Here is a 121,896-nt window from a genome sequence, read left to right on the forward strand (position 1 = left end):
AAACGTGGTCACCGGGTTATACCAGGCTGGAATGACTGTGTCAAAGAATTACACGACTTCGCACGAAATACTTACCTTATGTGGCGTGAAAACAGTAAACCTCGTCACGGCCATCTCAGTAACCAAATGTGCCAAACAAGAGCACAATTTAAATATGCTCTTAGATTATGTATGAAGGAGTAAGTAAAACATAGAGCAGACTCGCTAGCACAAAAATCGGAAAATGTCGACCAACGTGAATTCTGGAAGCAAGTTAAACAAAACACTACGATAACTTCCATTAAACTACCAATTTACATTGATGGGAACCATGGTTAGAATAAAATATATGCAATATGTGGAAAAATCATTTTGAAGACTTATTCAATAGTGTTGAATACACCTTCTGCTCGTATTGAGGTAATCACATTATCTGAGATCCAAAGTGCAATAACAAGGCAAAAAGGTGGTAAATGTCCAGGATCAGATTTTTTTTATATGTGGAATATTTTAAGTTTTCAGATACTAGATTTCGTGTGCTTTTGATGATTTTATTTAATTGTATGTTAGTGGATAACTTTGTGCCAGATGATTTCAAAAAGTTACCATTATATCTCTGCTAAAAAGCAAAATAGGTAACCTAGCGGACACAAATAACCATATACATATAGCTCTTACGACTATTACTTCAAAAATATTTGAATGCATCATCCTGCAAAGATGTGAAGTCACATTCTCCGATAATCAGTTTGGTTCTAGAAAGCAGCATTCAGCATATTTATGCATATATGCTTTTAAGGACACTGTCAGCTATTATGTAGAACATGACAGCCCAGTGTTTGCATGTTGTTTAGACGCTAGCAAGACATTTGATAGGGTCAATCACTGGACATTCTTTAAAAAGTTGATTGACATTCAAATATCTGTCTATAAAGTTCATACTTTAGTTAAATGGTATGGGAAACAGTTGTACTGTGTGCCATGGGAAAGTGTAATGTCCAGTGATTTCCATGTAACCAATGGGGTGAGGCAGGGGGGTATTCTATCACCTTTGTTATTTAATATATATATATATATATATATATATATATATATATATATATATATATATATATATAAATTATTAAAGATATGTGAACAAATACGCATTTGAGAGTGATATAATCGACAATACAAAAAGATAAGTATGCATGGTCTTTCAGCCAGCTTCTTTCAAATTAACATCTCCTCTCCCTGTACATCTTAAAGGCCATGCTCTTAGCTATGTCAACAGTTATACGTATTTGGGTCATATTTTGAAATCCAATCGGTCTGATAATGAAGATATGATGAGACATTACCGATTTTTGTGTACTCGAATAAACATGCTTCTACGTAAATTCAAGAATTGTTCACTGAATATCAAACTTAGATTATTCAAATCTTATTGCTGCACCATGTATTGTGCTCCTCTGTGGACACACTTTAGTGAATGCATGAAAAGAATACTAGTTATTGGTTATAATAATGATAATAATAATAATAATAATGATAATAATAATAATAATAATAATAATAGTCTTCGTTTTCTATTAGGTCTTCCTAGGTGGAACAGTGCCTCCAACATGTTTGTAAATTATAATGTATTCAGGTTCGATGAAAGAATGAGAAAGTATGTATTCTCAATGATGACAAGAATATCTAATAGTAAGAACTGTATTTTGAAATCTCTTTGGAACTATGACATTCACTTAAATTCTCATATTATTAGTAGATGGAACAAATTACTATTTCATTGTGTCATTTAATTTCATTCTTAATGCATGTCGCGTTAATAGTTGCAGATGTATCTGTATACTTGCAGATATCATATATATGTTCTTTTATGTTTACAATGTTTTAATTCATATCTATATTCTATTTTACAGGTATGGACTTTGTAGTCTGAAATAAAGTGTTCTTATCTTATCTTATTAGCACACAAGTAGATGTGATCCCGGTAATTTAAAATATGCTCTCTGTTTTTAAATGATTCATTCAAGATCTCTTTTTGTTGGCTGGCACAATATAACTAACTATAATTCATCATATTGTACTATTCCGATGTCACTGAATTTATATGAATGATATTTTTGTTACCTCTCATGCAATACAGCTAGCTACAGCTGATGGACATATATTCGTTTTTACTTTCTTAGAACTTTATCTTTATATATATATATATATATATATATATATATATATATATATATATATATATATATATATATATATATATATATATATACAATGTTTTAAAAAAAAATTTTTATTATAGGTCAACTATAATACATTTTTTGACAATATTATTGCAAGATCAGTTGTTAAATTCTGAATTTGTTTTATTAGTCTCATTTGTAGCTTTGAGTTATTTGTTATATTGTGATGAGACTTTGTATATCCTCAGCAATCATAAAATATATACCAATTGTTTTTGCTTGTGCCAATTGGATAATTGCTCAAACTTTGGTCATACGAAATCAAATTCATTTATTATTGGCTAGACAAAGTCAGTAAATAACTGGGCCGATATGTGAATGTATTGGTTGATAGATTGACACCACGCCACATAATATTGTTTAGTTGGCAATGTACAAACTACCACTAATTTGTTTCAAGAGATCAACCCAAACAAGGACATTGTTATTCTTGATTGATCAGAAATGCATATCTTCCCACTGACGCAAATTAATAAAACGTATTTAACTTGCTTCATCTGGCCTTTGATCGACTGTTGATCTTTACCATTGGTCTGGCTGTAACTTTAGGAAAGGATGACATGGTGTCTGGGAATGATGTTTATCACAAAACCAACATATTTGTGCGGACTCCATAGGCATCCTATTTTATTTTCTAAATAATCTTCCAACAGGTACTTTTTGTAACAGTTCCATTAATTGGAGCCAAAAATTGTTAACAATCACAATTCCAATTTAACAGTTATAAATAATCTCAATATAATATCCCTAGTCAAACAGCATATTAGTGACAAATAAAAGTACAATCAAATTCTTGTAATATATTTGTTCATGCAATAGTTCAGTTGAGGACATACCGAATGTCATAATACTTTTGTACATGCAGAATCTCTCATAATTGGAAATAACATTTTCATTAATGCCTAAAACATCTATTTTCTTGTTCTTGAACTTTGTTTTGGGCTTGTATCGTTACAGATGCGCTTAAACAAAAGAGATTTGTGCATGATACATAATGCAGGAGATATTATCTATTTGATAATCTTTGAATCCAAAATTTCAAGACTCCGGTTCATATCATTGATGGCTGTTCTCTGGAACATTGGGGGTGGTCAAATATATTGTACCCCCAGTATCGTTGTGAATGTCCATGATGTCATTCATACTTTATATCAATGAAAAGCAAAACATAATGCAAAATTATTTTCTTTTTTTCCCTTTTTGGTTAATTTGTTTTATAAATTTGTTGAACACAACTAGCAACAGTTTTCACAAGAAAATTACTAACTTGCACGAAATGGTAGTATTGTTCAAATATTTGATGCCACATACTAGACACATATGTAGTGGGCACACCTTTGCAAACATAATGGAACCAGTGAATCTTTTGCCTTAAGCCTGACTTTGATAACAGACGGGAGAAAAATGAAAAATGAAACTGTGGAAGCGTTGTACTTTGCAGTAGTGAACAATTTGCTAAGCCAATGTTTATTATATGTCTTTATGACTATCATCCCTCTGAAATATATCCGTTTTACCTATTGTGTGTGTGCTTATCATAATTTAAATACTCATATAATTATTAAAATGCATATGCTAAATTGAATATAGATATGAGGCTAAAAATTAAAATGTTATGATACGTTATATACGATATAGGTTGTGCACACTGTGTTCATTAGGTTCAGATATCCAAATCTAACATTCCTTGACAGAATCTTGGAGGAGCTTGCTGCCACAGGTGTGACAGATTAATTAGAAACCCATGACTCAGGGATCGGCTGGGCTTATGCAAGAATTGTACAGTAATTTCCAGTATAAGTTTGAAATACATTTTGACAGATTTCAGCTATTTGTTTTTCTTTTTATATGTAAACAATATTTAAACACCTGATATGCATGTACAACAGCTTCAATGTTAAAGTGGATCCAGGAAAGTCTCATAAATTTAGCACTTTAATTGAACAGATTTTTTGAATCCGAAAGGAAATTAAAGTTAGATTAAAGTTTTGTCAAGCTCATATTAGTGGGAAGTGAAAAATAGGAACCATGATTCAGATAACAGAGGATAGTCAACAGCTTTGATTAAAGGTGTTTTCATTGATTCTCATCATACTTGGCGTGAAGCATTATGAAGCTTATCAATTCTTTCTGTGACATATGATTGCTTGTTCATTTGATCATAATGTAATATAATTAGTTGATGTAAATGATGCTTGAATCTCAGATGTCATAGAAAATAATAATAGACATCTTTCCATATACACAATGTGTTGAGACCTAATACGAAGAGTAGAGTGAAATCGATACATTGAGCTATGGTTAAATAACCTACAGATGTTGCTGATGATAAAAAAATTATACATTTTGCCATTTTTGGGCAAGTCTATACTTTCAGTTACTTTAGCAGACTTCACAATAATGTTATGCTGCATTTTAACTATTATAGGTATTGGAAACTGGGCTAAACTGTTTGCCACAGTATATCATGATCAGTCATCATATACTTTCATAGTTATATATTATTCATGGAAAATATTAAATTGTACCTCAATAGACAGAACGACAATGTAGAAAAAGGGGTCCTGAATGTCGTTTGTACGTCAGTCATCGACGACGACTTGGGAGAATCAGAAGACGAGGTTTCCCTTGAGTGTCCCTTGGGTGTTGTAAGGTAAGGAGTAGATCAAGTCGATGTGAGTGCAGAGTTGACCAAAGACCAGCGTCAACAAATTAATGCGCTTTTGGTTAAATACTCGGATGTATTCACCGACAGACCAGGTTGTACAACCCTGGTAGACCTACAAATTAAACTGAATACATCTGACCCCATTAGAATCAAAGGTTATCCGGTACCATACAACGCAGGAGAAGCTGTGGACGAAGAGGTGAGTAAAATGTTCGATCTGGGGTTGGTTGAACCCTCCAACTCACAATATTCTTCTCCCATAGTGCTAGTGAGAAAAAAAGATGGGATGAAATGATTCTGTATCGACTTTCGACAGTTAAATAAAATCACTGTGTTCGATGCGGAACCGATGCCGGATATGGAGGGTGAATGTGTTTTTCCAGGTAAGCGACTGTATTAGCATGTACCTAGCCACATAGATTACTTGTGACGAGGTAACATGACTAACATGATATGCACGAGTATTCTACCCCGACTTGTACTCACTCTCCTATGGATTTACGTAAGACCAATTTCTAAAACCACACAGGTCGTTTTTGGATCACGTCAAGGAGTGTACGCTCTCCATTGTTCTCCAGCCATGGGGGTAAGTGTTAAAATTTATATTTTCATTTGAGATGCGAAGCTTATTCGGTTTGTAATGTCTTATCACGTAATAATGTATTTATTCCAACGCAGATTTAAAGTATTATCATATATCTAGAGATTATACAGAAACTATTATTATGGCCTATTTGGTTTTATTGTAGCTGATTCTGACTGTGTTCGTAGCTGATTGTGTTCGTAGCTGATTGTGTTCGTAGCTGACTGTGTTTGTAGCTGACTGTGTTCGTAGCTGACTGTGTTTGAAGCTGATTCTGAATGTTATTGTAGCTGACTGCTATTGTAGCTGATTGTGACTGTCGCTGTGATTGTGTCTGTGAAGTGTGATTGTCAATGTGACTTTGAATATGACTAGAGCGGTCTGAAGCTGTCCGAAGCCGTCTAAAGTTGCTTAGAGCTATCTGGAGTTTCTAGAATATTTAATGCTGCGTGCTGTCGATACGTATGTATGTATGTACGTATGTCTGTGCCAGGGACGTAGACGTAGCAAATTGAAAAAGGTGCTGTATGCTGTCTGTACGCGTAACGTATGACTGTACTCGTGGTGGATTCATAAAGGGTGCAACCGGTCGATGAGAGTGTTTGCCAACCCAAGGAATCGTGCGACTGTACAAGGGGTCTAGAAGCATACGTTTGGATCAATTGTTGTTCCATTGCATTTGCTATATCCATAAGATTATTTTGAATCTCCGTTATGTTCATAAGATTATTTTGAATCTTAGTTGTGTTCTTAAGACTATTTTGAATCTTAATAGAATTCATATTCGAGATTATATGAATCTCTTATTGTGTAAAATACTGTTTGAAGCGTATGTGCAGTCCATGAGGTTTCATGGATCTGTACGTCATTTTGATTTAATATTTTAGGTTTATTTTCGATGTGTGAATGTTGTGTAGAGTGATTTGAGTAACTCATCATTATCATCATCAATCCTATAACCCAAGTGGTAGTTCGGGTATCAAGTTTAATGTGACCATAAACTTGTTACAAGACAGACTCTTTTACTGACACGCCTTACACATAATGATCTCTTTAATTGTTTAAGGAGCCAATTAATTGATGCATGCATGTCTCAAACATATTTTTTACATAGTTATTTGGGTTAGTGTACATTAAAATGAGTCATTTGATTTTCCATTCAAGTGATAATTCTGTTTACTTAGTTGTTTTACATACTATTTAGTTCATCTGGCTGTAAGCCCAAGCGAGCTTATGGTTGAGCCTACACTTGACACCAATCATCTGTCTGTCCACATTGCTAATTTCGACTTCATTTAAAAAACTGCTGGGCTAGTTTCAGTCAAGCTTGGTGTCTAGCAAAGGAAAGAACCTTAAGAGGTCTAATTTGAGGATATTTTGACACTTGCCATCTAATAACGACTTGTGGAAAGAAACAATTATATCCTGTCGGTGGCCACATGATGATGGAAGATGTGGTTACCTACGCCTTGTTGATTAAATTACTAGATAATTTCTTATATCAGATTTAATAAACATTTACATACACATTTTGACGTGTTTGTTAAATAAGTAAAAATTATTAAGATAACACCCACATGATAAAGTCAACCCAGGGTGATAAAGTTAAAAGATCAAAGAATTTGGAAAATTGGATAAAAGAGAGATATTAAAGTATTTTATTTGCTTGCTTGAAGCTTAATCTTTCTTGAGGTATAACTACCAATATCTCTGTTCTTTTTTGTTTCTAGGCAAGAACTTTTTTTGTTTCCAGGCAAGAACTCTCATGTTTTCCACTAATTACTACTGCCAAACTGTAAGCAGTCTCCAGTTTTGGGACATAATTTGTAAAATCCTTTTTGGGCTTGAATGATCAAAGGTCAAGGTCTTGTCTACTGACATTGTCTCCCCCGAAAATCTTGACTTTTGTACCAAATAATTGGCTTGCATCTGAGACAATAAAGATTATTGATTTTAGGATCAAAAGATGAAGGTCAATGGCTCTACTAGTAACAATTTGTTTCCATGTGATATTTGATGTAGTTTTTGTTGTTATTGTAAGGTTTAACACTATCTTTCAGCACAATATGGGCTATACATGGCAGCCAATATAATTGGTGGGGAAAGAACCCTTGAAAACCCCGGAAAGAACCACCGACCCGAGAAAAGCTACTGGCACCCTTTCTCACGTACCAATGTTAGCCGACCCTGAAACAAAAACCCACACAGGCAGAGGTGAGATGGCATTGATCCGGAATAGTGATCACTCGGCCACTCCTGGCCTCTTCTTCAATTTAGCATAACCTCCTTTGATTACATATTTCAAAAACGATGGAAGGCTTTTAATTGTCTGAGTTAGAATGTTTGGGTCACTTGGAGTGAACAAAAGTCACTATCATGTGCCTTCACAAAACTTTGAGGAGGGCTTTCATCTGAGATATGGGAGGCACCTGTTGAGCTTGGTACTTAAAGGTCAAACACCAGAGGGACTCCAACAATGAAATGGCAGGAACAATGCTATAGCAAGAAAAGTTTAAAGGTAGGAACTGTGCTGTAAGAACAATGTAATGATAATAACAATGAAATTGTAGGACAGAGCTATAGTAAGAAAAGGGCTATGATAGGAACAATGCTGAAGTCAGAACAGAGCTATACTAAGAATAGTGCAATGGTAGGAACAGTGATGTAGTAAGGGTAGTAAAATGGCAGGAATATTGATGTAGAAATAACAGTGCAATGGTACGAGCAATGATATACTTAGCACTGTGCGATGATAATAACAATGAAATTGTTGGATCAGTGCTATGGAAAAAGAACAGTGAAATTGCAGGAACAATGGAGATGTAATAATGGTGCTATGATAGGAACAGTGCTGTAGGAAAAAAATGCAATGGTACGAACAGTGTTATAGTAAAAAAAAGTGCAATGGTAGTAACAGTGAAGTAGGAAGAACAGTTGACTGGCTGGAATAGTGATGCATTAAGTACAGTACTGTGTTAATTATAACGCAATTGTAGGACTAGTGCTATAGTAAGAAGAGTGCAATGACACGAACAGTGCTAGCCCGACTGTACATTTTCTGAGGTTTCCTACGAAACCTCTGACAAATGTTCCTAGGAAAAACCTCACAGTATTGGTTGCTGATTTTCCCAGGTAATTGTCCAAGGACACATTTTTTTTAAACCAATGTCCAAGGTTTTATTGTCAAACGTCCAAGGTTTTTTGTAACCAATACTCCGAGGTTTCCTATGAATTCTCGGACATGTTAAAGGTTTTCAGACATTCTGAGAAATCCTCGGACACATTGTACATGGATTCCTAGGACACATCGTCCTTGGACATAATATCGTGCGAGGTATCCTCGGACACCTCCCTGGCATAAAACAATCGACCAACAATAATGAAGCAAATATTAAAGAATATAAGAATTCATTTTATTTTTAATGTGTACAAATACAATTTTAAAAGGTCCAAATATCACGAATGCCTATAATGATTCCTTAAGTGACAAATTGTTCATTTAATTTTGAAAATCCTTCCATCTATATACTGGTTTAATGATGGTTTTAGCACTTCACTGATTTTCTTGTTAATCATAGCCTCTTTGATATTCTGCCATTTCTTTTGGATCAGTTCTGTAAAAATAATCTTTGGTTGAAAATAAAAAATGGGATGAATTAATAAAACAAACATTACACATATAAAATAACTGTTATTGGCAGCCTTCAATTTAAAAATCATGTTTGAATTCCTTTAATTCTGAAAACATTATATTAAGCCTGAAATTGCTATGTTTCTATAACTGAATGTTGTTTGTATTTGGGACCATCATTCTAAACTTTTTATAACAAATACAGTCAAGATTATATTCTGTTCCTGGCTCAATGCCTGACAAGTTCAAAATAATTTATCATTATTTCACTGTATACTCCAACGCTGTATTATCGCGGGCTCTATATTATCGCGGCAGATGTGATTTTCTGATTACTTTTGGATACACACAGTCTATCAGTTGTTGATAGAGATAAAGTTGTAACTAGTAGGGACATGTATATTTTTTGTGCAATTTCCTCTTAAATGTTAACATTTTTTGTAAGTTTATAATGAAAAAGAATAAACACCACTATTTTGTAAAGTGCATGCAATTAGGTTGATCATACAAAACTCCAATCGAACTTGCTATACCTGCATTGGCTTTGAGTACGAAATATATTCAGTGTATCGTCTGATGTTTGATGATTATAAGTCATACACTGATAGTGACACACATGTCCGTACAGTTACGCTTGAAATTTCATTCCACGCTAGCCAGTATGAACCAATATATATATATATATATATATATATATATATATATATATATATATATATATATATATATATATATATATATATATATTCTCTGCCCATGTTGCACGTAAAATGCAGACAAGGTGATCTATATTTTTCATTTTTAGTTTCTGTTCTTATCGTGCATTTAAACTTAACAGATATAAATGTATTCAATTGAGTCATTGCATCCTTTTTTCGTGGAAATATTCAGTCAGTGCAAGCATGGACATTGCATCTTATCACTAAGTTGAAATTTATGTTTATTATAATATGTGCGGGCCACCATACGCAAGTTAGGCACATACCGCGATAATATAGTGTTGTTCCCCCGCGGTAATCTGGGTCAGTAGCCAAATGTGGCTTAATTTACATTACATGATTGGACTGACCAAGACTTTTTTTAAAAATATGAATCGATTCAGATAAATTCAGAGAAACTTTACAATTTTTTTCAATACAACAATAACATATCGGTTTTAATATGCACCAATAACAACATTAAGTACCGTTAATACAGCGTTGCAGGCTATCGTAATCAACCTTAAAGATACAACACAATGATTGTTGCTTAGAAAGTTTTTACCAAGTTTAAAATTGCTGCATCTTTATCTTAACTTGGACTTTCTTTAGGCATTACTGTCTTAGTCTGTTTTGGTATTGCCATCTTGGTGGACTATTTTGTTACTATTGTCTTAGCTGTTTTTTAGTAATTGTGGATTCGCATCTTTACTTGTTTCAACATTAAATTGAAACAAGTGTGAACTTTTCAAATGATATGCAATACATTCCATGCCATTTACTAGTGATGAGAATTTGGTTTGGCATGTTGTCCTTTAAAAACAAAAATAATAATCATTATAATTATGTAATCTGACAACCTTCATAAAATTAAGAGATCAGTCATGCTTGCATTTTTGCAAATTCGTATGCAACAGGTAAAATAGGGCATGATATTCGTATCATGGATGCCATATTTCCTGTTCAATTAGGCAAACAAAAGAAATCCAGTTTAAGTACTATTTAATATCATCAACAAATGATATGTATGAGAATTAATGTGGTGCACATATTTACACCCAAAATGAAATGCATATACTACCTGGGTTTGCAAGGTCTATAAAGTTGTTAAACTATGGCCATCATGTGATGTCACGAATCACTTCATCGTATCTCAAAGTAGACTGCAGCAGCAATTTCGGACTAACATTTCAATATAGGAGGCCAGTACAATTATTTAAATTATAAAATACTGTACTTAACGAAAAGGGAAATAAGTAATATAGCTTTTCATCAGTATACTGAATCAGTAATGAATCTGATTGATTAGTTTGTAGATTTTGTTGCAGCCTAATAATCGATTCGCATGGATGTCTGATTCTATTCTTACATGTCTTTAACATTATTCATAAACCTTTTCTTCTGATGTAATGCACTATAATAATGTACACAGGTATTCTACGATCCATTTTCGAGTCATGAAATATTGTTCTGACTTTATTGTTCTTTCAACGATTTTAAACATGACTTCATTTTCATGTACAATAATAACAATACATAATTAAAACCATTAATTCGTTTCTTCTAAATTCAACTAATGTTAATGGGTTATTTTGCTTTGCTCTATTCAAAATGGGCATAGTTAAATAATTTGTATCATTAAAATGTACTATATTCTTGTAATTCACTTCCAAAGAATTACAATTGAATTAGAAAAACAACAACAATAATGAGAGGTTATTATTATTATCATGATTATTATTATGATTGTTATCATATATATGTATGGATTAATCAATGCATATAAGCATACACGCTCAGTGCAATTTTCATACCATTGTTTCATGACAATTATATATATTTTATAATCCTTCTTCTGCAACACACACACACACACACACACACACACACACACACACACACCACACACACACACAAGCTATCAATGAGATAAAGATGAAAACAATAGGATTTACTGAATGCTGTAAGCATACATGTTTGTCCGAAAACAATACGGCTGACGGCGCAATGCATAGTGGGTAAATTACATCATACAGTATTTATAGTTCCCACACACAACCCCATACCCATCCACAGGGGCTCGTATCGTTGCTTACAATTGACCTGTCATATGTGTATCATATAATAACTAGTAGTAATTGTATAGTACATATAGGACAGGTCAATTGTAAACAACAATAAGAGAACCTGTGTACCCATCAAAAACAGACGCAACCGACTGAAAAACTGATGCAGTGTACAGCTGGCATATGAAACGAGAGCCAATAAATGTTCTTTTCTTTTCATAATTTAATGTAATATAATAAAAAAGAAACAAACATTCCTGTAATCCCTCCAATAATTCCTTCTGTAATCATAAAACTCGGCAACCTTGCAGACACCAAATCTCCGACGTTGTAAACTTCGAGTGCCTTTCTTGACTGAAAAAATATTTAGGAGGTTACGAACATTTCCGGTAATATGATTATCATCTGCATAACGCAAACTAGTTATTGCGATTGATGAATCCACTCTTTATAACGCAAATTTTCACAACCAGTTTGCTTTCAACGGACCACATTCGAATTTATTTGTTTGGCGCGTACAAGATTGATAGATGAATCGGCTGCTGTACTTGGATAATTCCATGCTCTGCAACCAATGGAAGAATGCGAAAGACATATTTCCCAGAACCTTCTACAACTTAAGTATGTTTTAAATTTTAAAGGAGTAAGTAGATAAGCACCTGCTATGAGCATTAAGTAGGGTCCTTCAATTATATAAATTTTGTTGTATAAGATACAATTATCTCCCAGATTCTTATCATACGCAGACCGGTAGTGCCATATTAGGCCAAACAAATAAAAGTTTCGTCGGGTTAAAAACAAACAAATTGAAAATAGTAAAAATAAACATCCCCGACAGAACTTGAAGTGCTTAGTACATTATATATATATATATATATATATATATATATATATATATATATATATATATATATATATATATATATATATATATATATATATATATATACCCATATTTTAAAACCAATGCAATAGGAAAAACACTTGGGGTGGTATCATAAACAGATATACAAAGGAGGCTTTAACAAAGCACTGAAATGATCAGTATTATTTAGACACGTAAGGTCAAGAAGCAGAATTCATTTATAAATGTTTTTGAAGAAAAGAAATAAATTGTAGAAGAAGCTATTGAAGTTCAGAGATAGCCCCTCCACATATAAATTTGCCATGTATTTGCAGTTGGCAACTTATTTGTGTCCAAAGGAAGTATAGATTGAAGTGTTCGTCTATGGGTGTAAGAATTTAGGTGTACACATTTTTTTATCAACTACAAGTACACTAACACAAGCTTGTATTTATTACTTGATCATTTACCACTCACAATTTAGCTACAATTTAACTATTGAGATATATTTTGACTTGATCACTGAAAGGATAGATGTGGCTTTACAAAGCTTAAATGAGGATTACAAATGTTGCCTTTTTACTTGGAAAATGTATTTGACAGTACCAGGTTTGTTTACATTTCATGAATACTTGAATTGTATATGAACTAATTGCAAATAAAAAGGATTTACACCTGTTTAAACTCAAAGTGAAAACATTGTTCAAATTTATGTCATCAATAACTTTGGAGGTCATTTTTCATGTTATTTAAACATCAAAAGCCAACTTTCTTTGTAAGGTTTAATATTGTTAAAATCCCCAAATGGATTATGTGTATCACAGATGGCATTAGTGTTGTACAAGCAGAGTACAACCCCTTTTTGTTGTCAGAAAACAGAATCAAGTGATTGCTGTATTCTTCCCAAATCATTTTGAAAGGGATTTAACTTCCATGTAACAGTGTTATTATCATCTGTCACATTAAAATTGATAATTAAAAATAGCGCTGTGCCAATCATCCATGCAATTTCGTCAGACTCAGTTGTATATTTATAATTATTATTCTCGTAACTAATGTGACACATAAACATTTTTACACTATTAACGTAATAGTTTGTTATCATTCTAAACTGGTACATTAAAATATTATTCATGTAACTATTTACACTAATAACGCAATAGTTTGTTATCCTTTTAACCTAGTACTTCAAATTATTATTTACGTAACTAATACACAAACACAAATTTTAAAACAGATCTCATGTGACCCTTTAAGCACAGAAGATTTTACTTTAGAATCAGTTGTTAGAAAATATGTTTACATTTGTCCTGTGTGGTTACAGGGCATTATAATTGGGTCCACTGTGTTACACTTGATTGTATGAAGTCATTAAAAGTGTATGAATGCTCAGAATTTTTCTAAATGGGGAATTCCGGCATGTATTCAGCGTTTGGTTCATATTTTAATTCCATGTGATCCTGTTTGGTACCATGATGCCTGAACTGAGATGGTACACTGTAAAACCCATATCAATCAGTCAACATTAATTAAGTCAGTTTTTTAATTCAAATCCTAGACTTGTTAGTTGTTTTGGCAATTAAAAACTTTATTCAATTTAATAAACTAAGTGCACATTTAAAACCGTCCAAGTCCATTTCCTAGCTAAAGATTTTCTAAGTCTACATTTTAGAGCTATGTCCAAGCTAAAAAATAACAAAGTTCTTATTTCCAAGGTTTGTCCAAGGTATTTCCTAGGTTCTTTTTAATGTACCAAGTAATGTCCGAGGTTTGCTTATAATACCTTGGACAAAATATTAGCATTGTCCGAGGTTACCCAGGTCTTCCTAGGAAAACCATGGAAAAACCTCGAACGTCCAAGGTTTTAGGTCAAAATTTCCAGGTATAACCTCCGAAAATGTGCAGCCGGGCGAGTAAAAGGAATGCAATGGTAGAAACAGTGATATAGTAAGAACAGTTCAATAGCAGGAACAGCACTGTCGTAAAAGAACAGTGCTATAGTAGAAACAGTGCTAAACTAAACACAGTACAATGGTAGGAATAGTGCTGTTGTAAGAACAATGCAATGGATGGAACAGTGCTATTGTACAAACAGTGAAGTGGTAGGAACAGTACTGTATTAAGAATAATTCCACAATAAGAACACTGCAATGGATGATGCGGTAAGAAGGGTGTATGGGTAGGAGCAATGTTATAGTAAAAACTGTGCTATGGTAATGTCACTGAAATGGTTGGAACAGTCCTACAGTAGGAATAGTGCAATGGTAAGGACAATGATCCGCTAAATACAGTGCAATAATAGGAACAGTCCTATAGTAAGTATAGCGAAATGCTAGGAATAATGTTGTAGTAACAACAGTGTAATTGCAGAAACAGTGTTGTAGTGAGAAAAGTGATGTAGTAAGAAAAGTGCTATAGTACAAACAGTGAAGTAGTAAGTACGGTGCAATTGCAGGAGTAGTGGTGGAGTAGTAACAGTGCTATGGTAAACAAATGCAATTGTAGGAACAGTGCGATAGTAAGAAGAGTTCAATGGTAAGACCATCGCTATGCTACATATAGTGCATGGTAGAAGCAGTGCTATGATAGGTACAATGGATTGGTTGTAACAGTGATGTTGCAAGAACAGTACATTGATAGGAAGAGTTCTAAAGTATGAACAGTGCAATGGTAGGAATAGTGCTGTCACAAGAAAAATGAAATGGTAGTAACAGTGCTGTAGTATGAACAGCGCAATGGTAGCAACAGTCATGCAGTAAGAACAATAATATGGTAACTACAGTGAAATAGTAGGAGCAGTGCTATAGTAAGAACTATGAAATGGTAGGAACAAGAAGTCTGTAGTAAATGCAGTGCAATGGTAGGAACAGTGCTATAGTAAGAAAAGCGAGAACAAAAATGTTTTATGGAAATATCAATGCCATTTTAGGAACAGTTTTATAGTAATAAAAGTGCAATTTTAGGAACAGTGCTAAGGTAAGTGAGTGCAATTGCAATAAGAACACTGCAGTGGCAGGAACAGTGGTGCTGTAGTGATAACAGTTCAGTGGCAGGAACAGTGCCATAGTAAGAGCAATGTAATGATTGGAACAATGCTATAGTAAGAACAATGCAATGGTAGGAAGAGTGCTATAGTAAAATGTTTGCGATCGTAGGAACATTGATGTAGTAAGATCATTGCTATGGTAATAACAATGTAATTGTAGGAACAGTGCTACAGTAAGAATAGTGCAATTGTTGGAACAGTGCTATAGTAAAACGAGTGTAATGGTGGAAACAGTGATATGGTAAGAACAGTGTAGTGGTAGGATCAGTGCTGTAGTAACAACAGAGACATTGTAAGAACAGTGCTATAGTAAGAATAGTGAAATGGTAGGAACAGTGCTGTAGTGATAACAGTGCAACGGTAGGAACAGTGATATAGTAAGAACAGTGCAACGGTATGAACAGTGCTGTAGTAACAATAGTGCAATGGTAGGAACAGTACGGTATTCAGAACAGTGCTACAGTGAGTAGAGTGCAATGGTATGAACAGTGCTGTGCTAATAAGTGTGCAATCGAATTAACAATGCAGTGAAATGGTAGGTACAGTGTTATAGTATGAAAAGTGTAATGGTAGGAAAAGTGCTACAGTAGGAGCAGTATAATGACAGGAATACTGATGTTTAAGGAACAGTGGAATGGTACGAACAATGATGTAGTAAGAACCATGCAATCATAATAACAATGAAATCGTAGCAACAGTCCTATATAAAGAACAATGAATTAGCAAAAATAATGGAGGTGTAAGAACAGTACAATCATAGGTACAGTGCTATAGTAAAAAAGTGCAATGGTAGTAACAGTGAAGTTCTGAAGATCAGTTGAATGGCAGGTATAATGAGAAAAGTGCTATGTTAATAACAATGCAATTATAGGAATAGTGGTATAGTAAGACTAGTGAAAATGTGCGAAGATAGCAAAAGTAAAGAGAATGCTATGGTAGAAACAGTGCTATAGTAAGCACAGTGCAATGGTAGGAACAGCGCTGTTGTAAGTACAATACATGGGTAGGAACAGTGCTCTCATAAGAACAGTGCACTAGTAGGAACAGTGCATTATTAAAAACAGTGCAATGGTAGGAACAGTGCTGTATTAAGAAAAGTGGTACAGGAATAACAGTGCAATGGAAAGACCAGTAATGTAGTAAGAAGTGTTTAACGGTAAAAGCAATGCTTTAGTAAGAATAATGCAACGGTAGCAAAAGTGCTGTAGTAAGAAGAGTGCTATCGTAATATCAATGAAATGGTAGGAACAGTCCTATAGTAAGAAGAGGGAAATGGTAGGAACAATGAATGTAGTAAGAACAGTGCATTTGCAGAAACAGCGTTGTAGTGAGAAAAGTGATGTAGTAAGAGCGTTGTCATTGTTGAACCGTGCTACAATAAGAACAATTCTGTAACAATATAATTGTTATAGAAAAACATTTCTATAGTATGTACAGTGATGTAGTAAGTACAGTGCATTTTGCAAGAATTGTGGTGGAGTAATAACAGTGCTATGGTAATAACAATGCAATTGTAGGAACAGTGCGATAGTAAGAATATTTCAATGGTAGGAACATCGTTATAGTAAACAGAGTGTCATGGCAGAAACAGTGCTATAATATGTACAATGCTTTCGTAGTAACGGTGATATAGTAAGAAAAGTGCAATGTAGGAAAAGTTGTAAAGTATGAACAGTGCAATGATATCAACAGTGCTGTCGCAACAACTATGAAATGGGTGGATCAGTACTATAATAAAAGCAGTGCAATGGTAGAAAAACTACTGTATAAAGAACAGTGCTAAAGTAAGAACAGTGCAATGATAGAAACAATGCTGTAGTATGAACAGCGCAATGGTAGGAACAGTGTTAATGTAAGAACAATGTTATGGTAATTACTATGAAATAGTAGGAACAGTGCTATAGTAAGAACAGTGGAGTGGTAGGAACACATCTGTAGTAAATACAGTGTAATGGTAGTAAGAAAAGTGATGTAGTAAGAGCAGTGCTATTGTAGATCAGTGCTGTGATAACAACAGTGCTGTGGTATGAACAGTGCTGTGGTAAGAACAGTGTTATAGTAAGAACAGTACTATAGTATGAACATTGACGTAACTAGAACAGTGCAATGGCAGTAACAGTGATGTATTAGGATCAGTGATATGTGTATAACAATGCAGTTGTATGAACATTGCTTTTGTAAGACGAGTGTACTGGTAGGAACAGTGCTTTTATTTGAACATTGAATGGGTAGGAATAGTGCTAGAGTAAGAATGGCGCATTTGCAGGAACAGCGCTGTAGTAAGAACAGTGTTATGATAATAACTATGCAATTGTAGGAAACGTGCTACAGTAAGTAGAGTGCAATGGTAGGAACAGTGATGTAGTAAGAACAGTGCAATGGCAGAAAAAGTGATGTAGTACAAACGTACTACCGTAATAATAATGCAATAGAATGACCAGCGTTGTTTTAAGAAGAGTGCAATGGTAGGAGCTTTGCTATAGTAAGATTAGTGCAATGGTTGGAACAGTGATGTAGTAAGAACAGTACGATGGAAAAGTGATATATTAAGAAAAGTGCAATGTCCTCAATAGTGCATTAGAAAGAACAGTGCAATGGTATGAACAATTCTGTGGTAAGAACAGTGCTGTGGTGATTCGAATGCAATTCTCTGAAGCGTGCTATATTAGGAATTGTGCAAGGGTAGGAACACTATTGTAGGAAGAGCAGTGCTATGGAAATAACAATGCCATTGTTGGAACAGTGCTATAGTAAGAAGAGAGAAATGAAGGAAACAGTGCAATAGCAAAAAGAGTGAATTTGTATAAACAGTGCTGTAGTAAGAATATTATAATGGTAAGAAAAGTTATGTAGTAAAATCAGTGTAATTGTAGGAACAGCGCTGTAGCAAGAACGCTGCTATGGTAATAACTGCAATCGTAGGAACAGTGATATAGTAAGAAGTGTGCACATGTTAGAGAACATTACCATGATAGAAACAGTGCTATAGTAACAACAGTGATATATTAGGAACGGTGCTAGAGTAAGAAGAGTGCAATGGTAGGAACAGTTTTATACTAAGAAGTGTGCAATGACAGGAACAGTGCTATAGTAAGGGAAGTGCAATACTGGGAAAAGTGATATACTATGAGCAGTGCAATGGTAGGAATAGTGATACAGCTACAACAGTGCAATGGTGGGGACAGATCTACAGTAAGAACAATAAAATAGTAGGAACAATGCTATAGTATGAATAGTGCTGATGTATTAACAATGAAATGGTAAGAACGGTGCTATGGTAAGAACAGTGCAATGGTAAGAACAGTGCTATATTAAGAACAGTGAAATGGAAACAACAATGAAATTGTTGGAACAGTGCTATTGTAAGAACAGTGCTATGTCAGAAACAATGTTGTAGTAAGAACATTGCAATCGTTGGAGAAATCCTGTAGTAAGAACAGTGCAATGGTAGCAACAGTGATGTAGTAAGAACAGAGGAATGGAAGGGATTCTGATGTAGTTAGAACTATGAAATGGAAGGATTCTATAGTAATAACTGTAATTTTCGGAACAGTGCTATAGTAAGAACAGTGCAATGGTAGGAACAGTTCTATCAGAAGAACAATGCAACGGTAAGAACAGTCATATAGTATGAAGAGTGCAAGGGTAGGAAACGTGTTATAGTAAGGATCAGTACTGTAGTAAGAATAGTGCAGTGGCAACAATTGTGATGTAGTACGAACTGTGAAACCGTAGGACCAGTGCTGTAGTAAGAACAGTACAATGATAATATCAATGAAATTGTAGAGACAGTGCTATAATAAAAACAGTGCTATGGTAGGAACAATGATTTTAGTAAGAACAGTGCTATGGTTGGAACATTATTATAGTGAGAACAGTGCAATGTTAGGAACAATGCTGTAGGAACAAAAGTACAATGGTAGGAACAGTGATGTAGTGCTGTAGTAAGAAGACTGCTATGGTAGAAATTGCAATGGTAGGAACAGTGATATATTACGAACAGTGAAATGGTAGGAACAATTCTATAGCAAGAAGATGCAATGGTAGGAACAGTGCTATAGCAAGAACAGTGCAATGGTAGGAACAGTGCAATAGTAAGAACAGTGCAATGGTAGGAACAGTGCAATAGTAAGAATAGTGCAATGAAAGAAACAGTGCTATAGCAAGAACAGTGCAATGGTAGGAACAGTGCAATAGCAAGAACAGTGCAATGGTAGGAACAGTGCAATAGCAAGAACAGTGCAATGGTAGGAACAGTGCAATAGTAAGAATAGTGCAATGAAAGAAACAGTGCAATAGTAAGAACAGTGCAATGAAAGAAACAGTGCTATAGCAAGAATAGTGCAATGAAAGAAACAGTGCTATAGCAAGAACAGTGCAATGGTAGGAACAGTTCAATAGCAAGAACAGTGCAATGGTAGGAACAGTGCAATAGTAAGAATAGTGCAATGAAAGAAACAGTGCAATAGTAAGAACAGTGCAATGAAAGAAACAGTGCTATAGCAAGAATAGTGCAATGAAAGAAACAGTGCTATAGCAAGAAGATGCAATGGTAGGAACAGTTCAATAGCAAGAACAGTGCAATGGTAGGAACAGTTCAATAGCAAGAACAGTGCAATGAAAGAAACAGTGCAATAGTAAGAATAGTGCAATGAAAGAAACAGTGCTATAGCAAGAACAGTGCAATGGCAGGAACAGTGCAATAGTAAGAACAGTGCAATGGCAGGAACAGTGCAATAGTAAGAACAGTGCAATGGTAGGAACAGTGCTATAATAAGAAAAGTGCAATTGAACGAACAGTGCTATAGTAGTAAGAGTGCAATGTTAGGAACAGTGCTTTAGTACAAACAATGATATGGTATTAACAATGTTAAGAAGAGTGCTATCGTAAAACCAGTGCAATTGTAGAAACACTAATGTATTAAGAACAGTGCTAAATTAAAAACAATGCAATGGTAGGATTAGTGATGTAGTAAAAGGTGTGCAATGGTAAGAACAGTTCTGTTGAAAGAACAGTGCAATGTCATGAACAGTGATATAGTACGAACAGTTCTATCATAATAACAATGCAATGGTATGAACAGTCATATATTAAGAAGATTGCAATGGTTGGAACAGTAATGTTGCAAGAACTGTGCAATGGTAGGTACATTGATGTAGTAAGAAAAATGCAAGGTTAGGAACAATGCTGTAGTAAGAACAGTGCAATGGTCGAAACAGTAATATAGTAACAACAGTGCAATGTTGTGAAAGACGCTATAGTAGGAACAGTGAAAAATTGGTTACAGTGCTATAGTAAGAAGAGCGCAGTTGAAGGAACAGTTCCATAGTAAAAACATTGTAATGGTAGGAACAACTCTATATTAAGAACGGTTCATTGGTAATAACAATGCAATTGTATGAATAGTACTATAGCTAAAACAGTCAATGGGTAATTACTTTGCTACCGATATCAATAATATCCAAATAAGCAATAAGTAGTTCAATGAAAAGTCCATGAAAATGTTTGTTCTGTTTTATTTGACAGAAATTAGTTTTCTAAATATAGAAAATAAAAATGAATTTCTGAGACAATGGTTCTTGTGGGAATAATTTGGTTTACATTTTTGAAGATCTAGTATGAAAATATCAGATGGATCTCCACATGTGTCATTGCATTTTGAGTTCAGTTTGCGTTTACTGGATTGGTATCTCTGCTATACTAAGAATTTTGTTCACTGGATTGCTATCTCTTTTGTGCTAAGAGGTCTGTTCAGTTGAATTAGTTTCGTAAAATCGAAACTTGAACATCACGAAGTCACTAGTTGAGTTTGTTTCTAATTCTTCTTTGGCATTTTGTGTTAATGACGGCTCATGGTTGTATCAATTTCCATCTGAAGTGATAGTAAACATATTGCATTATTTTTGCTGGAACTATTCCTTAAAACAGATATATCATTCTTTATCAGAATCAAAATTAAAACTAAAAATGTAGTTAAAAGCTATACTTTAACTTCAGCATCAGGAATGTCTTACTTTGTGAATGCTGTGGTAGATACAAAAACAGATTATGTTTAGTATGGATGTACAGTGTAATCTTGAATTTCAGCTGCATAGTACAGATATCCATTGTAAACACAAACTGACATTACAAACTGACATTGTAATGTAACAGGCATCGTCTAATAGACAGTAATTATATGGCATTTTCACGTGATTAATTGACAGTGATCATACGATACCTACAAGTGATTGTGTTAAAATAATAACTATTTTCTGGGTGTGGAGATTATATAAAACATCTCTCCTATATGCTCTGTAATAAATAAAATTCAACATTGGTTTTCCATTTAAGTGGGATCCCACATACTTTGTAAATTAATTCCTCCATCTTTTTTTAAATAGGTCATATGACGCTATATCAACAGATGACTGTGAAATAAAATAAACAGATACATTACAAAATAAATGACAGATGCATATTGTTTAAGTTATTTAATCTTCCCACCCATTTAAGTTAGGATTAAAATTGTTTTGCCAAAGTGAAATTTGAGGAAGTGTCATGATGACAAAATTATGTGTATAATTCAATAGCATCAAATCTGTACAGCCTGTTCAACAAATTGTTATTTGCAATCAGTTGTAATTTTTTTATGTCAAAGATTACTAGATGCAGAACATGATTGTTCTATCCACCCAAATATATATCTGCAAAAACAAATAACTTTAAACTTGATCACCAACCTAATAAAGTTAGTGGAAGGTGTTGGCATTTGTTGTCTCATTTCTGGAGCACAACTCCAAAACTATTCAAAGTATCTTTACAAAATCTGGTATATGTATTACATTTTATGTATGCGTGTACAGTTTCCTAGTCTCTAGTTACTATTATTTAGCTTTAGTTTTGTCCATTTGTGTCTATACATCCATCTTTCATGCATACTCTTGTTTCTGTGGCAAATTTCCAAAGCATGTACCTTAGGTCTTTGAAAGTTGCACCTTTTAGACTATTATTCCAGATTTCACTTTTGCTTTTCAGTTTCATTACTTTTTCATGTTATTGTCAATTTCTCTCTTCATCCAACCATTTCACAAATTGTCATATACAGGTCAAAAGTCTAGAGATATCTCAGTCATATTTGTCTCATGTATTATACATGTGGTTTTGAGGTCCCTTTGTTATTCACAATTCTTCAATTTTCTAATTTTGTCTGTTTATTCAGCGATCAGTTAGTCAAACCTTTATCCACACTTCCTTCCCATGGTAAAACTTAAAAAGCCATTTAAGATATCACTTTTATATTTTGTGCGCAGATTAGGGAGGGTGGTGAAAAAATGTACCTTTTCTATTCAAGCTCTTCAATCTATGTGTTATGTTTTTCTCCATTTGATTCTTCATCCAACCATCATTTACACTTTAGGTCTGTACCGAAAACGCAAAAATTATTTAATATATGTCTTTGACAGTTGGTTGTAATGTTAGGTGTGCCTTTTGCTTTCAAAATATTGTCTGCTTCAATATATTTTCTTATGTTTCCCTTCATCTGACTCCATCCATTCATCCATCATATGTTTTCTTTCCTTGAGTAGAATGCCATCAAAATCTAATATTTCAATATGCCTTGACCCAAATTAAATGTGTACACTCATGATGCCTGTCAATTTCGTGTAAACTTTGTAAATATAAACTTGCTATACCTGAATCTTCATCAAATCCTTCTGCCCACTTAACATATATTCTGATGAAATTTGTGAGATATGGTTCCATATTTTAGTTTTATTATCGACCAGATTAAATGTGCAGCCTAACACCGATGAGACTATGGCAGAGTTGGATCATCAGCATTCTTAATAAGCTATCTGTGAGCAGAATTACTGTACTTGTGCTACTCAACCACTTTTGTTTATGCACAATTACCCGCCTTTTATGACATTGTCGAGTAGCGTTTTAGGCACATACTTTTGTTGACCGACCCACTTTTGTTATGACCCAATTGTCTTAAACTGAGTACATTTCAATAAGTAATTATTCCCTTAGAACACAAGTGAAAATTTAAAAAGAACTTATAGTATTGTGAATTAAGTCCCAGATAGTTCTAAAAGTTATATCACAGGTCCAATTAGAATTCTGAATGAATTCCAGTGGTATTCCACATAAAATCAGTCTTGCGTGTCTTGATGTACCAAAAGATTTGGAACGTGACGATGTGCTAACATCCTTGATGTATCACAGTTATTTAATCCAGAATGTCTTTAAATGAATACACAATAATCAAATCCTAGTCATTTAGTCCAAAGGTATTAACGAGCACGTTGGAATGAAAATGAATAATTTAAATACATAAGCCCTCTTAAATCATAACTAAGCATACAACTAAGCGAATGATTCCGTTACATATGTTAAGATAAGACTGAATAATACTTATGTAAAAAAACCTTAATATAAAAACCTAAGACACAATAAGAGGATCAGGATGAGGGTTAATGTGGAAAATAGAGGGGGAAAATGTTTCAGACTCTTAGGACAGGGACATTAAAGTTTTATTCTTCTCACTGTACTCTTTTCCCTTTTATGTGAATTCTTTCTGCCATACATTTTATCGATTATGTTGTAAGTTTATGATTGCAGCATGAAAAAGGTTAATAACATGCATAAACATTAGAACACTGTCAACGACAAAATATATGAAACAGAGTCATTGTTTGGCAAAACCCACTGATAATTGTGAAGCAACCATTTCCACTGAGCTGGATCATACGATCCTAACTGGGTATATTTTCAGGAGGAAGATCAAAAGGTATTTTAGCAGGAAATAGATCCATCACAGGTAAACATCTCATCATTATTTTCTCCTTATCTAAAGAATATGATCAATGGGTCCCTCATTTTGGGGTGGCTGATCAAGGTGTTGCCAGACGTTGTGGAGACTTACTTACACAAGATTAACTTATCTAGCTGTGCAAGATTAATTTTGGAATTGGGATTATTTGAGTTAGAGTTTATGAGAATTAGGACAAATTGAACATTTATGATTTTCACAGGCAATGTACAACTGATAATATTGCTGTTTAAACATGCTTGGTCACACATCTATTCTAGATAAATGCGAACCTTATATTGCACCACTGTGGACACTAAATATTTTGTGAGAAAACACATATAAGACTGGAAGTCATATGCTAAACTGTGTTGACTATTTATATGTGTTTTGTTTTGTGTTATTATTATCTAAATACGAATTTTGTACTGAACACACCATTTCTTAATACCACAATACACCGGAGAGATCTAGTAACTGAAAAAAGGCGTGATTTGTTCATATTTTTCATTGTATTTAGCCTTGACCCATGACATGTTACAATATAAGCAGACAGGGGAAGTTTTATTAAGTGTCTATAATGATATGTTTTTTAAGAGTTGTATATGCTTGTCATTCATGCATCAATCCTTTATCCACATTTTAATATTTGGTGTAAAGAACGAAATCATTACAATATCTTGTTGACATTAAGTGCATATTAGACTAATTATATGAATGTGCCATTTGCAAGTACATTTCTTGACTATCAATTATTTTACTGTTTTCGTTTATATTTCTGACTGTCTATTTATTATGAACGGTCTAGTGTCTGATTGCAAATTCCAAATCTGTTTAACATGTCTTACATGTCTTGTGAAGTTTGCTACACCTATTGGGTTAGTTGTGTGTATGTGCATTTTGCAGCTACTGCGCTGGAGCTGCATGTTTACAAGTATCCTCCATAAATTCCATTTCTCTGTCAATTTGTTAACACTTTTAGTTGTTTGCCATCTACTTTTACCACATTGTGTTGGTGAACATGGGCTAAGAAATATCTTTGTTAATCTGGATGTGCTATTGTCGCCGGCCAAGTTCAGAGATGAAGAGGAAAAATAGTTTCTACATAATGATGTGATTTTATTATTTTCGTAGTGTCAGTGTTCGTCAGTGTGCAGAAGAACACTTTCTGCAGAGTACTCCAATTTCCTCATTCCACATTACCATATGCGAATCGCTCACTCCAGGCAGAGGTTAGTGGCAATATTTAATGTGATTTGACTAGCATCAGCTACTACGCGTGACAATAAAATGCTACAAAGAAGCATACATATCATTGTATGCAAAAAAGGTAATGCGACCCAAAGGGAAAGGGAAATAACATCAATACCCTGTTTACAATTTAAACCTTTATAATCAAACCTTTTCATGATTGCGGCTTATGCGAATATGTCTCAAACATCGGGCCTTAATGTACATGGCTGTGAGAGAGCTGTATAATTTTTCATGATCTGTTTAGCCTGGAAACATTTCTATAAACCAGAAGACTTAAGTGACGCGATGTGTCTTTAGTAGGTTTCTCCAAACTAAATAATAAATTGTGAGTTTATGTACTCTGCGACATATAATGTATTCCACAATAGATAGTGTTTCATTAGAAATCAGTTGAGATCTGAATTTAAAAGGCGAGATAACCTTCACTTAAAGAAATGAATGGCGTCTGCAACAAATTCACTTAAAATTATAAAGTTTCGAGTCAGTTTCTACCAGTTTGGGTCTTTTCATTACAGTTGAGATGGTAGGATCAAGAAAACTGTTATTGACCATTACGAAAGAAAATTTGTTGATTCACCAATTTTAGCTTTTCAAGCAGTGATGCTAATATTGGAATCAAGGATAATACAGTTTTTAAACGTTATTCCAAGTGATAAATAATATTACACATCAATACAGTGACTCAGGAGCTGAGACGGTACGTTCATAGAACACAAACAAACAAACAGTTATGCTTTTTGTGTTAGTTATAAAGTCTCTATAATGATTGATGTACTTGATTGAAGTATGAGTGTTTGTGATATGTTCCCATCGTCTAAGTACAGGTGTACATTTCTCAATCCAATGACAACATAATGTACCTGGTGATTGCAGTTATATCTTAACCAAATACAATTTACTTGGTTCTTAAAAATTAGTTTTGGAATTGAAGCCATATATAACGGATATAGAAAACATGCAATGATTTTAAAATCACTCAGGTTCTCATTAGACAACCTAGATCCCAATAAAGCGGCATCTGCTTCTTTTATTCTTATTTTAGTGGTTATACAGTCTGTTCTAGTTTAAAAAGTTATGTTTGGTATGGATTTATATATACATGTGTGTGTGTGTGTGTGTGTGTGTGTGTGTTTATTGGTGATCACTACTCGAATACGCTACTACGGAATTACGTATCATAATACAATTACTGTTTAAGTCGCTTTAGACTATGAAAGTTATATTTTAAATCCAACAATTGAATTGTAATATAGTAAAGTACATCTATTCGTCGTCGGTTCATTCAGGGCCTATCGCTAAGGTGAAATCAACAACTAAGTAAGGAATGACACGTGGATATATATGGGAGTTACATGATCCGTGTATAGTTATCACGCTCGCTCCGTGATTTGACTGGTTCATTAAAATTCGAAGGTCAGAAGAGGACCGTTTGTGTATGTTTACAACCTAACCATTGTGGAAGGGAATGGTTTGATGAGATTATTCCAGGAAGTATTGCTAATCAGGTATTGTTATTTGAAACGCGAAAGGACTACATAATGACCAAGCGTACTATTTATTTATTCTTCGTCAGTTTTGTTAGTGATCGATAAAGACTTTGGGAGGAAAAAAAAAGTGATTTATAAGATTATGTTTATTGGGTATAGCCAAGTGAATAATCATTAGTTGAAACAGTACGGACTCTGAGCATTATGTGACTTTATTCAAGGACTTTACTATTTAATTCATTTCATCAGATTATGTGAAACTTTCCACAGCTTCATTGATACATTACGTAAATGAGATTTCATTGAAGTAAAGACAATTGGATTAATAAGTATGTTAATTTCAACAGCGATTTCACGGTGAAATATAAGCTTTCTAGAGGCTTCAATCGTAATAGCTTGGAACATTTTCTGGATATGTAAACTAACTGATAGCGCAAATGGGAGTATTAGGATTCCGTACTGAGAGTTGAAACACTATAAGTTAGTTTTACTTCCTTCACTTTGTTAGATTTTATATTTTATTTACATAAATTTATATTTTTAAACGTTTCAATGCTTGTTTGGATTTCACCAAATCTTGCTACTTACGTTTAAGCACTGCGATGTAACAACGTGTACATTGAAGAGTGGGAAGAGCAACACAACCCTGAAGGAACATAACAGATAAGGAAGTCTTTGAATTCAAGAACGATCTAAAAAACATGGCAGCCAATCATGTCATGACTTTACCATACATCTTAGATACCGGGGTGGGTAATCTGCAGGTTATATCGCAGGCCGTGTGGTCTATTGAGACTAAGATTTGCACAGCTAATATACTCTGGGACAAGGGTTTATGACCCACAGACTTATTGAGAAATCGTTTGTTAAATATGCAACTCTCGTTTTGATTGGTTAATTTTGTGTTGACTATGCTAACATGATTAGAGTAAAGACAATTGGTATCTGGTTGTAAATGATAATGAAAGCTGAGCCTTTTTATTTTGTTGTCTTTATTCATTGGCTATCTGAGAGTCAATCAGTAATGTCTATTAGTCCTCCAAAATGCAACTACACCAAACTATGATCCTGGGCCATGTTGGTGATTTGCTAGATATATATTTCCATTGTGGTTCCCCAAGATAAAAGAAAGGACACTTTAAATATCCTCAAAATGGGGATATATGCAATAAAACATGTAAAGGGTCTTGAAGTGACTGAAAAGAAAGATTACAGGTGACACATTGTTTACATGCAGAAGATAAATGAATCCTTCATTCTAAAATGTACGATTCCGTACTATTGATTGAAAAAAGCATGAAATCGAAGTTCAAAATGTTTTTCATGTTAGTTATTTATTATAATGTAGGCATAACATCGATTGATTTGGTTTAAGCAATATTTGCAAGAGAGTAATATATAATATAAACATAACTAATATAATTATCATTAGAATTTCAGCAACAAAAATTCAAATTCATGTATCTAAGTAGAAGAACCAATAGGAACACCAGGTGGACCAGCAGGACCACGTGGACCAGCAGGACCAAGTGGACCAGCAGGACCAGGTGGACCAGTAGGACCAGCAGGACCAAGAGGACCAGCAGGACCAACAAGACCAATGTTTCCGTTTGGACCTGGAGCTCCAACAGGACCAGGAGAACCACGATTACCAGGAAGACCAGGACGACCATCAAGACCTGGCTCACCTGGCATTCCTTGCAAACCTCTAGGGCCCATAGGACCTGATGGACCTATCGAACCGTCATTCCCTGGTAGTCCAGGAAGACCACGAGGTCCAGGGAAACCAGGAAGACCAGGTTCACCAAGAGGACCAACATTTCCTTCTGGACCTCGATCTCCAATAGCACCAGGAGGGCCGACAGGACCAGAAAGACCAGAAGGACCGGGAAATCCAGTCTGACCAAACTCTCCTTTTTGACCTTTAGTTCCTGGACTTCCACTAACACCAGGAGGGCCACTAAGACCAGGAACACCAACACGACCATCAGGACCTATTTGACCTGGCGAACCTTGTATTCCGTTCAAACCAGGAGGGCCAGAAGGGCCAGGAGGACCAGGAGGACCAGGAGGGCCAGGAGGACCAACAGGACTAGGAATTCGTTCACAGGCACGAATGCATTCGTTTTCTGACCCGAATACGTTGCCTCGATCCATAAAGCATCCATCCTGAAGTCCGCATTTTTTGTTAGTTGATTCGTAAAACCAAATTCGTCGTCGGGTGTTCTGTCCTTGGCAATTGACTAGTTCAGGTTCCCCCATGCAGCCTTTAATAAAAAAGAAACCAACATTATTTACATATCTCTGATCAACATCTTCGTACCTTATAAACTCTTTATTTCTCCCTCTTTGTCTTTCCCTCTCTATGTCTGTTAGTGTGTCTGTCTGTCACTAACAGCGCCTACAACACCAGTCTCGAGCGGAGGTAACATAGCACAAAAGGACATTTGCGCATCCCTACGACAAATATACTTTATTAAGATAAAATAAACTATCTGCTAGATTTCCATTTACAATATGATGTGTCCACATTTATATAGGGAAATTAATTATTATATGAGAGCAAACAATGATATGTGTCGTATGTATCCAGACATATAATGTAAGAGGGGGGGGGGTAATATTTGAGTTGTTATTAATGATAATATGAGGAGAACGGGGACATTGTGCGTCACTGTGTAAATTAAAATTTTGCATTGGGCAATATGGAAACTAGCATTAGGGATGACAGTATAACACGCTGTAAAAATGTTACATTAGAGTCTGAAATGGAACATTATGGAAACTCAGCTCAAAAGGACAAAACGAAATAGGGATATATAAACCACACCTGTTTACATTCTACAACTAAAATCTACAGACCAATACATTTCATTACAGGCCAACATTAGTCTGTATATATAAATAGTCATGCTTTCAATCTAAAATATCTAAACTGAGTTAAGATGCCCGTACTCACAAGATAATCAATGTACATTTGTATGTAGAAAGCAAAACATTAAGAGAGCACCCAAACGCCCTCACGTGCTAACAAACAAATTTGGTAAGAGAATAGGAGAATGTCATGATATGATAACTTAAATGTATCCTACACTTTTAACATAGCGACACTTGCAAAATAATTTTACGCTGGATAAGAGGCAAATTACACTATGATCACAAAGATTTGTACTAACAAGCCAACACTCACACTCGTAAAAACCAAAACGTCTACATCAAGAAAACACTTGAAATGTATGTAGCTAAAACTGATAATGTTAATTTTAATTAAGATTTCATATGTCCATACTGTTCAATTTAGACAAGATAACATATAAGCACTATAGTTAAATAGTTAAATATGGAATGTGAATAACATAGAATATTATTGCAGATTGACTATTATATTGGAAATGTCAATAGATGGAAGAATCAAAGGCCTCAGATAAACCATTGATGAAGTCACCTGTTTGGAAATTGTTCTCGGAATATGAAATTAACGAAAGCTATCCCGTCAGAAACATGGAATTATGGCACGTGGGAAATGGTAAATATAATTATATATGTCAAGCACATGTAACTCATTCATATTGTATATTACATGTATAGCTATATAAGATAATAGTTTGTCCTGAATTTACATTGACTGGCATATTTCAAACTCTCACGCATTCTCCACAAAGTGATATCTTGCTACATAACGTGAATTTCTTCAGAACGTGCAAGCGGGAATACAGCAGCATTATAGCATTCATGGTTTGTATTATTAATGTAGCTATAGTTTGTACCAACGTATGTGGAGTTAGGATATGTCTTTGTTTAAAAGTAATCGTGTTCGGTTTGTAATGTATGTTTCTTCACGTAAGTATGCATATGTGAACGCGAGCAAACGTCGATGCGGATTTTGTGATATCAATAAAGATGAAAAGTACTTTTATAAACGAGTGGTTGGTGCATGTAATATTGAGCATTTCAAATAATATAAACGTGGCACAGTGATTAAAAGCTTTGGCAGTGGATCTAAAATTTGTTATTCAATAAAACTGATGCAAATTCTTAAATCAACAGGATAATCATCTTATAAGTTGATTGATACATTAAGAAAATAATTTTAAAAGATATACCAAAATATTACTTATTGAAAAGGCTGTCTTTGCATTCGGATAATATAAAATGATACCACACTTGGCCGACATAAAACACTCTGTCATTCCGCTTCATGCAGTCGTGCCGTTTGGCACATAACTTCTCAATAATAACCGTTTTGTACACTTTATTCGATTTAAGTAATATTCTAAATTTATTAGCGAAGGAAGTTTCTTAACAAATTTAACACACTGATGAAAATCAATTACGTATAGTGACTTGATATATTCGGTACAATTCGTGGAAAGTTTGGGTCGTAAAGACAACGTCATTCAATATATTGCATGAGGAGGTCCTCAAAATGGAGACCACAAAACAACAACTCATTACGTCATATAAAGCTCCTCCTGCTGCGATGGGCATGAAAAAGAACAGGGCCTCACACACAGGAAACTACGTAAAATTGCATTGTCACTGCTTCTGAGTGTGTCTGTACGTTTGTGTACGTTTGTGTATTTATCTCTCTCTCACAGGTGCAATAATATGAACAGATGTAAATGATCCAGCTATAGCTCAAAACGAAGACAGCAACATAACTTAAATATAATGACACAGTCATCCAGAAACTGAAATATCTAAATGACATACACATTCCATTCTTCTTTCGAAACTGGTAGTTTTATATTAACTTGTCTGGCCATAAGCCAGTTCCTGTGATATAAAACTTCCGAACATTCATACGTGTACACATAGCGTCACCTCCAACTCAAACATGTTGTACAAGACAGATCTGCCCTGAAATCCAACATTTTGATACCCGACAATGTAGATTGCAATTAGGAGAAAGTAGACTCTACCATTTTACAATTGGAGCAAAATAACGATAATGTCATACCTGTTTATAAGTGTCATTGGACGAGTCCTTTTTAAGTAGGTACTCATTTCAAATAAAGCAATGATTTATTACTAATGATTAAAGTGCAATATGAGATAATTATTTCGTTCTTGGTAGTATAGCTTGTAAACGATTATGTAATCCATTTTCAGTATTAACCATTCACTAAGGAAAAAATGAACTGTCTTTTTTGTTTTCATTTCTTCTTTGATGTATTGCTATGTATACCTTAAATTCTTTCGATGATATCATTCAATTTTTATTGTCTGCTGGTGCAGTCAATGCTTTGTCTACTTGCTGAACGTTTAAAGTCATCTATTTATCTTATGTCATGATCTCTTCAACTCCAAAATTCCCACTTTATTATATGTATTTCTCATCTTTGTTAAGGATGCTTGTACATCGTACCCAGGGTGCAATCGAACACTGACACTTAAAAGAGAGGCTAGGCTAGCCTGATAAGATGTGAATTAACAAACCAATGAGTTGACAATGTTTGTAGTTCAAGATGCAGTTGTCATGAGCATTTCCTCTGCAGAATCCAGTTAAATGACTAAGGTCATGAATCTTATGGAAGCGTGCATCGCTGTTGCCGACGTTGGTTTTGCTAGAAGTCTCAGATCGCGTTGCTAGCTTAATTGTATGGAGAACCAGCAAGGTACACAGTTGATGCATAGTCATGAAATACAAAGTCTTGTAATATGTTTTCTTCACATACATGATATGTGTTTCTTCGAGATCGTATATAGCTAAAGCTTTTAGATCTAACAGAAATATTTAATATATCAACATATTTGTACCTTTCCCTTTCATAACAGGCCTAATATATGTATCTACAATTATGCAGAACACACTGAGCGATATCAGGTTTATATTGAAACGATTACATCTTTCATCCCTATTATTTGAAATCAATTCTATGTGTAAGTGTTCTGTGTTATCAGGACAATATCAGTGAAATAGCTTAAAATCGATTTCGAATGAGTTTAGACTTCTTAATTAAACAAACACAATTACAATGCAACCTAAATTGACCATATCAAACAGAAAATTATTAAAATAATAATATTGGGATGTGCAAAGACAGAGTTACAAGAGGACGTTGCATAGTTGTGTTCTGAAGGTATATTTAGGGAAAGAAGTAATGGTAAAATAATGGCTGAAGTCTTAACATCTATGTCATTGTCAGACTATGGTAGCATGCTTCGTACAGTCTAAACATAACATACGATATTATAATTTAAAATAGAAGAACCATACGTAGAACCATTCAAACCAAGTATAACACTACCAGATAATGTTAATACATTCTGAACAACTTTGCAACATATAAATCAACAAAACATCTGTATACATGATCTGTTCTAAAATATCAATGTATAAATGAAAGCCATCATCAGCGATTGATATCTTGCGACACACCATACATCCCTCGTCTTATCATATACTATGTTGCTCAAGAAACTTGTATTGTACTAACTGACAGCGATACAATCAACCTTTCGCAGAGTTGATGACAATAACAATGCCAGAAAATGTTGCCAAATAATGTCAAACCAGAACAGGTTTGTTCACATTCAAGATTCTACAACAGTCAATTGTAGCATAGTTATGGCAAACACTGGATCAAGCAATAGCTATATGTCGGTCATATTCATTTCATCATCTATTTCAAACCCTTGCTTAGCATTATACTCATCGTTTGCTTTGAAAAGCGTTGGTATAGTCCGAATGTGACACAAACCTATCCGATCCAGACACTAATTGGTAAAGTAGGATAATTGCAATTATGAAGTTTAAAATGCATGGAAAATAACATTAGTTAAGATGTGTTTAAAGTATTTTAAAGTAATAGCTGTATCCTTAATTATTGTGTTGTATTTTAATTTTTATTATTATTAATATGCAAGTTTGAACATAATGTTGGAACATGGATACTACTATGATGGTAGCAAATTCAGAATCGATTCCTGAATTGCGAGAATTCGATCCGCAATATGTGCAGGAAAACAGCATAAGGAGGAACACACAAGGAAATATAGGCTTATCAATATTGTTGACTTAAAATCATCTAAAATGCATGTCCTAGGATGAACGTTTCACAACTCTTTTCTCGAAGTTGTCCATCACTGATACAATGAGTGAACATGTATATGCAACTAAACGTTCATGTGGTGAATTACATGCCAGAATGTCAATGTCAGCAAAAAAGATTACGGTGTCGGATTACTCGTCTGTATATCTGGAAAGTGCAAGCTTGAGGCGAAATGGTTCTTTGCGGTGGATGCAATAACCTAAGGGGATACTTGTAGTGACAGTATCAAGGATGTTCGTGCTTTTTCATTGCATATAAAACAACAAAGGTCGTATTCGTCAACGTCAAATTTCATATCAGTATGATCAAGACGGTAAAGGGTGTTTAGCTGACTATTACTGAATGAAAAAGGTCATCATCGTAGAATGGAAGTTGGATATGAAGTTTAGCTGCAGTATTTTTGGTGGTGTTTTGGAATGATGTTCATGCCAATCACGAAGAGAATCTGCATAATGAATAATTTTATCTTTTTAATTTTGTTTTCAAGCATCATAGTTGAACTCGTATATGGCAATTACATTGCAATAGCATTTATTGTTTACTTAATTAAAAACAGCACAATTACAATAAACAGTAATAACTAAATTCACATCACTTAGAAATAGTTCATAATTCTCCCCAGGCATTATCGAATTCGGAGTATCTTACTTTGCGTATTCGTAACTCTAATAATGCACCTTACGTACTTCTCAGTAAGGTGTAGACAATTCAATCATAATGCGATTAATATTTTGAGGTTTGTTCTTGCAACTCGTTAATCTGCTAACTCTACCATTAAGTTATCCGTGTTAGAATATATTATGGTATTATGGGTAATAGCTAAAGTAGTGACTTAAACTTTTATTTCGTTGTTCACGTAAACAATTTCCATTTTCGTTCATACAAAGAACTTGCGTGTTGGTTCTGCATCGTTTTATGTTAAGAAAAGTTCGATCTTCTTTCTCCAGTGAATTTTTCTTTGTCTGTTTATATTAGCTCTTCTAAAGGAGTTTCTCCTGAATTTAACTTTTGTCACAAAATATCATTCATTTTGAAGAAAATGATCAAGCAAGTATAAATATATGGTGGCAAGCAGCAGAAATTTGTTGATGTTTTGAAATATAAGGTAAAAGTAAGTGATTTGGAAATTAAGTGCAAAACAATTGGAATAAAGATACGAAACCCCATTACAATGACACTTGTTCCATAAAATACAAATACTTCTATACTCGCTGACATTTATTATCAAAAAAATGACAGTAAGAAAACGCTCAACTTACGTGGATCTTGTGCCAGTGTTAAGCCCAGCATGAACACATGGATAGGAAAAATGAATTGTATCTGCATCTTTTCGCTGGGTTTCGTTTGCTGAAGAAAACAGTTGAGACTTTTTGAATGATATTTCTAAACTGTTGAGCCTGATTGATCGTATCAGTTACGTAAATGACTTTTGCACTGTCAAGAAGTAAAACAAGATGCCTTTAAAGCTAAAATTCCTCCCAAAGCATCTTTGTATACAAGCCAATTTCATCAATGAGATATCTACATCGATGATTGGTTCAGTTAAGGTCTATATAATTGATCATTAACAATATATATATATATATATATATATATATATATATATATATATATATATATATATATATATATATATATATATATATATATATATATATATATATATATCTTGCTCATTTCGTTATAGCTTGTGTTTTTTATGTTCGAAAAATATAACATTTAGGTAAGGTCTATTTGCACCTTTTTAACATAATTCATATTTGTGAACATGTGTCTAATCTACCAAACAGTTACATACTGTTCTGACAATTATATCCGTATGGCGATAACCGGTTATAATTTTTGATTACGAAGCCGAAAACCCCATTGGGATGGCAGTCTTAACGACCTGTTAGCTGATATCACGTCCTAAGTTTGACTATAATGTTGTTACCTACCTAACATAATGTGTCATTTGTTATAATCCTACTACCTGCCGTCGCTAAGCCGTTTAAGGCTGGATAATGCCAGACAATAAGCAAACCGCTCACTACAACATGTATATTTTTTCTGACATTGATTGGGCTTTTACAAAAAAGCAAACACAAAAAGACACAAGAAATGACTACTGGAAAACAATCACGTTCATTATAATCAACATTCTTAGACCTCTCCAGGTACACTGCCACTGTCAGAGTCAACATTTACATGATGTGCAAAAGCCATTAATCTTTCCCATTTCAGTGCAGATGCATTATGATGATAAAAAGTAATGGTGCTAATTATTGCCGCCTTCTGTTAAATTTTCCTTTTCTAAGGACTACAGGTAGCTACTCTCATCTGCGAAAATATATTCGGTAACCTGAATGACACAATCAAAGACAATATAAAAGAAACGTCCATAAGCTCAAATGTAGACCCATAAATACAAAAATACAAAATAATAACGTTATTCCAATTTGAGACCTAATCTCTCATGTCCTAGACAGGAGACATTTGTTAGATAGTAAAAGTAACAAATATACTGAAGGCTTAAGGTAGTCATAAATATTTGTGACATTGCAGTTTCAATGTACATGAAAACTAATGTTTGAATAAAGTGAAGGAACTTGCTACAGTACATTTTGTACACCTACCTTCGTTTCTTTTCCTATTGTCAACTGATTCGCTTCGTGCTTCCAGTTAGGCAAACTGGCCAGGCAGTGGGTTTATATAGTAGGTGTATGACCCAGATAATGAACGTTATGATACCTTTGATTGAAAAAACCTTTCGGATTGGATTAGAGGATTGTTTCATCATAAGACAGATAGGTAACAGTAGAGTTGTTGACCTATTTTACCATATATGGTATTGCGATGAAGTTATCTTGCTATATATGGTATTGCATTTACGGCTTTTCAGAATTAACATAACAAATGGTAGCTTGTGTCTAAAGGTCATCATTACCATATAATCTAATACCATATATGACAAGTTATCATGGGTGTTGAAATACTAACTTTCCGTCTCCCTTCTGATACTCTGATACAGTAACATGTACGTTACCTTGTTCTCTAAGCAGGAGTAAACACACAGCGAATAGATTGCTAGCGTAAATTCTGACTTTAGGAATTATTTCGTTTCGAAACCAATATAGTTAGCAATGACGTAGCCAAGAAACTAGTGCAAGCAAAAACGTATAATGCATCAATCTCTCATCAGCAATGAATGCTTCTTCCACCATCGTCTTCAATCTCATGCACTATGCACAACGAATAGTAAGGGAGGGTGATTACCTTATCACAGCTCAAAGACAACCCATTCAGTGAGTGTTATCTTGCCATACATTATAAAATCCTACTCTCTCCTTTCATCTTCTGTCATTACTACCTTCCTTAAATAATTTCTAAAATTATGTTGTTTTTTATAGGAGTCCGGCATCATTCAACATTTGGTGACACTAGCATTTCGACAAAAGAAACATCACACCCCTTCGGAGATTTTATTTCATTTTTATCATGTAATGTATTCTCCAGTCAGTCTTCTTTAAAAGCACTCTTTGTGTATATAGTCCAATGTTAGAAACTCTACCGTAACGAGTGTTAAAAGTGATATCGCAATTTTAAAAATGGCCGCTGTATACTGTAGCACGATAATTACGATCTGAATGCATATAAGGTTCAAAATGGCTAGACGTTATATGAAGACTTCTTGAAAACACCATGTCAGCATGACGATCCGTTTAGGCAGAGTAACTGTAACACACTTTACAATACGGACTCACAGACGATGGACACCAGGTCGTAACATACACTCTTCTGGTCCAAGACAATAAGGTCTAAAATTGATTTTGTTTAAATCACGTGTTTGCTTATAAAATCTGACATTTACAGCGTATATTTTCGTCAGCAGTGAAAAGTGAATTTTACATTAAAACCCGCTCAAATATAATATAGTCTGCCGTGTGTCGAGGAACGTACTATTAAGCCAAACATATCCGTTCCCGAAATGATTGTGTCAAACGGGATAGACAGAACGTAATAAATAGATATGTTACCACCCTCTTCTATGTCGGTCACACGTGTTTGCAACTAGTATATCAAAACTGAAATCTCCATTCAACAAGTACATCTGGAAATTTATACTAAACAATGATGTTGTTGTTGTTCTAGGGTTTAACGCCATTTTTCAGCACAAGATAGGCTATACATGACGGCCAGTATAACTGGTTCAGGAAGAACCCTGGAAAACCCAGGGAAGAACCACCGACCCACGAGAAGCTACTGACAGGCTTTCACACGTACCCACGCTAGCCGATCCTTGGACTCGAACCCACGCAGACAGAGGTCTGAACAATTATGTGCTTTTAAAAATATATGAAGGAGTACCCAATACATACAAATGGATAGAGTTCCTACCCAGAATGCCAGAAACGGAAAATGTTTATAATTTGCATTTGTTCTGAGTTACAACACGAGGACAACTTTGCGGTCTGGTTGGAAGCTCACACGAATTGACCTTACGACATCTCATTTATAAACCCTACTTATACATAACGAGTACAACATATACATTCAAAACGAATAAGGCCTTCAACAAGTCCGTCATAATTTCGTATCTTATTAAAACTTGAGTTTAAATGAAGTCAAGCACTTTGTTCAGACATTGCTTGATGAACATCACGTAGCTAATCTCTGTTTGCAACGGAAACAAGTAGTTGCTACCATGATGTTCAACGTAGATCAAAGCGCACAATGATAAGCGCTTTCATCTTCCTGTATTAAATAATTGCAAAGGCCTTCTAAATATTCAGTGACAATTAAGAATACGATTCCCCATGTCCTCTTGCAGACGTTTTGGCTCATACTCTAGAAAGTAAATTTTATGTTTATGTCCAATGCATGGTTATCTGCATCGGTGCATGTTTATTTTATTCAATTTAAAGATCTATGTGTACGTTTACATTAACGCCACTAGTCGAGGAAACCTTCCGTTTTAATCTTTTCATATGTTTAGCTTAGAGCTTCAATACACTAACCAATAATACGGTAATACTATCCTGAAGCTTATATTATAAGACTATAATGGTCGTACACTATGACCGTTCAGAGCAACGCGTCTTAAGCATAAGCTAGCAAATCCTCACATATCTTTCAGCTGATCTGTTTATATAACAGAAAGTATCCCGTCGAGTTAGTGTTGTCATGTTCAACATATATCTCAGGAAATTATTAAAATTTTATTTTAAACCCTCAAGAGAAATATCAGTTCCTAAACCATAGAACAATATCATCAGTGGACAAGATCATTACAAATACAGTGTAAACAGAAAAGAACTGGCATTAAAGAGAACATACCACTGATCCTAATTATCTAGACATAACTGTTAACATATTAAAAATAAAAATAATTTCTGTGTTAGGATGGTCACAAATGTTTCATGAATTAGATTTGATGTTTGTTCACCTTCAAAAAACAGATGTTCCGCAACATTGTTTCGGAGCTTCGTGCTGTTAAACATTTGACCTACTTCTCTGAACAAAATCACTAGCCCTCACATACAGAGTTAATATGCTGTTTTATCAGCAATCGGATTTAATCTCTGCTTTGGTGAAAAGTTATTTTTGTTTTCAGTTACTGAACGCAGATAATATTTTACAATTGTGTATATATTAATTCCACAAGTTTCACGTATTACCATTAAGTAATGTTTATAAACTAAGTATTAAATTAATGACTATTGTATGTACTAAATGTGCAATTATATATTAGATAATATTTGTATAAATTTAGTTTTAGCTGTAGTTGTAATTGAACTCATTGTCAAGGAATGTAATATATACGATGAAAGTAATTTTCTTAACTGGCCAAATATTGTACTTATAGAATTGTATCATCCACTGTTGATCAACATAATCAAGTTTGTATTGATCTGTGCACCTAAATTTCATATTTAAATAAAAATCACAAGGTAATCTAGTCTACACTGTATGTTCACTTCTAATAAGATGTGCCTCCTGTACCTTATACAGTCTATGTAATCTAGTGTACGAAACACGTATGATTATCAGTATTCACATGCGAATAAAAATATAATAGTACAGAATAACATCTTGTTCGTTTTTCAAATCAAATTTTATATTACGGCATCGCTTATTATGCATGGTAAAACAAATCTTGTCCGAAAGGGAAAATGTAAACTGGTAATATTATCCAATATCACGTGCTACTTTGTCAGTAGCAAATTAGCTAAAAGTAAATACTTTGTCCTCAACTATAATATTAATAACGCAAAAAAGTAAATCATTTTACTATGCTCTGGGTGCATCTCAAAATGTTTTGCACTCTGTTTTGATCCGTCATCGCCATTATTAAACTGAATCTCTGTCTGTAAAAAAAAAATAATTATCACATACCTAACGAGCACAAAATCAATATCATTCGTAGGAAACAGATCAAATGTAATGCGAGATTCATTACATTTACGTGTATGACTTGCCTCAACAATAGAACATATTTATGAAAAGACAGACATGGTGTTACACTCGAGAAACCACCTCACATCATTGTAACAATATATTTTGTAACATAAATATGCTCAGCATTAGAAACGCGCGCACTGCTGTCAAGTACATACAAATATGTCAGATGTCAGAAAAGCATTTTCGACCTTAAAAGTCTCCTTACTTACAACATTTTTCTTATCTCCCGAATCTGGAAGAGAATGTAAAAGTTCATGCTTTAGAAGAAATTCAATATCATGAATCTAATAACGTCGATGGTATGTCATTTATTACTTATTTGCAGACGATAACGCATTTGGATATCAGATTCATCGTTTTTGCTCGAACTTCTACACTTTGCAGTAATATTGATGGCTATATTAAAACTCCAATATGAAAGAATTTGTCCTTATATTGGCTACATATTTAGGCTGAGTTGAGTTTGGTAGAGTTTTGTCAATGATGTAATTCCGATGGTGAATTTGTACTACTAGCTTGTCAAAATCTAACAGTATAATTTCGGTCTCAGGACAATCTTAACACATGGCTGGTATTTCTATATTGTAAATCACTGCATAACACAATAATTATAGTCAAACTGCTCTGCTGAATCATTCTTAATCAGGCTTGTTTCTTCTTTTGCTGACCGCATCTTATATTTCGTCCACTGTGTATGTAATGATGTAATGCAATTCTGATTCTAAATTAAAATTTTCCTTGCCTTAGTGTAAGTGTATAGTAATTATCTACGCATCATTTATTGCCATTAAACAACTTGTATGTACCATTTATTAGACAATTGCCCGATACAACTGGTCAAACTATATGGAGACTATTCAATAAGAATATACTTTAAGTCCAACTAACAGGTCTTTCATAACACATTACATTTTGTATTTTACGAAATGTTAAAAATACAACTTATTTTGTGTATTACATGTATTTTATATGATAATACAAAGATCTAATATTATATGTAGCAGTAATGACAAAATTAATATCCTTGTCAAGGGAGTTGAGCGATACAGTGACAGTAACGCTTAAACGTTTGTCACGTGTTTCTTTATAACTATTTTCACCACAATAAGATGGACGTAATTGAACAATGATAGGTAAAACTAAGATTACATGAAGAAAGGAACACGTTAAACAGTTTACAATGTCGGATCACCTTTAATAAACAGTCTTCTAAGTACCTTTTACAAGCTGTCTTCTGTATTAAATACCTTTGATTAACATTAGTGAGGTGCGATGAAAAACACAATTGTTCAACACAAATACAAAGTTTTCATTGTTCAAAGCATATTCTAAATTGTGTAATTCTTTCATATGCATATAAAAGTCTTCATTGTTTTATGTCAAAAGAGTTAACTGGTTGTAGATTTACAAAGGTGAATGAACTATCTCTTGTAACCGGCAGTATTATGTCTCGTTCTCCTTTTTGTACCGTTTGAGGCCACTTCACCATATTAAACTTTAAACGAACGTTGCCTGTTGATCACTTTTAATTTTGCTCACAGGGTGTTCACTTTTAATTTTGTTCACAAGGCGTTAGCACAAACTTGACGATATTGATACAGTCATGTGGGGTTAAATCTAGTCCTGTTGGAAGTGCTCCCAAACGTTTTGAGAAAGACAGTTGCATACTACTTCTTGCAGAGGGACGTGCTTATTTTAAGCAAGTATAAATACTGGGAGCTAGTTTGTTTTATATCAATAATCAGTTCTCTGCATGAGGATTTGGTTTGTTGTTTTAACTCAACTTGTTTCTTTTTGTAAATCCGTTGCCGCAGCAAGAACGCAAATAGTATCTTAAACCAAACTCGCGCGTTTATATTTTACAAAGTGATTCGATTGGCGATCTCGTTTTGCGGCTATTGTTTCGCTTCGGATATTGTTCTCACGTCGTTAAGACTAAGAGTCTGTAATAGTTTTTCAAATAATAGCATAATCGCGTATTAAATTGCACCGCAGGCAGATCTTGCCAAGTCTCAACATCACGTTCAGACGCAATACGCATGCGAACTTCTAGACAAATATCTATTTTTGCTGGCACATATATCATACAGTTGTAAAATAAATTTCTGCATCGGAAATAATTAAAACCCTGATGATTATGAGTTCTGGTGGATTGGGTACCCCTATCGTACAAAAATGCACACAATACACTAGCACGTTTTTCATCTAACGATAGTCTCTGCCCAATCTACGTAACCCGAAGAAGAGCATCCTAGTTGAATTAAAGTTGATATCGTTCTTGTCTCAGCTGAATCAGTGCTGGTGTAAACTATTTATTTCTGGGCGTAACCAGGGTGTATACATCGGAGAATGCCAACACACAATTGTAGACACAAGTTTCACATCGGCCGCTGCAGTAAACGTTTGGACGCTTGCCTCGGCAATGATTCCGCGTTGACTTCGGGTTGGTTGTGATACATCATTGTGGTTCCGGTGGTTGATTTATATTTGGCCCTTACCAAGATTGTATTTTATTGTAACGCCCTTTTGACATAGATATGCATGAACAAGTAGAACAGAATCACCATCGATGTTCACTTTCTTTTGTTAGGTCAGCTAACACCCCAGCGGTAGATTCTGCAACATAATCACTGCAGTCAGATTCCATTACTTATATACAACGGAAAAACTATGATCTGTAACGCAAACGGCAAGATGTTTAAGTACCTCTCAGGAAAGATGACTACTTCGATATTGTGTATGTAAATGTTTTTTGAGCATTATTATCTTTGTTAGCATATGCTACTAGTGACGTAGTGGTTGTTATTTATTAACATTGCTGTTACACTCCAGATACTACTATAATAACCCGATACGATACAAAATACGATCAAGACTTGCGCACCTTTAATATGTAAGTTATATGTGTATCAAAGCCTTCCCCGACAACAGCGAACATAACAAAGCCATTTGTTTTAACTTCAGCATTTTACTCTTCTTCACTGGTGAAGAGGCTTCTTAGTGTGCTCCATGAAGTTACTACGCTAGGTGATGCTATTACGTTAGCAATGTCTATTTTTTTGGTACACGAATTATTATTTTGTAACATTAGCATCATCAATATACCCCTTGATGTAAGCCAGTTGTCTCTGACTAAACCGTTGTCAATGAGCTCAACCAGTGTCCGTACCAGGAAGTAGCTTTTCAAGTTGCTAATAAAATAGTATATGTCTACCTTTGACAACGACAATATGACGATATATGGGGCTATCTAACTAAGTCTGTACTTGTAAATTTAAAGAAAATGGTTTTCCATAAGAGTCAAAATACAAACTATTGTGAGGTGTTACATCATATGCGACCCAGTGTATGTCAGGACCTGATGCGTAATCCAGATTGATGATGCCAGTTTCAGATGTTTGATCGATTTTTCAGTCGTAAGTAAATCAAGACTCGTCAACGGGCGGATCAAAAGCGCGACTTTCTACGATCCGGTAATCGAAGGTATCTGCTCGCATATTTTTGACGACTCGTGTCCAGTAATAGAAGGCTTCTTACTTTTTGACGGCCTCTAACCTCCTTTTGCAAAGTCATTCCGACAGTCACAAACGCTGCAGCGCTTTGGAAACTCACTATCGGCTGCAGCCGACATTGCTGTAATCGTTACAAGGAATGGAAACATTCCATCGGTCATTTGCATTTTCCCCCGTCTGTCTTGGATAATGTTATTGTTGCTGAGGCGTAATTGGTTTTGGCCACCATAAGCCGATACATATATATTGGGGTCAAAACACAGGGACGTTTCCCATCTATTTTGCTGATGAAAGTTTTAATGTCATAACAAAACTGTTTTAGATTGCATCTTTTTTTTGCAAATTGATTTTCAGGGAGAACGAAACTTACTTCGTGTTAGTACATTAATAAAATATGTAACACTTTCGTTTACGAATGTTTGACAGGTGCATCGATCACCCTTACTCGGCCCCATCCAACATTAGAGTATTGTGGAAAATATCACAACATAACATCGAAAGCCATCAACCAGCGTCACCTACATGTGCATGTAAACACATCTCGACAACTGTTTGACTGAAGAGCGCCAGGTATTATATTGATATGTAATAAATCGTGTACAGTGTCATGAAGTCGACTTTGGAAATCTGCAGTTGAGATCAGCTTTCTGAAGCAGTCCTTCAACAGCTCCTTGCATCATCGCGCGACTGAGCGTCTCTGTTCTATAAGAAGATTGTTCAGCATCTTCATTAATGGCTTTGGGTGCGTTGTTGCCCACACGAACTGATCACAATAGTATTTCGAATTGATCCGCAAGTTCATTAGTGTCAAACAGCAGTCCATAAAGGCCGGTTTCTTTCTTTTCCTGTTTATCCATCCATTTCTACTGTTCTTCTTTTTCCTTTGTGAGTCTATATTTGCATTTTTTCAACTTTTGAAGCTAACTCCACGATGAGTGGTGTAATGTGTTCACACATGGATTGATTCATTGGTACAAGTTTGTTTAGATGGTATCTTTTTGTGGAGTCGCAGTTTTGGCGCTTTGTTGTTTTTTTTTTCTGGTAGAAAGATTTCATTTATTAGCCTAGCCACTCTGTATATTAATCCGTTGTGCTAAATTCGGGTTCAAGTTGGTGTTGTGCTAGCCAGCTCCTAAATTGATTTTTTTTCTTTTTTTACATTGACGTTGTTGTCATTTCTTCTTTTGCACTGAACGGTCTAGGTATTTGATTTGTTGACTTTGTTCTGCCGCATGGTCACTTTGTAATTCAAGCTGTGACCGCATCAATGGTGGGCCAAACCTTCTCATAAAAGCTCTCAATAACGCTTCACTTTCTTCGCCCTATTCATGCCAATATGCAATTAGTATTTGATCCAAAATAGCCCACTTAGTTCCGGTATCATGTTACTTTCCATTAGACCATATATTATTCATTTATTTATGAAATGCATTTGATAGCAGTTTATAATGTGGTTTCTCCATTCAGCAGGTCTGCTAGGGGAGCTACTACGTGCTTTGTAAGAATATCGTACACATTACTTGTTTAACGAATTGAGGAGGTATATTTAACTTCGACTTTGATCGGGTGGCATTTCTTCTATCCTGGCAAGTACCTCTTTTACATCCACATCATGTTCACCATGAGTTTCTTCAACGTTTCCTTTGGTAAACGCGTAATGGCATACAAGATTTTATTGTGTCGTTTTTATATCCTTGGTAAGTTTGGCTATTTTACGAAGTGGACCAGGGCCTTCTCTTTTTCATGTGAATGATGCTACTTGTTGTAAAGTTATATCCCCAGTACGTTCAGCATTTCTTTTGTGGGTTTTATCAGCGGTGCAACTGTTTGCTCAAACCCAGTTGTGAGATCTTCTCGTGCCGTCTGTCGCTACTGTAACATATCATTGACTTCCTTGTTGTCTTCTATTATATGTTGAAGCAATTCTAGTCATTACTGAGTTGCATCGCTTTTCATTCTCTTCTATGGTACCACCGCACGGCGTTGTTTATATGAAAGTGCTGTCTATTGTTAAATTGACGTATCAGCCGGAGACATGTATGTGTTAGACCATATAACCTGTCAAGAAAATCATCTCTAGTGTGCTCGCAGGCACACCAAGTCCCATGAATATTTCCAAGATCATGCAGGTCAAATGCCACGATTATCTTCAAGATGTCAAGGAAGTCACGGATCAGTTTTGACACACGGGGCTATCGTTGAGTTAAATAGTTGACGTCAGTGTGTTGTGCTTGTTTCGTGAAAATATTTGATTTCAAAATCACATCATCGTACACTACAAGATTTTTGGAGACACTGCATCATTGCATAAAGAATCACTCAGTGTTTTCGTACCTTCGACAGGCTTCGAAGGATTATTACTACCAAGGATTCGAACTCCGAAAGATATAGTTACTTTCTCAGTGTGAAATCATGAATGAATATGGACGCAATTCAAACTCCTAAGGGTGGTTTACTGATGTGTCATGGTGAGTTTGCCTGTTAACGTTCATAGTAAAATATCACAGCTGAGGTTGACAAATCCAGTGTGTTAGATGGACTATGTCGGACTTGTCGAACTTTTCATGTATCACAGCCATCGATACACGTTTTGTGTATTTCATCACATACATTGTGCATGCAATTTTTTAAAAAAAAAAAAAAAAAAAAAAAAAAAAAAAAAAAAAAAAAAAACAAAAAACAAACACATCAGTAATTCTGTAATGCCAGTTAAAAAGGTTGTTGGGAAAATCACATACAGCTCATCTGGTGAACCGGTCAAAGCATATGTAGGATTACACCGTCAAATGGTAGCATCCATCACTGGAATATGAAGTTTTAGTTCGAGAACATTAAAATGGCAATAGCCGTTCTGGTATATTAAATAAAATGATTTCGTACATGATAAGTATGTTGGATGTCTTCGTGCGCATCTTGAATTTGCACACACAGCAAATCTGATATTGTCTAGGAAAGATCACATGGATGTTTATCGACGAGTCACGGTGAGTTCGTCTCAGCTCGAAACAAAGCGATGGTTACTCGCCGATGAAGTTACCACATATGCGTTTGGTCCTCATGCTTTTGGAAATCAACTTACGATTGATGTATATTGTTAATTGCAAGGCGAGTATACACATGATAAAGCAGACTTTGTTGCCTGTTCTGTTTTGGATAAAGAGTTTGTAGTTCATATCGCACAAATGCGCTGCAATGAGGCTTTAGTCCACCCGATGATGGCCCCACATGGCAACGTGTTACTTGTTTTTTGGGATCAATTTGTTTCGAGATTTGTATTAAAAAAGAACAATGGACCATACAGAGTCAGTAGCAGGACGTTGAGCACATTCTAACACTCCAAGTGTTATGTTACTTTTTATATGCTCGCAACATCGGATGTGGCAAATTTGTAAGTGAATAGTTCTTTTGTTGTTGACGATTAATAACACGTTCGTGTGGAATACATAGAAGAGTTATATTGTTTGGCCAAGGTTGTTCGGAAATCTCTATGAGTGACCTTGCCGCAACTGTATGCTTCTCCACAGCTGATTTGACTTTCCAATATCCTCTGCAACTGTAGTATGTTTTGAAAATATCTGGAAATTTTATCCATGTTAGTTTTTATCATTATGTTTTACTTCTATTGGCCATCCTGAACAATGTTTGTTTCCATACCTCCTTCGATTATCCAACTTCTAATGTTGGTAACTTTGCAGAGCTTCAGCAATGGCGTTTAAGTCTTGACTGAGATCCAAGTCGGCGCTTGGCGTGCACATTTATCTTTTGATGATTAGGAAAATGCAGCATCGAAACGATTTACTAGTACTTTGTAGGCAGGTTGTTAGAATGAAGATATAAACTAAGTGTCTTCCACTTTGTCCTTCCTAGATCAGAATAATACAACAGTCCTGATTATATTTGTAAGGTGGCTAACATAGAATCGTTTTGATGTGATCAGCCGTGTTATGATATTCTCAAGGAATTTCAAAACGCGTAGAGCAACAAGGCTGACAAGTTGAAGAGCAGGGACTATACGATTGAATTCTTTCTACAATTCATCAAGCATCTTCTAATAAAGATTTGGCTGCATGCGCAAATAATATTGTAGAGTACGACAATGTGATCCTTGAAAATCAAGTCCATCCCACACAAACAGTATACGAGATTGAAATAAAAACAGTCCTGATTAGCTGGACTGAAGCACACGTGCCTAATGTAATTTGCGACGAATGTAGAATGTTAATAATGTTTTGAGGCATTGACTCGCATCGAGTCTTAAATATTCAATGGACTTGGTGTACTCCTGGCTTTATATTTGATGTCTTTCTGACCCGTGTTTGAGAATCACTTGGGACCCATACAGTGTTCTCACTTAGGGCTTGACAAGTGGCCAAAAACAAAAATATCGTATGGCTTTGGAACAACCAATTTATCAATTGCGATAAATGCATCCAGTGTAAAAACAAGAGAAAACCGCAACCAATGTCTTCGCCGAGTATACTGAGTGATGAGACAAAATTTCATCGAAATGACTAAAATTTCTTTGCAGTTATAAAAATTTTCGCGATGATATTAAAGACATGTTTGTACTGCGACAGGCGCAGCGTGAAGTCCTCACAAGTGGTTTAGAGCCAATATTTGAAGCACTGGAGTAAAAAAAAAAACACTCGCCATAGTATGCAAAGCAGAAATAAAAGCTGCAAAACACACCACCGCAATAATTGGCACAGAAACAGAATCAAGTTATGTTGTTAAGTCTGTACGACCCATTAAACCATTGCAGAGTCTTGTATAATGAACCGCTAACGTGGACATTCTAAAGGTTGTATTCAGATTAAAAGGTGTTGCAAATGCTATTGCCATGATTAGTGAAGTTGGAGTAATCAAAAAAGCTGGTTTGTTTACGATTATCAATAGTTATATTGATGCAGCTGAGTAAAACGTAAAGCAACATATGGATGCAAAGATCGCATCACGGATAATACCTTAATGATGTGTATTTACAAGTATATTAAAGAACGGAAATAATGAAGAAAAGTGTTTTAACGGTGAATGTCAAAGTTATGTTCAGTTCTTTCTGAGATGGCTTTGATTCATCTAAACCTGACATCGTAATGGTGTTTGAATCTGGTTCGTATTTATTCATTGTTGCCTGTTTTAGTGGCTAACTCGGTGTTATGACAATAGTAATTATAATACTCAAGAATTGTCAATATAGATAGTATCAGTATGTAAGTCTCCAGAGATGGAATTTAGTTTCAATTTATCGGGACCGGTACTTATCTGTCTTTAGAATTTGTCTCAAAAATTAGATTTTATCACTGTGTATACGTTGTGGATTCCGACCCTGGGGGTTGAGTTAGATCAGTTGACAGCGGATGCTAATATTGATGATGGTTGTGTTCCACTGGTTGACGATACATTAGTTTCAATTGGTTTTACGATACCCTAGAATGCACTCAAAAACATCTTCTTAAGAGCCAAATACAATTCAACAGTTGGAGCCACCCTGATGTACCTCTGCCAATTCAAGATCAATTTAGAATCATCGAAGGTGCGAAAACACTGAGTGATTCTTTCTGCAATGATGCAGTGACGAGGCAAATCGATTTCACTGGTAAACACACTCAGGATATATTTTTTAAAAATATGTTGTTAGTCCATGCGAGACAACAATTATCTCGACTTTGTGTGCATGGACACACTTGTTAGGGTAATAGTTTTGGGGTGACTACGAGAACGATCGTTTCGGAATCCAATATATGGCGTAACCATTATTGTTCTACATGAGCGCAGGTTGTTGGAAATTACAATAATCCCCTTGCATATATGTTCTACGATTGCATGAGAGTTGTACCAGTAGAAAGGAAAGTTGTTAGACGTGCTTGCACGTATTGCACCTGGACGTCATGAGAAGGATAAGGTCTGCCTATCGTATAATATTCTATCCAATTGCATTAATGATACAATAATTACAGTGCGCATTCAGTTTTACGGAAGTAAAACCAAATTCGAAGCCAGACAATAATTGCAAGATGAAATCACCAATTGAAATGTGTTTACTATGAAATTCGAACGCGCTTCTTGCTGATATATGCTATTTGCAGGCTTGCCTTGGCAGGTACGGATGGTCTTAATGTGACAGAAATCAAGGCAACAAAACCAAATGATAACCTGTCAGAATGATAAATAAGCGCTGTATCGATAGATAGCAAATAAATCTCGATACGATGGTGTTAATGACTACGTATCTATTAAAAACTGTGTACAGAAGAACAAATTGATAAGCTTTACTCAGTGGCTATAGAGGATACAATAATTAGCATGGCCGGTTTTGATACCACTTTCTGTATCTATATTGTATGACTCTAGCCACTTCTTTGATTAATTCATTTTCGGAGAAGAATAATCCTCGGGCTAGCTAGGGTATCTGTGTTTACTGCGGTTAATATTATGACTAGTCTGCCCGCTGTCATTATAATGTGAATGGGTGATGCTACATGTCAGCAGCATGATTTCCTAGTGTCAAACATCACTATAAACTACCACACTATAGACATCGTCGCGATATGACTAAAATTGTTAAAGCTATCTTATTAGTATTGCTATTTTTACGCTATTTGAACTCTTGAAAAAAAAGGAATCGGTGAATACAGAACAAGACTGACAAGGTTTGATAATGGTTTTTTGTTGTCTAGTTTATTTATTCATATGTATTTGTTAGTGAAAGAACACTTGTCTTATATTAATTACTTTAGGAAGGATTGTGACTTGATGAATTTACATATGTACAATTTTTCTATAATTTTAGGATAAGTAATTAACAGTAAAGAGCAAAAACAAAACAGTTTTGTAAACGTCAGCGAATAATTTATTTCCCTTTAGTACAAAGTGCACATTTAAAAAGAGCTTACATCCTTGGGAACAGTCCAAATCGTTATATTGTCAATCCCAATGAATAAACTTCCAATTAAATTCCAGTTATATTCGGAATATGATCCAGCACTGAATGCCTGTAGCTGGCTGGAACGTGGATGTTTTCCAGCAGCGTTTTGAGGAACTACATTAACATAATTCAAGACGTCCCTGTTTCAAACATTCTAACTTAATATTTCTGTTCAATGAATAATATTTGGAATAAATATAAATCAAAACCTGAACAGAAAAATAGAAATGTTTCTGGTTTTGACGGTATCACAAGAACGATCAATTTTCAAGCAGACAAGATTAGATAAAAACCTAAGACACACAATTAGAACCTGGATGAGAGCCAAATGTCATATCAAGAAGATAAAAAAGGTTACTAACTTTATAATAAACATGTGTTTAAAAAACACATAGGCCATGTTAGATATAATTTACTTGGTTGTTTGTTATCTCTAAACAAATCTGATACTGCAATGTAACATTGCATGATGGACTGGACCTTGTCCAAATTGATTTCGTTTCTGTTTAATATGATTGACTTTTTTATTTTTTATATTACATTTTATGTACACAACTAAAAATAACTTCATTATTCTATATGTGTATGAGATTAATAACGGGATTCTTATTCAGGTAAATAAGTAATAGTAAATATATTTATTTGGGTTTTTGGAATTTCTCAAGTGTATTTTTCAGGATATTGTGTTGTAAGTAAACAAGGCTCATTAGATCATTCTAAAAGGTTATTTTTGATTAGGTAATTTTAAAGCAAAATGCATATTGTGACCTGAGGTCAAAAAGAGAACTATACAATCTTGTGTTTGTGAAGATTTTGTCATTCGTGCTTTCACATCTAGCACCTTCAAGTTGTATTTTGTTGTGACCAGTTTGGGCTGAATTTTATTTTCTTCAAATTGTTCAAATGAAGTGATTATTGTCTCTGGAAATACAAAAGTTCGCTAATAAAATACTTGGATTTAAACATTCACCGGAATTAACACTAATTTGGATCTATATACCGGCAACAAGGCGTCATCAAGTACTCATAAATCAAATTAACAAGGATCTTTTCATATACCTTTATATTTTCAGATAATATAATACAATCGGTATACATATTTTTAACAGTGAAGTCTTGTTTGAGATTATTTTGAAAGGAATTTTTAAACTTCAAAATTGAATATCTTCTTCTCGAAGTCGACAGCAAATGTTTCTCAAGTAAAATTGTATAGGCATATCATAAAACACAGACCTGACCAGAAACCTATCCATATTATATATTTACCTTATTGGACACTGTATTCGTCATGTTAAGTTTAATAAGATACTATTAATTTTGTTGTGGTACTATATTTTACTAAGCTGACAACCACTTGAGAATTTTGTAACGTTTAAGATTCATCCTGCTGGTTAGGTAGAATTTATGGTGATTATTTATTGAGATAATGAGCACTATGCCTAGGGAATTATTGTGGCTTCTTAAGAAAATAATCAACCAAATCCTAAATCAGGTTATCTGGAGATCATTCAAAGACGCTGCCATAGATACCCCGAGGTCCGGCTTTATAATAAGAGCATCAGATAAAACAAAATAGAACCAGTACGGATTTTATGGAATCTTGTTGTCCGTTAACATTCCATAACATGCGTTAATCCACGACCAGACATTAATCAGCATTTTAATCTAATCTGAAAGTATATCACCACCAAGAAAGATACTTTAAATCCAAGTCATTACTTCATGGTATAGAACGGTTACTAATTTCGAAAACTACATTAATAGATGCCGCTCATGTCAATATGATGATTACGTGCAACTGCCCAGTACAAATTAGCTTATAAGGTCAGCTGTTTACTACAGTTTTATAAATTAAAGTTGTGACACATTTAAAACAACGCTTTCACTGTTTCATTCGCCTTCATTGACAGTAACGTTAATGTTTTTCACTACTTCTTCACATTAATGTAAATTATATTGAGTCAATAATGCATATTTAGCAAACATATTAGGCATTCATTGTTTATGATGTTTTTATGGTGATATATGATACATATAGAACTAGTACATGAACAGGTGTAAAATATTTGTTGCGCATATTAACATTAAAACGAAAATAATGTTCCAGCATAGAAGAGTATGAATCAGATTACAGACAATTACTGACAAAATAGTATTAACTATATTTGTGAGGCAATGCTGTTTTGGTTCAGATCATGAGGTAAATTATTTAACTCAATAAAACCCACAGAGATGCCACCAACCACTCTCACAAATGGAAATATATCTGATCTAGATGTGAATCTAATGCAGAACTTATTTGTATTTATGATATGTTAAAATTCAATTCAACGGGAAAAACTTTAATGACCTGATCCTTATAATGCCAGGTCTGTCCAGTTGTCAAAGAATTTTGCATGTTTTCCCCACTAACCTTATTGCTTGGTTTAGAACAACTAGTGTGTATAATTCGTTTTATGTGAATGTGTAGTTTGGACACATGTCTTTTGCATACTAACATTACGTTTTGTCAATCTATACATCTTGCGTATATAAAAAAGTAATTTACTGAGGTTTTGATAGAAGATATTTTAATTTTGATCGTAGCTATCGCAGAACAAATTTAAATAGTTCATTTCTTTGCTAGAAAAATTTATGACCACTTTACGTGACTAATATTCTTTTCATACTGTATTTTCAAAACTATAAATTCCGAAACACTCCATGAGATGTTATTTTAAAATCATTTTAATACTTATTCTACCAAATCGAGTAATAAACGTGTTTGCTCTCACTTTTTGCCCCTATGGATAAAAATTACTTTATTGATGACTTAAAATGAAACTCTGGTCGGGGTTACACGTTTTGGCCTTTGCTGTTCACACTTCAACCAGAGGAACCATTCATACTGAACGTATAATAAGCCCTTGCGAGCGATTAGTATGCGATTAGCAAAGTACGTACCACTATGTCTATCCGTCGTTTTAGAAAATTATGATAGTACAAATTTCATTGAGTTGTAATGAATATTGCGATAGGTTATTTCCATCGTCCAATTCCCAAATCTGTCCAAAGCTTTTTATCGTAATATAAATTCATGTTTTGATAGTATACAAGATTTTGGATGCATGACTAAATATCGTTTAGCATAAATAGTTGTCGTGTCTAATACTTGCGTAGGTGTTATAAGGGAGACGGCTATAAGTTATTTCCATCTTCCAATCCCCAAATCATAGTCGTTTTAACTTCTCTGACCTTCTAGCAGCTAAATATCTGTCATAATTTCTTTAAATATTCGGTTCTAACGCAGACATGTTATAGAGCAATTGCCTCTTTAACATGCAAGCCATGACATTCCCGACCTACACGTTTGGTGAAGATTGCAATCTTCATTTTATTTAACCATTATTTGCTAGCACGATATGTGAGCATACAAAAAAGAGGAACATATCTGTCTTTACAGCCTTGCAATATCATTTGCACCAGTGATTCTTGAAATGTGATAGGCTTATTTTAATATCTCTTTTGCAGAATATAAAATCTGTGCAGTTTTATGAAATATAAAGAATGCGGATCAAACAAATTTTCTTCTTCACAGAGTCCCAATAAGAATGTAGTTGCGAATGATAATTACGCGTGTCGGAAACCTAGTGACAGTATATTCATCAATGCATAACCCTCAGGGGAGTGAAAAAGCATACTTAACTGTATAAAAAATAACTGATGTTCTAGCATATATATATATATATATATATATATATATATATATATATATATATATATATATATATATATATAAAGACAGAGACAGAGAGAGAGAAAGATAGAGAGAGAGAAGTGGTTTATATTATTAAAGAATTATATTATGAAATTTTAAGTTTCTCTGCAAACTGTTCCCTCGAGGTCTCTAAAGTCGTGTCGGCGAATTATCGCATTATACTCCGTGGATGAATGTTGGGTAACTGTAAATAATAAGTGTAATCTGGATCAGTCCTACTTAACTGCATGGTTAATCCATACAGTAGTGACTGGGATTAACGATAACTTTATCCGTAGGGATAAACATTCAGACAAGCATTACATACTGTTTAGAAGTCTGGTCGTGCATACCCGCAAGATCTTGAATGTTGACGTACAACAAGATGCCATAAAAACTGTAATTGTTTGATTAAATTTTATTTGAGGCTCCTATTATTAACCAGGCATTCAGAGAACCTATACCAATGTGCTCGAACGATTTCCAGAGAAAACAATTGAGGACTGTTTTTTATTATTCTCTGTTACATTAATCCACATGGATCTTTCTCCTTATCTCAAGAGGTAATCCACCCTGAATTCTTCCTCACCTTCAGGATCAATCTTAAATGTTAAAAACGTATCGAATGTTTGTCAGCTCAGTAAAAATGCTAATCTTTTGTTGATCTTCGGGGTGATGTGACCTCTGATTTCATATTGCAGTTTGCAAGAGAACTCATGCCAAATTTTAGTTATGCTGACTTGTTTCAGTACCCGATAATATCAACTGCATAAGAAAAAATATCGCTTTACTTAATCGTTCAGAACTATGTCAAAATTTATTCGTGCCCTTTTTAAATTGACTATACCAATAACGACGACCAATAGAATAAACATCAATTATGTATACATTTCTGGTAATGTCTGCATTTTATTATATACCTATACAAATGTACCTGAGAAAGAGCCCAACTTTTTATGTCCTATTATTGCAGTAGAAGTTCGAGTTCGAAATTTACATATTCCTTACAAAGTAATCCAACAATGGATTCATAATTAAGCGTTTGTATACGGAGATTGTTATGTTATCTGAAAATGTAGAGGTATATAAAAATACCCTTGCTAATTCGATTTATGATCACGCCTTGTTGCTAGTATATAGGTCCGGATAATTTGCTTTTGACTTTATAAATTTAAATTTTCGAATTACAGAGACATTTCAATCACAAAACAAATTTAAATAAACAGGTAACCCATAATTGTTTATGTGGATGATTCGTCTTTGTTTATTACACAAATACCAGTGCAATCATCCACACATGTGGAAGGTCACAAACATATACACACAAATGCGTAGACAAGAATACAAAGAAACAATAATTTATTAATCATCTGCTATTGACGCCGGTAATATAGAGGGTCCATTATAGTTCTTGTATTAATAATGTAACTGCATGCTATAATTGCATGAAGGTATTCCGGAAACTGCCAGATTGCTCACGTAGTACCATACTGATTACGCTATTTTGTATAATTTGAAACGATTGGTTTCTTAGTCGCCCGAGGACTGGAGGACTGTTACCCGAACAAGTGCGTCTATGCTATTAATAGCTCATATCTTCTTTGTCTCACAGGGGTCAATGTTAGTGTAGCATATTTGTTTGGGGATGTATCCGGGGAGTGTTCAGCTTTCATTTCCAAGAATTCGTTGTATAAAAATCACTGACTCTTTTCACACCTGGTGGTTCAGTAAGAGACCAATTATTTTTACTTGCACGTTCGATGATTCTAAAGTGATCTCGAATTAACAGTGGTGCATCAGGGTAACTCCAACAGTTGAGTTCGATGTGGCTTTTAACAAGATTTTATATCACGTCAAAAGAGGTTCTGTTAGCACTGTTTTAAAGCTAAAGACCAGCGAAAAGTTGAACACAACTACCATCATCAATGTTAACATCTGATGTCAATCGTTGTAACTTCATCCAATGGTTAGAGTCCGCCTCGTATATGCAGTGATACGAATATTGTTAATAATAAATAACAAAAGCTTTTATGCACCCGTTTCTATAAGTTCAAACTAAATTTCATCTCCGGCGACCAACAACAATGACATTGTATAAATAAACAATTCACTACTGTCATATCACCCAATTAGCCACTAAAACATGCTATATGAATCATTTCTCAAGCTTCATTATGGTGTGAGGTTTATGGGAATCAGCCATCCCCGACCTAACAGAAAATAACCAAGACATTTATCGTTACAGCTCTTTTCTTCGTTTTATTAGCTTGTTAGCATACTTATTAATACACCCCATGCACTTATTATGTGTTGGGTACAACTCTGCAATCTTTGCATTCATTTGCTGCATTTACGACAGCCTTATGCATCAGAATAACTGCTGATAAACGTAAACACACCAGCGTATTTGATTCGTCCAACATCGCAAATAACGGTAAGAGTATTTGCATCGTCAACGGCGCAAGCAAATCCGTTTTTAAACGATATGTTGATTGTCAAAAATCAAACGTTGACCATGATCAACTTTAACAACATCCCGTCTGGTAAACTCAGTTTAATGGTCTTTGGTAGGTACCTGCCTGTTGAGCGTCCGTAAATATCGAAATGCATATTGTATAATATTGCACTTACTTCAACATCATATAAATCAGTGCTTTTGGGTACGGGCATGATGAATCTTTGCTTCCCGTTTGTGCACGCAACGGTTGAACTACATGTCTGCATATTGCTCTGTCTAACCAGTACCCCTGGTCAAATAATCAACCTCAAGTGGTGCAAGTAAATATATGCCAAAATCAATAGATAATTGTAGCTAACCACTATGCGACTCAATACATTCCAGGTCATATTGACGAATCAATGTTCACGGTACCGGTTTCCTATGTGTCTGTAATGATCGCTAGAGAACCGTTTGCTCTGAGCTCATACCAAATACAAACAGTATAGAAATGTTTGACTCACTTTGTCATTGCTAATAAATCCAATTTGGTAAATGTGCGCTTGAGATGTTTCCCTTCCAGGAATGACGAGGCAACAACATAATATCACTTCACCTCTGGTGCCTTTGGTCTCGACGCCAGGATAATTGAAAACATTTATCATTTAGTTTATATGCGTATGTGATCTTGGGAGGCTCTACCGAGTGGACTTCATCTACCAACAACCACCTTTTGTCCATGACGTCCCGTATGCAGTTCGGACAGCCCATTACGCGGCCGATTTAGTAACCGTTGTAACCGCTGTTGCTAATAAGGCTGGAAGCTAAGCTACAAAAGGACATATACCATCAGTCTTTTGAATTTGTTCCACCTTTGAGTTGTATAATTGCAATGTCACAGATGGATTGTAATTTCATCTTTATCAACATCAGGGGCAACATAATAAATCCCAAATCTGCATTATTAGCATGGCCTTTACAGAACAACTCGTTTGTGTGATTGGCCCCAAAAATAGCCCTACTAATGTCTCTGCAAAATGAAAATATGTGTGAGACAAAAATCGTGCCTGAAAACTGCCCATTCTCGATAACCTCATTTCAGCATGTTCAAAACTAATGTTTCCTTTCATGTTTGCACCAGATATATTCAACTCATCTTCGGATTTCGTTGGCGTGGTTTTAGACATGGAAATATTTATATAACACTGTTTTTCTTGCACAACTTCAAGGAACAAAACACTTAAAAAACTTATGTTTCAGATCGGGGCACCGAGTGGCCGAGTGGTCTAAAGCGCTTTCCGTTACGGATCACTCCATCTCACCTCTTTCTGCGGGGGTTCGAGTTTCAGATTCGGCCAATGTGGGTATGTGAGAAAGCTTGACAGTAGCTTCTTGAGGGTCAGTGGTTCTTTACGAGGTATTCCCGGGTTCTTCCTCCACCATTAATACTGGCCGCCATGTATAGCCTATCGTGTGCTGCAAAATGGCGTGAAACCCCACAACAACAACAACAACAACAATGTTTCAGATCCATTTCGTAAAGTCATTATCATGATGGTTTTCGTAATTGGATTCAAATGTTTAATGTGCAATCATCAAATATCCGTATTGTGACGAAAGGGCACTTAATCATAAATGTTTAAAAATCAAGCAGGAAAGTAACACATATAAAGGATCTAAAACTGGGTAACGAATTATGAAACGATTTGATTAACGTTCAGCAATTCTGCACTTTAGTCAATCCAAAATGAAGTGAAGATATGATAAAAACTCGAAGGAAAGGAGCTTTCAGACTTATGATAGAGACCTGGCTCTCATTCCCATTCCATAAAATCCTCTTCAGGCCAGGTATTATCATCCCTGTACAGTCGACAGGGAAAAATGATTTAAATTACATCATAAATACTCCTGGCAGGCGTAAACAAAAACAACTCTGTCACATTAACATGCTACAAGAGTTGATTGAAAGAGGTAGCCAGGTTAAACATACAATTAAATTAGTTGTACCTGTCCCACTCAGTGAAGATTTATGTGAAGGAATAGCATCGGATTCTACTGATATTGGAGTGACAAATCTTAGGAATTCGGACGTTATGAAAGATCTTGACCATAAACTTTAACATTTGCAAGCGCAAGAAAGAAATGAACTTAAACATTTTTTATTTTAATACGTGCACTTATTTCCAGATGTTCCTACAAGAACAAACAAAATTTGCCATGACGTTGAAATTCTAAATTCAAACCCTGTGAAACAACACCCATACAGGATGCTGGAGAATGATTTTATAGAGCATTGTAAAAGTGAATGTAGTTCACCATGCATACTTGTTCCAAAACCAGATGAAACGTTCCGTATGTGTACTGATTATAGGAAGATGAATAGTGAGACAAAAACAGATTCATTCCAATTACCAAGAATAGTTGACTGTATTGATACGATCGGGAAAGCCAGGTATGTCACCAAATTTGACCTTCTGAAAGGAATATGGCAAATTTCACTTAAGAATGGAGCAATGTAAATTTCCGCATTCGTGACTCCAGATGGACTTTACCAATATAAAGCAACGCCGTTTGGGATGAAACGGTCGCCAAGTACATTTCAACGTCTCAAGAATAGGATTACCTCTGGTTTAGATAATTGTGATGCTTATATCGATGATGTCGTCATCTACAACGACTCCTGGAAAGAACATTTAGCAACAATTTGGAAATTATTTTACAGACTCACTGATGAATGTTTCACAATTAATTTATCTAGAAGTGAGTTAGGCCGTCCTAGTGTAACTTTTCTAGGAACATATTGTGGAACATTGACAAGTTAAACCTATAGATGCTAAGGTCAAGGCTATCTCTAAATTTCCCGTGCATCTTAATACAGGCAACTGATACGATTTTTGGGTATGGCCTGGTACTATCGAAATTTATTTTTTCAAACGTTTCTATAACTGCTGAACCCCTTAAAAATTCACTGAGGAAGAAAAACAAATTCCTTTGGACTGAAACATGTCAGGATGCATTTGACAAGTTGAAAGCCAGATTTAAAAGCGCGCCAGTTCATACAACTCCAAATTTCATCCAATCTGTTAAATTGTCTGCTGATGCAAGTGATGTTGGTGTTGAAGCAGCTTTGATTCAAGAAGAGGAAAATGGTATTGTTCATCCAGTGTGCTATTTGTCTAAGAAATTAAATAAGCACCAAAGAAATTATTCAACAATCGAGAAGGAATTTTTGGCTTTCATGTTGGCATTACAACATTGTGAAGTTAAATCAGCTACTTCTTCAATTATTGCGTTTAAGGACCAGAACCCCTTTACTTTCATCAGCAAGATGAAAAATCAAAATCAAAGACTGCTATGGTAGAGTTTATTGTTACAAGAATATATTTTTGACATCATGCACATCAAGGGAAAAGATAATGTAATAGCAGAAGCACTTTCCTGTGTATATCAATGTATTATTCATGTTCACTGTGTGCAATGTATGAGTTCATTTTATCCTCATTTATAATTAGTATGAGGTTTAAAGAAAGCTTTAATCATATACATCTTTCTTTTTCTTTTAGGGGGTGAAGTGTTTCGAATATTTGATTTAATTTATATTTACTTAACTTGTGGTTGATTTGATTTGATTGTTTGGGAGTTTTGAAATCCTATTATTTTCTTGACATGTCACTGTAATTAAATTGTTTTTACTAGTAATTTTTGGATACTTTCCAGAACATTCAGTTTGACCGGAAATTTTCCTGAGATACCCAATGATAGAAACACTTGTTTCTATTTTTGACTTAGTTCCTGGCCTTGATTGAGGGTCAAGGGAATTTGATATTTTCCAGAAATTAATTTGACCGGACTGTTTTTTCGTAAACACCTAATAATAGATTTTTGTACATTTATACTAATCTAGTTCCTGACCTTGATTCGAAATTAGCAACAGTCGGAGTAAACAACTTCTTTTTTTAAATTGATTCTTAATGTGTAATTTAAACAGATAAATCGAAGCTGTACTGGAGTAATTGCTTTCAAGCTTCTAGAAAGTGATCACGTGATCCCAATCCGCGCATCTGTTTTACGCAGTGGTCAGGACTGATATCGATGTTTTGAGAAATAATCTCAGTAGGGCTTTAAAACATTTAGACGTCAAGGTGTCTGTTTTTGTTTTGACCATTTTGAGCTACATTATAATTTTCTTCAAATTATTTAGATTCTACGAGAATAAAACTTTTCCCTGGAACATATTTAAGTGCTCATACAGAATTCTTGAACAAAGACATTTATTGAAATTTTAATCGGAATTCAATCACCGGAATATTATTTTTACAGCAAAGACCTGTATATACATCAGCACTAAACTGGCTATAGCATACGTCATCGCCATCCATATTGGATTTCTCGTCGGGACTCGAACTCAAATTCATTAGAACATTATATTCCAAGGACAAATAATTTTTAATTCTTTGATTATTCTTGGATTATTATTGTGGATTTCATTCTTAAAACTAAGTATTTTTTTCCATTTTTACCTTGCTTTTCTAGGGAAAGCTAAATTTTACAAACCTTGTTTTCTTCACTCTTTTCCTGTTACTGTTAGTGAGAGCATAAACACGGAACAATAGCCAGGGTATTTTTCCATTGTTTACAATAAAGAAAATATAACGTTATTATTTGATTCAAAATCTGACAAAAGTTTGAAATTTTTCGCAAATCAGGCCGGCAAGGTAGACTTTCAACACTCAGACAGTAATGTATATACATTTAACAATAACGTTTATTGATTTATCGGGTAAATCGTGGTTTGTTCCGATTATACTTACCCCAAAATATTTTTTGTAGAGAATTATTGATAAATAGCAGAATAGTACAGCGTACGATACAGTTAGCTTCGAATTTATGTCCTTAGAGTTAAGTAGCGAACCACTGTACCAACTTATATTTGTTTAAACCGGTGAAACATATAAAACTATTTGATTTAAAACACATACTAAATCCATTAGTCACTGATAACTGCATATATATATATATATATATATATATATATATATATATATATATATATATATATATATATATATATATATATATATATATATGTGTGTGTGTGTGTGTGTGTGTGTGTGTGTGTGTGTGCGTGTGTGTGTGTGTGTGTGTCTGTGTAGTCTAAGTCTCTTTTATCAAAGCGTATAAAGTCCCTTTATGCTAAAGTCTAAGGAATTTTATCATGCAATCTAAGTCCCTTTATGTTACAGGTTAAAGTCGGGCCCTTTTATCACTGAGTCTAAGGTTGGATCATGTAATCAAAGTTTGTTTTATCGTGGAGTCTAGGGTCGTTTTATAATGGAGTCTAAGTTTAAGTCCTTTTGTCATGGAGTCAACGGTCCTTTCATCATGGAGGCAATGGTCTTTTATTAATGGAGTCAACTGTCCCTTTATAATGGAGTCTAAGACCTTTTTGTCATAGAGTCAAAGGTCATTTTATCATGAAGTCCGTGACTCTCATCGAACTATTTCAATTATTATTGGCTATGTTTTTGAAGAATTTTTATACATCTTTGGCGAGAGGGCAGTTCACAACTGAAGTGTTCCGAATAAATTTCAAGTCTTGAATGTGATGATATACCAATAGCCTTGAATGTGCTGAGTTGCCATCAGTCTTGACGTAACATAACGGTATTGTCCAGAATGTCTTTCAATGAATTCACAATGATCTCAAAATATTGTTTAGAATCATATGAGCACTGTGTAATTCCAATAAATAATTTAGAAAAATGGTTCATCTCAAATTAAATATAATCACAACATTAAATTCATCTGCAGATTGAAAATAAAATAAGAATAGAAATATTGTTACTTGTTCGCTTCCCTTCTTATATACATTGCCACGCCTCTGCTGCGACTGTCTGAATTCATCTCCACATGAATGATATCGATCTACAACCCATATGAATTGTGTCGCAAAACTCTACCATCCAATTAGAAATTACCAGACACTTGTAAACGGGTTCTTTGTTATGGCTGGGTTTAAAATTAGTAAACAACCTATTTAGAGCTATATCTAGAATTAGACTCTACATTATTTGGGGAAAAAATAGACATAGGTGATCCACAAATATGAAAGTATTAAAGAAAAACAGTCCTTCGTGATTGTGGAATAATTTCTCTGGTGCTTGTTCTGATGTTTTAGAGAAACAGCATGTTGGATGATCCAAACCATTTTGTCTTCTTGATTTAATACTCCATCCAACCCCACAATCACTTGAATCAACATTTATAATGATTGACTGCAATCTGGATGTGAAAGAATTGGTACACTCTTAATTATGGCCTTTCATTTTATTTTACTAAAGCATCTCGAAAGTTGTCAGGTCAATGAAACTTGGTTTTCTTACTCGACAAACTGGACAGAGATTCAACAATTACGCAAATATTTTAGCAATTTTCCGATAACATCCAGCTATACCCAAACATGGCTTCATTGCTTGTTACTGATAGGCACTGTGAATTCAGAGGTAGCATTGCCCTTCATTTCTACAGGTTTAATTTGACCGTGTCTCAAAATATGTGCTAAAATAGTAACACAAGCATGGTAAAAATCACTTTTACCAAAATAACTGTTATATTTGCATTAATGAGTCGACCACAGAATTTCCTAAAGATCTCCAGAAGATCTTTCAATGTACCGCTGTATATGATGATATCGTGGATATCCGCATCACCGTTATATATGCCAAATATTACCATGTTCATTAAACGCTAGAATGTTGAGGAGAATATTTTCATACCAAATGGCATCAGTTTATGTCGATAAAGTACATCTGTAGTTGCAAATGCTGACATTTCATTTGCTCTTTACGTGAGCGGAATTTTTCAGAATCCTTTAAACATGCCGAACCTATTGACATGTTTTATATTTCGAATTTTATTAATGCATTTGTCAATTCTTGGCATTGGCAATGAATCTGTGTTCGTCACACCGTACACCTGTCTATAGTCTGCAGAAGGTGCCTCCATTATAAAAGGGCCTTAGACTCCATGAAAATAAGGCTTTAGACTCCATGATAAAGAACGTTAGATTCCATGAGAAAAGGGCATCAGCCACAATTATAAAAGGGCCTGAGTCCACGACAAAAAGGGCTTTAGTGTCCATGATAAAGGATTTTAAACTCCATGATCAAAGGACCTTAGACTCCATCATAAAAGGGAACGTTTTATCTAGTTTCTCCAGGAAATATTGAATTTCTTCTTTTTCCAAACATTCTTGCTTGAGAGGATTCATTATGTAATGATGCTCTAACGAAGGCCTTTAATTGACAACGCCTGCGTTATGGTTTATTTTATTTGTTCTTGTTTGAACATCAGTTAATACTTGCTCATTTTCACATAAAATTGTTTTGTTTTGTCTTTATTGTAGCTATAAACGTGAACGTTTCTGATCCAGATTATTAAATATTTCTGCAATTCGAAGATTGTTGGCATCAATGTCAGTAGAGTCAGATCGCATAACATCTTTTAAATCCTCATTGAGTGGGACAGGTATAGCTAACTTAACTGAATGATAAATAGCGCTAATCTGACTCAATATACTTCTTTGACATAATTATATGGTAACGCTATTCCTGTTTCCTACTCTTAGGACGGTTAATGATGTAATTTTAGTGACTTACTTTCTTTCAATTGTATAACTACCATACTACTTATTCTGAAGAGGTTTTTGAGGTATGGGTAAGAGAGCCAGAACTTGATCACCTTAATTTCATTCTTGATTGAGTTGAGCGAAGATTATTTCTTAGTATTTCACAGTCCTTTGACAGATTATATTTGAAACTAGAGACATGATCAATATAATTATTTTCCGAATCCTCGGCTGAAAGAACTTTCTCCTCTATTACCTGCAATGGTATACGATCAGTTTGTACAAAACCTAGTTCAAAGGAACTAAAACCTAATGATTCTTTCATTGATTCTCTCACAGCAAACAAAAGCAAATGAGCACCTTTTACCAGTTTTATCAAAGCAATATGACCAAATCATATTCCTTAAGGTTTGATGAAACCTTTCCAAAACTCCATACATTTCAGGATGAATTGCAGAGGATTTAAACCGTTGGATGCCTAGTTGAAGCATATCTAGTGGGAAAATTCCAGAAATACAATTTGACCGTAGATCAATCTGGACTGATTTGGGAAGATTACAAATTGTAACCTAAACTTTATGAAAGCTTTTACCATGGTTTTTGTTTTAATATTTCTTGAGGGAATAGTCTCTGGAAATCTCGTGGACGCGCACATTATGGTAAGGATGTATAGATTCTCTGCTTTTGTCATAAGGTAAGAGACCGACACAGTTTTCAATTATTGTGCTAAATGGCTTGTTAAATACATGAATAGGTTCCATATGAGCCTTAGTTTTACCTACCATTTGACATGTGCGAGAAGATCTACTGTATTTAGAAACATCACTTTTAGTTTTGGTCAGAACAAATTATTCAAGATCTTGTAATAGGCCTTACTGACTCCTCTAAGTTAAAAAAATGAAAATTTAAGGGGAACTTACAGTACTCTGAAGTAACCCAAAATAATCAAAAGAGCTCATTCACAAGTCCAAAAAGCTACTCCTGAATGAATTCCAGGTCTTGAATATTCTGGTGTACATATAGCCTTGAATGTTCTAATGTGCCAACAGTCTTGGTGTATCACAATGGCTTTGTGAATTTGAATGAGTTCAAAATGATACAGAAATAGTGCCATAGTCCAAACAGTTACATAAGCACTTTGTAATTCCAATAAAAAATTTAAATATTTATCTCAAATTAAATCTAATTACAACATTAAATACAGAAGCAGACTGGAAAGAAAATAATAACAATAAAAGGAATGGGGATCAGAATAATTATTCACTTGTATCCTTATGTACATCCCCACGAATCTACATCGCAATTCATCCACACGTGATTTATATAGAGAGACAACCCACTTGATGTATATCGCAATACACAATCATCCAATCAGAAAAGTACTCCAAACATCTAAACAGACTCATTTTCAAGGCTGAGTTTTAAATTTGTAAAGAACCTATTTAATCCTCTATATCAAAATAGAATCTACATTGTTGGATAGAATTAGCCATGTACCATTATGTTAGCAAGTGATTATTATAATCCGCAAATACGAACAAAAGTTAAAAAGACAGATATAGCTACACTGAATGTGTAAAAGATTCAACTTTTCACCTTTACTTTATACAAAATATAATTAATTCTTTATAGCTGTAAATTCAGCAATTCCATCTAACGTTTTATTTTGGGGAAATTAGTTTGATACCATTGACACATTTCGATAGTCGACACGAGGGAGGACATGGTTAATCTAGCTATGGATTTTGGTTAGTTTGGTGCTGCATCATAAGCACATTCATACACTGGACATATCCACACCGACAAAAAAATTATTTTGTACAAAGAAGACTACATTGAATAATTGCCATTTCTACCTCTTCTTCAAAATTTTTAGTATGAGGACATTGTTACACTACGGTAATATTATATCAGTGTCTTTCATTGAATCGGACAAAATTTTTGTATTATGCCCAGTAAAGATCATTGTAATAAGGCACTGGAATCTCATCAGCATTCAATAACAGATTTTATAATTGTTGACGTTCTGTTTGAATATCTTTCCAATCTTATGTATCCAGCAGAATTTAAGCCCTCAATGGATCATTATGTTGCTTTGTTTATTTCCATCTAATTTTGTTCAAGATAGTTTCCAAATTGACTGTTTTTGATCAGTGCCTAAGGACTGAGGAAATATATCGATTCATTTGCTGTAGATAAAATACGTTATGATCCTAAAGTAGATGCGAATGACTTATAAACAGGAATTCATACAAAATACTTGTCTTCATTGATACGTACATGCTGTCATACAGATTTTACATGCATACAGCCGTACATACATTCAGACCACATATCATCACGTTTATATAAAATCCTTTGGATAATACAGGCGAACAAATAGAGTCAAATATTGCCATACAATGATTATTGGTTGTTTAAAAGGAATTTAGTTACAATATTATAGTGGATGCTCCTAAAAAGTAAAGATGATCCATGTTCTCCATTGCAACACAATTTTGTACCATCATTCTCTGATGAGGGTAATTAGTTGTGTGATTTAATTGACTCTTTATATTAATTCTTTATCATGCTAGCCTTTACAAAACAGTTTATAAGTATTATCTCTCGAGATTCCCTAATACATTCTCTAAACAGTCATTTTAGTGACAGAACAAATTGTTGAAACTCAGATTTTCATTTTCCAATAACACTGTATTTTTCTGCAAATATGTCACTAATAAAAATCAGAACAGAAATATTGAAAACTAAAAGAAGAAACAATAGATGTAACTATGCTGTTGACTAGTTGAAACCTTCAGTGTATCATTCTTTTGCTTCATTTCACATTCTTCAGTAAACCTTTTGATGCACAGAAGAAGACATTAGATAATGTGAGAAGAAACCCTAGGTATATGGGAATAGATTCAGCAAATACATCTGAGGGTCAAAGTCAGCCTCGTAAAAAAGTAAACAGATATGTCGACCGTGTTAAAAAAATGAATTAAGAAGACATGGATACTACGGAAAACCTTGTATGCTCTTACCCTGGATCTAACCAACCTCTAAAATTCCAGAAAATGAACCAAGATCAGGAGGGCGAAAGAGATGTATTTGCCATATGCTTGGATACTTGTGATGATCCAGATAGGATGAGGAAATGTAGCCATTTGTTTTGTAAAGACTGCATTGATACTAAATTACAATACAAACCTGTGTGTCCAGTATGTATCACAATTTATGGGGTCATAAGGGGAAATCAACCAAGGGGCCATATGACTCAAATGATAGATCATCATGAACTTGAAGGATATGAATGATATGGAATAATTGATATAATGTACCATATGTCAGGTGGAATTCAAGGTGTAAGTTATTCTTTTCTTTCTTCTTTTTAATAAAAGAAATAGTGTTAAAGAAGTTAGTACATCTATTAATGTTGTACATTAAGATAATAATGAATAACAAAACTAATATGTAGTCCTAAAATATTGTGCTTGCAAAGTCGTGAAGAGATAAAATAAACAAAACCTTTATACTCTGAATCAAATTATTTTGATTTAAAATCGTGAGATCATATTAGTATGGTCCAACCATTGTCCTACTTTAATGACTATCAAGACTGATTTGCTTCCCAAATTTGAATCTTGCCCCAATGAACTCTTAAACTTGAAATACAGCATCAATTGGTCAGACCTTACTTCTTACGAAAAACTGAATTATACTCAGACTTCTGCATTCTTATTAAACAAGATTGAGATCCCACATTGTGTTGCGATCTGTAACGACCACAGTTGCACTAAATAGGTGCATATCAAACATATGAATGGATTATACACTGATATAGTAAAAGCTTTGTCGAACTCCGGTAATAGCTTGACTAAAAATCCAAACGTGGTCACCGGGTTATACCAGGCTGGAATGACTGTGTCAAAGAATTACACGACTTCGCACGAAATACTTACCTTATGTGGCGTGAAAACAGTAAACCTCGTCACGGCCATCTCAGTAACCAAATGTGCCAAACAAGAGCACAATTTAAATATGCTCTTAGATTATGTATGAAGGAGTAAGTAAAACATAGAGCAGACTCGCTAGCACAAAAATCGGAAAATGTCGACCAACGTGAATTCTGGAAGCAAGTTAAACAAAACACTACGATAACTTCCATTAAACTACCAATTTACATTGATGGGAACCATGGTTAGAATAAAATATATGCAATATGTGGAAAAATCATTTTGAAGACTTATTCAATAGTGTTGAATACACCTTCTGCTCGTATTGAGGTAATCACATTATCTGAGATCCAAAGTGCAATAACAAGGCAAAAAGGTGGTAAATGTCCAGGATCAGATTTTTTTTATATGTGGAATATTTTAAGTTTTCAGATACTAGATTTCGTGTGCTTTTGATGATTTTATTTAATTGTATGTTAGTGGATAACTTTGTGCCAGATGATTTCAAAAAGTTACCATTATATCTCTGCTAAAAAGCAAAATAGGTAACCTAGCGGACACAAATAACCATATACATATAGCTCTTACGACTATTACTTCAAAAATATTTGAATGCATCATCCTGCAAAGATGTGAAGTCACATTCTCCGATAATCAGTTTGGTTCTAGAAAGCAGCATTCAGCATATTTATGCATATATGCTTTTAAGGACACTGTCAGCTATTATGTAGAACATGACAGCCCAGTGTTTGCATGTTGTTTAGACGCTAGCAAGACATTTGATAGGGTCAATCACTGGACATTCTTTAAAAAGTTGATTGACATTCAAATATCTGTCTATAAAGTTCATACTTTAGTTAAATGGTATGGGAAACAGTTGTACTGTGTGCCATGGGAAAGTGTAATGTCCAGTGATTTCCATGTAACCAATGGGGTGAGGCAGGGGGGTATTCTATCACCTTTGTTATTTAATATATATATATATATATATATATATATATATATATATATATATATATATATATATATATATATATATATATATATATATATATAAATTATTAAAGATATGTGAACAAATACGCATTTGAGAGTGATATAATCGACAATACAAAAAGATAAGTATGCATGGTCTTTCAGCCAGCTTCTTTCAAATTAACATCTCCTCTCCCTGTACATCTTAAAGGCCATGCTCTTAGCTATGTCAACAGTTATACGTATTTGGGTCATATTTTGAAATCCAATCGGTCTGATAATGAAGATATGATGAGACATTACCGATTTTTGTGTACTCGAATAAACATGCTTCTACGTAAATTCAAGAATTGTTCACTGAATATCAAACTTAGATTATTCAAATCTTATTGCTGCACCATGTATTGTGCTCCTCTGTGGACACACTTTAGTGAATGCATGAAAAGAATACTAGTTATTGGTTCTAATAATGATAATAATAATAGTAATAATAATAATAATAATAATAATAATAGTCTTCGTTTTCTATTAGGTCTTCCTAGGTGGAACAGTGCCTCCAACATGTTTGTAAATTATAATGTATTCAGGTTCGATGAAAGAATGAGAAAGTATGTATTCTCAATGATGACAAGAATATCTAATAGTAAGAACTGTATTTTGAAATCTCTTTGGAACTATGACATTCACTTAAATTCTCATATTATTAGTAGATGGAACAAATTACTATTTCATTGTGTCATTTAATTTCATTCTTAATGCATGTCGCGTTAATAGTTGCAGATGTATCTGTATACTTGCAGATATCATATATATGTTCTTTTATGTTTACAATGTTTTAATTCATATCTATATTCTATTTTGGAGGTATGGACTTTGTAGTCTGAAATAAAGTGTTCTTATCTTATTTTATTAGCACACAAGTAGATGTGATCCCGGTAATTTAAAATATGCTCTCTGTTTTTAAATGATTCATTCAAGATCTCTTTTTGTTGGCTGGCACAATATAACTAACTATAATTCATCATATTGTACTATTCCGATGTCACTGAATTTATATGAATGATATTTTTGTTACCTCTCATGCAATTCAGCTAGCTACAGCTGATGGACATATATTCGTTTTTACTTTCTTAGAACTTTATCTTTATATATATATATATATATATATATATATATATATATATATATATATATATATATATATATATATATATATATATATATATATATATATATATATACAATGTTTTAAAAAAAATTTTATTATAGGTCAACTATAATACATGTTTTGACAATATTATAGCAAGATCAGTTGTTAAATTCTGAATTTGTTTTATTAGTCTCATTTGTAGCTTTGAGATATTTGTTATATTGTGATGAGACTTTGTATATCCTCAGCAATCATAAAATATATACCAATTGTTTTTGCTTGTGCCAATTGGATAATTGCTCAAACTTTGGTCATACGAAATCAAATTCATTTATTATTGGCTAGACAAAGTCAGTAAATAACTGGACCGATATGTGAATGTATTGGTTGATAGATTGACACCACGCCACATAATATTGTTTAGTTGGCAATGTACAAACTACCACTAATTTGTTTCAAGATGATCAACCCAAACAAGGACATTGTTATTCTTGATTGATCAGAAATGCATATCTTCCCACTGACGCAAATTAATAAAACGTATTTAACTTGCTTCATCTGGCCTTTGATCGACTGTTGATCTTTACATTGGTTTGGCTGTAACTTTAGGAAAGGATGACATGGTGTCTGGGAATGATGTTTATCACAAAACCAACATATTTGTGTGGACTCCATAGGCATCCTATTTTTATTTTCTAAATAATCTTCCAACAGGTACTTTTTGTAACAGTTCCATTAATTGGAGCCAAAAATTGTTAACAATCACAATTCCAATTTAACAGTTATAAATAATCTCAATATAATATCCCTAGTCAAACAGCATATTAGTGACAAATAAAAGTACAATCAAATTCTTGTAATATATTTGTTCATGTAATAGTTCAGTTGAGGACATACCGAATGCCATAATACTTTTGTACATGCAGAATCTCTCATAATTGGAAATAACATTTTCATTAATGCCTAAAACACCTATTTTCTTGTTCTTGAACTTTGTTTTGGGTTTGTATCGTTACAGATGCGCTTAAACAAAAGAGATTTGTGCATGATACATAATGCAGGAGATATTATCTATTTGATAATCTTTGAATCCAAAATTTCAAGACTCCGGTTCATATCATTGATGGCTGTTCTCTGGAACATTGGGGGTGGTCAAATATATTGTACCCCCAGTATCGTTGTGAATGTCCATGATGTCATTCATACTTTATATCAATAAAAAGCAAAACATAATGCAAAATTATTTTCTTTTTTTCCCTTTTTGGTTAATTTGTTTTATAAATTTGTTGAACACAACTAGCAACAGTTTTCACAAGAAAATTACTAACTTGCACGAAATGGTAGTATTGCTCAAATATTTGATGTCACATACTAGACCCATATGTAGTGGGCACACCTTTGCAAACATAATGGAACCAGTGAATCTTTTGCCTTAAACCTGACTTTGATAACAGACGGGAGAAAATTGAAAAATGAAACTGTGGAAGCGTTGTACTTTGCAGTAGGGAACAATTTGCTAAGCCAATGTTTATTATATGTCTTTATGACTATCATCCCTCTAAAATCTATCCGTTTTACCTATTGTGTGTGTGCTTATCATAATTTAAATACTCATATAATTATTAAAATGCATATACAAAATTGAATATAGATATGAGGCTAAAAATTAAAATGTTATGATACGTTATATAGGATATAGATTGTGCACGCTGTGTTCGTTAGGTTCAGATATCCAAACCTAACATTCCTTGACAGAGTCTTGGAGGAGCTTGCTGCCACAAGTGTGACAGATTAGTTAGAAAACCATGACTCAGAGATCGGCTTTGCTTATGCAAGAATTGTACAGTACTTTCCAGTTTAAGTTTGAAATACATTTTGAGAGATTTCAGATATTTGTTTTTCTTTTTATATGTAAACAATGTTTAAACACCTGATATGCATGTACAACAGCTTCAAGGTTAAAGTGAATCCAGGAAAGTCTCATAAATTTAGCACTTTAATTGAACAGATGTTTTTAATCCGAAAGGAAATTAAAGTTAGATTAAAGTTTTGTCAAGCTCATATTAGTGTGAAGTGAAAATTAGGAACCATGATTCAGATAACAGAGGATAGTCAACAGCTTTGATTAAAGGTGTTTTGGTTGATTCTCATCATACTTGGTGTGAAGCATTATGAAGCTTATCAGTTCTTTCTGTGACATATGATTGCTTGTTCATTTGACCATGATGCAATATAATTAATTGATGTTAATGATGATTGAATCTCAGAGGTCATAGAAAATAATAATATACATCTTTCCATATACACAATGTGTTGAGACCTAATACGAAGAGTATAGTGAAATCGATACATTGAGCTATGGTTAAATAACCTACAAATGTTGCTGGTGATAACAAATTAGACATTTTGCCATTTTTGGGCAAGTATATACTTTCAGTTACTTTAGCAGACTTCTCAATAATGTCATGCTGCATTTCAGCTATTATAGGTATAGGAAACTGGGCTAAACTGTTTGCCACAGTGTATCATAATCAATCATCATAGACTTTCATAGTTATATATTATTCATGGAAAAATATAAACATGTTTTTCTTACCGACATCATTCTTGATCATCATAGTTATACTACCTTTGAATAGGAAAATATAAATAAGTGTTTCTTCAAGAGACTGTACAACACTGGGAGTGTAGTACAACTCCAAAAAAAATGAAACCATATTTTCCCATTGTAATATAGCATAGTTATTTCATATTCATTACTGTAACATATAAATACTTGTCTAAAATGAACCAGTTTCATTTACCTTCACACACATGGAGAAAAAAGAGGTTTTTAATATTGTGGCAATAATACACTAAATATTATGTATTATCATAGCTGTGCGTCCTATTCAGCATAGTTGTATAGTGCTTCTTAGTGTTTATTCAGTATACGTTTATATTACTAAATGGTGTGAACATGGCCGACAAGGAATGGTAGTAACCGGGTATATATCTCCAGGGCCCGGGCACATAATGGGGCATGAAGAACTAGGAGAGGCCACGGTTTTTCTTACCACAGGGCCCTTTATCGCTCTCTCATCATCATCATCATCATCATCATCATCATCATCAATCCTATAACCCAAGTGGTTGTTCGGGTATCAAGTGTAATGTGATCATAAACTTGAGTCTGGTTACAAGACAGACTGTGTTTTACTGACACGCCTTACACATAATGATCTCTTTAATTGCTTAAGGAGCCAATTAATTAATGCATGCATGTTTCAAATATATTTTTACATAGTTAATTGGGTTAGTGTACTTTAAAATGAGTCAATATTGTTTTGTTACATAATACTCAGTGATAATTCTGTTTACTTAGTTGTTTTGCATACTATTTAGTTCATCTGGTTGTAAGGCCAAGAGAGCTTATGGTTGAGCCTACATTTGGCACCAATTATCTGTCTGTCCAAATTGCTAATTTCGACTTCATTTAAAAAACTGCTGGGCTAGTTTCAGTCAAGCTTGGTGTCTAGCAAAGGAAAGAACCTTAAGAGTGTCTAATTTGAGGATATTTTGACACTTGCCATCAAATAACGACTTGTGGAAAGAAACAATTACATCCTGTCAGTGGCCACATGATGATGGAAGATGTGGTTATCTAAGCCTCGTTGATTAAATTTCTAGATTATTTCTTATATCAGTTTTAATAAACATTTACATACACATTTTGACGTGTTTATTAAATAAGTAAAAATTATTAAGATAACAACCACATGATAAAGTCAACCCAGGCTGATAAAGTTAAAAAAATCAAAGAATTTGGAAAATTGGATAAAAGAGAGATATTAAAGTATTTTATTTGCTTCCTTTAAGCTTAATCTTTCTTGAACTATAACTACCAATCTCTGTTTTTTTTTTTCGTTTTTTTTTTTGTTTCTAGGCAAGAACTCTCATGTTTTCCACTAATTACTACTGCCAAACTCTGTAAGCATTCTCCAGTTTTGGAACATAATTTGTAAAATCTTTTTTGGGTTGGAAAGATCAAAGGTCAAAGTCATGTCTACTGACATTGTTACATAAGCATCTATTAATATATCATAGTTACATTACGCTATTAAGAGACTCAGGCGATAAAAGCAAAATCTAACTGACGATAGTATGTACAATTTGAAGCTATGAATAAAATTAGATAAAATCATATACCCGGAGTTGGACAAAAATATACATAACAACATGCTTTCTAGCTGATGAACATGCACATTTGCAGTTTTTGCCATTTTATAGAGGGTGCCTGGTGAAACTAGTTATTGGTTGCAACATAAAGAAACAATTAATAAATATATCTTTGCGTTCAAGGTAAAATATGATACTTGGAAAAGGATTGTTTTAATTTTTTCGCCTGATCCATTTTGCACTGCAGAGAGAGGGTGTCGTGTGGAAAACTGTCTGATAAATTCACTTTATAAATGGTCTCAATGATTAATATGACAAAGGTTTAAAAAAAAAATATTTTTAGTGTAGCTAAATATACAAGCTGCAAGACGTTTTAACATGTTAATCGCAATTTGTAAGTGCGTCATATATGACTTTAAAATGATTTAATTTGGATTCTTGTATAATAATTGATGCCATAAACGAAATCCCATTTTATAATGCACTCAGCTATAACGTCAATCTGGATGCAACAAAATAAAACTACAGACCCTATGACCAAAACACTGTTCTTGATTAGGACACAGCCAGAGCATGTATTTAATATCAACATTTGACTCGAATTGGACACTGCTGTATTCATTCTGTTTTAGATATTGTATTCTAGTGGGATCTTGCCAAACTTTCTAAAGTGTGATTATTGTAACCAGTCAGTGTCAGGTATTGTTTCATGCACATGTAGCTGGTATGGAAGTTGAAAATTCAGATTTTGCTGAGTGAGCATTATTTACTCTGTAAGTATTTTTCATAAACAGCTGCTTGCCTTTGACATCATTGCTTGTCAAATGGATTGCATATATGAATATACGTTGTATTTTCTGTTAATGTTTTGCTTTAGAATTTCTAAAAGTGTGGTGCACCTGGTGTTATGCTATTTATTTACTAATTAGCATATTTGAATGTGCTTTGGACTCAAGAAGATAAATTTAATTAACAAACATAACTAAATATTACTCGTTGCATATTTGTACTGATAAATAATAATACCGTCATTTATTTATTTAATTTGATACAGGTTTGGTAGCAGTAAATATTTCATTTTTAACTCTTAATTAAATGAAAAACACAACTTATTCTTAACATGAAGATGCACTGGTCGCAATGGCTAGATGGAATTTAGCTAAACAAGATTTTTTTAAAATTTAAATTGGTTATAATTTGATGAAATGCAGTTGTATGTTTGGAGTGATGATTGACAAGTGTATGTATTAAACTGTTGAATGAATTTAGTTTAATATTATTACTGTACACTTGACTGGCCTTTTGTTTATCCACACCCGGATACTTTACACATTCATACAAGTTTGAATCATTCTTACTGTACTGCAGTTTGGTATGTGATTAAGCATTTACTCAATATACATGATATGACAACCTGTTAATGTTATCACAAAAATGCTTACTTTACAGTCACACCATGATGCTTTTTGAAGAGGTTAATTGATCATTCAAGGACGTTGCCGCCAGTTCATTAGGTGGGGCGGGGGTTTCAATGTTTAGTAATGCAAGTATGTTTCATCAGCAGGTACAGAAGACCAAAAGGGTTGCAGCACAGAGTATATCACAGGAGCAAACATTATAGCAAGTCATGGAAAATAATCCATACACTCCTTTATGAACGAATTCATCGTTTTTCATACGTATTACATAAACAAGACAAAACAATCTCAACATCACGTTAGTGTGACAATTTCCTACACATTCATGAAAATATCTGTTTTATTGATGATAAGTCAGTTAGATTGGTTGGCACCGTGCTATAATACGATGTGTGCAATGGTTGAAACACTGGAAAAGGTAAGAAGTGTGCAGTGGTAGGAACAATGATGTAGTAAGAACAGTGCGTAGATAATGACAATATAATAGTAGGAATAGTGATATAGTAAGAATAGTGCGATGATAGGAAAGTGCTAAAGAAGTGTGCAATGGCAGGGAAAATGGTGTAGTAAGAGCATCGCTAAGCTAATATCAATAAAATTTTAGGAACAGTGCTTTAGTAAGAAGAGTGATATGGTGGGAACAGCAATATTCAGAAGAGTGCAATGGTAGGGACATTTCTGTAGTAGGAACAGTGCAGTGGTAGGAACAATGCAGTCGTAGGACTAATGTTATAGTAAGAACAATACAATGGTAGGAACAGTGCTAGAGTAAGAAGAGAGCCATGGTATGAACATTGATGTAGTAAGGACAGTGCAATGACAGGAATGGTGATGTAGTACGCCTGAAATGGAAGGAACGGTAATGTAGGAAGTAAAGTGAAATGGTAATAACAATGAAATTGTAGAGAAATGGTAATAACAATTAAATTGTAGTAACAGTGATATATTAAACATAGTGCTATGGTAAGAACAATGCTGTAGTAAAAAGAGTGCCATGTTAGGAAACGTGATGCAGTAAGAACCGTGTAATGGTAGGAACAATGCTTCAGTGAAAACACTGCTATGGTAATAACGGCAATTATAGGAACAGTGTTATAGTAAGAAAAGGGCAATGTCAGGAACCATGATGTAGTAAAAAGAGTGCAATGGCAATAATAATGCAATAGTATGAACAGTTCTTTAGTAAGAAGGGTGCAATGGTAGGAAAGCGCTATGGTAAGAAGTGTGCAAGGGTAGGAAGACTGTTATAGTAAGAGCAGTGCTACGGAAATAACATTACCATTGTAGCAACACTGCTATAGTAAGAAGAGTGCAATGGTAAGAGCAGTGCTATTATACTATGATGTGATGTGATGTGCTGTTGTGATGTTGAGTTTTAACGCAACTTTAACACTTTGTCAGTCATATCGCTACGGTGTCTGCAATGTGCGAGGTTATAGTGATGTCTAGCCCTGGGGCATCATGCCGCAGACATGTAGCATGATGTCTCACCCAGTCACATTATCCTGACACCAGGCCGACCAGTCCTAACACCAACCTGTTAATGCTGAACGCCAAGCGAGGCAGCTGCTAGTACCATTTTTGTAAATCTCTGGTATGACTCAGCCGGGGATCGAACCCACGACCTCCCGCATACGAGGTAAACTCTCTAACCACTAGAAGACTGGAGCACTTGCTATAGTAATAAAAGTGCAATTGTAGGAACATTGTTATAGTAAGAAGAGTGCAATGGTAGGAACAGTCATGTTGTTCGAGCAGTGAAATGGGAGGAACAGTGACGTAATAAGATCAGTGAAATGGTAATAACAATGAAATTGTTGAAACAGTGATATAGTAAAACAGTGCTATGGTTGGAACACTGCTGTAGAAGGAAAAGTGCAATGGTAGCAAAAACACTGCTATGGTGATAATTGCAAATGTTGGAACAGTCATATAGTATGAAGAGTGCAATGGTAAGAGCAGTGCTATAGTAAGAAAAATGCAATGTTAGGAAAAGTGATATAGTAACAAGAGTGCAACGCAAGATGAGTGGTATAGTAAGAAAAGTACTTTAGTAATAAGACTGCACTTGTTGGAACTGAGCAACAGTACGAACATTGCAATAGTAGGAACAATGCTATATTAAGACCAGTTGTATGGTATTAACAATGAAATGGCAGGAACGATGCTATATCAAGAACAGTTTAAAGGTAGGAACTGTGCTGTAAGAACAATGTAATGATAACAACAATGAAATTGTAGGACAGAGCTATAGTAAGAAAAGGGCTATGATAGGAACAATGCTGAAGTCAGAACAGAGCTATACTAAGAATAGTGCAATGGTAAGAACAGTGATGTAGTAAGGGTAGTAAAATGGCAGGAATATTGATGTAGAAATAACAGTGCAATGGTACGAGCAATGATATACTTAGCACTGTGCGATGATAATAACAATGAAATTGTTGGATCAGTGCTATGGAAAAAGAACAGTGAAATTGCAGGAACAATGGAGATGTAATAATGGTGCTATGATAGGAACAGTGCTGTAGTAAAAAAATGCAATGGTACGAACAGTGTTATAGTAAAAAAAAGTGCAATGGTAGTAACAGTGAAGTAGGAAGAACAGTTGACTGGCTGGAATAGTGATGCATTAAGTACAGTACTGTGTTAATTATAACGCAATTGTAGGAATAGTGCTATAGTAAGAAGAGTGCAATGACACGAACAGTGCTAACCCGACTGTACATTTTCTGAGGTTTCCTACGAAACCTCTGACAAATGTTCCTAGGAAAAACCTCAGAGTATTGGTTGCTGATTTTCCTAGGTAATTGTCCAAGGACACATTTTTTTTTAAACCAATGTCCAAGGTTTTATTGTCAAACGTCCAAGGATTTTTGTAACCAATACTCCGAGGTTTCCTATGAATTCTCGGACATGTTAAAGGTTTTCAGACATTCTGAGAAATCCTCGGACACATTGTACATGGATTCCTAGGACATATCGTCCTTGGACATAATATCGTGCGAGGTATCCTCGGACACCTCCCTGGCATAAAACAATCGACCAACAATAACGAAGCAAATATTAAAGAATATAAGAATTCATTTTATTTTTAATGTGTACAAATACAATTTTAAAAGGTCCAAATATCACGAATGCCTATAATGATTCCTTTAGTGTCAAATTGTTCATTTAATTTTGAAAATCTTCCATCTATGTACTGGTTTAATGATGGTTTTAGCACTTCACTGATTTTCTTGTTAATCATAGCCTCTTTGATATTCTGCCATTTCTTTTGGATCAGTTCTGTAAAAATAATCTTTGGTTGAAAATATAAAATGGGATGTATTAATAAAACAAACATTACACATATAAAATAACTGTTATTGGCAGCCTTCAATTTAAAAATCATGTTTGGAATCCTTTAATTCTGAAAACATGGTATTAAACCTCAAATTGCTATGTTTCTATAACTGAATGTTCTTTGTATTTGGGACCATCATTCTAAACTTTTTATAACAAATACAGTCAAGATTATATTCTGTTCCTGGCTCAATGCCTGACAAGTTCAAAATAATTTATCATTATTTCACTGTATACTCCAACGCTGTATTATCGCGGGCTCTATATTATCGCGGCAGATGTGATTTTCTGATTACTTTTGGATACACGCAGTCTATCGGTTGTTGATAGAGATAAAGTTGTAACTAGTAGGGACATGTATTTTTTTTGTGCAATTTCCTCATAAATGTTAACATTTTTTGTAAGTTTATTATGAAAAAGAATAAACACCACTATTTTGTAAAGTGCATGCAATTAGGTTGATCATACAAAACTCCAATCGAACTTGCTATACCTGCATTGGCTTTGAGTACGAAATATATTCAGTGTATCGTCTGATGTTTGATGATTATAAGTCATACACTGATAGTGACACACATGTCCTTACAGTTACGCTTGAAATTTCATTCCACGGTAGCTAGTATGAATATATATATATATATATATATATATATATATATATATATATATATATATATATATATATATATATATATATATATATATATATATATATATATATATTTCCCTGCCCATGTTGCACGTAAAATGCAGACAAGGTGATTTATATTTTTCATTTTTAGTTTCTGTTCTTATCCTGCATTTAAACTTAACAGATATAAATGTATTCAACTGAGTCATTGCATCCTTTTTTCGTGGAAATATTCAGTCAGTGCAAGCATGGACATTGCATCTTATCACTAAGTTGAAATTTATGTTTATTATAATATGTGCGGGCCACCATACGCAAGTTAGGCACCTACCGCGATAATATAGTGTTGTTCCCCTGCGGTAATCTGGGTCAGTAGCCAAATGTGACTTAATTTACATTACATGATTGGACTGACCAAGACTTTTTAAAAAAAAATATGAATCGATTCAGATAAATTCAGAGAAACTTTACAATTTGTTTCAATGCAACAATAACATATCGGTTTTAATATGGACCAATAACAACATTAAGTACCGTTAATACAGCGTTGCAGGCTATCGTAATCAACCTTAAAGATACAACACAATGCTTGTTACTTAGAAAGTTTTTACCAAGTTTAAAGTTGCTGCATCTTTATCTTAACTTGGACTTTCTTTAGGCATTACTGTCTGTCTGTTTTGGTATTGCCATCTTGGTGGACTATTTGGTTACTATTGTCTTAGCTGTTTTTTAGTAATTGTGGATTCGCATCTTTACTTGTTTCAACATTAAATTGAAAAAAGTGTGAACTTTTCAAATGATATGCAATACATTCCATGCCATGTACTAGTGATGGGAATTTGGTTTGGCATGTTGTCCTTTAAAAACAAAAATAATAATCATTATAATTATGTAATCTGACAACCTTCATAAAATTAAGAGATCATTCATGCTTGCATTTTTGCAAATTCGTATGCAACAGGTAAAATAGGGCATGAGATTCGTATCATGGATGCCATATTTCCTGTTCAATTAAGCAAACAAAAGAAATCCAGTTTAAGTACTATTTAATATCATCAACAAATTATATGTATGAGAATTAATATGGTGCATATATTTACACCCAAAATGAAATGCATATACTACCTGGGTTTGCAAGGTCTATAAAGTTGTTAAACTATGGCCATCATGTGATGTCACGAATCACTTCATCGTATCTCAAAGTAGACTGCAGCAGCAATTTCAGACTAACATTTCAATATAGCAGGCCAGTACAATTATTTAAATTATAAAATACTGTACTTAACGAAAAGGGAAATAAGTAATATAGCTTTTCATCAGTATCCTGAATCAGTAATGAATCTGATTAGTTTGTAGATTTTGTTGCAGCCTAATAATCTATTCGCATGGATGTTTGATTCTATTCTTACCTGTCTTTAACACTATTCATAAACCTTTTCTTCTGATGTAATGCACTATAATAATGTACACAGGTATTCTACGATCCATTTTCGAGTCATGAAATATTGTTCTGATTTTATTGTTCTTTCAACGATTTTAAACATGACTTCATTTTCATGTACAATAATAACAATAAATAATTAAAACCATTAATTCGTTTCTTCTAAATTCAACTAATGTTAATGAGTTATTTTGCTTTGCTCTATTCAAAATGGGCATAGTTAAATAATTTGTATCATTAAAATGTACTATATTCTTGTAATTCACTTCCAAAGAATTACAACTGAATTAGAAAAACAACAACAATAATGAGATGTTATTATTATCATGATTATTATTATGATCGTTATCATATGTATGTAAGGATTAATCAATGCATATAAGCATACACGCTCAGTGCAATTTCCATACCATTGTTTCATGACAATTATATATATTTTATAATCCCTCTTCTGCAACACACACACACACACACACACACACACACACACACACAAGCTATCAATGAGATAAAGATGAAAACAACAGTAGGATTTACTGAATGCTGTAAGCCTACATGTTTGTCCGAAAACAATACGGCTGACGGCGCAATGCATAGTGGGTAAATTACATCATACAGTATTTGTAGTCCCCCCACACAACCCCATACCCATCCACAGGGGCTCGTATCGTTGCTTACAATTGACCTGTCATATGTGTACTATATAATAACTAGTAGTAATTGTATAGTACATATAGGACAGGTCAATTGTAAACAACAATAAGAGAACCTGCGTACCCATCAAAAACAGACACAATCGACTGAAAAACTGATGCAGTGTACAGCTGGCATATGAAACGAGAGCCAATAAATGTTCTTTTCTTTTCATAATTTAATGTAATATAATAAAAAAGAAACGAACATTCCTGTAATCCCTCCAATAATTCCTTCTGTAATCATAAAACTCGGCAACCTTGCAGACACCAAATCTCCGACTTTGTAAACCTCGAGTGCCTTTCTTGACTGAAAAAAAATATTTAGGAGGTTACGAACATTTCCGGTAATATGATTATCATCTGCATAACACAAACTAGTTATTGCGATTGATGAATCTACTCTTTATAACGCAAATTTTCACAACCAGTTTGGTTTCAACGGACCACATTCGAATTTATTTTTATGACACGTACAAGATTGATAGATGAATCGGCTGCTGTACTTGGATAATTCCATGCTCTGCAACGAATGGAAGGATGCGAAAGACATATTTCCCAGAAACTTCTACAACTTAAGTATGTTTTAAATTTTAAAGGAGTAAGTAGATAAGCACCTGCTATAAGCATTAAGTAGGGTCCTTCAATTATATAGACTTTGTTGCATAAGATACAATTATCTCCCAGATTCTGATCATACGCAGACCGGTAGTGCCATATTAGGCCAAACAAATAAAAGTTCCCGGTCTGCCAACCGGCGCCGTTTAAGCTGCCCACCCAAGCACCCTTTCGTCGGGTTAAAAACAAACAAATTGAAAATAGTAAAAATAAACATCCCCAACAGAACTTGAAGTGCTTAGTATATATATATATATATATATATATATATATATATATATATATATATATATATATATATATATATATATACCCTTATTTTAAAACCAATGCATTAGGAAAAACACTTGGGGTGTATCATAAACAGATATACAAAGGAGGCTTTAAAAAAGGACTGAAATGATCAGTATTATTTAGACACGTAAGGTCAAGAAGCAGAATTCATTTATAAATGTTTTTGAAGAAAAGAAATAAATTATAGAAGCTATTGAAGTTCAGAGATAGCCCCTCCACATATAAATTTGCCATGTATTTGCAGTTGGCAACCTATTTGTGTCCAAAGGAAGTATAGATTGAAGTGTTCGTCTATGGGTGTAAGAATTTGGGTGTACACATTTTTTTTATCAACTACAAGTACACTAACACAAGCTTGTATTTATTACTTGATCATTTACCACTCACAATTTAGCTACAATGTAACTTTTGAGATATATTTTGACTTGATCACTGAAAGGATAGATGTGGCTTTACAAAGCTTAAATGAGGATTACAAATGTTGCCTTTTTACTTGGAAAATGTATTTATTTCATGAATGCTTGAATTGTATATGAACTAATTGCAAATAAAAAGGATTTACACCTGTTTAAACTCAAAGTGAAAACGTTGTTAAAATTTATGTCATCAATAACTTTGGAGGTCATTTTTCATGTTATTTAAACATCAAAAGCCAACTTTCTTTGTAAGGTTTAATATTGTTAAAATCCCCAAATGGATTATGTGTATCACAGATGGCATTAGTGTTGTACAAGCAGAGTACAACCCCTTTTTGTTGTCAGAAAAGAGAATCAAGTGATTGCTGTATTCTTCCCAAATCATTCTGAAAGGGATTTAACTTCCATGCAACAGTGTTATTATCATCTGTCGCATTAAAATTGATAATTAAAATTAGCGCTGTCCCAATCATCCATGCAATTTCGTCAGACTCAGTTGTATATTTATAATTATTATTCTTGTAACTAATGTGACACATAAACATTTTTACACTATTAACGTAATGGTTTATTATCATTCTAAACTGGTACATTAAAATATTATTCATGTAACTATTTACACTAATAACGCAATAGTTTGTTATCCTTTTAAGCTAGTACTTCAAATTATTATTCACGTAACTAATACACAAACACAAATTTTAAAACAGATGTCATGTGACCCTTTAAGCACAGAAGACTTTACTTTAGAATCAGTTGTTAGAAAATATGTTTACATTTGTCCTGTGTGGTTACAGGGCATTATAATTGGGTCCACTGTGTTACACTTAATTGTATGAAGTCATTAAAAGTGTATGAATGCTCAGAATTTTTCTAAATGGGGAATTCCGGCATGTATTCAGCGTTTGGTTCATATTTTAATTCCATGTAAAATAATTTGGAACCAAAATCTGTGATCCTGTTTGGTACCATGATGCCTGAACTGAGATGGTACACTGTAAAACCCATATCAATCAATCAACATTAATTAAGTCAGTTTTTTAATTCAAATCCTAGACTTGTTTGTTGTTTTGGTAATTAAACACTTTATTCAATTTAATAAACTAAGTGCACATTTAAAACCGTCCAAGTCCATTTCCTAGCTAAAGATTTTCTAAGTCTACATTTCTGAGCTATGTCCAAGCTAAAAAAATAACTAAGTTCTTATTTCCAAGGTTTGTCCAAGGTATTTCCTAGGTTCTTTTTAATGTACCAGGTAATGTCCGAGGTTTGCTTATAATACCTTGGACAAAATATTAGCATTATCCGAGGTTACCCAGGTGTTCCTAGGAAAACCATGGAATAACCTCGAACGTCCAAGGTTTTAGGTCAAAATTTCCAGGTATAACCTCAGAAAATGTGCAGCCGGGCGAGTAAAAGGAATGCAATGGTAGAAACAGTGATATAGTAAGAACAGTTCAATAGCAGGAACAGCACTGTCGTAAAAGAACAGTGCTATAGTAGAAACAGTGCTAAACTAAACACAGTACAATGGTAGGAACAGTGCTGTTGTAAGAACAATGCAATGGATGGAACAGTGCTATTGTACAAACAGTGAAGTGGTAGGAACAGTACTGTATTAAGAATAATTCCACAATAAGAACACTGCAATGGAAGAAACAGTGATGCGGTAAGAAGAGTGTATGGGTAGGAGCAATGTTATAGTAAAAACTGTGCTATGGTAATGTCACTGATATGGTTGGAACAGTCCTACAGTAGGAATAGTGCAATGGTAAGGACAATGATCCGCTAAATACAGTGCAATAATAGGAACAGTCCTATAGTAAGTATAGCGAAATGCTAGAAATAATGTTGTAGTAACAACAGTGTAATTGCAGAAACTGTTGTGGTGAGAAAAGTGATGTAGTAAGAAAAGTGCTATAGTACAAACAGTGAAGTAGTAAGTACGGTGCAATTGCAGGAGTAGTGGTGGAGTAGTAACAGTGCTATGGTAAACAAATGCAATTGTAGGAACAGTGCGATAGTAAGAAGAGTTCAATGGTAAGACCATCGTTATGCTACATATAGTGCATGGTAGAAGCAGTGCTATGATAGGTATAATGGATTGGTTGTAACAGTGATGTTGCAAGAACAGTACATTGATAGGAAGAGTTCTAAAGTATGAACAGTGCAATGGTAGGAATAGTGCTGTCACAAGAAAAATGAAATGGTAGTAACAGTGCTGTATTATGAACAGCGCAATGGTAGCAACAGTCATGCAGTAAGAACAATAATATGGTAACTACAGTGAAATAGTAGGAGCAGTGCTATAGTAAGAACTATGAAATGGTAGGAACAAGAAGTCTGTAGTAAATGCAGTGCAATGGTAGGAACAGTGCTATAGTAAGAAAAGCGAGAACAAAAATTTTTTATGGAAATATCAATGCCATTTTAGGAACAGTTTTATAGTAATAAAAGTGCAATTTTAGGAACAGTGCTAAGGTAAGTGAGTGCAATTGCAATAAGAACCCTGCAATGGCAGGAACAGTGGTGCTGTAGTAATAACAGTTCAGTGGCAGAAACAGTGCCATAGTAAGAGCAATGTAATGATTGGAACAATACTATAGTAAGAACAATGCAATGGTAGGAAGAGTGCTATAGTAAAATGTTTGCGATCGTAGGAACAGTGATGTAGTAAGATCATTGCTATGGTAATAACAATGTAATTGTAGGAACAGTGCTACAGTAAGAATAGTGCAATTGTTGGAACAGTGCTATAGTAAAACGAGTGCAATGGTGGAAACAGTGATATGGTAAGAACAGTGTAGTGGTAGGATCAGTGCTGTAGTAACAACAGAGACATTGTAAGAACAGTGCTATAGTACGAATAGTGAAATGGTAGGAACAGTGCTGTAGTGATAACAGTGCAACGGTAGGAACAGTGATATAGTAAGAACAGTGCAACGGTATGAACAGTGCTGTAGTAACAATAGTGCAATGGTAGGAACAGTACGGTATTCAGAACAGTGCTACAGTGAGTAGAGTGCAATGGTATGAACAGTGCTGTGCTAAGAAGTGTGCAATCGAATTAACAATGCAGTGAAATGGTAGGTACAGTGTTATAGTATGAAAAGTGTAATGGTAGGAAAAGTGCTACAGTAGGAGCAGTATAATGACAGGAATACTGATGTTTAAGGAACAGTGGAATGGTACGAACAATGATGTAGTAAGAACCATGCAATCATAATAACAATGAAATCGTAGCAACAGTCCTATATAAAGAACAATGAATTAGCAAAAATAATGGAGGTGTAAGAACAGTACAATGATAGGTACAGTGCTATAGTAAAAAAGTGCAATGGTAGTAACAGTGAAGTTCTGAAGATCAGTTGAATGGCAGGTATAATGAGAAAAGTGCTATGTTAATAACAATGCAATTATAGGAATAGTGTTATAGTAAGACTAGTGAAAATGTGCGAAGATAGCAAAAGTAAAGAGAATGCTATGGTAGAAACAGTGCTATAGTAAGCACAGTGCAATGGTAGGAACAGCGCTGTTGTAAGTACAATACATGGGTAGGAACAGTGCTCTCATAAGAACAGTGCACTAGTAGGAACAGAGCATTATTAAAAACAGTGCAATGGTAGGAACAGTGCTGTATTAAGAAAAGTGGTACAGGAATAACAGTGCAATGGAAAGACCAGTAATGTAGTAAGAAGTGTTTAACGGTAAAAGCAATGCTTTAGTAAGAATAATGCAACGGTAGCAAAAGTGCTGTAGTAAGAAGAGTGCTATCGTAATATCAATGAAATGGTAGGAACAGTCCTATAGTAAGAAGAGGGAAATGGTAGGAACAATGAATGTAGTAAGAACAGTGCATTTGCAGAAACAGCGTTGTAGTGAGAAAAGTGATGTAGTAAGAGCATTGTCATTGTTGAACCGTGCTACAATAAGAACAATTTTGTAATAATATAATTGTTATAGAAAAACATTTCTATAGTATGTACAGTGATGTAGTAAGTACAGTGCATTTTGCAAGAATTGTGGTGGAGTAATAACAGTGCTATGGTAATAACAATGCAATTGTAGGAACAGTGCGATAGTAAGAATATTTCAATGGTAGGAACATCGTTATAGTAAATAGAGTGTCATGGCAGAAACAGTGCTATAATAAGTACAATGCTTTCGTAGTAACGGTGATATAGTAAGAAAAGTGCAATGTAGGAAAAGTTGTAAAGTATGAACAGTGCAATGATATGAACAGTGCTGTCGCAACAACTATGAAATGGGTGGATCAGTACTATAATAAAAGCAGTGCAATGGTAGAAAAACTACTGTATAAAGAACAGTACTAAAGTAAGAACAGTGCAATGATAGAAACAATGCTGTAGTATGAACAGCGCAATGGTAGGAACAGTGTTAATGTAACAACAATGTTATGGTAATTACTATGAAATAGTAGGAACAGTGCTATAGTAAGAACAGTGGAGTGGTAGGAACACGTCTGTAGTAAATACAGTGTAATGGTAGTAAGAAAAGTGATGTAGTAAGAGCAGTGCTATTGTAGATCAGTGCTGTGATAACAACAGTGCTGTGGTATGAACAGTGCTGTGGTAAGAACAGTGTTATAGTAAGAACAGTACTATAGTATGAACATTGACGTAACTAGAACAGTGCAATGGCAGTAACAGTGATGTATTAGGAACAGTGATATGTGTATAACAATGCAGTTGTATGAACATTGCTTTTGTAAGACGAGTGTACTGGTAGGAACAGTGCTTTTATTTGAACAGTGAATGGGTAGGAATAGTGCTAGAGTAAGAATGGCGCATTTGCAGGAACAGCGCTGTAGTAAGAACAGTGTTATGATAATAACTATGCAATTGTAGGAAACGTGCTACAGTAAGTAGAGTGCAATGGTAGGAACAGTGATGTAGTAAGAACAGTGCAATGGCAGAAAAAGTGATGTAGTACAAACGTACTACCGTAATAATAATGCAATAGAATGACCAGCGTTGTTTTAAGAAGAGTGCAATGGTAGGAGCTTTGCTATAGTAAGATTAGTGCCATTGTTGGAACAGTGCTATAGTAAGAAGAGAGAAATGAAGGAAACAGTGCAATAGCAAAAAGAGTGAATTTGTATAAACAGTGCTGTAGTAAGAATATTATAATGGTAAGAAAAGTTATGTAGTAAAATCAGTGTAATTGTAGGAACAGCGCTGTAGCAAGAACGCTGCTATGGTAATAACTGCAATCGTAGGAACAGTGATATAGTAAGAAGTGTGCACATGTTAGAGAACATTACCATGATAAAAACAGTGCTATAGTAACAACAGTGATATATTAGGAACGGTGCTAGAGTAAGAAGAGTGCAATGGTAGGAACAGTTTTATACTAAGAAGTGTGCAATGACAGGAACAGTGCTATAGTAAGGGAAGTGCAATACTGGGAAAAGTGATATACTATGAGCAGTGCAATGGTAGGAATAGTGATACAGCTACAACAGTGCAATGGTGGGGACAGATCTACAGTAAGAACAATAAAATAGTAGGAACAATGCTATAGTATGAATAGTGCTGATGTATTAACAATGAAATGGTAAGAACGGTGCTATGGTAAGAACAGTGCAATGGTAAGAACAGTGCTATATTAAGAACAGTGAAATGGAAACAACAATGAAATTGTTGGAACAGTGCTATTGTAAGAACAGTGCTATGTCAGAAACAATGTTGTAGTAAGAACATTGCAATCGTTGGAGAAATCCTGTAGTAAGAACAGTGCAATGGTAGCAACAGTGATGTAGTAAGAACAGAGGAATGGAAGGGATTCTGATGTAGTTAGAACTATGAAATGGAAGGATTCTATAGTAATAACTGTAATTTTCGGAACAGTGCTATAGTAAGAACAGTGCAATGGTAGGAACAGTTCTATCAGAAGAACAATGCAACGGTAAGAACAGTCATATAGTATGAAGAGTGCAAGGGTAGGAAACGTGTTATAGTAAGGATCAGTACTGTAGTAAGAATAGTGCAGTGGCAACAATTGTGATGTAGTACGAACTGTGAAACCGTAGGACCAGTGCTGTAGTAAGAACAGTACAATGATAATATCAATGAAATTGTAGAGACAGTGCTATAATAAAAACAGTGCTATGGTAGGAACAATGATTTTAGTAAGAACAGTGCTATGGTTGGAACATTATTATAGTGAGAACAGTGCAATGTTAGGAACAATGCTGTAGGAACAAAAGTACAATGGTAGGAACAGTGATGTAGTGCTGTAGTAAGAAGACTGCTATGGTAGAAATTGCAATGGTAGGAACAGTGATATATTAAGAACAGTGAAATGGTAGGAACAATTCTATAGCAAGAAGATGCAATGGTAGGAACAGTGCTATAGCAAGAACAGTGCAATGGTAGGAACAGTGCAATAGTAAGAACAGTGCAATGGTAGGAACAGTGCAATAGTAAGAATAGTGCAATGAAAGAAACAGTGCTATAGCAAGAACAGTGCAATGGTAGGAACAGTGCAATAGCAAGAACAGTGCAATGGTAGGAACAGTGCAATAGCAAGAACAGTGCAATGGTAGGAACAGTGCAATAGTAAGAATAGTGCAATGAAAGAAACAGTGCAATAGTAAGAACAGTGCAATGAAAGAAACAGTGCTATAGCAAGAATAGTGCAATGAAAGAAACAGTGCTATAGCAAGAAGATGCAATGGTAGGAACAGTTCAATAGCAAGAACAGTGCAATGGTAGGAACAGTTCAATAGCAAGAACAGTGCAATGAAAGAAACAGTGCAATAGTAAGAATAGTGCAATGAAAGAAACAGTGCTATAGCAAGAACAGTGCAATGGTAGGAACAGTGCAATAGTAAGAACAGTGCAATGGTAGGAACAGTGCAATAGTAAGAACAGTGCAATGGTAGGAACAGTGCTATAATAAGAAAAGTGCAATTGAACGAACAGTGCTATAGTAGTAAGAGTGCAATGTTAGGAACAGTGCTTTAGTACAAACAATGATATGGTATTAACAATGTTAAGAAGAGTGCTATAGTAAAACCAGTGCAATTGTAGAAACACTAATGTATTAAGAACAGTGCTAAATTAAAAACAATGCAATGGTAGGATCAGTGATGTAGTAAAAGGTGTGCAATGGTAAGAACAGTTCTGTTGAAAGAACAGTGCAATGTCATGAACAGTGATATAGTACGAACAGTTCTATCGTAATAACAATGCAATGGTATGAACAGTCATATATTAAGAAGATTGCAATGGTTGGAAGAGTAATGTTGCAAGAACTGTGCAATGGTAGGTACATTGATGTAGTAAGAAAAATGCAAGGTTAGGAACAATGCTGTAGTAAGAACAGTGCAATGGTCGAAACAGTAATATAGTAACAACAGTGCAATGTTGTGAAAGACGCTATAGTAGGAACAGTGAAAAATTGGTTACAGTGCTATAGTAAGAAGAGCGCAGTTGAAGGAACAGTTCCATAGTAAAAACATTGTAATGGTAGGAACAACTCTATATTAAGAACGGTTCATTGGTAATAACAATGCAATTGTATGAATAGTACTATAGCTAAAACAGTCAATGGGTAATTACTTTGCTACCGATATCAATAATATCCAAATAAGCAATAAGTAGTTCAATGAAAAGTCCATGAAAATGTTTGTTCTGTTTTATTTGACAGAAATTAGTTTTCTAAATATAGAAAATAAAAATGAATTTCTGAAACAATGGTTCTTGTGGGAATAATTTGGTTTTCATATTTGAAGATCTAGTATGAAAATATCAGATGGATCTCCACGTGTCATTGCATTTTGAGTTCAGTTTGCGTTTACTGGATTGATATCTCTGCTATACTAAGAATTTTGTTCACTGGATTGCTATCTCTTTTGTACTAAGAGGTTTGTTCAGTTGAATTATTTTCGTAAAATCGAAACTTGAACATCACGAAGTCACTAGTTGAGTTTGTTTCTAATTCTTCTTTGGCATTTTGTGTTAATGACGGCGCAAGGTTGTGTCAATTTCCATCTGAAGTGATAGTAAACATATTGCATTATTTTTGCTGGAACTATTCCTTAAAATAGATATATCATTCTTTATCAGAATCAAAATTAAAACTAAAAATGTAGTTTAAAAGCTATACTTTAACTTCAGCATCAGGAATGTCTTACTGTGTGAATGCTGTGGTAGATACAAAAACAGATTATGTCTAGTATGGATGTACAGTGTAATCTTGAATTTCAGCTGCATAGTACAGATATCCATTGTAAACACAAACTGACATTACAAACTGACATTGTAATGTAACAGGCATCGTCTAATAGACAGTAATTATATGGCATTTTCACGTGATTAATTGACAGTGATCATACGATACCTACAAGTGATTGTGTTAAAATAATAACTATTTTCTGGGTGTGGAGATTATATAAAACATCTCTCCTATATGCTCTGTAATAAATAAAATGCAACATTGGCTTTCCATTTCAGTGGGATCCCACATACTTTGTAAATTAATTGCTCCATCTTTTTTTAAATAAGTCACATGACGCTATATCAACAGATGACTGTGAAATAAAATAAACAGATACATTACAAAATAAATGACCGATGCATATTGTTTAAGTTCTTTAATCTTCCCACCCATTTAAGTTAGGATTAAAATTGTTTTGCCAAAGTGAAATTTGAGGAAGTGTCATGATGACAAAATTATGTGTATAATTCAATAGCATCAAATCTGTACAGCCTGTTCAACAAATTGTTATTTGCAATCAGTTGTAATTGACTTATGTCAAAGATTGCTAGATGCAGAACATGATTGTTCTATCCACCCAAATATGTATCTTCAAAAAAATAACTTTAAACTTGATCACCAACCTAATGAAGTTAGTGGAAGGTGTGGTTCCATTTGTCCATCTGTGCATTTGTTGTCTCATTTCTGGAGCACAACTCCAAAACTATTCAAAGTATCTTTGCAAAATCTGGTATATGTATTACATTTTATGTATGCGTGTACAGTTTCCTAGTCTCTAGTTACTATTATTTAGCTTTAGTTTTGTCCATTTGTGTCTATACATCCATCTTTCATGCATACTCTTGTTTCTGTGGCAAATTTCCAAAGCATGTACCATAGGTCTTTGAAAGTTGCACCTTTTAGACTATTATTCCAGATTTCACTTTTGCTTTTCAGTTTCATTACTTTTTCATGTTATTGTCATTTTGTCTCTTCATCCAACCATTACACAAATTGTCATATACAGGTCAAAAGTCTAAAGACATTTGAGATATCTCAGTCATATTTGTCTCATGTATTATACAAGTGGTTTTGAGGTCCCTTTGTTATTCACAATTCTTCAGTTTCAACCCGTTTCTAATTTTGTTTGTTTATTCAGCGATCAGTTAGTCAAACCTTTATCCACACTTCCTTCCCATGGTAAAACTTAAAAAGCCATTTAAGATATCACTTTTATATTTTGTGCGCAGATTAGGGAGGGTGGTGAAAAAATGTACCTTTTCTATTCAAGCTCTTCAATCTATGTGTTATGTTTTTCTCCATTTCATTCTTCATCCAACCATCATTTACACTTTAGGTCTGTACCGAAAACGCAAAAAAATATTTAATATATGTCTTTGACACTTGGTTGTAATGTTAGGTGTGCCTTTTGCTTTCAAAATATTGTCTGCTTCAATATATTTTCTTATGTTTCCCTTCATCTGACTCCATCCATTCATCCATCATATGTTTTCTTTCCTTGAGTAGAATGCCATCAAAATCTAATATTTCCGTATGCCTTGACCCAAATTAAATGTGTACACTCATGATGCCTGTCAATTTCGTGTAAACTTTGTAAATATAAACTTGCTATACCTGAATCTTCATCAAATCCTTCTGCCCACTTAACATATATTCTGATGAAATTTGTGAGATATGGTTCCATATTTTAGTTTTATTATCGACCAGATTAAATGTGCAGCCTAACACCGATGAAACTATGGCAGAGTTGGATCATCAGCATTCTTAATAAGCTATTTGTGAGCAGAATTACTGTGCTACTCAACCACTTTTGTTTATGCAGAATTACCCGCCTTTTATGACATTGTCGAGTAGCGTTTTAGGCACATACTTTTGTTGACCGACCCACTTTTGTTATGACCCAATTGTCTTAAACTGAGTACATTTAAATAAGTAATTATTCCCTTAGAACATAAGTGAAAATTTAAAAAGAACTTATAGTATTGTGAATTAAATCCCAGATAGTTCTGAAAGTTATATCACAAGTCCAAATAGAATTCTGAATGAATTCCAGTGGTGTTCCACATAAAATCAGTCTTGCGTGTCTTGATGTACCAAAAGATTTGGAACGTGACGATGTGTTAACATCCTTGATGTATCACATTTATTTAATCCAGAATGTCTTTAAATGAATACACAATAATCAAATCCTAGTCATTTAGTCCAAACGTATTAACGAGCACGTTGGAATGAAAATGAATAATTTAAATACATAAGCCCTCTTAAAGCATAACCAAGCATACAACTAAGCGAATGATTCCGTTACATATGTTAAGATAAGACTGAATAATACTTATGTAAAAAAACCTTAATATAAAATCCTAAGACACAATAAGAGGATCAGGATGAGGGTTAATGTGGAAAATAGAGGGGGAAAATGTTTCAGACTCTTAGGACAGGGACATTAAAGTTTTATTCTTCTCACTGTACTCTTTTCCCTTTTATGTGAATTCTTTCTGCCATACATTTTATCGATTATGTTGTAAGTTTATGATTGCAGCATGAAAAAGGTTAATAATATGCATAAACATTAGAACACTGTCAACGACAAAATATATGAAACAGAGTCATTGTTTGGCAAAACCCACTGATAATTGTGAAGCAACCGTTTCCACTGAGCTGGATCATACGATCCTAACTGGGTATATTTTCAGGAGGAAGATGAAAAGGTATTTTAGCAGGAAATAGATCCATCACAGGTAAACATCTCATCATTATTTTCTCCTTACCTAAAGAATATGATCAATGGGTCCCTCATTTTGGGGTGGCTGATCAAGGTGTTGCCAGACGTTGTGGAGACTTACTTACACAAAATTAACTTATCTAGCTGTGCAAGATTAATTTTGGAATTGGGATTATTTGAGTTAGAGCTTATGAGAATTAGGACAAATTGAACATTTATGATTTTCACAGGCAATGTACAACTGATAATATTGCTGTTTCAACATGCTTGGTCACACATCTATTCTAGATAAATGCGAACCTTATATTGCACCACTGTGGACACTAAATATTTTGTGAGAAAACACATATAAGACTGGAAGTCATATGCTAAACTGTGTTGACTATTTATATGTGTTTTGTTTTGTGTTATTATTATCTAAATACGAATTTTGTACTGAACACACCATTTCTTAATACCACAATACACCGGAGAGATCTAGTAACTGAAAAAAGGCGTGATTTGTTCATATTTTTCATTGTATTTGGCCTTGACCCATGACATGTTACAATATAAGCAGACATGGGGAAGTTTTATTAAGTGTCTATAATGATATGGTTTTTAAGAGTTGTATATGCTTGTCATTCATGCATCCATCCTTTATCCACATTTTAATATTTGGTGTAAAGAACGAAATCATTACAATATCTTGTTGACACTAAGTGCATATTAGACTAATTATATGAATGTGCCATTTGCAAGTACATTTCTTGACTATCAATTATTTTACTGTTTTCGTTTATATTTATGACTGTCTATTTATTATGAACGGTCTAGTGTCTGATTGCAAATTCCAAATCTGTTTAACATGTCTTACATGTCTTGTGAAGTTTGCTACACCTATTGGGTTAGTTGCGTGTATGTGCATTTTGCAGCTACTGCGCTGGAGCTGCATGTTTACAAGTATCCTCCATAAATTCCATTTCTCTGTCAATTTGTTAACACTTTTAGTTGTTTGCCATCTATTTTTACCACATTGTGTTGGTGAACATGGGCTAAGAAATATCTTTGTTAATCTGGATGTGCTATTGTCGCCGGCCAAATTCAGAGATGAAGAGGAAAAATAGTTTCTACATAATGATGTGATTTTATTATTTTCGTAGTGTCAGTGTTCGTCAGTGTGCAGAAGAACACTTTCTGCAGAGTACTCCAATTTCCTCATTCCACATTACCATATGCGAATCGCTCACTCCAGGCAGAGGTTAGTGGCAATATTTAATGTGATTTGACTAGCATCAGCTACTACGCGTGACAATAAAATGCTACAAAGAAGCATACATATCATTGTATGCAAAAAAGGTAATGCGACCCAAAGGGAAAGGGAAATAACATCAATACCCTGTTTACAATTTAAACCTTTATAATCAAACCTTTTCATGATTGCGGCTTATGCGAATATGTATCAAACATCGGGCCTTAATGTACATGGCTGTGAGAGAGCTGTATAATTTTTCATGATCTGTTTAGCCTGGAAACATTTCTATAAACCAGAAGACTTAAGTGACGCGATGTGTCTTTAGTAGGTTTCTCCAAACTAAATAATAAATTGTGAGTTTATGTACTCTGCGACATATAATGTATTCCGCAATAGATAGTGTTTCATTAGAAATCAGTTGAGATGTGAATTTAAAAGGCGAAATAACCTTCATTTAAAGAAATGAATGGCGTCTGCAACAAATTCACTTAAAATTATAAAGTTTCGAGTCAGCTTCTATCAGTTTGGATCTTTTCATTACAGTTGATATGGTAGGATCAAGAAAACTGTTATTGACCATTACGAAATAAAATTTGTTGATTCACCAATTTTAGCTTTTCAAGCAGTGATGCTAATATTGGAATCAAGGATAATACAGTTTTTAAACGTTATTCCAAGTGATAAATAATATTACACATCAATACAGTGACTCAGGAGCTGAGACGGTACGTTCATAGAACACAAACAAACAAACAGTTATGCTTTTTGTTTTAGTTATAAAGTCTCTATAATGATTGATGTACTTGATTGAAGTATGAGTGTTTGTGATATGTTCCCATCGTTTAAGCACAGGTGTACATTTCTCAATCCAATGACAACATAATGTACCTGGTGATTGCAGTTATATCTTAACCAAATACAATTTACTTGGTTCTTAAAAATTAGTTTTGAATTGAAGCCATATATAACGGATATAGAAAACATGCAATGATTTTAAAATCACTCAGGTTCTCATTAGACAACCTAGATCCCAATAAAGCGGCATCTGCTTCTTTTATTCTTATTTTAGTGGTTATACAGTCTGTTCTAGTTTAAAAAGTTATGTTTGGTATGGATTTATATATACATGTGTGTGTGTGTGTGTGTGTTTATTGGTGATCACTACTCGAATACGTTACTACGGAATTACGTATCATAATACAATTACTGTTTAAGTCGCTTTAGACTATGAAAGTTATATTTTAAATCCAACAATTGAATTGTAATATAGTAAAGTACATGTATTCTTCGTCGGTTCATTCAGGGCCTATCGCTAAGGTGAAATCAACAACTAAGTAAGGAATGACACGTGGATATATATGGGGGTTACATGATCCGTGTATAGTTATCACGCTCGCTCCGTGATTTGACTGGTTCATTAAAATTCGAAGGTCAGAAGAGGACCGTTTGTGTATGTTTACAACCGAACCATTGTGGAAGGGAATGGTTTGATGAGATTATTCCAGGAAGTATTGCTAATCAGGTATTGTTATTTGAAACGCGAAAGGACTACATAATGACCAAGCGTACTATTTATTTATTCTTCGTCAGTTTTGTTAGTGATTGATAAAGACTTTGGGAGGAAAAAAAGTGATTTATAAGATTATGTTTATTGGGTATAGCCGAGTGAATAATCATTAGTTGAAACAGTACGGACTCTGAGCATTATGTGACTTTATTCAAGGACTTCACTATTTAATTCATTTCATCAGATTATGTGAAACTTTCCACAGCTTCACTGATACATTACGTAAATGAGATTTCATTGAAGTAAAGACAATTGGATTCATAAGTATGTTAATTTCAACAGCGATTTCACGGTGAAATATAAGCTTTCTAGAGGCTTCAATCGTAATAGCTTGGAACATTTTCTGGATATGTAAACTAATTGATAGCGCAAATGGGAGTATTAGGATTCCGTACTGAGAGTTGAAACACTATAAGTTAGTTTTACTTCCTTCACTTTGTTAGATTTTATATTTTATTTACATAAATTTATATTTTAAACGTTTCAATGCTTGTTTGGATTTCACCAAATCTTGCTACTTACGTTTAAGCACTGCGATGTAACAACGTGTACATTGAAGAGTGGGAAGAGCAACACAACCCTGAAGGAACATAACAGATAATGAAGTCTTTGAATTCAAGAACGATCTAAAAAACATGGCAGCCAATCATGTCATGACTTTACCATACATCTTAGATACCGGGGTAATCTGCAGGTTATATCGCAGGCCGTGTGGTCTATTGAGACTAAGATTTGCACAGCTAATATACTCTGGGACAAGGGTTTATGACCCACAGACTTATTGAGAAATCGTTTGTTAAATATGCAACTCTCGTTTTGATTGGTTAATTTTGTGTTGACTATGCTAACATGATTAGAGTAAGGACAATTGGTATCTGGTTGTAAATGATAATGAAAGCTGAGCCTTTTTATTTTGTTGTCTTTATTCATTGGCTATCTGAGAGTCAATCAGTAATGTCTATTAGTCCTCCAAAATGCAACTACACCAAACTATGATCCTGGGCCATGTTGGTGATTTGCTAGATATATATTTCCATTGTGGTTCCCCAAGATAAAAGAAAGGACACTTTAAATATCCTCAAAATGGGGATATATGCAATAAAACATGTAAAGGGTCTTGAAGTGACTGAAAAGAAAGATTACAGGTGACACATTGTTTACATGCAGAAGATAAATGAATCCTTCATTCTAAAATGTACGATTCCGTACTATTGATTGAAAAAAGCATGAAATCGAAGTTCAAAATGTTTTTCATGTTAGTTATTTATTATAATGTAGGCATAACATCGATTGATTTGGTTTAAGCAATATTTGCAAGAGAGTAATATATAATATAAACATAACTAATATAATTATCATTAGAATTTCAGCAACAAAAATTCAAATTCATGTATCTAAGTAGAAGAACCAATAGGAACACCAGGTGGACCTTGTGGACCAGCAGGACCACGTGGACCAGCAGGACCAGGTGGACCAGCAGGACCAGGTGGACCAGTAGGACCAGCAGGACCACGAGGACCAGCAGGACCATCAAGACCAATGTTTCCTTTTGGACCTGGAGCTCCAACAGGACCAGGAGAACCACGATTACCAGGAAAACCAGGACGACCATCAAGACCTGGCTCACCTGGTATTCCTGGCAAACCTGTAGGGCCCATAGGACCTGATGGACCTATCGAACCGTCATTCCCTGGTTGTCCAGTAAGACCACGAGGTCCAGGCAAACCAGGAAGACCAGGTTCACCAACAGAACCAACATTTCCTTTTGGACCTCGATCTCCAATAGCACCAGGAGGGCCGACAGGACCAGAAAGACCAGAAGGACCGGGAAATCCAGTCTGACCAAACTCTCCTTTTTGACCTTTAGTTCCTGGACTTCCACTAACACCAGGAGGGCCACTAAAACCAGGAACACCAACACGACCAGCAGGACCTATTTGACCTGGCGAACCTTGTATTCCGTTCAAACCAGGAGGGCCAGAAGGGCCAGGAGGACCAGGAGGACCAGGAGGGCCAGGAGGACAAACAGGACTAGGAATTCGTTCACAGGCACGAATGCATTCGTTTTCTGACCCGAATACGTTGCCTCGATCCATAAAGCATCCATCCTGAAATCCGCATCTTTTGTTAGTTGATTCGTAAAACCAAATTCGTCGTCGGGTGTTCTGTCCTTGGCAATTGACTAGTTCAGGTTCCCCCATGCAGCCTTTAATAAAAAAGAAACCAACATTATTTACATATCTCTGATCAACGTCTTCGTACCTTATAAACTCTTTATTTCTCCCTCTTTGTCTTTCCCTCTCTATGTCTGTCAGTGTGTCTGTCTGTCACTAACAGCGCCTACAACACCAGTCTCGAGCGGAGGTAACATAGCACAAAAGGACATTTGCGCATCCCTACGATAAATATACTTTATTAAGATAAAATAAACTATCTGCTAGATTTCCATTTACAATATGATGTGTCCACATTTATATAGGGAAATTAATTATTATATGAGAGCAAACAATGATATGTGTCGTATGTATCCAGACATATAATGTAAGGGGGGGGGGGGTAATATTTGAGTTGTTATTAATGATAATATGAGGAGAACGGGGACATTGTGCGTCACTGTGTAAATTAAAATTTTGCATTGGGCAATATGGAAACTAGCATTAGGGATGACAGTATAACACGCTGTAAAAATGTTACATTAGAGTCTGAAATGGAACATTATGGAAACTCAGCTCAAAAGGACAAGACGAAATAGGGATATATAAACCACACCTGTTTACATTCTACAACTAAAATCTACAGACCAATACATTTCATTACAGGCCAACATTAGTCTGTATATATAAATAGTCATGCTTTCAATCTAAAATATCTAAACTGAGTTAAGATGCCCGTACTCACAAGATAATCAATGTTAATTTTAATTAAGATTTCATATGTCCATACTGTTCAATTTAGACAAGATAACATATAAGCACTATAGTTAAATAGTTAAATATGGAATGTGAATAACATAGAATATTATTGCAGATTGACTATTATATTGGAAATGTCAATAGATGGAAGAATCAAAGGCCTCAGATAAACCATTGATGAAGTCACCTGTTTGGAAATTGTTCTCGGAATATGAAATTAACGAAAGCTATCCCGTCAGAAACATGGAATTATGGCACGTGGGAAATGGTAAATATAATTATATACGTCAAGCACATGTAACTCATTCATATTGTATATTACATGTATAGCTATATAAGATAATAGTTTGTCCTGAATTTACATTGACTGGCATATTTCAAACTCTCACGCATTCTCCACAAAGTGATATCTTGCTACATAACGTGAATTTCTTCAGAACGTGCAAGCGGGAATACAGCAGCATTATAGCATTCATGGTTTGTATTATTAATGTAGCTATAGTTTGTACCAACGTATGTGGAGTTAGGATATGTCTTTGTTTAAAAGTAATCGTGTTCGGTTTGTAATGTATGTTTCTTCACGTAAGTATGCATATGTGAACGCGAGTAAACGTCGATGCGGATTTTGTGATATCAATAAAGATGAAAAGTACTTTTATAAACGAGTGGTTGGTGCATGTAATATTGAGCATTTCAAATAATATAAACGTGGCACAGTGATTAAAAGCTTTGGCAGTGGATCTAACATTTGTTATTCAATAAAACTGATGCAAATTCTTAAATCAACAGGATAATCATCTTATAAGTTGATTGATACATTAAGAAAATAATTTTAAAAGATATACCAAAATATTACTTATTGAAAAGGCTGTCTTTGCATTCGGATAATATAAAATGATACCACACTTGGCCGACATAAAACACTCTGTCATTCCGCTTCATGCAGTCGTGCCGTTTGGCACATAACTTCTCAATAATAACCGTTTTGTACACTTTATACGATTTAAGTAATATTCTAAATTTATTAGCGAAGGAAGTTTCTTAACAAATTTAACACACTGATGAAAATCAATTACATATAGTGACTTGATATATTCGGTACAATTCGCGGAAAGTTTGGGTCGTAAAGACAACGTCATTCAATATATTGTATGATGAGGTCCTCAAAATGGAGACCACAAAACAACAACTCATTACGTCATATAAAGCTCCTCCTGCTGCGATAGGCATGAAAAAGAACAGGGCCTCACACACAGGAAACTACGTAAAATTGCATTGTCACTGCTTCTGAGTGTGTCTGTGCGTTTGTGTACGTTTGTGTATTTATCTCTCTCTCACATGTGCAATAATATAAACAGATGTAAATGATCCAGCTATAGCTCAAAACGAAGACAGCAACATAACTTAAATATAATGACACAGTCATCCAGAAACTGAAATATCTAAATGACATACACATTCCATTCTTCTTTCGAAACTGGTAGTTTTATATTAACTTGTCTGGCCATAAGCCAGTTCCTGTGATATAAAACTTCCGAACATTCATACGTGTACACATAGCGTCACCTCCAACTCAAACATGTTGTACAAGACAGATCTGCCCTGAAATCCAACATTTTGATACCCGACAATGTAGATTGCAATTAGGAGAAAGTAGACTCAACCATTTTACAATTGGAGCAAAATAACGATAATGTCATACCTGTTTATAAGTGTCATTGGACGAGTCCTTTTTAAGTAGGTACTCATTTCAAATAAAGCAATGATTTATTACTAATGATTAAAGTGCAATATGAGATAATTATTTCGTTCTTGGTAGTATAGCTTGTAAACGATTATATAATCCATTTTCAGTATTAACCATTCACTAAAGAAAAAATGAACTGTCTTTTTTGTTTTCATTTCTTCTTTGATGTATTGCTATGTATACCTTAAATTCTTTCGATGATATCATTCAATTTTTATTGTCTGCTGGTGCAGTCAATGCTTTGTCTACTTGCTGAACGTTTAAAGTCATCTATTTATCTTATGTCATGATCTCTTCAACTCCAAAATTCCCACTTTATTATATGTATTTCTCATCTTTGTTAAGGATGCTTGTACATCGTACCCAGGGTGCAATCGAACGCTGTCACTTAAAAAAGAGGCTAGGCTAGCCTGATAAGATGTGAATTAACAAACCAATGAGTTGACAATGTTTGTAGTTCAAGATGCAGTTGTCATGAGCATTTCCTCTGCAGAATCCAGTTAAATGACTAAGGTCATGAATCTTATGGAAGCGTGCATCGCTGTTGCCGACGTTGGTTTTGCTAGAAGTCTCAGATCGCGTTGCTAGCTTAATTGTATGGAGAACCAGCAAGGTACACAGTTGATGCATAGTCATGAAACACAAAGTCTTGTAATATGTTTTCTTCACATACATGATATGTGTTTCTTCGAGATCGTATATAGCTAAAGCTTTTAGATCTATCAGAAATATTTAATATATCAACATATTTGTACCTTTCCCTTTCATAACAGGCCTAATATATGTATCTACAATTATGCAGAACACACTGAGCGATATCAGGTTTATATTGAAACGATTACATCTTTCATCCCTATTATTTGAAATCAATTCTATGTGTAAGTGTTCTGTGTTATCAGGACAATATCAGTGAAATAGCTTAAAATCGATTTCGAATGAGTTTAGACTTCTTAATTAAACAAAAACAATTACAATGCAACCTAAATTGACCATATCAAACAGAAAATTATTAAAATAATAATATTGGGGTGTGCAAAGACAGAATTACAAGAGGACGTTGCATAGTTGTGTTCTGAAGGTATATTTAGGGAAAGAAGTAATGGTAAAATAATGGCTGAAGTCTTAACTTCTATGTCATTGTCAGACTATGTTAGCATGCTTCGTACAGTCTAAACATAACATACGATATTATAATTTAAAATAGAAGAACCATACGTAGAACCATTCAAACCAAGTATAACACTACCAGATAATGTTAATACATTGTGAACAACTTTGCAACATATAAATCAACCAAACATCTGTATACATGATCTGTTCTAAAATATCAATGTATAAATGAAAGCCATCATCAGCGATTGTTATCTTGCGACACACCACACATCCTTCGTCTTATCATATACTATGTTGCTCAAGAAACTTGTATTGTACTAACTGACAGCGATACAATCAACCTTTCGCAGAGTTGATGACAATAACTATGCCAGAAGATGGTGCCAAATAATGTCAAACCAGAACAGGTTTGTTCACATTCAAGATTCTACAACAGTCAATTGTAGCATAGTTATGGCAAACACTGGATCAAGCAATAGCTATATGTCGGTCATATTCATTTCATCATCTATTTGATTAGCATTATACTCATCGTTTGCTTTTAAAAGCGTTGGTATAGTCCGAATGTGACACAAACCTATCCGATCCAGACACTAATTGGTAAAGTAGGATAATTGCAATTACGAACGTTAAAATGTATGGAAAATAACATTAGTTAAGATGTGTTTAAAGTATTTTAAAGTAATAGCTGTATCCTTAATTATTGTGTTGTATTTTAATTTTTATTATTATTAATATGCAAGTTTGAACATAATGTTGGAACATGGATACTAATATGATGGTAACAAATTCAGAATCGATTCCTGAATTGCGAGAATTCGATCCGCAATGTATGCAGGAAAACAGCATAAGGAGGAACACACAAAGAAATATAGGCTTATCAATATTGTTGACTTAAAATCATCTAAAATGCATGTCCTAGGATGAACGTTTCACAACTCTTTTCTCGAAGTTGTCCATCACTGATACAATGAGTGAACATGTATATGCAACCAAATGTTCATGTGGTGAATTACATGCCAGAATGTCAATGTCAGCAAAAAAGATTACGGTGTCGGATTACTCGTCTGTATATCTGGAAAGTGCAAGCTTGAGGCGAAATGGTTCTTTGCGGTGGATGCAATAACCTAAGGGGATACTTGTAGTGACAGTATCAAGGATGTTCGTGCTTTTTCATTGCATATAAAACAACAAAGGTCGTATTCGTCAACGTCAAATTTCATATCAGTATGATCAAGACGGTAAAGGGTGTTTAGCTGACTATTACTGAATGAAAAAGGTCATCATCGTAGAATGGAAGTTGGATATGAAGTTTAGCTGCAGTATTTTTGGTGGTGTTTTGGAATGATGTTCATGCCAATCACGAAGAGAATCTGCATAATGCATAATTTTATCTTTTTAATTTTGTTTTCAAGCATCATAGTTGAACTCGTTTATAGCAATTACATTGCAATAACATTTATTGTTTACTTAATTAAAAACAGCACAATTACAATAAACAGTAATAACTAAATTCACATCACTTAGAAATAGTTCATAATTCTCCCCAAGCATTATCGAATTCGGAGTATCTTACTTTGCGTATTCGTAACTCTAATAGTGGACCTTACGTACTTCTCAGTAAGGTGTAGACAATTCAATCATAATGCGATTAATATTTTGAGGTTTATTCTTGTAACTCGTTAATCTGCTAACTCTACCATTAAGTTATCCGTGTTAGAATATATTATGGTATTATGGGTAATAGCTAAAGTAGTGACTTAAACTTTTATTTTGTTGTTCACTTAAACAATTTCCATTTTCGTTCATACAAAGAACTTGCGTGTTGGTTCTGCATTTTTTTATGTTAAGAAAAGTTCGATCTTCTTTCTCCAGTAAATTCTTCTTTGTCTGTTTATAATAGCTCTTCTAAAGGAGTTTCTCCTGAATTTAACTTTTGTCACAAAATATCATTCATTTTGAAGAAAATGATCAAGCAAGTATAAATATATGGTGGCAAGCAGCAGAAATTTGTTGATGTTTTGAAATATAAGGTAAAAGTAAGTGATTTGGAAATTAAGTGCAAAACAATTGGAAAAAAGATACGAAACCCCATTACAATGACACTTGTTCCATAAAATACAAATACTTCTATACTCGCTGACATTTATTATCATAAAAATGACAGTAAGAAAACGCTCAACTTACGTGGATCTTGTGCCAGTGTTAAGCCCAGCATGAACACATGGATAGGAAAAATGAATTGTATCTGCATATTTTCGCTGGGTTTCGTTTGCTGAAGAAAACAGTTGAGACTTTTTGAATGATATTTCTAAACTGTTGAGCCTGATTGATTGTATCAGTTACGTAAATGACTTTTGCACTGTCAAGAAGTAAAACGAGATGCCTTTAAAGCTAAAATTCCTCCCAAAGCATCTTTGTATACAAGCCAATTTCATCAGTGAGATATCTACATCGATGATTGGTTCAGTTAAGGTCTATATAATTTATCATTAACTATATATATATATATATATATATATATATATATATATATATATATATATATATATATATATATATATATATATATATATATATATATATATATATATATATATATATATATATATATTGCTCATTTCGTTATAGCTTGTGTATTTTATGTTAGAAAAATATAACATTTAGGTAAGGTCTATTTGCACCTTTTTAACATAATTCATATTTGTGAACATGTGTCTAATCTACCAAACAGTTACATTCTGACAATTATATCCGTATGGCGATAACCGGTTATAATTTTTGATTACGAAGCCGAAAACCCCATTGGGATGGCAGTCTTAACGACCTGTTAGCTGATATCACGTCCTAAGTTTGACTATAATGTTGTTACCTACCTAACATAATGTGTCATTTGTTATAATCCTACTACCTGCCGTCGCTAAGCCGTTTAAGGCTGGATAATGCCAGACAATAAGCAAACCGCTCACTACAACATGTATATTTTTTCTGACATTGATTGGGCTTTTACAAAAAAGCAAACACAAAAAGACACAAGAAATGAATACTCGAAAACAATCACGTTCATTATAATCCTCATTCTTAGACCTCTCCAGGTACACTGCCACTGTCAGAGTCAACATTTACATGATGTGCAAAAACCATTAATCTTTCCCATTTCAGTGCAGATGCATTATGTTGATAAAAAGTAATGGTGCTAATTATTGCTGTCTTCTGTTAAATTTTCCTTTTCTAAGGACTACAGGTAGCTACTCTCATCTGCGAAAATATATTCGGTAACCTGAATGACACAATCAAAGACAATATAAAAGAAACGTCCATAAGCTCAAATGTAGACCCATAAATACAAAAATACAAAATAATAACGTTATTCCAATTTGAGACCTAATCTCTCATGTCCTAGACAGGAGACATGTGTTAGATAGTAAAAGTAACAAATATACTGAAGGTTTAAGGTAGTCATAAATATTTGTGACATTGCAGTTTCAATGTACATGAAAACTAATGTTTGAATAAAGTGAAGAAACTTGCTACAGTACATTTTGTACACCTACCTTCGTTTCTTTTCCTATTGTCAACTGATTCGCTTCGTGCTTCCAGTTAGGCAAACTGGCCAGGCAGTGGGTTTATATAGTAGGTGTATGACCCAGATAATGAATGTTATGATACCTTTGATTGAAAAAATCTTTCGGATTGGATTAGAGGATTGTTTCATCATAAGACAGATAGGTAACAGTAGAGTTGTTGACCTATTTTACCATATATGGTATTGCGATGAAGTTATCTTGCTATATATGGTATTGCATTTACGGCTTTTCAGAATTAACATAACAAATGGTAGCTTGTGTCTAAAGGTCATCATTACCATATAATCTAATACCATATATGACAAGTTATCATGGGTGTTGAAATACTATCTTTCCATCTCCCTTCTGATACTCTGATACAGTAACATGTACGTTACCTTGTTCTCTAAGCAGGAGTAAACACACAGCGAATAGATTGCTAGCGTAAATTCTGACTTTAGGAATTATTTCGTTTCGAAACCAATATAGTTAGCAATGACGTAGCCAAGAAACTAGTGCAAGCAAAAACGTATAATGCATCAATCTCTCATCAGCAATGAATGCTTCTTCCACCATCGTCTTCAATCTCATGCACTATGCACAACGAATAGTAAGGGAGGGTGATTACCTTATCACAGCTCAAAGACAACCCATTCAGTGAGTGTTATCTTGCCATACATTATAAAATCCTACTCTCTCCTTTCATCTTCTGTCATTACTACCTTCCTTAAATAATTTCTAAAATTATGTTGTTTTTTTTAGGAGTCCGGCATCATTCAACATTTGGTGACACTAGCATTTCGACAAAAGAAACATCACACCCCTTCGGAGATTTTATTTCATTTTTATCATGTAATGTATTCTCCAGTCAGTCTTCTTTAAAAGCACTCTTTGTGTATATAGTCCAATGTTAGAAACTCTACCGTAACGAGTGTTAAAAGTGATATCGCAATTTTAAAAATGGCCGCTGTATACTGTAGTACGATTAGTACGATCTGAATGCATATAAGGTTCAAAATGGCTAGACGTTATATGAAGACTTCTTGAAAACACCATGTCAGTATGACGATCCGTTTAGGCAGAGTAACTGTGGCACACTTTACAATACGGACTCACAGACGATGGACACCAGGTCGTAACATACACTCTTCTGCTCCAAGACAATAAGGTCTAAAACTGATTTTGTTTAAATCACGTGTTTGCTTATAAAATCTGACATTTACAGCGTATATTTTCGTCAGCAGTGAAAAGTGAATTTTACATTAAAACCCTCTCAAATATAATATAGTCTGCCGTGTGTCGAGGAACGTACTATTAAGCCAAACATATCCGTTCCCGAAATGATTGTGTCAAACGGGATAGACAGAACGTAATAAATAGATATGTTACCACCCTCTTCTATGTCGGTCACACGTGTTTGCAACTAGTATATCAAAACTGAAATCTCCATTCAACAAGTACATCTGGAAATTTATACTAAACAATGATGTTGTTGTTCTAGGGTTTAACGCCATTTTTCAGCACAAGATAGGCTATACATGACGGCCAGTATAACTGGTTCAGGAAGAACCCTGGAAAACCCAGGGAAGAACCACCGACCCACGAGAAGCTACTGACAGGCTTTCACACGTACCCACGCTAGCCGATCCTTGGACTCGAACCCACGCAGACAGAGGTCTGAACAATTATGTGCTTTTAAAAATATATGAAGGACTACCCAATACATACAAATGGATAGAGTTACTACCCAGAATGCCAGAAACGGAAAATGTTTATAATTTGCATTTGTTCTGAGTTACAACACGAGGACAACTTTGCGGTCTGGTTGGAAGCTCACACGAATTGACCTTACGACATCTCATTTATAAACCCTACTTATACATAACGAGTAAAACATATACATTCAAAAAGAATAAGGCCTTCAACAAGTCCGTCATAATTTCGTATCTTATTAAAACTTGAGTTTAAATGAAGTCAAGCACTTTGTTCAGACATTGCTTGATGAACATCACGTAGCTAATCTCTGTTTACAACGGAAACAAGTAGTTGCTATCATGATGTTCAACGTAGATCAATGCGCACAATGACAAGCGCTTTCATCTTCCTGTATTAAATAATTGCAAAGGCCTTCTAAATATTCAGTGACAATCAAGTATACGATTCCCCATGTCCTCTTGCAGACGTTTTGGCTCATACTCTAGAAAGTAAATTTCATGTTTATGTCCAATGCATGGTTATCTGCATCGGTGCATGTTTATTTTATTCAATTTAAAGATCTATGTGTACATTTACATTAACGCCACTAGTCGAGGAAACCTTCCGCTTTAATCTTTTCATATGTTTAGCTTAGAGCTTCAATACACTAACCAATAATACGGTAATACTATCCTGAAGCTTATATTATAAGACTATAATGGTCGTACACTATGACCGTTCAGAGCAACGCGTCTTAAGCATAAGCTAGCAAATCCTCACATATCTTTCAGCTGATCTGTTTATATAACAGAAAGTATCCCGTCGAGTTAGTGTTGTCATGTTCAACATATATCTCAGGAAATTATTAAAATTTTATTTTAAACCCTCAAGAGAAATATCAGTTCCTAAACCATAGAACAATATCATCAGTGGACAAGATCATTACAAATACAGTGTAAACAGAAAAGAACTGGCATTAAAGGGAACATACCACTGATCCTAATTATCTAGACATGACTGTTAACATATTAAAAATAAAAATAATTTCTGTGTTACGTTGGTCACAAATGTTTCATGAATTAGATTTGATGTTTGTTCACCTTCAAAAAACAGATGTTCCGCAACATTGTTTCGGAGCTTCGTGCTGTTAAACATTTGACCTACTTCTCTGAACAAAATCACTAGCCCTCACATACAGAGTTAATATGCTGTTTTATCAGCAATCGGATTTAATCTCTGCTTTGGTGAAACGTTATTTTTGTTTCCAGTTACTGAACGCAGATAATATTTTACAATTGTGTATATATTAATTCCACAAGTTTCACGTATTACCATTAAGTAATGTTTATAAACTAAGTATTAAATTAATGACTATTGTATGTACTAAATGTGCAATTATATATTAGATAATATTTGTATAAATTTAGTTTTAGCTGTAGTTGTAATTGAACTCATTGTCAAGGAATGTAATATATACGATGAAAGCAATTTGCTTAACTGGCCAAATATTGTACTTATAGAATTGTATCATCCACTGTTGATCAACATAATCAAGTTTGTATTGATCTGTGCACCTAAATCTCATATTGAAATAAAAATCACAAGGTAATCTAGTCTACACTGTATGTTCACTTCTAATAAAATGTGCCTCTTGTACCTTATACAGTCTGTGTAATCTAGTGTACGAAACACGTATGATTATCAGTATTCACATGCGAATAAAAATATAATAGTACAGAATAACATCTTGTTCGTTTTTCAAATCAAATTTTATATTACGGAATCGCTTATTATGCATGGTAAAACAAATCTTGTCCGAAAGGGAAAATGTAAAGTGGTAATATTATCCAATATCACGTGCTACTTTGTCAGTAGCAAATTAGCTAAAGGTAAATACTTTGTCCTCAACTATAATATTAATAACGCAAAAAAAAGTAAATCATTTTACTATGCTCTGGGTGCATCTCAAAATGTTTTGCACTCTGTTTTGATCCGTCATCGCCATTATTAAACTAAATCTCTGTCTGTAAAAAAAAATAATTATCACATACCTAACGAGCACAAAATCAATATCATTCGTAGGAAACAGATCAAATGTAATGCGAGATTCATCACATTTATGTGTATGACTTGCCTCAACAATAGAACATATTTATGAAAAGACAGACATGGTGTTACACTCAAAAAACCACCTCACATCATTGTAACAATATATTTTGTAACATAAATATGCTCAGCATTAGAAACGCGCGCACTGCTGTCAAGTACATACAAATATGTCAGATGTCAGAAAAGCATTTTCGACCTTAAAAGTCTCCTTACCTACAACATTTTTCTTATCTCCCGAATCTGGAAGAGAATGTAAAAGTTCATGCTTTAGAAGAAATTCAATATCATGAATCTAATAACGTCGATGGTATGTCATTTATTACTTATTTGCAGACGATAACGCATTTGGATATCAGATTCATCGTTTTTGCTCGAACTTCTACACTTTGCAGTAATATTGCTGGCTATATTAAAACTCCAGTATGAAAGGATTTGTCCTTATATTGGCTACATATTTAGGCTGAGTTGAGTTTGGTAGAGTTTTGTCAATGATGTAATTCCGATGGTGAATTTGTACTACTAGCTTGTCGAAATCTAACAGTATAATTTCGGTCTCAGTACAATCTTAACACATGGCTGGTATTTCTATATTGTAAATCACTGCATAACACAATAATTATAGTCAAACTGCTCTGCTGAATCATTCTTAATCAGGCTTGTTTCTTCTTTTGCTGACCGCATCTTATATTTCGTCCACTGTGTATGTAATGATGTAATGCAATTCTGATTCTAAATTAAAATTTTCTTTGTCTTAGTGTAAGTGTATAGTAGTTATCTACGCATCATTTATCGCCATTAAACAACTTGTATGTACCATTTATTAGACAATTGCCCGATACAACTGGTCAAACTATATGGAGACTATTCAATAAGAATATGCTTTAAGTCCAACTAACAGGCCTTTCATGACACATTACATTTTGTATTTTACGAAATGTTAAAAATACAACTTATTTTGTGTATTACATGTATTTTATATGATAATACAAAGATCTAATATTATGTGTAGCAGTAATGACAAAATTAATATCCTTGTCAAGGGAGTTGAGCGATACAGTGACAGTAACGCTTAAACGTTTGTCACGTGTTTCTTTATAACTATTTTCACCACAATAAGATGGACGTAATTGAACAATGATAGGTAAAACTAAGATTACATGAAGAAAGGAACACGTTAAACAGTTTACAATGTCGGATCACCTTTAATAAACAGTCTTCTAAGTACCTTTTACAAGCTGTCTTCTGTATTAAATACCTTTGATTAACATTAGTGAGGTGCGATGAAAAACACAATTGTTCAACACAAATACAAAGTTTTCATTGTTCAAAGCATATTCTAAATTGTGTATTTCTTTCATATCCATATAAAAGTCTTCATTGTTTTATGTCAAAAGAGTTAACTGGTTGTAGATTTACAAAGGTGAATGAACTATCTCTTGTAACCGGCAGTATTATGCCTTGTTCTCCTTTTTGTACCGTTTGAGGCCACTTCACCATATTAAACTTTAAACCAGATACGAACGTTGCCTGTTGATCACTTTTAATTTTGCTCACAGGGTGTTCACTTTTAATTTTGTTCACAAGGCGTTAGCACAAACTTGACGATATTGATACAGTCATGTGGGGTTAAATCTAGTCCTGGTGGAAGTGCTCCCAAACGTTTTGAGAAAGACAATTGCATACTACTTCTTGCAGAGGGACGTACTTATTTTAAGCAAGTATAAACACTGGGAGCTAGTTTGTTTTATATCAATAATCAGTTCTCTGCATGAGGATTTGTTTTATTGTTTTAACTCAACTTGTTTCTTTTTGTAAATCCGTTGCCGCAGCAAGAACGCAAATAGTATCTTAAACCAAACTCGCGCGTTTATATTTTACAAAGTGATTCGATTGGCGATCTCGTTTTGCGGCTATTGTTTCGCTTCGGATATTGTTCTCACGTCGTTAAGACTAAGAGTCTGTAATAGTTTTTCAAATAATAGTATAATCGCGTATTAAATTGCACCGCAGGCAGATCTTGCCAAGTCTCAACATCACGTTCAGACGCAATACGCATGCGAACTTCTAGACAAATATCTATTTTTGCTGGCACATATATCATATAGTTGTAAAATAAATTTCTGCATCGGAAATAATTAAAACCCTGATGATCATGAGTTCTGGTGGATTTGGTACCCCTATCGTACAAAAATACACAGAATACACTAGCACGTTTTTCATCTAACGATAGTCTCTGCCCAATCTACGTAACCCGAAGAAGAGCATCCTAGTTGAATTAAAGTTGATATCGTTCTTGTCTCAGCTGAATCAGTGCTGGTGTAAACTATTTATTTCTGGGCGTAACCAGGGTGTATACATCGGAGAATGCCAACACACAATTGTAGACACAAGTTTCACATCGGCTGCTGCAGTAAACGTTTGGACGCTTGCCTCGGCAATGATTCCGCGCTGACTTCGGGTTGGTTGTGATACATCATTGTGGTTCCGGTGGTTGATTTATATTTGGCCCTTACCAAGATTGTATTTTATTGTAAAGCCCTTTTGACATAGATATGCATGAACAAGTAGAACAGAATCTCCATCGATGTTCACTTTCTTTTGTTAGGTCAGCGAACACCCCGGCGGTAGATTCTGCAACATAATCACTGCAGTCAGATTCCATTATTTATATACAACGGAAAAACTATGATCTGTAACGCAAACGGCAAGATGTTTAAGTACCTCTCAGGAAAGATGACTACTTCGATATTGTGTATGTAAATGTTTTTTGAGCATTATTATCTTTGTTAGCATATGCTACTAGTGACGTAGTGGTTGTTATTTATTAACATTGCTGTTACACTCCAGATACTACTATAATAACCCGATACGATACAAAATATGATCAAGACTTGCGCACCTTTAATATATAAGTTATATGTGTATCAAAGCCTTCCCCGACAACAGCGAACATAACAAAGCCATTTGTTTTAACTTCAGCATTTTACTCTCCTTCACTGGTGAATAGGCTTCTTAGTGTGCTCCATGAAGTTACTACGCTAGGTGATGCTATTACGTTAGCAATGTGTATTTTTTTGGTACACGAATTATTATTTTGTAACATTAGCATCATCAATATACCCCTTGATGTAAGCCAGTTGTCTCTGACTAAACCGTTGTCAATGAGCTCAACCAGAGTCCGTACCAGGAAGTAGCTTTTCAAGTTGCTAATAAAATATTATATGTCTACCTTTGACAACGACAATATGACGATATATGGGGCTATCTAACTAAGTCTGTACTTGGAAATTTAAAGAAAATGGTTTTCCATAAGAGTCAAAATACAAACTATTGTGAGGTGTTACATCATATGCGAACCAGTGTATGCCAGGACCTGATGCGTAATCCAGATTGATGATGCCAGTTTCAGGTGTTTGATCCATTTTTCAATCGTAAGTAAATCAAGACTCGTCAACGGGCGGATCAAAAGCGCGACTTTCTACGATCCGGTAATCGAAGGTATCTGCTCGCATATTTTTGACGACTCGTGTCCAGCAATAGAAGGCTTCTTACTTTTTGACGGCCTCCAACCGCCTTTTGCAAAGTCATTCCGACAGTCACTAACGCTGCAGCGCTTTGGAAACTCGCTATCGGCTGCAGCCGACATTGCTGTAATCGTTACAAGGAATGGAAACATTCCATCGGTCATTTGCATTTTCCCCCGTCTGTCTTGGATAATGTTATTGTTGCTGAGGCGTAATTGGTTTTGGCCACATTAAGCCGATACATATATATTGGGGTCAAAACACAGGGACGTTTCCCCTCTATTTTGCTGATGAAAGTTTTAATGTCATAACAAAACTGTTTTAGATTGCATCTTTTCTTTTTGCAAATTGATTTTCAGGGAGAACGAAACTTACTTCATGTTAGTACATTAATAAAATATGTAACACTTTCGTTTACGAATGTTCGACAGGTGCATCGATCACTCTTACTCGGCCCCTTCCAACATTAGAGTATTGTGGAAAATATCACAACATAACATCGAAAGCCATCAACCAGCGTCACCTACATGTGCATGTAAGCACATCTCGACAACGGTTTGGCTGAAGAGCGCCAGGTATTATATTGATATGTAATAAATCGTGTACAGTGTCATGAAGTCGACTTTGGAAATCTGCAGTTGAGATCAGCTTTCTGAAGCAGTCCTTCAACAGCTCCTTGCATCATCGCGCGACTGAGCGTCTCTGTTCTATAAGAAGATTGTTCAGCATCTTCATTAATGGCTTTGGGTGCGTTGTTGCCCACACGAACTGATTACAATAGTATTTCGAATTGATCTGCAAGTTCATTAGTGTCACACAGCAGTCCATAAAGGCCGGTTTCTTTCTTTTCCTGTTTATCCATCCATCTCTACTGTTCTTCTTTTTCCTTTGTGAGTCTATATTTGCATTTTTTTCAACTTTTGAAGCTAACTCCACGATGAGTGGTGTAATGTGTTCACGCATGGATTGATTCATTGGTACAAGTTTGTTTAGATGGTATCTTTTTGTGGAGTCGCAGTTTTGACGCTTTGTTGTTTTTTTTCTGGTAGAAAGATTTCATTTATTAGCCTAGCCACTCTGTATATTCCTCCGTTGTGCTAAATTCGGGTTCAAGTTGGTGTTGTGCTAGCCAGCTCCTAAATTGATTTTTTTTTCTTTTCTGACATTGACGTTGTTGTCATTTCTTCTTTTGCACTGAACGGTCTAGGTATTTGATTTGTTGACTTTGTTCTGCCGCATGGTCACTTTGTAATTCAAGCTGTGGCCGCATCAATGGTGGACCAAACCTTCTCATAAAAGCTCTCAATAACGCTTCACTTTCTTCGCCCTATTCATGCCAATATGCAATTAGTATTTGATCCAAAATAGCCCACTTAGTCCCGGTATCATGTTACTTTCCATTAGACCATATATTATTCATTTATTTATGAAATGCATTTGATAGTAGTTTATAATGTGGTTTCTCCATTCGGCAGGTCTGTTAGGGCACCTACTACGTGCTTTGTAAGGATATCGTTACACATTACTTGTTTAAAGAATTGAGGAGGTATATTTCACTTCGACTTTGATCGGGTGGCATGTCTGCTATTCTGGCAAGTACCTCTTTTACATCCACATCATGTTCACCATGAGTTTCTTCAACGTTTCCTTTGGTAAACGCATAATGGTATAGAAGATTTTATTGTGTCGTTTTTATATCCTTGGTAAGTTTGGCTATTTTACGAAGTGGACCAGGGCCTTCTCTTTTTCATGTGAATGACGCTACTTGTTGTAAAGTTATATCCTCAGTACGTTCAGCATTTCTTTTGTGGGTTTTATCAGCGGTGCAACTGTTTGCTCAAACCCAGTTGTGAGATCTTCTCGTGCCGTCTGTCGCTACTGTAACATATCGTTGACTTCCTTGTTGTCTTCTATTATATGTTGAAGCAATTCTAGTCATTACTGAGTTGCATCGCTTTTCATGCTCTTCTATGGTACCACCGCCCGGCGTTGTTTATATGAAAGTGCTGTCTATTGTTAAATTGACGTATCAGCCGGAGACATGTATGTGTCAGACCAGCACGATCTGTCTGGTCCACCAGCCAAACCAGTGGTAAGAAGACTATTACGATCCCCAAAAATCCGCGTATTACCTGTCAAGAAAATCATCTCGCGTGTGGTCGAAGGCACACCAAGTCCCATGAATATTTCCAAGACCATGCAGGTCAAATGCCACGATATTTTAAGGATGTCCAGATGGTCACGGATCAGTTTTGACACACGGGGCTATCGTTGAGTGTTTTGTGCTCATTTCGTGAAAATATTTGATTTTAAAATCACGTCATCGTACAATACAATATTTTTGGAGACAATGCATCATTGCATAAAGAATCACTCAGTGTTTTCGTACCTTTCACAGGCTTCGAAGGATTACTACTACCAAGGATTCGAATTCCGAAAGATATAGTTACTTTCTCAGTGTGAAATCATGAATGAATATGGATGCAATTCAAACTGCCAAGGGTGGTTTACTGATGTGTAATGTGAGTTTGCCTGTTAACGTTCATAGTAAAATATCACACAGCTGAGGTTGACAAATCCAGTGTATGTTAGATTGTCTTCGTTGGACTTGTCGAACTTTTCATGTATCACAGCCATCGATACACGTTTTATGTATTTCATCACAGACATTGTGCATGCAATTATTTAAAAAAATAGAAATAAATCAATATGTAATTCTGTAATACCAGTTAAAAGTGCTGTCTATTGTTAAATTGACATATCAACCGGAGACCTGTATGTGTCAGACCAGCACGATCTCTGTCTGGTCCACCAGCCAAACCAGTGGTGAGAAGACTATAACGATCCCCAAAAATCCGCATATTACCTGTCAAGAAAATCATCTCTAGTGTGGTCGCAGGCACACCAAGTCCCATGAATATTTCCAAGATCATGCAGGTCAAATGCCACGATTATCTTCAAGATGTCAAGGAGGTCACGGATCAGTTTTGACACACGGGGCTATCGTTGAGTTAAATAGTTGACGTCAGTGTTTTTGTGCTTGTTTCGTGAAAATATTTGATTTCAAAATCACATCATCGTACACCACAAGATTTTTGGAGACACTGCATCATTGCATAAAGAATCACTCAGTGTTTTCGTACCTTCGACAGGCTTCGAAGGATTACTACTACCAAGGATTCGAACTCCGAAAGATATAGTTACTTTCTCAGTGTGAAATCATGAATGAATATGGACGCAATTCAAACTCCTAAGGGTGGTTTACTGATGTGTCATGGTGAGTTTGCCTGTTAACGTTCATAATAAAATATCACAGCTGAGGTTGACAAATCCAGTGTGTTAGATGGACTATGTTGGACTTGTCGAACTTTTCATGTATCACAGCCATCGATACACGTTTTATGTATTTCATCACATACATTGTGTATGCAATTTTAAAAAAAAAAAACAAACCAAAAAAAACCAAAAAACAAAAAACAAACACATAAGTAATTCTGTAATGCCAGTTAAAAAGGTTGTTGGGAAAATCACATACAACTCATCTGGTGAACCGGTCAAAGCATATGTAGGATTACACCCTCAAATGGTAGGATCCATCACAGTTTTAGTTCGAGAACATTAAAATGGCAATAGCCGTTCTGGTATATTAAATAAAATGATTTCGTACATGATAAGTATGTTGGATGTCTTCGTGCGCATCTTGAATTTGCACACACAGCAAATCTGATATTGTCTAGGAAAGATCACATGGATGTTTATCGACGAGTCACGGTGAGTTCGTCTCAGCTCGATACAAAGCGATGGTTACTCGCCGATGAAGTTACCACATATGCGTTTGGTCCTCATGCTTTTGGAAATCAACTTACGATTGATGTATATTGTTAATTGCAAAGCGAGTATAAACATGATAAAGCAGATTTTGTTGCCTGTTCTGTTTTGGATAAAGAGTTTGTAGTTCATATCGCACAAATGCGCTGCAATGAGGCTTTAGTCCACCCGATGATGGCCCCACATGGCAACGTGTTGCTTGTTTTTATGATCAATTGGTTTCGAGATTTGTATTAAAAAAGAACAATGGACCATACAGAGTCAGTAGCAGGACGTTGAGCACATTCTAACACTCCAAGTGTTACGTTACTTTTTATATGCTCGCAACATCGGATGTGGCAAATTTGTAAGTGAGTAGTTCTTTTGTTGTTGACGATTAATAACACGTTCGTGTGGAATACATAGAAGAGTTATATTGTTTGGCCAAGGTTGCTCGGGAATCTCTATGAGTGACCTTGCCGCAATTGTATGCTTCTCCACAGCTGATTCGACTTTCCAATATCCTCTGCGACTGTAGTATGTTTTGAAAATATCTGGAAATTTTATCCATGTTGGTTTTTATCATTATGTTTTACTTCTATTGGCCATCCTGAACAATATTTGTTTCCATACCTCCTTCGATTATCCAACTTCTAATGTTGGTAACTTTGCAGAGCTTCAGCAATGGCGTTTAAGTCTTGACTGAGATCTAAGTCGGCGCTTGGCGTGCACATTTATCTTTTGATGATTAGGAAAATGCAGCATCGAAACGATTTACTAGTACTTTGTAGGCAGGTTGTTAGAATGAAGTTCTAAACTAAGTGTGTTCCACATTGTCCTTCCTAGATCAGAATAATACAACAGTCCTGATTATAATTGTAAGGTGGCTAACATAGAATCGTTTTGATGTGATCAGCCGTGTTATATTCTCAAGGAATTTCAAAACGCGTAGAGCAACAAGGCTGACAAGTTGAAGAGCAGCGACTATACGATTGAATTCTTTCTACAATTCGTCAAGCATCTTCTAATAAAGATTTGGCTGCATGTGCAAATAATATTGTAGAGTACGACAATGTGATCCTTGAAAAACAAGTCCATCCCACACAAACAGTATACGAGATCGAAATAAAAACAGTCCTGATTAGCTGGACTGAAGCACACGTGCCTAATGTAATTTGCGACGAATGTAGAATGTTAATAATATTTTGAGGCATTGACTCGCATCGAGTCTTAAATATTCAATGGACTTGGTGTACTCCTGGCTTTATATTTGATGTCTTTCTGACCCGTGTTTGAGAATCACTTGGGACCCATACAGTGTTCTCACTTAGGGCTTGACAAGTGGCCAAAAACAAAAATATCGTATGGCTTTGGAACAACCAATTTATCAATTGCGATAAATGCATCCAGTGTAAAAACAAGAGAAAACCGCAACCAATGTCTTCGCCGAGTATACTGAGTGATGAGACAAAGCTTCATCGAAATGACTAAAATTTCTTTGCAGTTATAACAATTTTCGCGAAGATATTAAAGACATGCTTGTACTGCGACAGGCGCAGCGTGAAGTCCTCACAAGTGGTTTAGAGCCAATATCTGAAGCACTGGAGAGAAGAAAAAAAGCACTCGCCATAGTATGCAAAGCAGAAAAAAAGAGCTGCAAAACACACCACCGCAATAATTGGCACAGAAACATAATCAAGTTATGTTGTTAAGTCTGTACGACCCATTAAACCATTGCAGAGTCTTGTATAATGAGCCGCTAACGTGGACATTCTAAAGGTTGTATTCAGATTAAAAGGTGTTGCAAATGCTATTGCCATGATTAGTGAAGTTGGAGTAATCAAATAAGCTGGTTTGTTTACGAATATCAATAGTTATATTGATGCAGCTGAGTAAAACGTAAAGCAACATATGGATGCAAAGATCGCATCACGGATAATAACTTAATGATGTGTATTTACAAGTATATTAAAGAGCGGAAATAATGAAGAAAAGTGTTTTAACGGTGAATGTCAAAGTTATGTTCAGTTCTTTCTGAGATGGCTTTGATTCATCTAAACCTGACATCGTAATGGTGTTTGAATCTGGATCGTATTTATTCATTGTTGCCTGTTTTAGTGGTTAACTCGGTGTTATGACAATAGTAATTATAATACTCAAGAATTGTCAATATAGATAGTATCAGTATGTAAGTCTCCAGAGATGGAATTTAGTTTCAATTTATCGGGACCGGTACTTATCTGTCTTTAGAATTTGTCTCAAAAATTAGATTTTGTCACTGTGTATACGTTGTGGATTCCGACCCTGGGGGTTGAGCTAGACCAATTGACAGCGGATGCTAATATTGATGGTGGTTGTGTTCCACTTGTCGACGATATATTAGTTTCAATTGGTTTTACGATACCCTAGAATGCACTCAAAAACATCTTCTTAAGAGCCAAATACAATTCAACAGTTGGAGCCACCCTGATGTACCTCTGCCAATTCAAGATCAATTTAGAATCATCGAAGGTGCGAAAACACTGAGTGATTCTTTCTGCAATGATGCAGTGACGAGGCAAATCGATTTCACTGGTAAACACACTCAGGATATATTTTTTAAAAATATGTTGTTAGTCTATGCGAGACAACAATTATCTCGACTTTGTGTGCATGGACACACTTGTTAGGGTAATAGTTTTGGGGTGACTACGAGAACGATCGTTTCGGAATCCAATATATGGCGTAACCATTATTGTTCTACATGAGCGCAGGTTGTTGGAAATTACAATAATCCCCTTGCATATATGTTCTACGATTGCATGAGAGTTGTACCAGTAGAAAGGAAAGTTGTTAGACGTGCTTGCACGTATTGCACCTGGACGTCCTGAGAAGGATAAGGTCTGCCTATCGTATAATATTCTATCCAATTGCATTAATGATACAATAATTACATTCAGTGTTACGGAAGTAAAACCAAATTCGAAGCCAGGCAATAATTGCAAGATGAAATCACCAATTGAAACGTGTTTACTATGAAATTCGAACGCGCTTCTTGCTGATATATGCTATTTGCAGGCTTGCCTTGGCAGGTACTGATGGTCTTAATGTGACAGAATTCAAGGCAACAAAACCAAATGATAACCTGTCGGAATGATAAATAAGCGCTGTATCGATAGATAGCAAATAAATCTCGATACGATGGTGTTAATGACTACGTATCTATTAAAAACTGTGTACAGAAGAACAAATTGATAAACTTTACTCAGTGGCTATAGAGGATACAATAATTAGCATGGCCGATTTTGATACCACTTTCTGTATCTATATTGTATGACTCTAGCCACTTCTTTGATTAATTCATTTTCGGAGAAGAATAATCCTCGGGCTAGCTAGGGTATCTGTGTTTACTGCGGTTAATATTATGACTAGTCTGGCCGCTGTCATTATAATGTGAATGGGTGATGCTACATGTCTGCAGCATGATTTCCTAGTGTCAAACATCACTATAAACTACCACACTATAGACATCGTCGCGATATGACTAAAATTGTTAAAGCTATCTTATTAGTATTGCTAT

General features: G+C 34.6%; 1 protein-coding gene across 1 annotated transcript; it reads right to left on the minus strand.

Annotated features, from left to right (window-relative positions):
- Positions 1 to 28,305: 28,305 nt before the first annotated feature.
- On the minus strand, positions 28,306 to 114,652 carry LOC149799293 (uncharacterized). Its single transcript, XM_089958176.1, has 5 exons — positions 114,559 to 114,652; positions 99,266 to 100,070; positions 36,962 to 37,016; positions 35,606 to 35,693; positions 28,306 to 29,558 (listed from the first exon to the last, which is right to left on the minus strand). Exons 1-5 carry the CDS (start codon positions 114,650 to 114,652, stop codon positions 28,756 to 28,758), a joined length of 1,845 nt encoding a protein of 614 aa, XP_089814302.1. The 3' UTR covers positions 28,306 to 28,755.
- Between the last annotated feature and the right edge of the window lie 7,244 nt (positions 114,653 to 121,896).

This window comes from Sinohyriopsis cumingii, chromosome 5 (genome assembly GCF_028554795.1).
Source record: "Sinohyriopsis cumingii isolate HCF-2022 chromosome 5, ASM2855479v2, whole genome shotgun sequence".
In the NCBI taxonomy this organism is placed as follows: domain Eukaryota; kingdom Metazoa; phylum Mollusca; class Bivalvia; order Unionida; family Unionidae; genus Sinohyriopsis; species Sinohyriopsis cumingii.

Excerpts from the sequence above, each read along its gene's own strand:
- LOC149799293 (XM_089958176.1), bottom strand. The coding sequence starts at position 114,652 with ATGTCGGCTGCAGCCGATAGCGAGTTTCCAAAGCGCTGCAGCGTTAGT. Across the intron at positions 100,071-114,558 it reads CGGTTGGAGGCCGTCAAAAA|GCTGCATGGGGGAACCTGAA; the intron begins GTAAGAAGCCTT and ends TTTTTATTAAAG. Across the intron at positions 29,559-35,605 it reads AACACTGGCACAAGATCCAC|GCTGCATGGGGGAACCTGAA; the intron begins GTAAGTTGAGCG and ends TTTTTATTAAAG.